This window comes from Polypterus senegalus, chromosome 1 (assembly GCF_016835505.1).
Source record: "Polypterus senegalus isolate Bchr_013 chromosome 1, ASM1683550v1, whole genome shotgun sequence".
NCBI classification, from domain to species: Eukaryota; Metazoa; Chordata; class Cladistia; order Polypteriformes; family Polypteridae; genus Polypterus; species Polypterus senegalus.
The window spans coordinates 297,251,446-297,395,624 of record NC_053154.1 but is presented as its reverse complement, the minus strand read 5'-3'; the positions used below and the strand labels follow the sequence as shown (position 1 = coordinate 297,395,624).

Here is a 144,179-nt window from a genome sequence, read left to right as displayed (position 1 = left end):
AAATGTTATATCACACTCACCATATCAGTTACTGTGTGTGTCTGTTTTAAAGTTATTTTGAGGAACTTGCTTTCTTTATTAATGCATTTGAGCCAATTAAGTGTGTCATGACAAAAGTAGCATGGGTATGCACTGAAATAAACTAAACTAAAGTAGATAAATAAGAAGAAGGGACTTGCTTTGACAATGAAATAAGGGCAATTGCCATTAGAACATTGGAAATCTGTCCTTTGGTCTGATGCATCCAAATTTGATGTCTGTCGTTCCAAGTCTTCATGAGATGCAGCGGTTGTGAGTGAATGATGTCTCCATGTGTGAGTATCACCGAGAAGCACTGGTGGGGAGGTATGATGGTGACATAAAGGGAGACAGTCACTCAAAACCCAACTCAAGGATCAAGGAGAGCTATTTTGCAAAGAAAGAGAGTAACAAGAGTGTTGTGATAGATGAGCTAAACCCAGTGAAGATGGTTTAGGATGAGTTGCATTGTATTTTATAATCATTTATTTGCGTCAGTTCTATTTTAAAATACCAGATCCAGCCCTTTCCAATAAAGGCTAAATTAACGAATGCTCGCTATTGATGTTGGGCCCATTGGTAAAGGAGTAACTGAGAATATTCATGTCCCCATTTCAGTACAGGCAGGAATTTTTCATTAGTAACTATTTACATTTTTCTTACTGCTAAGTAGCACTTCACTGTCAGTTTCAAGTTATCCTTTGGTAATTGTACATAATGCCATGATCAACTGGGAAAATAAAGAAATACCATTTGGAGTAGGTGTTGTTTTTGATGGATGAATTTCCATACCTTTAACAGTATGTCAAAATCCTTTACCCTCTAGTTATCCTGTCTTTCTTGACATCTTTATCAAACAACTCACTCACCACATTAGCTTTATGACTGTGGCATTGAACTTCTTCTGGATGTCTCTCTTCCAAAAGTTTATGCCATAACTTGAACTGAAACTAGCTAGAGAAAAAGGATGGATCATCTATTGATTATCGTGAATTAACAATTTCACAGTAAACGATAGTCGTTTGCTGTTTTTGATCACATAACTGTATTAGTCAAGTTACTGGATGGACAATCTTTGCCAAATTAGACTTAAAAAGTTATTATAATTTTATATGAATTAGAGATGAGAATGAATGGAAAATGCATTCAATACTGCTTTGGTACTTGACCGGGTTAGTGCCCACAAATATTGAATAATACCATACAGTCTTGCCAAAGAACCTCCAGTATTTCAGTCTTTTGTCAATGACAGTCTTTTACATAATTACATTGTTTTATGCCATTTTTTTCATAAACCTTAAAATCCATATTATACATGAGGGATGTATTAAACACATTTAAGAATGTTTAAATTATTTATGAAACTTGAGAAGTGTTACATTTTACCAGTCCTTTGTATTGTTTCTAAGTTACCACATTTCATGAAAGTATGGACAAAATAAAAGACAAGGTAATTTGTGAACGGCAAGCATCAAAACCTTTAAAACAGTCCAGTTATTTATGGGGATCCCAATTGTTACCATTGATTTATTAAGAATTTCAGTTCTTTAATGGCACCAATGCCTAAATAAAATATGGAATGAAACATAACTATTAAGCTGACCAGTATTATAATTTTGCTGTAATTATAATGGAGGGAGAAAGGGATTCTGAGTTTAACATAGTTCTACATGTTATTTATTCATTGTCCTCCAGCTCCTCCATGTAGAACTCAACTGGTGTCCCATGCTACCGAGTGTAAAGTTGTTTGAGGTTTTCCACATCTAATCTGTTGTCTGCTGGCTATAATTTTGCTTTTGATTTTGTTATTATTGTGGCACCGACGCCCAGGAGGACCAGAGGAGGGCTTGTACCTCCTCCAGACCGCGAGGGGGCGTCCGTCCTGGTTATGTTGGTGGCCTCGGGTAAGAGGGCATGGAAGCCCAGCCCTATAGGGGCCCGTGGTCACTGCCAGGCGGCGCCCCACTTCCAGACCATCATCTGCCACATCTGGCCGAGGCAGGAGCCCGACCTGGACACCCAGGAGGACCAGAGGAGGGCCTGTACCTCCACCAGACCACGAGGGGGTGTCCGCCCTGGTTATGTTGGTGGCCTCGGGTAAGGGGCATGGAAGCCCAGCCCTGTAGGGGCCCGTGGCCACCGCCAGGCGGCGCCCCGCTGCCTGAACAGCCCTGGAGCCCAGCACTTCCGCCACACCAGGAAGTGCTGGGGGGAAGACGACAGGGGACACCCGGACGGCCTACGGGTGCGCAGCCGGCACTTCCGCCACACAAGGGCGTGTCTGCAGAGGAGTGCCGGGAAGCAGCTGGAGCCCATCTGGGATCCCATAAAAGGGGCCGCCTCCCAGCAGTCATGGCGAGAGTCGGGAGGAAGCAAGACGGAGTTGGAGTGAGGACTGGAGGCAGCCAGGAGAGAAAGACAAAAGGAATGTGTGGCCTGGACTTTGGGGGATCGGTGCTGGAGGCACTGGGGTTGGTAGTGCACGAAAACTGTAAATATTGTATATAATAAAGGGTGTGTGGTGAAACTATGTTGTCCGGGCCAGCATTCACATTATGTGTAACACGTTTGAGCAATCAGAAGTGACTTTGTCTGGGTTTTTGAGCGTAAACTGTGGTCCATTCCGCCTTCTCTGTAATTATGTCACTTTGAGTACAGGTTCTTGTGAAAGAAAGGCTGTGTTTGTAAGTGTCACATTCATTTAAATACTGCTATGCAGATATGAGCACATCATGCTTTACAGATGCACAATGAGTAAAAAGTAAAAATATTAATAATAAAAAATACTTTATAAGCACATAGAGAGTAAACATCTATGCAGCACCCAGATTACTGCTCAAATATATCTAAATATGTACTTATTTTTAATATGAGTCGTCAAAGCTTTTTTAGGTTGTTTTGATAACCCCATTTGTATTTGTTCAATATTAAAAGTTGAAATTCAAACAAAAAATTTAAAACTTACTACTATATTACATTTAGAACACCTCTCAAGCATCCGAGTGACACCCCAAGGTTGTTACAACATCGAGTTTGTGAAGCTCTACATTAACTAGTATAAGGACTAAAGATTATTTAAATCCTAATCATTTTATATACCACCATTCATATTATACATTGTGTGTCTCTGATATTATTACTTTGACAGATACAGCATTTAGGGCCTTAAAAATTATTAGTCCACTACATAAACTGTAAGATTAGAATCTTTATGTACTGGGCTCTGACCTTCTGAACGGCCTTCCTGTCTATATAAGAAATGTTTATTCCTTTCTCTGTTTAAACTATTAAATGTATGAAAATGTCCAGACTTTATTTTCTTTCCTTGTCTGTTGTGAGATTATTTAGAACACACTATGAACTAATTCACCTTTCAGGTACATATACAATTGGAAGTATAAAGGTGTATAATTTGTGTTACGAAAGATTAAAGTGGTATGTTTTTGAGGGTTACATAGATTGTCAGTGTTAGTATGTTTCTCTGTTCTGGCTGTCACAGTTAGCGTAGCAGGCCTGTCAATTAGTTATTTCTCCCTTGCAGCCATTGTTCCTGCAAACTAAGAATCAAGACTCAGGAAAATATTTTTAAAACCATTTCAAATTGAGAGCGTGAGTGTGTGTGTGTATGCACTGTATACTTTGCCCAATATTGTTCCCTCTGGGATGCCTCTGTGTATTCGTTTAAAGTATTACAGAAAGTCCTTCTCTCTTTGGTGTACCTGGGAAGGAGAATAAACAGAACTGGTGTGACCAGAAGGGAGAGCCTTCTTGCTGCCTCCTTGACCTCCTGGATAGTGTCAAGATCCTTCATTTCTTGGTTGGTCTTTCTGTGTGTATCTTAGTGTTTACATTCTGGTCCCCATTTAGAATAAGAAGAAGACATGTCCTGTGGCATCCAGAGTTCTCACTACATTATTACTGAGATTCCTTGTGGGTAATTGGTATGAGGAAGAAGAGTAGTGAAATGTTCCACTTTATATATTGTTTTATTCCCCTGTTTCAGCAGTCCAAATGTTTCTTCTCATCTCATTTTCAGACTCACTTAAACCATTCCAGGGGTTTGAGCAGGTTCTTGTGCCTGTTCTAACAGCCCTAGACGCAAGAAGAAACAAGCACCAGTCTATAGAAAGGCTCACTTGTGTACACAGTCACTCTGAAACTCATAGGTTGCAGAATCAAGCGCTGGCATTAGTGATGAGTCTTGGATTTGTGTGAAATTGACTTTCCAAAGAAACTTAAGAGTTTAGAGTTTTAGAATTAAGAGATTTGCTTTGCAAAAAGAATAGCAAAACTATGCTGTTTCTTGACATTTTTTGCCATTGACCCAGAAAGAAAGGTGTTGAATATTTATTAAAAAAAAAAAAACCTTTTCCCTCCTTTAATCTCATCAGAAGTGAAAGGAAACTTAACCGCTTTGCTTATCACAGACTGTTATATTTTGTGATGTTATATTTTTCATAACCCATGGTGCAAAATGTGGACCACTTGACAGTGGTGGTGTGTTTCATGTTGGTCAAGCGTGCAAACAGGGATTTCACTGTACAGTGTACATTTCAATTAATGTGTAATGAAGTGATTACCCTACTTTTTTTTATCAAAGCAAAACTTGTATGTTTTGGCCGTGTACCAAATTAACATCTTTCTGGACAAAAAGTTTTAAATGCCCGTCAGACAGCCTCGGTGTCACAATCCCTCCTAATCCACTAACAGTTGTGTTTGGTGAACTCCCAGATGGGCTTAAAGTGGAGAAGGACAAACAAACTAATTGCTTCACTTCACTATTAGCACATAGACTTGTCTTACTCAACTGGAAGAATCCTAATGCACCTCTTTTAAGTCAGTGGGGAACTGATGTTATATACTATTTGAAATTGGAAAAAATATGATTCTCACTTAGAGGATCTGTGCAAAACATTTTTAAAACCTGGCAGGGCCTAATCAATGACATGTTAAAATAATCATTTATACTGGGGGAAAAAAGTCCTTTCTCTCTTTACTACTCACAAGTGTTTTACTCTGGCTGTTGGCCTTCCTCTCTTTCTCATGATTTGAATTTAGTTCTGTTAAGTTTGGACTTGATTTTATGGAATGCTATATGTTTTTAACTAATTCAATAAAAAAGCAAAGTTTGTAGTTTTGAAAACATCAACACTTTTGTTCACCTGCATATTCTAACTGAGTTTGCAATACCAATCCACACTCAGAGTTGCACACTTTTTGTGGCATGGCTTGCACACACTATAAGAATACTGTGGAATGAAGAAAAAAAAATTCTGTTAGCGCTAAGATACAGTGAAACAGAATGAAGCATATTACTTCTGAATCACTCTTGTTCAGGAGATGGTAGAAACAGAACAACTAAATATGGTGTTTTTGAATGACTAAAGGTAATTTTCCTTGTTGGTAGGCATTCATTCAAGTCCATTTTATGATGAGGCAGTACTAATTTTAGACTTTGATACCAATACAGGGTTGTGATTGATAGCAATTTACATTTTTTGTATCTTTAGTGCTGAAGGGTTGTGCAGTGTCAGTTGAAAGAGTTTCTGATTTATAACACATTCACCTGTGCCAGAGAGGGCCTGGGTAAGAGGAGAGATGCTCTGAGATTATTACTAATTAGCTGCTCCACCGGCGCTCTATAAAATTTCTCGGGTAATTTTTATATTTTCTATATCAAACAAAGAGCTCAGTTATCACCATTTTAATAAATAAAGGAAATATTTTATGTTGGTATGTTGTTTAAGATGACAGATCCTTTACTTCACTAATTCTACATTTGGCTAGCAGATGTCCTCATTTTGTTTCTCCATGAGTCAATGAAGCTATTAGCAAAACATGGAGGAATTAGTGACGAAGAAAGGTACATCCTTGCCAGTGGTTTTAGTCCCAGCGAAAAGGGCAACATGAAGAATATAAATGAAGTAATCTGTAAACTATGTGTGAAGGCAGTTAGTGCAGACAACAGTCCCAGACAACAAACCTTTATGGTCACATGCTGACTCTGTACTCTGATTCCCAAAGGTCATGCAAAAAGAAATTTTCCCCTTGGGGAATTACAAAACATTTCTTAAAAATCATCTGGTTGAATATGCAGAATTATCCAAAAATCCTGCTACAGGCAATGAAGGCCAACAGTCAAAGGCGGTAGCGTGCTATTTAACCAAAGAAATGGTCCCTTTGTAGAGAAGAGCACTTTTAAAGAGATGAAAAATGTAACAGTATGGTTGGTAGACAGAATAGTTTAAGTGTAATATGAAACTGTGAATTGCTGCACTGTGTATTGCTCTTATTTGTTAAAACATGAAAAAAACGTTCTACATTGTCTGTGGACCTCATCAGTTATTTGTAATAGCCTTATAAGCTACGTGTTACAATAGCCGGTGCTCTAGAACTAAACCAAGTGCACTTTAAAGTATTTTTTTTCCTTTGTTGATCATTTTGTTCTGATTAAAATACTTACAAAGCTCTAATTTGTTTTTCCAAATTATATTTTCTTTCTTACTCTGAAGGACAAAGCCAAGCTACTATAAACTAGCATGGCACAGGAATCTCACACGATGCCTGCTACAAATAAGACTTGCTTGACGTCTTTCTTGTGAGGTTTATAAATCTTGTGACTGCTGCAGTTTAGTGCTTTGCGGAAATTTCTGCAAATGTTTGGAGGCCATTGTCGACGCACCATGATATTCTAACCATGAAAATCATGAACAGGCGAGGAGGTAAGGTACAGTCATGGTGCAGCACAGCACTAACCATGATTGGTCAAGAATTTATATCTCGTATGCAAACACCACTCTGACTTTTCAAATACTCTATATGGGCCTATTAGCACACAGTAGCAGTCTTGGAATCTCATATTCGACTAGATCAGGGTCTCCAGTGGCTGCAGGTTTTCAGTCTAACCCATTTCTTAATTACTGACCTTTTATCTGCTAATTAGCTTCTTTTTGAATTAATTTTAATTGACTTGTTTGTTTTTTTTTAAGATTTGTCCCCCCCAATTTCTTCATCGTTCCTCTGAATTGTTTCATTTCTTTCCTTAAATGGCACCCAAACAGAAATGAAATGTGAAGTGAGTGAGCCAAGAGAAGACCAACTAAGTCAGGGCCTCAAACCCCAGCTAATTTCACTCCAGCCAGTTGCTTATTTAGGCTCTGATTCTTGTTGTTAATTAAACCCGTTCTTTAATTCCATGGCTGTTTGCTGCTCTTGTTTGTGCAATAGCAGACATTTCTGAAATTGTTGATTTTCACTACTTTTCTAAGAGCTCTGTTCAAATGTTGTGTGGACCTGAGTAGATCGACATTCCTGAGACCGTCTTTATTTTCAGATATTTTATGATGGACACCAGTTGTTTTGGCTCATTTTGTATCTCATTATTGTTTGGCTGCTAATTAAGGAAAACGAAACAATTAAGGGCTCTGATTGTCTTCAAGAGCAAGTCAAATAAAATAATTTCAAAAGAAGTTAATTAGGAGTAAAAATAGTTCACTAATGAAAACCTGCAGCCACTGGGGCCCTCCAGGACCAGAGCTGGGGACCCTGCACAAGATACTATGGTGCACACAGTCATTGGCACTTCCAGAAAGGGCCAATGATTTTCCATGATTACCAGTATTACATACATGGAGTTAAAGTTGAGTAGAAAAGAAATGTATGGACAGGTCTGTTTATCTCCCCTTTTCGTTTTTTATGCTACTATGGCATGTGGTGCATAATTGTAATTTTATGAATGTGTTTTGTATTTCATTTTTTAATTGGTCCCACGTCTGTGTAGATGAGCTCTGTCATGGACTGGCGCCCCATTCTGGCTGACACAGTTGGGATAGACTCACACAAAACTAAGTGGGTTTGATGGTGTGAGGTTATCCTTTGTTTGGTAGCTTGTGATCTGAGCAGTGTAATAAAATCTATATTTTAACGTTGAAAGACAAACAAACCCATTAAGAAAACCTGATTACTTGCTCTACTGACTAAAATAAAACTTTGCTTAAGACGAGGTACATTTTTACTTTTTGTTGAAGCTCACAAAGTTACATTTTCAGGGCAAAGGTTTTCCTTGTAGTTTTGTTTTTCCTTTGCGTTGATTTTTTTTTTCCTTTCTATTTTAAACACAAAGCAATGACGCAAATGAGATGAGGAAAGGGGGAGAGATGGGTGACCATTATCCTACAGTATATGAAAAAAAAACTGATGTTTCCTAGAAATAAAATTGCTTTCAGTTTGTTATTAATAAAGTTCTTAGATTTTACAAATTATTGCTGTATACCTGAAAACCTTTCTTCAATAGAATATTTGATGTGCAATAAGCAGAAATGGTCCAAATGTTTGTTAGATTTTAAATATGATAGTATTTTAGTGAAATTAAAAAGACAATACTGTAATGTAGTACTTCAAAAGAAATTTAACGTAAAATGTGTTTTTTTTTTTTTTTTGCAGGAACCTGAAACTATGCAGGGCGGCATCTTTCAAGTCTGTTTTTTTGTCACAGCAGCGATTCTCAATCGTCCTTTCTTGTTCCCAAAGGAAAATGCCACCATTCCTGAACGGGATGAAGAAATCATCACCCGGATGAAAGAGCATGAGAAGGCATATGAAATGGAGAGAGCTCGGCTTGAGCAAGAAGCAGCCAAAATGAATCAAGCCGAGGAAAAGCCAGTGGTGGAGGATTTTAACCAAAGCTGGGATTTCTGGAGTGCTGTGTCCTTAGTTACATTTTTAATGATTGAGATATGGAGACAAGACTTCCAGGATGGCAACAACCAAGATTCAAGTTCTGAAGAAGAGGACTATCTTTCTTTTGGAAATGTTGCCAAAAAAATGATCCTTCCAGACAAAGGTGTACTGGCCAGCTTTCATGACAGCTGCATTGGTGTCTCTGGAACAGAATTCTGGAGAATGCGGGAGTTTGTTGAAAGCTTTGCTGATGATCTTTTAGAAGCTTTGAGGAGTACCTGTAACAGGGATGCAGACATGGAGGTTGAGGACTGCATTGGTATTGGAAGCATGTATGAAAACTGGAAAGTGGGCAAGCCAATGCTTTGTGACTTGATTGTACCTTTTACTCCACCAGAGCCATATCGCTTTACTTTTGAGCACTGGTGCAGCCCTGGAAATGACGTTCCACCCACCTGGCAAGGATGCGGTAGAATCAAAATCGTAAACGCAAATGAGGATAAGCTCGATTGCCTCTGTGGTAGGACCAACCTTGGAGAGGACATGCTGTGTTTACTGCATAGTAAAGCTGAGAAGGTCAAAACCAAAAATACCACGGATGACCTACTCTGCTCAAAGGATACCACTTACTTGGCCAAAGATCAAGTCATGAAATGGTTTCAAATTTCTATAACTAAAGCTTGGAACCAAATCTCCCACAAACATAAATTTGACTTGACATTCCACAGTTTGGATTCACCTGGAGCTATAAAAGTCAAATTTCAGTCAGGTAAGGTCATTGTGTTTAATATCACACCAGTAGTCCAGTATGAAGACACCGATGCCTATTTGTTGTCTCATTTTGAGAGTTCTAATAACAACCTTTCAGATATTTATTGGCCAATGACTTTTGCTGTCTACGAAAAGAACTTGTTTAAATTCTTTGCTAAGAATCTTCCCAGCAATTCATGTCACCTCAGCTGCCTTCAGATTGTTGCTTTCCTGCACAAGAAACAGTGCAGCCTTACAGGAAAGAGTGGCCTCACAAGCTACCACCTGAAGACCACATTGCTGCATCTGCTTCTGAGCAAACTGCCCGCAGAGTGGCATTCTGATCAACTTCAGAAGAGACTGCGAGACATTCTCATGTTTCTCGAGAAGAGTCTTCAGGAGAAAAAGCTGTATCACGTTTTAATTGGAAACCACAAAGTTCCAAAGTGGTTGAACATCCCAACAGTATTTCGAGAGGCAGAGCCACTTAATCTGTTGAGGCCCCTTCTGCTGAAGGGAGATCTGTACGTCAAGACGGTGGACACTTTCCAGGAGATGCTGAAGAATGCTCCTGTCTTGATACAAGAGTACATGCCACATTTTCCAAATGGGATTACCCATCTTCAGTGAATGCTGCCCTTTTAATGCCTCCGTTTGTAAAAGAACAGTCTCTAGGTATCAATGTCTTGGTTTACAGTACAAGATGATACGGCAGACTTGCACTTTTTTGATTGCTTTATGAAACTTTTTTTTTTATATAAGTAGTTGTTTCGCACATATTTCTTAGCCAAAGTGTTCTTATGAGTACATTTGCTTATTTGCTCACGATGAGCAGTTTTGAAATTGGTCAGAATGCATTGCCTCAGAACATGCATTTCCTTTTATAGCTCCCATTGGTGACGAAAGCTGACCATCCAGCAAGCTTGTAGAGTATTCAATTTTTTTTTAATCAGTAATGCTTTTAAATATCACTGCCTTATTCTATAAAAACGTACGAATGTTGCTCTGAAAGGAAATCCACTTTTAACCCCTTAGCAGAGCCCATTCAATCAGAATGTGTTGTACTTTATGCAAACCTTTCTACCACATTATTGTCTGCAGTCATAACCAAAATGCTATCAGAATTACAAGAAGTATTGTTGGGTACTTAGTTCATTATAAGAAATTCATTTGTAGTATAGCAGGTAACCTGATGACTTATCTGTCTGGGATGTTATACTATCTTTATTCTGTTATATGCTTTTTGCGTATTTTCAAACTCAGGGGTACTTAGTTGTTTTGAAATGAGTCATTGGATGAGAAAAATGAGAAATTAGTGGTCATGTTGTTCCAGAACCATTACCAGAACTCAAGATACTTACATGGCTCTCAATCTGCCAGACTATCAGAGTATCAGTCAGTTTTTTTTTTATAAATTGTTGTTATAAAAGTTAGGGTTTCGTAATCCTGGGCTCATGTGCTCTCATGTCCTGCCACACATCTCTGTGAGGTCAATTGAACCGCAGCCTCTAAATTGACTGTGCCTTTGTAGTTACTTAGATCACAGTTCATCATTGTGAAGAGTCTTTTGAACCAATCACTTACTATCGATAGGAGACAGACAGGACTGACAACACCTGAACCTGGACTTAACGAGGAAACCGGAGGGGAAATCTGAAATTGTATTTGATCATTTGATGAAGGCGATTCATTTGTTTAGTTTTGTATCTGACAGATGCAGAGATGAGGTGAGGTGAGGTTAGGAGCAGACGCTGATACAGCGCATTGCCGTACCCACCACATGACAAACCAACTCAGGATCCCAGATTAGGACCTGAGTGCAGCCATGCGACGGGTGACACCTCCGCAATACACAAGTTCAGATGGAATGGAACCAATGTGAGGTTTTTTATGGTGGCTGGTGTGCCAATTCTGCCACCAACCCCCACGTTTTTCTCCTGCAGGTTGGAGGGCCTACATGCAGGGCTGGATGCAGATTAACGTCATAGCCAGGACGGAGCAATTGCAGGTTAAGGGTAAGGGCCTTACTCAAGGGCCCAACAAAGTAGAGTCACTTTTTGCATTTATGGGATTTGAACCAGCAACCTTCTGAGTGCCAATGCAAATCCCTAGCCTCAGAACCAGAGGCAAAAAAAACAAACTTTAATAGGCCCGTTAGCCAACCTGTTGTGCAATTCAGTATTTAGGTGATTGTCACCGGAGTCCACTCATGTCTGCTGTGGGTGGCTCCTTTGAAACATTCTGATGGATGTTTCTTCACTTCCATCTAGTAAGGATTCATTGATCCACACAGTAATGCAGAGAGCTTAGGGTGAGCACAAGCAGTACGATCTTTCCCTTTTTGTCTGAATTGACGAGTCCTCCATAATTCTTAACTTATTGACTCTCATCTCGTTGTTCTTACAGAACAATAAGGGAAGGTATTATGTGTGGGGCACCTGCCTCTTTACTTCCATTTGTATCACATGGCCTGAGGCAACACTTCAAACACACTGGTCACCTTCAGCAAGAGGCTTGAGGAGATTTTGGATCCATTTTCCATTGTAATAGCATACTTTTGATGGGTTAGGTGACCTCCTTTTCTTTGTAATTACTATCCAGTAGTAAACCCAGCTCCTCGGCCATCTCACGTAGAATTTTTATTTAATGCCAAGCCACTCCATTAATCCTAGGTAACTCACTTAAGTACTAAGGGAAATCGAGGAAACTCTGTTCAAATGGGAATACAGCTCTAGCCATTGATGACAACAACAACAGGGAAAAGGTTAGAAAGAACGTCTGAGAGAAGTAAACGGTTACAACATCACTGTGTCCTGCTCCAGCTGACAGAAGGCTAGGGGCTTGCAACTGTACCTGTATTTGGTGTCGGCCCAGCCACCATCAAGGACTCTTTTAATCCTGTTGTTTAGATTTCTTTCCAACTGTAAATTTTAGTGTTTTGGTTTAGGACAGGGGTTGCCAACTCCGGTCCTGGAGGACCACCGTGGCTGCGGGTTTTCATTCTAACCCTTTTCTAAATTAGTGACCTGTTTTTGCTACTAATAAACTTCTTTTGAATTAATTTTAATTCACATTTTCTTGAAGACTTGGACTCCTTCATTGTTTTGTTTTCCTAAACTGGCTGCCATGCAATAATGAGCCAAAACATGACCAGTAAACTGTGTCCATCATACAATATCTGAAAATAAAGAAAGATGAAGGTCTCAGGAATGTCGATCTGCTCAGGTCATCAAAACATTTGAACAGAGCTCTTAGAAAAGTAGAGAAAAATTCAACAATTTCGGAAATGTCTGCTATTGCAGAAACAGAGCAGCAATAAGCCATGGAATTAGAGAACGGGTTTAATTAACAAGAATCAGCACCTCATTAAGTAGCCGGTTGGAGTGAAATTAGTTGGAGTTTGAGGGCCCGGACTTAGTTAATCTTCTGTTGGCTCACTCACTTCACCGTTCATTTCTATTTGGGTGCCATTTAAGGAAAGAAATGAAGCAAATGAGAGGAACAATGAAGAAATTCAGAACAAATCTTAAAAAAGCAACTCAATTAAAATGAATTCACAAGAAGTTAATTAGCAGCACAAACAGGGCACTCATTTAAAAAAGGGTAAGAATGAAAACCTGCAGCCATTGTGGTCCTCCAGGACCGAACTTGGCGACCCCACGGTTTAGGAAGATTTCATTATACATTCCGTAGAATTGCAACACTGCAAAACAAGTGCAAAATATGAACGATTCACTTAAAGAATCAAATTGTGCGATGGAATGTTAATGTGTGGTCAGTTTTTCAGTAAAATTTCATTCATATTGTCTGGGCGGCGGATGTGAATTTGCATGATCTGTACGGAGGGATTTCATTGTTTTCATCCTGTCACTGGTACAGGCATGGCCTTTGGCAAAAGGATTTAGTTTTAGTAATGTTGATGTTTCTGTATGTTTTAAAATAAGCAAAGCATTGTGTAAATATGGAGACATTCTGTGTGGAAATTGTAGTGTGCCACTGGGTATTTTCTTCTTTTTAACATGAGATTTTGCTGCTGATTGTTTCACATATTTTCTAAACATTGAACATTACAGTTTCAGAAACTTCCAGATAAGACTAGTTATTATCTCATCCTAAATATTATCCAGTTTCTGTTATCTTACACTGGTTTATTGCATTAATGGTCAAAATTATGTCGCTAGAGCCTTAATAATTACGTTTTTCTTCAGCCAATCTAATTATAGGCAATTGCTTTTGAGCCTAAAATGAAGCCAACTGCTGATTCTTTTTGAGTAAAGAATAATCAAGCCAGACATGAATGAGAACTGTGATCTCAACAAGATATACCCGATGTGAAATAGATACGGATGAGATAAAGTGAAAGGTCACTAAACAAGTCAAGTATTCATTTAGGCTGGAATGAAAAGCTGGGCCTTGCAGGGACAGGCTTGCTCAACGCAGGCATAAATGAGACTCGGCCCGCCTGTCTCTTCATTTAATGTACCAGGCATGTGACCATCCTAGACAGAAGAGCGCGTGTGATATTACTAGCTAAAAGCACTTAACTCTGCTGAAGTCATCAGAAATGTTCATTTAAAGCCTTTATATGGCTGTAGATAGGGAAAGAAAATGGAATTTAAAAGTACTGTATATATTTTATTTGTATATAATTGCACAAGCATAGTTTTTAAATATTATATATTTAATCTTATGGTTTCTTACGGAATCTGAAGGAAATATAGTACAAATAAGAATATTTATGTTTATTTTGTAAAGACTGCTTCCTCTTTGGAAGATACAAATACAATATTAAAGTTATCATAGTTGCCAACTAGCCTGCTTAGGACTCAGTGGATTACTGAAATACTCCATTAGGCCCGCGTTTAAAGTAAACAGTTAAAACTATCTAAATTCTGAAGAAAGTGGTTAATGGACAGGGAGATTTTTTCCATAATAATTTTTTTCATAACTTTTACAGGCGCAGAGGTATTACATATTATTTTTGTTCATTTAACAGACAAAGTCTGCTATCACATTTAAGACTTTCCTGGTAAACCCACCTCCATTGCCTGCACAATTCGGAAGCTCACTGGCCGGACCACGAGTGACCCATATCCCACTCCCGCTGGTTTCTCCAGGATCGTTTGTGTCTTTTAGCCTGCTTTCTCTCAGTCTCTGGTTAAATTGGTCTCACTAGGAGAGGCTTGTTTTCTTTTTTCTTATTGGACTTTTCCGCCTGGATGGACACATGGTGCTGTTGAGTCACCTTGACCAGGCCGTCCATATTGTTCCAGGACTGTCAATGGATGGGTCGAGTGAGGCTTTCTGGAAGAGCGTGAATGAGATTGTCACAGATCATCTCATCTTATTTTGTTGATGGTGTGTTCTCTGGGCCTGAGCCACCTGGCTATTCGATTTCGAGTGGGCCGGTCAGCATCAAAACATCATTCGCAGCACTTCTTTGCTTGGCTGCCTTGGGATAGGCCAGACCAGGAGAGTATCTTGTTCTTCAGTATGTTGTAGTCTCCTGCAGCTCTTTGCTCAAAGTCATAATATTCAGTTGGCCACTTATTTCTGGTGGTGGACCTTTCCAATATTAAAACGAATACATCAGTGTCATTGTAGGGGCAAAATAGGACGAGTGCTCGTGACAGGCTAAGGGTACACTTGTGTCTTCCGTGCCTCCCTCGCCTTGCACCACATCTCCACAAAGCCCACCTGTGGCATCACAACCTGTACTTTTAAGCTGCGGGATCTGTTTTTTCCATATACAGTATGATGTCTGGTTGGGGTTGTTGGAGTTCCATTCCTTATGTAAATCCTGCCAACTATGCCACTGTACAGGGTGCGCACAAAGTCCGTATACCCCTATTTTTAGGAGCATTTACAGGAATAACCATGGCAATTTGGTTCCTGTGGACATCAGCCCAAGTCTTCCTGGTATTTCGAGGTGTGTTTCCAACAACCTGTCTGGTGCTGCCACCTGCTGCCGCTCAAGAAATCGCAACAACGTGGTGGTCGTTCCAAGATGAAGCGATGGGTGACACAAGTGTTTTCACGATTGAGGAGCGTTTGGTGGCCACTGTGTGGGTTCATGAGTGGCCTGCTACTGGGAAATTGATCAAAAATGTCATGGATGACTTTGTTGTGCGTTTTGGGATGGCATCGCCGACAAAGAGGACGCTGTTGCAGTGGGAGATGAAGTCTTTTGCAACGGGCAGCGTCCGAGATGCGCTGTGAAGTGGAACACCATTCACAAGGCATGAAACGTGTGCAGATGTGGCAGAGTCTGTCCAACAATCCCCAATGAAATCCACTCGTAAACGCGCTGCTGAGTTGGGAATAGCGGAATCGACAATGCAAAAACACATCAAACAGGACTTGCAAATGAAATGTTGGCATCCTTTGCACGTTAACGAGTTATCAGATGCCGACTTGGACAGACGTCAGGAAGCTTGTGATCTGATGCTGCACCATTCTCTGACATGTGCGCATTTTATCGCAGCTCCCGCATTCGAAATGTGTTTTTCTGGGGAAAAGAAAATCCTCATTTCTTTGAAGAGATTGAACATAACCCACCACATGTGATAATCTGGGCTGGAATGACAGCACAGCATTTGTTTGGCCCTTATTTTTTTGATGGTTCTGTTAAACCAAATCAGTTATCTGGAAATGCTGAATGGCTGGCTCATCCCACAATTGAGAAACCAGGGCGTCCTTGGCAGTGTTTGGTTTCAACAAGATGGGGCACCTGCCCATTTCGAATTCACCATTCGTGATCGCCGCAACAAAGTTTTTGGGAATCGTTGGATCGGATGAGGATCAAACAACAATCCCGCTCTTCTTTTGTGGCCTCCGAGAAGCCATGATCTCACAACTCCAGATAATGCACTCTGGGGGTTTATCAAAGAAGACGTGCGGAAGTGCCGTTATTCATCAAACGATGAACTGAAACATGCAGTTCATGCAGCGTTCCAGAAAGTCACCTCGCAAATGTTGCAGAACATGAGCAGGAGAACCTGGCGGCGCATTCGGCTATGCAGAGATCATGGAGGGACCCATACAGATGTTTTAGATTCCTAACAGGTAACCTTTAGCTTTCAAAATCCTCCAAAAGATAGGGGTATACGGACTTTGTGCGCACCCTGTAGAATTGCTTAGACTACAAAAGTTTGGGTTACCAGTCAGTAGCCCCCTGGATGAGAAAAAAACGGAAAAATAAATTGCACTTGTGAATGCAAAACAAGTTGGCACTGATTGATGCAAAATCAAAGTAGATGCTTGGGTGGGTCGCTTAGTTCTCCATGTCATGTTCTTCAGTAAGTGCCCATTTCTGGTGGGCTTCTTTGTTTTATATCCGTGTCCTGAAAGGGGCATGGCTTGGTGGTGGAAGTGCAAATTGGGGCTTTTAACATTCGGCCAGTGAGCTTCTGAACTGCAGACTGGATAAGACGTGGAGTTAATGACAGCACCCTCTGCTCAGGGTGGTAATGGAGCCTTGAAAATTTCGGCACTCGTGCTCGACAATCATTAATGCCAACTTAATATTAAATTAGAGATTAAAAGATCTGTTATATCATAACTTTGCACTTTAATTAACAGCCAGCAGCGGTGCTGTACTGCAGGCATTAACAGGATGCAGTTGACCCCATAAGTAAGTAAGCATTGTTACGCTGCAGTGTATTTAGCCGTGCTTTGGAGTTTAATGTGTCGCGTGTTTACTGATGTCACCCACAAGTGGTGTCAAAAGTAGAGATGGATTTGAACCCTTCATTGAGTTAACTTCCTGTTTAATTGGATGGGATTTGGAGAAACAGACAAGTGCTTCAATTGACATGGGCGTTGTGAAATACTATTCGTGCACATTTCTGAACGAAGTTGCTGCTATCATTACTTTAATACCTGATAGAAGCACATGAGCTAAACGCAGAGGTAGACATGCAAGCCAAGATGCCGGAGGTCTGCAGCGGGGTCCTCCTGTTTTTCACACTTCCTTCCTTTGTCGTAGTAATGGGTTCTCACCTTGAACTGTTCAGTAAGGCCGATGTGGCCTGCAATAAATGGACAAGCTTGTGATCAGGGTAGAGAAGGCCAGAACTGGATGAATGACTAAGGTCATCAGCTTTTGGTGGACATCAAGGCACCTCTCAGATTCGGGTGAACTTCATTACGTGTGTTATTACAATTGTTTTCTCCACGTTCAAGCTGCTTGTTCAGGGCCACACAAGGAGCCCTGTGTTCTGCCCCGGGTTTTCTTCACGAGGTTGTTGCACTGCTGTGATGCGATAGTAAAGATACATTTAAATGAAAGCCCCAAAAGAAAATTGCTTTTACAATTTCTGTATTTATGAAGGACGGTGTGTATTTTGTTTTTCTGATGCCAGTCCATTTTCTCTGTGTTGCCATATGTTGTACTTTTAAAGTTGAAATATTTTGCTTTATAAAGCGCCTTGTGATGCTGACTGCTGTGAAGGGTGTTGTGTAAAAACATCACGAGTCTTTGTGTCATAACAGACATTTTTGCTCAGTGGCAGAAATAGCAGCTATTCTTAAGTGGAATCTTTCAACAAAATAAAAATTCATGACATGTTCCTTAAACAGATTCCATCATCTGAGTGGCTTTTTAGAGAACGCGTTGATCTTCTGTTGGGGTTTTTGTTACATCAGGTGACCACTGATTTTTTTGAATGGGACTTCCAGGGTCTTAATGAGATCAACTGTACAGCCACTGATCCCCAAATAGGCTAACATAAGAAAAGAGAAACTATTTAAATAAATTACATGTTGCTGAAAACTCAGTTATGACTTTTATGTATTCTGTTCTTACCTGCTTATAAAATACAATATTACATATACAGTAATGTCAGATTTACTGTTTTGGCTTCAGACTTGTCAGAACTGAATAATGGATGGGGTGCTGAAAAGTGCCATATGCATATTGTGTCTAATAAAAGGGCTTACCATAAAATTTGTATTCATTTGCATAAATTTGTGAATTGCAGTGTGCCCGATTTCTTAATTGTCATTGCCTTTTCAAGTTTTTACAAGTTTAATACATAGACTGGAAAACTGAAGCAATAATAAGTAGATCTGAGTGTAGTACAAGGCCATTTGGTACGCTTCAGAAAACAGCTTCCCAATTAAAATGAATGCGGTTAGAAACTGCCAAATCAATCTTTCACACTAATAGTTGAGAAAAGCAAGTAGATTTTCAAAAAGCGTTTGTCCGAGACCCACACCAACAAAGCGAGCAGCTGAAGGCATCCAAAGTAACCTGCAAAACTGGATCTCAAGTGGCTCAACTGGCAGGACAACAAGAGGACAGATAAGAGGAGAAATGGGTTGTCACTGGAATCACTCGGGGGGCCTGTCCTTGGCCCACTATTCTTTCTGATTTAGATCAATTTGATGTACTTTATAATAAACCTGTGACATCTGCAGATGACACTAAAATTGGAGTAATGCAGTTTCATATCAAAAACTGCAAATACAAGATGGGAGACACGGTCCTTCCTACAGGAAGCAACCTCTCAAATGGATTTAGGGGTTGATGTAGACATTTTCCTCGTCTAAGCAATGCACAGAAGAAATTAAAAGGGCAAATAAGATGCTCAGTTATATTGTGAAAATTATTGAATATAAATTGAAGTTCAGCATTGCTCAGACTACAGGTGCTGGTCATAAAATTAGAATATCATGACAAAGTTGATTTTTTTCAGTAATTCCATTCAAAAAGTGAAACTTGTATATTAGATTCATTCATTACACACAGACTGATGTATTTCAAATGTTTATTTCTTTGAATTTTGATGATTATAACTGACAACTAATGAAAGTCCCAAATTCAGTATCTCGGAAAATTAGAATATTGTGAAAAGGTTCAATATTGAAGACATCTGGTGGCACACTCTAATCAGCTAATTAACTCAAAACACCTGCAAAAGCCTTTAAATGGTCTCTCAGTCGAGTTCTGTAGGCTACACAATCATGGGGAAGACTGCTGACTTGACAGTTGTCCAAAAGACGACCATTGACACCTTGCACAAGGAGGGCAAGACACAAAAGGTCATTGCTAAAGAGGCTGGCTGTTCACAGAGCTCTGTGTCCAAGCACATTAATAGAAAGGCGAAGGGAAATACAAGATGTGGTAGAAAAAAGTGTACAAGCAATAGGGATAACCACACCCTGGAGAGGATTGTGAAACAAAACCCATTCAAAACTGTGGGGGAGATTCACAAAGAGTGGACTGCAGCTGGAGTCAGTGCTTCAAGAACCACCACGCATAGACGTATGCAAGACATGGGTTTCAGTTGTCACATTCCTTGTGTCAAGCCACTCTTGAACAAGAGACAGCGTCAGAAGCGTCTCATCTGGGCTAAAGACAAAACTGCTGCTGAGTGGTCCAAAGTTATGTTCTCCGATGAAAGTAAATTTTGCATTTCCTTTGGAAATCAAGGTCCCAGAGTCTGGAGGAGGAGAGGCACAGAATCCACGTTCCTTGAGGTCCAGGGTAAAGTTTCCACAGTCAGTGATGGTTTGGGGTGCCATGTCATCTGCTGCTTGCGTTTTCTGAGGTCCAAGGTCAACGCAGCCGTCTACCAGGAAGTTTTAGAGCACTTCATGCTTCCTGCTGCTGACGAACTTTATGGAGATGCAGATTTAATTTTCCAACAGGACCTGGCACCTGCACACAAGTGCCAAAGCTATCAGTACCTGGTTTAAGGACCATGGTATCCCTGTTCTTGATTGGCCAGCAAACTCGCCTGACCTTAAATCTATGGGGTATTGTGAAGAGGAAGATGCAATACGCCAGACCCAACAATTCAGAAGAGCTGAAGGCCACTATCAAAGCAACATGGACTCTCATAACACCTGAGCAGTGCCACAGACTGATCGACTGCATGCCACATCGCATTGCTGCAGTAATCCAGGCCAAAGGAGCCCCAACTAAATATTGAGTGCTTGTACATGCTCATACTTTTCATGTTCATACCTTTCAGTTGGCCAACATTTCTAAAAATCCTTTTTTTGCATTGGTCTTAATTGATATTCTAATTTTCAGAGATACTGAATTTGGGACTTTCATTAGTTGTCAGTTATAATCATCAAAATTAAAAGAAATAAACATTTGAAATACATCAGTCTGTGTGTAAGGAATGAATCTAATATACAAGTTTCACTTTTTGAATGGAATTACTGAAATAAATCAACTTTGTCATGATATTCTAATTTTATGACCAGCATATCATGCACTAGTGAGAGCACAGCTGGAGTACTGGACGCACCTCTGGTCACCATGCTAAAAGAAAGACATAAGAAGTCATGTAGAGGAAGGCAAACGGGTGCATCCCAGGACTTGAGGGTATGTCATGTCACACAATGACTAGACTCGAGAGAATCAAACCCGTTACTCTCGAGCAGAGGAGGCAGCATGGGGACCTAATCCAGGCCTTCAATGTCCTCAAAAGCAGGGGTCGTCAACTCCAGTCCTGCAGGACCACCGTGGCTGCAGGTTTTCACTCTTATCCTTTAACGAGTGCCCTGTTTGGGCTGCTAATTAACTTTCAATTGACTTGTTTTTTTAAGATTTGTTCCCCTAATTTCTTCTTTGTTTCTCTAAATTGCTTCATTTCTTGCCTTAAATGGCCTGAAGGGCAGCAGTAGCTCAGTCGGTAGAGCGGGTGGTTCTGCAATCGGAGGGTCGCAGGTTCGATCCTGGCTCCCGGCATGAGAATGCAGCTGTTGTGTCCTTGGGCAAGACACTTAACCTACCTTGCCTGCTGGTGGTGGTGGTTGGAAGGATTGGTGGCGCCAGTGTTCGGCAGCCTCACTTCTGTCAGTGTGCCCCAGGGCAGCCATGGCTACATAGTAGCTTATCATCACCAGCGTATGAATGGGTGAATGACTGTTGTGTTGTGTTTAAATGGCATCCAACAGAAGACCAACTAAGTCAGGGTGTGAAACCCCAGTTGATTAATTCGGCACAGAGTCTTGTTGTTAATTAATCCCATTCTTTAATTCCATGGCTTGTTGCTGCTCTCGTGGTGCAATAGCAGACATTTATGAAGTTGTTGATTTTCTCTGTTCAAATGTTTTGGGGACCTGAGTGGATCGACATTCGAGACCTTCACCTTTCTTTAGTTTCAGATATTGTATGAGGGACACCAGTTTTGGATCTCATTATTCTTTGGCTGGTAATTAAGGAAAAAAAAAATTTTAAGGGATCTGAGTCTTTAAGAGCAAGTCAAATAAGTTTATTACAAAAGAAGTTAAATTAGCAAAAAGCAGGTCACTCATTAAGAAAAGGGTTAGAATGAAAACTTGCAGCCACTTTGATCCTCCAGGACTGGAGTTGGCGACTCCTGCTCAAAAGCAATTAAATGGTGAATCACATACTCGAGGACACCAGTGGAAGTTAAGGTGAAGTGCACTTAGGACATAAACCAATAAAAACGTCTTTACACAAAGCGTGTGGGGAAACTGGGATAAAGTCCCGATTCATGGAGTGGACAACTTCTTGGAAATACAGTATCTGGATGAGCCATTGGGAACAGCTTAGCTATCGGTTAAACAAACGGGCTTGATGGACTGAATGGTCTCCTCTCCTCTGCCAAAGTTTATGTTAGAAATTTAAGCAGGTGGACACTTGCAGAGAGACAATTTACTGTTCATTTTATTCAAAGAAAAGATTCAATGACAGTATTAGCAGTTTAAGTCAGGAAGGGAATAAAGCAGCAGCCACACAGTTTAGGGGTCGGGGTCCCCCTACCAAAACACTTCATTAAACTAATCATCCATGGCAGAACTAAATGCTAGTAAGAGGTTTCCAATAATAAGAAGGGAATGCTGATATTAGTCTTAAGGACAAGCAGCATATTTTAAATGACATTTTCATGTTCAATCTCACTAGTCTAATTCACAGACCATCGGTTTCTCACATCAGGCCTGATAGTAGTGAGCTGCCACACAAAGGACTGGACTTTTCCAGTGCAGTTAAATTATTTACTCAAATTCAATTTTTTTTTATTACTGCATATTTTGCATAAAAAGTTTGGCCCAATTGTTCTGCGAGTTTTCAGTGTTTAAAATGAAAAGCCAATAAGAGTATGTGAATTACTACTCAAACCACGCATAGTTATACAGTGTGAAAGGGATACGGTGTCTCTCCTTAAAATTGGGAGAATTAAAGTAGTGACTGTAACAGGGCCCTGTAAGCCTGGACTAGGTATGAAAAATAAGTCAACGTTTAAATCAGTCCCACTCGAAGCTTCTCCTGCTCACTGCAAGTCTAGTTTTGACCCAGGGGGATGTGTGAATGCAGTACTGGAAAGACCTTCCCCTGGCCTACCTGTGGCAAAGGAGCCAAGACCACGTAGCAGATCTTCAAAAAAAGCGGTAAACGGGTAAAGCAGTACTTAAAAACACACGATGGTCAAATACGTAAATGGCTGAAGGGTTAAAGATTGAATTAAGGCTCATTGTATTGAAGTTTCATGGAACGTTTTGAGCATTACAATACCTCAATTTAAAAAAAAAAATAATAATCCCAAAATAACCTCTTTACTGTTTATATTACATTTATGAAACTGAACGATCGTAAAGAACTTTCATGTTACAAGTGAATTGTTGGGTTAAAAAAAATTCCAATTTTTTTTTTTTCTTTTCAGAAGAATGTAAACCATTTGTCTTAGAGCCCATAATCACAGGCCTCCAGGCTTCCTTGTGTGTAGAGATTATAAAAGGTCTTGAAGGTGTCAGGACAGGTCATAGTTGCCTTTACAGCAGCGTCTTCCTTCATGCGGCTCACCCAGCTGCTGAGGTTTGACGTGTGTTGTAAACAGCTACAGAGATGGAGCAGAGAGAGAGCGCACTGGCATTAGCTGTACAGTCGCCATTTTATATTGCAAAAATGTAAACCGAACTGCACTGCTATTGAAATTCCTGACCCCAACAACAGACTCCATTCAAATTACAGCCTCCTTTTCCCCATTAAGGATAATATCCATCCATCCATTATCCTACCTGCTACATCCTAACTACAGGGTCAAGGGGGGGGGGGTGTCTGATGGTGCCAATCCAAGCCAACACAGGGCACAAGGCAGGAAACAAACCCCAGGCAGGGCAGAAGCCCACTGCAGGGCACACACACACACACACACACACAATTTAGAATCGCCAATACACCCAACCTGCATGTCTTTGGACTGTAGGAGGAAACCCACTCAGAAAACATGCAAACTCCACGCAGGGAGGACCCAGGAAGTGAACCCAGGTCTCCTTACGGCGAGGCAGCAGCGCTACCCACTGCGCCACCGTGCCGCCCCAAGGATAATATGGAATACAATATTTTGGTGTTCGCTGCATATATAGCTGCCGTAAATATTTACCCTACCAGAAGCTTTTACATTTTATTATTCTACAACATTGAACAACACAGGATTTCAATTGGCTTTTTTGAAACTGATCAATGGAAAAAAACACTCTGCAGGCGGTCAAAATTAATCAGAAATCTAAAAACACACAAAATAACTGATCACGGAACCCTTGGCAGCCATGACAGCCTCGAGTCTCTGTGCGCAGGTCTCAGCTTTGCACATCTGCACCCTGCCATCTTTTCCTCCGCTGTTCATTGCTAAACTGCTCCAGCTCGGTCAGGTGTGTCTGCGACGGAGAGCGCAGCCTCTGCAAAGTCGGTCCTAAAATTCTCAGCTGGTTTCAGATCCGGACTCTGACTCGGCTACTCCAGGATATTCGTGTTTTTTGTTTTTTATTTATTTTTTAAAAGTCATTCCTGTGTAGCTTTGGCTTTAGGTTTAGGGTCGTTGTGTTAGAGAAAAACAGGATGCATTCTGCAAGAACCCTGGGCCATGGAGGAGTTGTTTTTCCACCAAGGTTACCCTCTTAAGCCTTCCAGGGTCTGCTGCAGCAAAGCACGGTTCGTTTTTGATAACGTGCAGTGCTCAAACATGGCGTTTAGTCTGATGGCCAAAAAGCTCCATTTTGATTTCATCACTCCACAGAATCTTCTTCCAGCTGGCTTCAGAGTCTCCCATGTGCCTTCTGACAAACCTTTGCCAAGATGTCATTGTGCATTTCTTCACTTTTCCACTCTTCCCCCATAAAGCTGTGACTGGTGAATACCTGAGCAACTGCATTGGACTGCTTAGTCTCTCCAGTCTCGGCCACTGTACCTTGTCACTTCATAAACTTCTCAGAGGTCTCTTGGTGGCGCCCCTCACTTGACATCTGCTTGCGTGATCATTCAGTTTATGTGGATGGCCTGATCTGGACCGATTTATAACTGTGCCACACTCTTTCCACTTCTTCATGACTGATTTAGCTGGACTCCAAGGGATACTCAATGACGTGGATATTTTGTGGCCTCCACCCCCAGACATGTGCTTTTCACTGACTTGCCTGGAGTGTTCCTTTGTCTTGATTGTGTAGGTTAGGCCACCATACTGACTCACAACACTTTGTTGCATTTATAGGACAGTCGATTGAAACCCCCAGGCTGGCGATCTACACTGAATTCATTAGGGGGCGACTGAAACCAATCAGCTGGACCAGCGAGGATTTATGTGCATGGTATGCCAGGGGCAAATACTTCACAACTGAACTCTGTTATTATGCATTTCATATTTGTAATTTAGATCACTTTGCAGAGATCGGTTTTCACTTTGACGTTAAGGAGTCTTCTGTTGATCAGCATCAAAAAGCCAAATTAAAATTCACTGTGACTAAATGTTGTCCAACAATAAGATGTTAAAAACCTCCAAGGCTGTGAACACTTTTCCTAAACCCTGTATATCTAACGTGCGCACATGTCCGATCCAACTAGGATCAGGGTAAACTCAAACAACGTAACAGCTTCTCAGATTAGAAATTTCAATATACATTACGTACTGCTGAAGCTGGAATCCTTGAATTCGTTCAAACCACGGCCAGATCATGTAATCAATCATTGAGACAGAATCTCCTCCAAAGAACTGGGTCTTCTGCTTTTCAAGAATCTGAAATACAATTTCACATTAATAGAAGGTGTTCTTGTTTGAGGCAAACGTTTGATTTTGTATATAAAACACAAACTGGCCATTTTGTTTATGCAGTAATGCTACCGAGTGTAAATATACTCGATCAGCGCTGGCTGAAAACTTTACGAGAATGTCTGGTACAGTATAAACCAATTTACAGATGTAATGTGCTATACACGCTTTGAAATAAAACACATTCACCAGACCTTCAAAACACTTCTCTTAAAGAAGCCGTTCAGCAGTTAACAATAACATGACAGATACTGATGAGCTCCCAGCCCAAGAGAGATGGCAGCACCCTGCTAATCGTTTCAGAAAGACCCCCTCATGGCAGACGTTTTCTCTTGTGCTAAAAACACTAACTTACACCAACTACATTTAAAGGTTTAAAGGTGTTCTCCCACCAACCTGCCCATTACTGAACAGTGAGAGTATGTCACTTGATCAGCGATTCAAAGCTCTGCTCTTTACTGAATCAGTTCAGTGAACTGTCAACTTCCTACAGTTTGCCAGATAAGACGGTAAAAAATCAAAAAGTAAAGGCCATTTGAAAATTATATGGAAACCTTAATGGATACGAGCAGATGTAATATATTCATGATGGCTTATGGGTTGTTTGAACATGCACAGTGCAGCATTGTTGAAGCTATTGTCAAATGAGCATGGACACTCCGCGGTGGGATCGCACCATTGTTGAGCAGCAAGCCATTGTGAGATTTCTTTTGGTGAAGTATGTGAAACCTGCTGAAATTCACCCAAGGATGTTGGCTCATGCAGATCAGTAAGCTGTTAAGAGTACCCATCTTGTGCAAAACGTTCTGGTACCCCCAAGTCACCATGCATAATGGCATGTGCAGATCCACAGCCGACAGCCAAATGTGAAGCAACAACAGAACTCATCGGTTTACTCTGATGAAGGCATTCACCATGTTGATGTGGGCTTGTGTGTGATGTTGGACAACTGCATTGAGCTTTGTGGATTACACCCGTTCTTCCTGCTTTAAACCTTTCTACCCATTCATTAAATGTTTGGCTTAGTACGGAAGTGAACCATCAAATGTCCTTTAACGTAATGTGAATTTCAGAAGGTTTCACTGCCACTGCCCAAAGAAATCTCACTACGGCATGTGATCCTGCATCTTAGCTTCAACTAGACTAACAGCAGAGCGGTGTGTGTGTGTGTTTGAACTACCCATAAGCCATTGCAAATGTGTGGCTTTATTATATCAGCTTCTACTTGTTGCTGTTACTGTGTAATTTTCCAATTGCCTTTACTTTGATTTACCCTCATATGCCATTTCAACATACAATTCAGTTTGCATCAAGTATCACTTTGAATGCGATCTGTGATACATATCATACATACATAGTAATAAAGGCGCTATATAGCACCTGACCCGGCAGGCACATATAAAATGAAAAGTCTTTATTTTTCTTCAGCTGGAGGGCTCGTCTTCCCCGTAATCCCTCCAGCCACAACACAGTCCCAAATAAAGTACAGTACACTAAGCACTCTCTCTCTCCCCCGTCTTCCTCCACCACCACTCCTCCTCAAGCTTTGTCCATCTCCACCCGACTCTGGCCACTGGGTGGTGGTTGCTGGTTCACTTTTATCAGGCACCCGGAAGTACTCCAGGTGGTTGATTATAGACATCTGGCTGCACTTCCGGGTGAGGTGAAGCCAGTGCCCAAAAAGGGCCAGCCGCTCCTGTTGCAGCACTCCCTGGCAGCGCCTGCGGAATCCCACAGAGCTACACAGAACTCCAACCCCCATGAAGCCCTGGGGGAGTCCGAGGCACCGCTGCAACCCAGGGATGCTGCCATCTAGCATCCAGGGGGAAGATACTGGGTTTCCCAACCTTGTCCCCCTGACAGATGTGGTGAAGGGGCACCCCGGCCAGGCATGGACCCCGGCCATCTGTCACAACACATACACATACACATACACATAATTTGGACCCAATGAGACTTTTTAGTAGACTAAACTTTTTGGAAAAGTTTCTCCCAAAACTATCCCCCAAAAGTTCCCAAGAAACAAGAAGATCAACACGATATTTTTACAAGTCATGCCCTCCTAGCCACCATTTTCAAACAAGACCACGGTCCTCTTACCTCTCATTCGTGTGAATGTTTTTGTCACACAGTTCCTGCACTCTCAGCTCATTTTAACATTTTCCTCACATTAAGTTCCCAATTAAAGGCTTATTATGTCCAAATCTTACTGAAATATTTCATCACGAAGGGTTATTATTAACAGAAAAAAAAATTAGTACATTAGTACTTGCACCGAGAAACAAATGCAAATGAATTAACGCCAAAAATGTTGATTGGTTACATGGCAAATTTGTTAAATGTGTATCAATAGACTTTGCTGAAACAGTCGGTGGTGATTATGCGGAACATGAAAATATGAACTTACAATATCATGAAGAATATCTACAACCGTTAACACCATCCAGTCTTCCACCACACAAAATTACTGTAGAAAGAAGGATGTATCCAAGAAAGGTAATGTATTAAATCTTCCACAGATAACATTAGACAACAAAGGAGATCTTGATATGCCATTTGTATTAACATGTTAACAGTTTCCCGTTAGAATAGCTTTTTCAAAGACAATTAAATCTCCAAGCCAAACATTCGAAAAAGTCGTTTTATTTAATAGAGAGAAAGAAATGAAATTCAAATTACGGGCAGTTATACGTTGTATGGATGCAAATGTTACACTTCACATGAAAATTTAAAATTGTACATCCGCATCCCCACACGCGAGCAGCAGAACCTCAAAGAGGCTATATATTATATTCTATACAAAAAAGTGTCCTTAATTAAAATGTGCCAATGCATTAGCATTTATGGTTCTAAGTATCAGAACATTCCCAACCTGCTCTTGTGAAAATGGCAAAATATAATTTTGCACTTTACTTTTAAAAGCATTTAGATTTTCAAGCCCAGCATCCCTAATTCTTCCTATGAGTCACTGTAGCAGGGCGTTTCTCCTACTAATGCTTTTTTATATTCCCCTGATGTTTTGCTTTCTATTGTATCATTTTCTAGATCAGAAATGGGAGGCCATAGGCTCTGCCTTAATTTTACATCGATTACATCGACTAAGGCTTTGCATTACATATTGCCTGTAACATGCAAAGGAAAATAACTTCCAACCAAACATTGTTTTGGGGTTTAATCGAGACCGTCTGTTCAATCTTTCAAGTTCACAAGCTGGCAATTTGTTTTTGTCACAAATAAATGAAGAGAAAAGACTTTCCGCGTCGAAATGTGCCTGGAATATAGATCGTTTTCAAAAATGACCATGTAGAAATCAAAGTCCTCCCTGTCCACTCAGACTGATAAACAGCCAGGCAGACTGGTATCCTGCCTTAGGCTCAAGCAGGAAATGGCATCACGGGCCAGCGTTTACTCCTGCATTTAATAGAAAGCAGCTGTCGGGCCTCTGCTCCGTTTACAGCTGCCTAGTATCCAGGGAGCAAATGCCAAGAGTGTTATGTAAAGCTTTAGCTATGGGCTGCACAAGTTGTACGAGGTCACAGAGACTGCAGTGGTCACTCTAAACAATGACTCCTGTGTCTCTCAAAAAATACTGTTCACTGTATCTGTAGGATGTCTGAAAGAGACTCCGAATTACTTCAGAAGCTTTCACATAGTTAGGTAAGAACAGGTACACGTTCACGAAAAGAAGAGTAAAAACATTAACTGAAGGAATTATGGACTCTCTACTTACAACAGATATTTAAAAATACTGTGGATAATAAAATCATACCCCATCCAAATAGGTAAGCTTCTTCTTGAACTCCTCTTCCTGCTTAGATGCATCCTCTTTATTGCGTAAAGCTGCTGCAATCGAATAGAAATATGGGACGGTCTAATAAAAAAAAAACACATAAATTTATAATTATTACAGGATGCAAGCCCACTGGCAGGATTTTAACAGCACATATTTCATATATCCTCTTACTAAAACCACATTTTTGCCAATTGGGGTAAAGGACACCTAAAGCCTGCTCCTCGGGCACTGGATAAGGCAGAAGAGGAAAAGATGGAGGCTTCACAGGATGCTCTCAAAGCCCTCTGCCCAACACCGCCAGGGCAAACTGATTTGACAATTAACCAAGCCTGCCCACGTGTGAGGATGCGATAGGTAGCTGGACACCTGTAAAAAACATCTGCTTTCTTAGTAATTGAAGAGAACCATTAGGAAGACCAAAAAGAAGCAGGACGTAGATGAAACCTTTACTAATAGTTTACAGCTAGTGAGGAGCCAACACAGCAGAATTTGTTTCGCAAATGTATGGAAATGTTGGTGAACTTTGGCCTAACTCCACAAAGATGCACGGAATTAAATGGGGGAAGGCACAAATGAACTAGGTTCTCAGTGAATTAAAATGACACATGGCCTTTAAAAAGGGACCCCAAATACAACAAGTGGGCAAAAAATAAATCATTCCAGTGTTTGAAGGCCCAGTACTGGGTGTCACTTGGATGTCTTTTTTGTTTCCAATCTCATTGCAGATGCTTTGCGCTTTTCTATTTTATGTAGAAGATTGAAAACACCTTTTATACAGTAATACTTTTTCCATTTTTTTTATTTTAAGTGTTGCAGTTGCCTTCTTTCTCTCTCCTTTTAAGGCTTGTTTTGAGATGGTAGTTGGCCACATGGCAAATTATGCAAGCAAATTCGCCAGAGCAAAAGGGATCACTGTTACAGGTCCAGTGGAATAATATTCTCATCATGGTCAGTTAATGTACTTCTCAAATTTAAATACTGCACTTTTTAAAAAAATAAATCACACACCATACAGAGTGGACTGATGGAGTATTGATTGGGTGGTGACATCACGCATGCTTGAAGCAGCTCTGTAATGGTCTTACAGTACACCTGCATGAACCTTAGCTGCTACAGTTCTGGGATGTCATGCTGGTCTCAAAGTATCATGGGGCACTGGGGCAAAAAAAAAATGTAAAAACGGTTCTCCTAAGGCGGCAACGGGAGAATTACCAAGAAACTATTCGGTGAACAAGGCCACCAACTAATACAGCCTATAGGTGGTGAAAATTGCTTTGGAGAATTTCACTGACCAACACTATTTACAACCATTTATTTCACCCTTTATTTTTCTTTATTAGTAGTTAATTATACTAGCTTTATAACTTGACTATTTTTTATTGATCCGAATTAAATTGGTACTGTAAAATGTCCTTCCATTAAAATTTCCTGACTCTTTGTAATTGCATGGCATCTTCACTAACAGCAATCAAGATTTGAGGCACCACTTAATCCATTACACAAATCTTTGGGATGTGGGAGAAAAACCATCAAAATAAATAAAATCAAACCACAAGGAGAGCGGCAGAATTCACACCTAGCCTCCTACAGCAACATCAACCACTGCACTATATTGCAACTCTTAAATGAGATTTCTAAATATGAACCCAATTTAACAAAGTCGTCATTTTCACTACACATGCGCATAGGGGCACCTCCAAGAAAGCAGGACCACTCTGCAAAGAGAGGCGAGAGTGTTGTAGCTCACAACCTGGTCTTTAAAATATGCTGCCAGATGCCCAACCATGCCGCTGCAGTCCTCCCAAAATACACCCCAGATAGATACCCACTCCAACAGACGCCAGCTTCACACTTATTTGACCCTCGGGTGAAAGCGATTCAGATGGAATCCTCTCCAGTCATTCCGAGTATTAGTGCTTATTGTTACCAGCAGATGTTGGCCTTTTGCTTTTGTACCTACTTTTACTATTAATAAAATATAAATGGGGTTACCGAGGCAGTGCACCTAATCTCAAACCTGTGTCTGACCAGTCTCTTCACAATGGTTTTGTGCCCAAACCATTTTAGAGGTAGTAGTAATTAACCCTGTCCTTGGGAGAACCATAGCAGTTATACATTTCCCAGCATGCTATTCATAAATGCATCAATACAAAACCCAGGAAGTCATCCTTGAAGCTAATGTATAACAAATTGGACGGTTGCCGGTTCGAATCCTGTAAAATGCCAATAGGGACTCTGTTCTGTTGGGCCCCTGCGTAAGACCCTTAACCTGCAATTGATGAGCGCTTTGAGTAGCGAGAAAACCGCTATATAAATGCAAAGAATTATTATTAAGTAGGCATAACCTATTAAAACAAATTACTCTTAGTATTGAATGCTAAACACAGGATTTAAAAATCTCTTGAGTTATTATAGAACAGTGTGGGGGATTTTCACTGTCGTCTTAACTATTTGCACAACACATCCAAGAACTGAATAGTTGAGTTTTAGAGACTTGATACCATTCATCTTCAGGTACACATTAATAAGTTTGTTTATTGTCAATCGGCAAGCTTCTCTTTTTCATATGCAGGTGGCCAGAGTTCTGCTGCAGCTTGGCAGTACTGATAGAAAAAGCAGGGTGCACAAATTTGACAGGAAGCGTGCTGCTTAAGGGCAGATTTCTCTCTATTAAATTAAAAAAAAAAAAATATATATCTTGGAAGGAGACGTGATTTTCTCAGAGAGATACTTTCATGTCCCGCAAGATGAGACTTTGTGCCAAGAGATTTAACCACGCCCGGGGCTGGAAATAAGACAAAGAGTAGATGACAAAGTAGAACGTTGTCAAGAATTCAAAAATGTTGGCTCGGTACACATGCAGAGCAGATTAGAGATAATGGAAGTACGATTCAAAAGTCTCAAAAAAATATTAGTAAAGATTGCATTAGCGTAAACAAAACGGAACAGCAAAAAAAAAGATTGAATATATCGTTCAGATTTAAACTAAGTCGGAGACTTTTAGATCGTCTAATTCGTGTTGCCATCAGGGACAAGTAGCGTTTCTTCCCAATTAAGAGGCGTATCCGCGAAAATTAAAAATTTTGTAGTTTGGTGAAAGTGAAATCCACATATGCGTGTGGCGGAGACGCAAAGTTGCTGGCGTGTAGCTCAGGCGGGGAGGTTGGCAAATGAAGCGAGCAGAGAGTGAACTCCCTAGTATAATTAAAGTGACCTTTATTAATCTGAATGAAACCAAAACACCACCTCTGCAGCCTAAAGTGTACATAATATTGCAGTTCTGTAAAATACACAGACAGTATTAAGTGGAGCACCTCAATGACAGGACCACAGGTCATTTTGATTAAGTACATGTAATTGTTTCATTTGTGAAATTCACAAAGACCTAAGAGGTTAGCAGATCTGTTTACTACAGATGTTCTGCAGAAAATAAAGTAAATAAAAAGCCTTGCAAGATAAACAAAACAATTTTCACGGGTGCCACAACTTCTGTTGATTACTTAAAAATCCTCTCTGTCTTAAAGCGGAGCTGGAACAGACCGTTACTACACAGTGATAATGGCGATTAAATTAATGAGACAGAGCATTATTACTCTTAGAACTGTAGGCCGTTCATTTAGAGAAACTGAAAAAGAAAAAAGAAAAAAAAAATTAAATAATCAAAAAGTGTCAGCGAGTACAGTGGTGTCCTACACAATCCAAAAGGCAATTGGAAACTGGAAGAAACTCTTGATAGAAAGATCTGGAAGACCCAGAACCGAGGTGTTCTAAAACTTTTGACCGGTAGTACAAAATGGAGTTTTACTTACCGCTAACATGACTTGAAGCAGGTAATATTTTCCTAGAAATCTTGTTTTAATAAGTATATAGTATTTTAAACAACAATTACTAAATGTTTGTCGTCAAGAACATTAAGGTTAGCTGAGCAGAAGGCTTTAAATTTTATTTTCATCAACGAACCTCACTCCATACTAGATTTTTTCCAAACGGCAAAGGAAAATATTCTGAACAATCACAACTTTTAATTACATTTAGACAAACAGAATCATACATTGGTGGTTACTGGTTGTAAGAGTGTAATTTCACAAATGCTTAACTTTAAATCTTCAGAGGCTTTTTTCACTCACTTTCTACTGCAATAAGGAAAGAATATCAAATATTCTTTCAAAGAACTGAAATGCAGTGCTTTCGACTGATTTTATAGATAGTTATGAAGAAAAAGAAGCTGAAATGAACTTCAGGTGCAGAGCTGCCGAGTGAAGAGATCAGGACCTTCGTCAAATTACTGCCTCTTTAGAAGCTAGTTCATGTGGTTTGAGCTTTGTTTGGCCACTGTATGGGACAGAGACAACTAGGAGAAGACCTAGAAGCAGGCCTACATCAGACTCAAGGGATTAGATCATTCCTCTGGCCTGGGAGTGACTGGAAGAAGCTGGTGCGCTATGCTGCCCATCTTGGTTGGTATGTCGCCACAAAAACCCTCACCACAATAAGCCAAGCAAAAGTTATTATTGGGGGGAACCAAAAAAAACACAACACACACTTAAATACTACTACTAAGCCTATTTATTAATCTATCTAGAAACAAGACTGCCATCTATCAGACAACTACACTTATTTGACTGCCAAAAAAACACCCGTTTTTCTCAATAGGTTCTTTACAGGTTATCATTTAGTATTTTATTTTCACATCACATGCATTTCTCTTACCTTAGAGTAGTGTTCAAGAAGCATCTTTTGCTTGGCTTTCTCATATGGATCAGATGGCATCAACGTTTTTTCTGGAAATGCTTCATCCAGATACTCGCAGATGATTGCAGACTCGTAGATCACCTTTCCATTGGGACATTCTATTACTGGGACTGAACCAAATGGACTTTTTTCAAAGAACCAGTCAGGCTTATTCTTCAGATTAATATTGATGGTCTCATGCCTAAGAATGAAAATCAGGTGATGCATCAAAACATGACAATAGAATTTCCGTTTCTTATTTCATTATTAAGGAAAAAACACACACGGATTGGGCTGTTATGTACATCAACAAATCTCCATTTAGTCTGTGCAGAGAGACTTACTTGATGCCTTTTGCTACAAGGATCAGCCTGGCTCTCTGGGCATACGGACAGAACCTCATGCTATACAGTCTAACCAGTCCTTCAGCAACCCTACCTGGGGGTGCAGATTCTGTAAAAGAAAGACAGCAAGTACATTTACATTTTTGAATACTGATGCCCCCTTCTTCACAACATAGCAATTTCAGCTTTTTGCTGATGACACACACTTGTGTGAATGGACAGTAAAACTATTGAAAAGCAACAGATAAACTCGGAGGTATTTATGAAATTCAAGGCACTGTAGTACAATTTCTGCATTCTTTGGTAGTTTACTTAATTGGGCCATTAGCAGCCCTTAAACCGGATCAAATCTCTCAAATCCCAAACAGGATCAATAATTTGGTTACAAAATATAATTGAATGTATTTACTTTACTAGTCTAGTCTGGTCAGATGTGATTCTCAAATGAGAATACATGTCTGGGAACAACTTGTAAAAAAGTTTGCAGTGAAGAACGGCAAATTCCACCGCTGCAAAGGCTATGCCCACAGGCATATAGTCTCTAGTCCATGAACTTTGAATGGCTGGGGTTTCAGGTAGAAAGCAAAAAAAAAAAAAAAAATTCCATGCCGAGGATAAATAAAAAACGCAGGAACGCAGTAGTCCTATGTAATGGAAGCTTAACGATTCATTTGTACTTTGTGTCTTCTTCAATACAGATATACGTCGACAGCAGCAGCTACTTGGCTCCATACGTTTGAGGAGTTCTTCTGTCTGCTGTGATATGGTTGTCATTTTGACTATCGCATCACTTTATGGCAGAACAGCAAACAGAGTTTACATAAACATTTATGGCCCATGCATATCATGTTTAACATTGTGGCTATATTTTGGAAAGGCATGTTTGCATTTCCAATAAGACAGTAATTTTAACTTACTTTAGTTATTCATTTAGACACACAGTCAGATGCCGTGCTTGTGATGTTACGCACATTTACTGGTTTGGATGTTTTGCAATTCATTATTTTCATGAATATAGCTGCCAGTACTTTCAACCTCTCAATAACTCCAACACTACTGCTGAAAATGAACAACAAAGCACTCATACAATTGTTTCCCCCCCAAAGGTCAATGTCTAATCTGATTTTACAAAAAGGTTCTTCCTTGCAGCAGGTTTGGTTTATTTTTAAACACACGTAATGCGAGTTCTGCACATGCGACACTCCTTTATATGTTTAACAGGGGTCTTAAGATATTTTTCAGCTGCAGACAGTTTTCTGAAATCAGAAGCTTACTGTCTTTTAGACCACATTAACAGACCTTCCATGGTCCTTTGCTGAATTAGGAGGGTCTGAGAATGTGATGTTTTGTAAAGACAACTATTTCCAAGCTCAATAGAAACAGTGACATCCAACAAGGTGAGACTTCATCCATGAAGTAAGCCAAAAAAAAAAAAAAGCACCCAAGCTTTCTGGGTACTGTGAATTGATAATGCTATTCAGGAATTTTAAGAAATGACCAACCGCTAGAATGTATTACAGGTCCATGCAACACATTTAGCAAATAATCAAGCAGCCTTTATATGGTCAATATATACTGCTCAAAAGAATTAAAGGAACACTTTTTAATCAGAGTATAGCATAAAGTCAATGAAACATATGGGATATTAATCTGGTCAGTAAAGTAGCAGAGGGGGTTGTTAATCAGTTTCAGCTGCTGTGGTGTTAATGAAATTAACAACAGGTGTAATAGAGGGGCAACAATGAGATGACCCCCAAAACAGGAATGGTTTAACAGGTGGAGGCCACTGACATTTTTCCCTCCTCATCTTTTCTGACTGTTTCTTCACTAGTTTTGCATTTGGCTACAGTCAGTGTCACTACTGGTAGCATGAGGCGATACCTGGACCCTACAGAGGTTGCACAGGTAGTCCAACTTCTCCAGGATGGCACATCAATACGTGTCATTGCCAGAAGGTTTGCTGTGTCTCCCTGCACAGTCTCAAGGGCATGGAGGAGATTCCAGGAGACAGTTACTCTAGGAGAGCTGGAGAGGACCATAGAAGGTCCTTAACCCATCAGCAGGACTGGGATCTGCTCCTTTGGACAAGGACAAACAGGATGAGCATTTCCAGAGCTCTACAAAATGACCTCCAGCAGGCCACTGGTGTGAATGTCTCTGACCAAACAATCAGAAACAGACTTCTTGAGGGTGGTCTGAGGGCCCAACGTCCTCTAGTGGGCCCTGTGCTCACAACCCAGCGCAGTGGAGCTCGATCGGCATTTACCATAGAATACCAGAATTGTCAGGTCCACCAATGGCACCCTGTGTTTTCACAGATGAGAGCAGGTTCACCCTGAGCACATGTGACAGACGTTGAAGGGTCTGCAGAAGCCATGGAGAATGTTATGCTGTCTGTAACATCATTCGGCATGACCAGTTTGGTGGTGGGTCAGTGATGGTCTGGGGAGGCATATCCATGGAGGGACGCACAGACTTCTACAAGCTAGACAAAGACACCTTGACTGCCATTAGGTATCAGGATGAAATCCTTGGACCCATTGTCAGACCCTACGCTGGTGCAGTAGGTCCTGGTTTCCTCCTAATGCACGACAATGCCCGGCCTCATGTGGCAAGAGTATGCAGGCAGTACCTGGAGGATGAAGGAATTGAAACAATTGAATGGCCTTCACGATCCCCTGACTTAAACCCAATAGAACATCTGTGGGACATTATGTTTCGGTCCATTAGGCGCCACCAGGTTGCTCCTCAGACTGTACAACAGCTCAGGGATGCCCTCATACAGATCTGGGAGGAAATGCCACAAGACACCATCCGTCGTCTCATTAGGAGCATGCCCCGACGTTGTCAAGCATGCATACAAGCTCGTGGGGGCCACACAAGATACTGAAAAGCATTTTGAGTAGCAGAAATTAAGTTTTTGAAAAAATGGACTAGCCTGCCACATCTTCATTTCACTCTGATTTTAGGGTGTCTACACAATTGAGCCCTCTGTAGGCAGAAAACTTATTTCCATTAAAAGACTTGGCATCCTTTTGTTCCTAAGGCATTGCCCTGTCGTTATTTGTATAGATATCCAACTTCATATTGAGATCTGATGTATCTAATGTGTTTCTTTAAAGTGTTCCTTTAATTTTTATGAGCAGTGTATTTTAACAGGGAAATTACTTGGAAAAACTGAACACCAAGGCACAGTCCCAGAAATATTACGTTTTCGAAAATACAACATCAGAATCCAAAGCTTGTCTGAGGGGAAAAAAAAAAAAATAAAATATGGACAACAGCAAAGCATTGAAAAACTAAAGTCTAGTTAATTTAGGCTGTATTTGTGATTTATCAAGTAACATCCATCTGACTAGTCTACATGAAAGACAGTGTTATTATGGGATCAGATTATGGATGCGCTGTGTGCAATATTATGCAATTTAAAAAGGCCTGAAGAAGGGATCCGAGTGACCTCAAAATCTTGCATATTGGAATCTTTAGTTAGCCAATAAGGGGGTCATTTTGCTTGACTTTCCTCTACACTATTAGAATAGCCTTCTAGAGACTGCCTGAACCAGGGTGGGCAAAGTCATTTCTGGAGGGCTGCGGGTTTTTGTTCCAACCCAGTTGCTTAATTAGAAAACAATCCTTGCCAATAATTACTTTTCATGGCTTGTCAGTGCTTTAACTCTGCTATGTCAATTCATTCATTTATCTTTTACCCAGCTGAGGCTTCTTGCATTGGAGACAATCTCTGCTAATATGGTCCTTGCTTCTTGCTGGAAATCTCCCAGTTCTTTTTTTCTGGATGGTAGTCTTCCTTTATTAATCGGATCCTTCTGGAGTTATCAGCAGCAATCAATTGGGTTTCTCACTGGGATATTGATAAATGGATGGATATGGTACAGTTGATCCAAGCGAGGATATTGTACACCCTGATCCTGGCTGCAACCAATCTTTAGCACTTCTTCCCTTTAATGGGATTAATGCTGTTCTGTTTCCTCACTTGCTTCCCCCCCCGACTCCGACTCCTTTAATCCTATGTAGTTTGTAGTGATGGCAGAAATGAATTACCAGCCATCTATGACAACCAACACTGAAAACAGCAAACCATATCAGAAACGTACAAGAATCTATTTTAACTAAAATATTAAATAAACCACCTGTAGAAAATGCTTGTGAATAAAAATGGAATGTGCTAAGCCACGAATGAGCTTCTGAATTGTAGACGCACCTGTGCACACACCATTATATACCTATAGAGCTATCCATGAACTGGAAACAGGCTTTCAAAACTCGACATGTGTTGATTTATCCTGGTATAGAGTTTTTGATTGGTCATTTATTCATTCTTATCCATTTTCATTTTTTATCTTGCAGCTTTTTATTTGACATATTGTAAAGCACTTTGTAAAGTATTTTTTTTAATCAAAAGATGCTATTGAAAAAAATATGACATGACACAAAGACAGCTTCACATACAAATCAGTATGAGATTGGATTGAGCACATGATGTAAAACTGGGAAAAATGCTCAAGAAGACAAAGTGGAGGGTTGTTTAAACTTCTTTAATACTAAAAATAAAATTAGGAACAGAAGATTACTTATTTTCTCACAGCATCTAGTGACCTTTAATACAAAAATACTACTTTCTAACACAGACAATAAGGATTGGTCCTCTCTACTTAGTAATATTATAGATCTCACTGGGTGGGTGTAAAGGGGTGAGGGGGTTACAACGGGTGGGAATTTTTTTTCTTGTTAGCACAGTGCTTTTTCAAATTTGCATTGTTATACAGATGCCACAATTTGTAAAATATGTTTTTATATATAAATGTGATCACAAAACACTTAATGCAGATTCTAGCAGTGGATGTATGGGCATTTATGCAAGCCATGATCGTTATCTCAGGCTCCACCCACAGTGGCGTGCCCGCCAATCAGGTCGAAGCAGCTACTGAGTTTCATAACCATTTCGTGACATTTCTTTGTTTGCACAGCTTTTGCGGGACAATACAATAGCGTGGAAACGGAGGAAAAGGTGGAGATCGGGGAAGGGAGATGGCTCGGTTCAGTCAGCTAACGGCAGAGGAGAGTGACCCGCAAGCACTCCTATCAATGACAGAAATGTAAACAAGCGGACTCCGTTTGCTGGCTCGACGCTAAGGCGAGGACAGCAATTCAATACCGGATAACACGCCATATTAAGTCTTCCACAAGTTAAAACTGGTGTGCTCTTTGCACAATACACATAAACGGCCAAACCGGAGCACCTGCAACTCGGTGGTCCTCTCCCGTTAAGTTTAACTCCTTATCATTCCGACTTTCAACGTGTTAATTTGTCCAATTAGCTAACGAAACACAGCCGTACCCCAGTTTACTCATAATGATTCGCCGCCTCAGCTACACAGACTATTCACTTTCTATCACATCTTGTCCCGGCGCTTGCAATTTTCCACGGCCACGCGGACCACCCACCGCACCAGCGCGCTGCTCGTTAGCGGACCGACCGGGGACTCCGTGCTGTCAGAGGTGAGCGCGCGGACGGAGCTCCGGACACGGGACTTGCTCTCTTCCGCCGTCGCGCTACACCTGCAGACAGCGCCCCCATTCTGGCTACAGAAAAGAGGTACCATCGGAGTCACAGAAAAAAAAAAAAACTGAGTAAAACCGACACATTTTGTATTTACACACGGTAACTTAGCCCATTAATTAACACCACAGTTCACTGTCTACAACTAAAAACTTAAAATGAAAAGAATTACCTTTGGGGATACACTTTTCGCATGGAGCCATTTCCTTAAAAAATGAGCAAAGGTAAAAGAGCCTTCACACCTACAAAAGATGACAACGAAAAATCTTAAAACAAGTCAAAACTTCTCATACTCGGAGCGAAAACCAAACAGCATTAACGCGACTATACATACCGTAAAAAAAAAAGTCGTCAAGAGCCTCTGAAGGACAACGGCAACCTCAAGTGCTCTTTTATGCAGGCATCCCGCCCCTTGTGTTAAAGGCGACGCCTTCTGCACTTTTTAACGCATACGCCGACACAAATGCCTTCCACTGACTCGTCTTTATCAATCAATCTGGAGTGGGCGTTGTTTGTGTAAAGAATGACAAAGCATATGTGAGCTGCTCAATGACATTGCATAAATGCTTAAAACTGTTCCAAATTATTATTATAAAACTGCATTACTGTATTATTATAATAATCTTTGTCCATCCGTGAACAGTAGTGTGGCACTGATTGAGTCGCATGGATTTGAATTCTTTACCCAAATTATTTTTCTTTTCTTCACATCCCCAAAAATATGCACGTTAGGTTGATTAGAAATTAATATTGGAAACTGAATGAGAGTGCATGAATGAATTTACAATGGACTGGCACCCTGTCTATGGTTGGCTCCTGCTTTGTGTCCAGTGCTGCCAGGATAGACTCTGACTTCTCACAACCCTTAACTGGATTAAGTGAGTTTATGAATGTTATATTTAGTTCCATCCATTTTTTTTTAACCGTGATGTTCATTTCAGGTTACCATTGTAGGTAAAGACAATCCTAGTGGCAACATCTGAAAGGCAGGAACCAACACTTGGCAGGACAGCAATCAGCTAATCACAGAGATTACAGTTAACTTAAATTATGTATCTTTGGTATATGAAAGGAAGCTGGAGTATCCAGAGAAAACTGACACAACCACAGAGTATTCTACATGAACTGTGTGGGATGGGAAATAACCCAAGCACTTGGGGCTGTGAGACAACAGTGCTAATCACTGTACCATCCTTATTATTATTTGATTATGTCGGTGTCATAACATTCTCAAACCTACTTAATCCAATTCATGGTCATGGGATACTGGAACCTGTCCTAGCAGCACTTGATTTATGGCAGGAGCCAGCCTTGGATAAGAAGGCAGTCCATCACAGGGCCCACTATCAAACACACTCACAATAACATGTGCAATGCTGCTGGGAAAGACTTTGGCCCTTGACGATCCTGCATTGGATTAAATAGGTTTGGAGAGTTATGTGACAAGTGTCTGGTCACACTTACAGGTAATCTAACCTAGAGACCGTTAAAATATCCGACTACGCCACCCAGTTTTATTAAGAGACTGGGAACTCCTGAAATTTACCAATAATAGCACACAGGTTTCTTTAAATTGGGCGGTGAGTAAGCACACAATGAAAGTAATTTCAGGAAAAGCAACAGTAACTTCTATTACACCAGACAATCATAAGTACATTAAAAAAATAAATGAACATAAACCAAATCTAACAGTATCAGGAAGAAAATTCCTTTTTTAGAAAGGAAAGCACACAGTCCACACTCTAAAAGTCCATTAAAAACAAGAATTGGAGGATAAAACCTTTAGTGGTGCAGAGTCCAGTTTGTTCTCTGTGTTACCCCAACACTTAATTGTTCAACTGTCCATGGATGCACTCTGTTCACCGGACACTCGTTTTCCAACAGAAGTTTTGTCAAAATTGTGGAATCCCTGTCAGCGTCTCTTCGTCGTTCCTTTTTTCCACTCTGGGCTCCTTGTGTTGCTGTCACCTAGGCACACCTTATTTCTCGTCTTCCAGCTTTGCTCGGTCCTTTCATGCGGCTTCCCTCTCTCGCTGGACCCACAACTGGTGTCTCCTTGTGCAGCTGTCTCTTCCTCCCTGGAAGTAAGTGTTGCCGTCCTTGTGCCTCATGTCGTGCCAGCCAGGTACCCTCGTCTGCCTACGAGCCCCTGTGCTCTGTCCGAGTGTCTTGGCAGCTTTCTGAGTGGACCGTCCCCTTCCTTTGCCTTCGCCTGGCCAGAGCTTAAATCTCCTTCAGTCCCTGCAATTATCAGTTCTGGACAATCAGATTAAACAATGGCACATCTAAAGTTCCTGGGTTTAACAAATAATAAAAAAACAAGTTAACAAAATGTATTGTTACCAACTATTAATGACTGCAGATCTGCTGTTTAGAAACCAGTATTGTCAAACATGTTAATTTCCAAGTCAGGTAAATACAGAAATCCTCAGTAAATACCGATATCCTGTAGACAGCCATCACAATAAGCAGTTACAGGATAACCCAGGAAATTGAAAAAAAAGTCCCCTTCTGACAGTTATGTTACATATTAAAAAAAAATCAGTGATAATTTTCTAATAATAAGTAATTCATAATGGTATGAATGCAAAAATATATATAATATAAAGCATTCTTAAAACCACTTAATCCAATTCAGGTTGACAGGCCAGAACCAACCCTGCAATGTTGGGTTCAAGACAGAAACCAGTCCTGAGTGGAGAGAATACCAGGAGGAGGTTTGAAAATATATTGGGCAAATTTTACATAGTAAATATATAGTAAAAAACTCTGTAAAGAACTGTGTATTCCAAGGTAACAAAGAAAGCAGGGTAAAAGGCAGAGATTCGTTAGTATAGCTGCAGAGAGTGACAGTACAATCTCAGTGAATAGCTGCTAATGTAACTCATGAATGAAGGGAGAACAAATGAAAAGCAACAGAGAACGGGCAGATACTCCGTCTGGGTTTGAGTTTCAGAGCCAATGGAGTCCCACAGGCAGCTTTAGGAAGAAAGGTCTAGAAAGCTGACATCTCGGCGCTGAAAAAATATTTGCAAAGAGTTGCGTAACAAGGATTTCAAAAGAATGCGGATGTGAAAATGTTTCTACTGTGTAACAGATTTACATGGTATTGTAAACCAAATTTAAAAGTTAAAGCTGATTTTTTCCTTGAAGATTATATTTATGAACTGTAACAAAAGCAAATATGCAGTTCAAAACACTGTTGTTTTTTATAAAATCATGTGACATTAATATTTTAAAAAAATACAAGGGCATTATAATGTAAACTAAGGCCATATATCATTAATCCCAATTTTTTAAATCTGCAAAATATCATCAGGGAAGGTTTTAAAGGTTCACAAAATACTTCTGCTAACTACACTGACTAGTAAAATGTATTCCATGTATCAACGGCTCACTGTGTAAAGTAAAAACTCTAAGTTTTGGGTAAAATGAATCTGGGCGGCACGGTGGCACAGTGGTAGCGCTGCTGCCTCGCAGTTAGGAGACCCGGGTTCGTTTCACCGGGTCCTCCCCGCGTGGAGTTTGCATGTTCTCCCCGTGTCTGCATGGATTTCCTCCCACAGTCCAAAGACATGCAGGTTAGGTGGATTGGCGATTCTAAAATTGGCCCTAGTGTGTGCTTGGTGTGTGTCCTGCGGTGGGTTGGCACCCTGCCCAGGATTGGTTCCTGCCTTGTGCCCTGTGTTGGCTGGGATTGGCTCCAGCAGACCCCCGTTACCCTGTATTCGGATTCAGCGGGTTAGAAAATGGATGGATAAAATGAATCTTTAAACATTTTCCATTTGTACCTCCATTTTCTTGTTGAACACATTTAAAAACAGCAGCTGGCATCCACCATACTGTTGCTCTTCATAATAAGAACAAACACTTCTGGCAAGAATACTAAAAATGTCAAAATACCAAAAAAAGCCATAAGATGAATTTCTCAAAGACAACACAGATCTGAAGCATGCAGGTAGAATATACAGTATAAAGCTCTTCAGGTTATACCTGCTATCTCGAATTACAAACTAATAAGAAAAGAGGTCAGGACACCACTACAAATATTAAATAAACATAAATACAGAACAGACATGAGGGCAGGGGAAAATTATAAAATGTACAAAAAACAAACACACAATCTTAGTATCGGGACTCTCAAGTCTTTCACATAAGGTGTATTGTCCAGCTCTAAACTAGCTACTGTATTGTGTCATTTTCATAAGTCCATTTATAGTTAGGTTTTCCTAATTCCGAGGTGTCTGGTAGTTCTGTTAACGTAACACTTTTTGTTTATGTAACCAACAACTTAGTTACGTTTTCAACCAAATCATTTTTATAACTTAAACTAAAAACATCCTCTGCATTGTCCTCTACAGTATACACTCTGTATTTATAATCTCAACTGTTTCTGCAAAAAGTTATTCCTGTCATAACAACTCATAGATTTGTAGTCTTTAAGTCAATACACCAAATGGTAACCTGAAAAACTGAAAATCAAAATTGTGGGGCGTCGATGAAAAAAAAACATGTCAAAACATATCAACTCAACGCCCGTCATTGAGCAAATATTGTAGCAGAGTGCAGAGAGCGTTTTGAGGCAGGACAGGGCAAGATGTGTGAGGAGTGGCAGCAGGTTAGATGGGACTAGATGCTTGAATGGGAGAGGTCTGCAGCCTGCCTGATGGGGATTTTCTAGGAAAATAAAAAAAAACTGGAAACCCATACACGTGTAACTACAATTGCTGATGCTGTGATGGTGACAATGTCCAGGTTGGAACGGCATTGGCCAATCACATTTTGTTCCCAGTTTGTATCAGTTTTGAAAATAGGAAAGTGAAATAGATATCCATCCATTTTCCAACCCACTGAATCCGAACACAGGGTCACGGAGGTCTGCTGGAGCCAATCCCAGCCAACACAGGGCACAAGGCAGGAACCAATCCTGGGCAGGGTGCCAACCCACCACAGGACACACACAAACACCAAGCACACACTAGGGCCAATTTAGAATCACCAATCCACCTAACCGGCATGTCTTTGGACTGTGGGAGGAAACCCACGCAGACACGGGGAGAACATGCAAACTCCATGCAGGAAGGACCCGGGAAGCAAACCCGGGTCTCCTAACTGCGAGGCAGCAGCGCTACCACTGCGCCACCGTGCCGCCCCTAGGCTAGATATATAGTACTTTATTTATTTAGTACTGTATTCATTCCATGGGCAGGAAGCTCAAGAAATATAGAAATAGTATAACAAACAACAACCCAACTCGCCTGAAACACACACAAGAGATACAAAAAGAAGAAAATACTTCTCTGGTTTGGCTAAAGGTGGAGACAGCATTAGAACATTAGAACAATCTGGATGACAAGAGGCCATTTAGCCCTACAAATCTAGCCAGTCCTATCTGCCTAATTCTTCCAAAACAACATCAAGTCTAGCTTTGAAGGTCCCCGAAGTCCTACTGTCTACCACACTACTTGCCAACTTATACCATGTGACTAAGGTTCTTTGTGTAAATAAAAATGTTTGTGAGTAGTTTACCCGTGTTCTTGATGAACTCATTTTAAAGTAACTGTCTCGATCCACTGTCCTAATTCCCTTTATAATTTTAAACATTTCAGTCATGTCACCTCTTAATCTTCATTTGCTTAAACTTAACAGGCTCCGCTCCTTTCCTCGTAACTCATTCCCTGCACTCCTGTAATCAATCTAGTTGCTCATCGCTGGACTTTTCCAAGTACATCGATGTTTTTTTTTTGTAGTCTGCAGACCAAAAATGCAAACAACTCTCCAGATGAGGCCTCACCAGTGCCTAAGCATAACCTCCTTGGACTTGTACTCTACACATCGTGACATATAACTGAACATTCTGTTAGCCTTCTTGGTAGCTTCAGAACACCGTCTTGAAGTCGATAGTGATGAGTCCACTATGACTCCTAGATCCCTTTTATAAGGTGTACTTTCAATTTTCAGAACTTCAATTGTGTATTCAAACCTCATATTTTTACTTCCTATGTGTAATACTTTACATTTACTGACATTAAACTTCATCTGCCACAAATCTGCCCAAGCTTGTATGCTGTTCAAGTCCTTGTTTGGTATCATCTGCATGCTTAACCAGCATGTTACTTATATTCCTATCCAAATCATTCTATATATACTGTATTAAAAAATAGCAGCAGCCGGAGCACTGACCCCTGAGTGGCACTACTCTTAACATCAGCCAAGTCTGATAGGGCTCCTCGCACTGTAACCCTCTGCTTTTTGTATCTGCACACCACACTCTGATCTCCCACTTCTTTTAGTTTGATGTCCAGCCTCTCAGGTGGCACCTTATCAAATGCTTTCTGAAATAATATTTGCCATTACCCAGTCCTTCAGAATTTTCCTAAAAGCAGGCATTATGCAGGAATATTGCTGTATTATGATGGAGCCCAAGTAGCATTTCTTGACACACTTCTGCTGAATGATTTGCTATTCAAAAGTAGTTAGTGGGTTGAGAGTGCATCCTATAACTGAGTCTGCCTTCTTAAATAGCTTGGTGATTCACTGATGCTACTGGAACAGCAAACCAAACTGTAGAAATTGCTCAGTTATAAAAAATATAAAAGACAATAATGGGCGCTAGAACAGTAGTGTATAAGCATCAGTAGGAACAGTCTATATTAAATGGCAAGGGACCTTGTATGTGGCTGTAATATGCGTCACTGTATTGTGTACCTTTAATTTTCTCTCTCAGTAATACTGGTTTGTATTTCCGTAAAATGCCTGTAATTTTGTCTGACAGTAGTGGAACCTCGGTGGAACCGAAGTAATTTCCCCCATAGGATTGTATGTAAATACAATTAATCTGTTCCAGACCGTATGAACTGTATGTAAATATGTATTTTTTTTAAGATTTTAAGCACAAATATAGTTAATTATACCATAGAAAGCACAGGTAATAGTAAACTAAATGTAAAAACATTGAATAACACTAAGAAAACCTTGAACAACAGAGAAAACTAACACTGCAAGAATTTGCGCTATAGCCTTACGACCCGCTCGCTAAAAACACCTTTTTTAATGAGTTTTAAGCACAGGGGAAAAAAATGAACATTTGAAAAATCCGTAATTTAATAAACAACCAAGAAAAGTAACATTGCAACAATGCACACATGCGCCTGTGTGTGTACATGCCTGCATGCGTGTCTGTCCCCCACGCGGGCCTGCCTGTGTGTGTGAGTGTGTCTCTCGCGCGGGCGTGTGTGTGTGTGTCTCTCATGCGCCTGTGTGTGTGTCTGTCTCTCTCTCTGCACAGAGAATGCACAGGAAGAGACTAAACACGTGCCGTGTGGCCCCGCGCATGCGCACTTCACCAGAAGACACACACACGGACACCTGGACGCACACAGGGGTTTTATTAAAGAGGATATGACTATCCACGTTAAAATATTGTAGTCTCCTAAGAAAAAAACAATTCGGTCATGAGTGTCAGTAGGAACCAAATTACCCAAACTATTCTATAACATGGGTGGCACGGTGGCGCAGTGGTAGCGCTGCTGCCTCGCAGTTAGGAGACCCGGGTTTGTATTAGTGATGGGTCGTTCTTGAACGATTCGTTCATTTTGAACGAATCTTTAATGTGACTCGGGAAGAACAAGTCGTCTCGTGGGAGTGATTCTTTCAGTCGCACATGCGCATTTGCGCAACTTCCTATAGTTTCAGTATTGGAATAAGCTTAACCAACTCAGTCTGAGCCGGAAACAGAATTGATTAGTTCATCTCTCGAGTCTTCGGGTTCGAGTCGTTTGTTCATCACGTGACAGCCCCTTAAGCTTAACCTATGCAGTCTGAGCCAGAAAGAGAATTGATTAGTTCGTTCCTCGAGTCTTTCGAGTCGTTCGTTCTTTTGTCACGTGACCACTTACCGGCTCAGTACCTCAGTCAAATACTAACGTAAAATTCCATTTGTTGTATGTTGGATCATATTTAGAAATGATCATAAAATTATCAAAAATATCTAAAACGCATTTTCTTATAAATAAAAAAGGTCTGTCAATTTCTGTCACTATGATTTTGTTACTGTTTCTTGAGGATCTGTGGTGTGTTATTTTATAGATAAATAATCCTGTTACAAATAAATTAATTGATTAATTATTGTGATCAACATTTGTGTAAGCAGTAGATGTGTTAGGGAGGTAACAGGTAACATTTTAATTATATTTTGCTAAAATGAACGAAATGACTTGAAAAAAGATTCATTCATTTTGCTGAACGAGACTCAAAGGTCTGAGTCGGTAAAATGATCCGAACTTCCCATCACTAGTTTGTATGTTCTCCCCATCTCTGCGTGGGTTTCCTCCCACAGTCCAAAGACATGCAGGTTAGGTGGATTGGTGATTCTAAATTGGCCCGTGGGTGTGTTTGTGTGTGTCCTGCGGTGGGTTGACACCCTGCCCAGGATTGGTTCCTGCCCTGTGTTGGCTGGGATTGGCTCCAGCAGACCCCCGTGACCCTGTATTTGGATTCAGCGGGTTAGACAATGGATGGATGGATGATTCTATAACATTTCAGTAATTACCACTCTGATGCTGATCTTTCCGATCACAAAATAGGTCATTACAATTGCAATTGACGAAAAGAATTTATAATCAATTGCAGAATTTCGGTATTTGAGGGTTCCTCTACAGTGCCTCTTTCTCTTTCTCGATTTGACTCAAAAACTAATCAGCATATTGTCATTTCATAACAGGCTTAAGTTTCGAGTTTGGTATTTTTCCGTCCAGCCATTTTAGTTCTAGACCATCCCGAGAAACTGTGAGACACACACACCCATCATTGAGATGTCGATGTTTTCGGTATCAGGGGATCCTGAAACGCCAAGGTCCATCAAAAAACCAGAGATCGAAATTTTTGACGAATCTAAAGGTTTCGCTCCGCCCCCATAGATGACAGGTTATGCTGGAGGTCTGATCTGCCATTTCTTTTATATCATCTCTATGTTACTAGACTTGTTTAGCCAAATATCTGTAGGGGTGCACCAGCTCCACATCTTAACCAATTCCTCTGGTGAGCTGCAGACTTCTCTTTGCACCAAGAAACAAAGACCTCCACCTGACTCCTATTCCATCTCACCCACCTTGCCAATACACCCCAATACGCCCCATTTGTGTAGTACAGTGTTGCTGTATATTGTTGTTTAATAAACAAGTCTGTTATTGGGATGAACCTGTGATAGTGATACTGCGAGAATGTCAATTCATAGCAGTCATCAGGATATTCTTATGTTCTAACGTCATATCACGGCACGAAAGAATCATTTTAAACATAACCTTTACAATTCTGCCCCCTTGCGATAACATACTAACCATGTCGAAATTGTACAGAAGGAACGTCTTTTTTCTTGCTTTACTTGCAAAATCAAGAATAAATAATTTACTGATTTGTGCATTTACAGAAACATTGTAATCTTCAAACAAGCCAGCTCGAGCACTGTGTTTCCTTTACTTGCATTATCATGACAGTGCAGGCATGAATATAAAAGTATACGTTTGCAATGCATTGTACATTGTATAGATTTTTCTATATCGCTTCTAATGTGAAGTTGAGTGGAACAACTCGGCTCTTGAAACTGGTAAATCGGCGGAGAAAATGATAGAATATCTAAACAATAGTTTTAAAGTTGCGCACTATACTCACAGTGAACATCTCTTTATAAAAAATAAACTGCATGGTTGTCTCAAAATCAGACAATATAACCGAAGACGAATTGATTGACACAAAAAATGACGATTACCAGCAGGTGAAGGCCGCCGATGGTTATGTTCAATCGATGAAAAAAAGGGGTTGCCTCTAACTAGTACTCGAAACATCACACTGTAAACTTATTTTTCCAATGAGAAAAATCGAGAGACTCGGTTTTTCGTTTTTCAGTATCAAAAGATTATTTTGTGCTACATTTTTCCAAGATCGTGTTCTCAGTTTTTTTCTTGAGTTCGTCATCATGTGGGCTTCTGGGTTAAGAAGTTTAAAGTACCAAATGTCAAAATAACATTGAAGTTTTACCTTGGCGACCGTTTGGGTTCTACCATTGTAAAAGCACTTGTGATTTTAATTAACATTTGGTATAAAACGAAATACTACACAGTATATAGATGTACACATGTACAACACAGGACATAAGAAAGTTACTATTAATTATCTTATATTCCAAACTAAAGGTATCTCACCATTTATTACAGCCTTCCATTAATTAATCTTTATGGGCACCATGGACACCACTACCAAATTTATGAAGTGTTGAATCCCTGCTCTTTTATGGTATCTGCTAGCCGACGCTGTTCACGTTCGGATACTTATGAATAATCACTCAAGGTCCTCCGAGTGTTACGAGGTGAGTCTCTCAACCAATCGCTTCAATGGGGCGTGGCTTCGCAAGCGTTTAGAGTCGTTTCCCTAGCAACAGGCATAAACTATTCGCGGTACAGCAACAGGATTCAGTAAAATAACTCAACTTTATCTTTCTGCCGATTGTGACTTAATTTTTCACCTATGCGCTTATGGCAATGGACGACTCCGGCACCCTGGAAGTAAGGTAAGTTAAAGGATCCTCATCCAGTGTTTGCCTTTCTCACAAGTAACAACGTGCGATAATCAGTCTGTGTTATTTATTTATTTATTTACAATCGTTAAATGTTTTATACTCTGCATACAGCTCATATTTTTTATCATCATTATTATTATTGTTATTATTAAGCGCTAGACACGATGATAATTTTTCTTTCTCTTTTCTTTAAGATGGGTACAGGGCTTTACCAATCAGCACGTGTCATTTGCAAACAGCAGAACAATTTGCTACCCTTGTGGGAACTTCGTCATTTTCAAGAACACAGAAACGAAGGAAAAACATATTCTGCAGTGTCCAAGTGGGAGCATCGGAGCCTTTGCCGTGCATGGAAAAAGTGAGGTTGTGGCCTTCTCAGAGCAAAGGCTTAATCCCAGCATTTATGTCTACACCTTTCCTGGCTTCGAGAAACGGGCTGAACTGAAAGGTATAAAAGCATTTAATCCTCTAAACCAACATAGTTAAACAATTTGGAGCCAGAGTTTTCCTGTGAGTGTTAGTTTTTAGGCACCAGTAAAATCCAGACAAGCATGGCAGCTTGGTAATTGTCTATGATGTCTATACATTCCTACCTTGTTTTCCCTTGAATTCATTCGGGTTTTCCAAAGATGCGTGTATTGGATTAATTTATGAGACTAATTTTACGAGGTATGAATGAGTGTGGGTGTGATCAACTGTTAACACATTTAAGTTTGGTTCCTTCTTTGTGTCTATTGCTGCCAGGTTGCCCATGACCTTGAACTTTAATTTTTTGGGGTATGGAAAGTGGGTGACAGGACGGATAATATTTGGTAAGCATGAGGCAGTTAGGGGCTGGATAGTGGCCCAATAGTTGGAATCCCATAGCTGGTTGTTGTCTACAGAGTCTGCACATACTCCTTGTGGTGTTCCTTCTCATCAGTAGTACATATCAGATGAACTGCAGTGGGTGCAAGGCAGGAACCAAACCTGGGGAGCTCATAGAAACCTTCATTCACATCAGTCACTAATAACATCTAAGTGTTTGAGATATGGAGGGTATCCAGAATACGTGAACATAGCCCATGCAGACATGAAGACATGAAAAGAATGTGCTGATTCCATGTAGTGTCTAATTGGGCTAGGATCTGAACCTAGGATTTTGGAGCTATGTGGCAACAATACTATTCAATGTTCCACTGTGGTACCATCCAGCAAATGTGATGATTAGAAACCTCCTTAAAAACCTCTTGTTTTACAGTATATGAACTCCATTTCTGTTGAGTTCTTTTGTCAAATACTCTCAAATATTTGCATTGATATCTGCTGTATTTATAGCTTCTTCAGTTTAAGATAAGCAATTCCAAATACTGCTGTATAAAAAAGATTATTTTTAGGGCAGTTCCTGGGGACCTGTTTTTAGGTGACAAACACCCTTTGAAGTCCTGAGAACTTCTTCAGGTGTCCCAGTCGGTGTCCCAATCTGAGCCCCACTAGTTGTTTGAAGGGTCAGTCAATCTTAGTGTTTCTGACCGTGCTTGTCCTAGGTAACAGGGTGCAGTGTTACACCTATCCAACTAAATGCATACCATTTCCTAAAACCTTCTATTTAGTTTTTCACCAAAGAAATGGTTACTTCCTGGGTATTCCATACATTTCTGCCTACACATTGTGGGTTCCATGAACCACATTCATAAAAGTGGAACAGCCCTCTAGCAGCTAAAGAACGTCAAAGGGCCATGGATGATACCAGATGAATGGGCCCTCACTCTTACAAACGCCCTAAAGGAAGCAAGCAATTTGAGAGTAATTGGCAAACCCAGGATGACAGCAATTAAGCAGATGTTTGTTATTTTTTGTTACAAAAGTAAAATTAGAATGTATCAGTCCTTAGTCTGTCTTCTCTAATGGGTGAAGTTTGGATGTCTCGCTGCCCCTGCAATAGTGCAGGAACCATACATTTTATACTGGATGTCTAGTTCTTTAAAATGGAACAGTTGGCAATTCAGAGGTGTACTGAAAGCACCAGGGTGACATCTGGTGACATCAGGTATTTTAGAACCACCACTGAGCAGAAGTAAGCCAAAAATACGCAACGTGTTCATCTTGAGGAAAGAAGATACTGTACATCTTGGATACATTTACATCATGTAATGCACATTTATTATCTTTTTATCCAATCTCTTTCACTTATTGCAAAGAGTCCATCCAGTCACTCTGTAAAATGCAAATCCTTACTTTTACTCTTTTACATTTTATGATACTGTAAATGTTTGATTTCTAAGTCTTACAAAAAACATAATTTTTCAAATATGAATGAGATCTCTTTGCTTTCAATTTTTTAGGAGGAGCCAAGATGAACTATTCAAAACTTGCTTTCAGCCATTCTGGGCCATACCTGGCAAGCTGCTCCTTGCTCCCGGATTACAACCTGACTCTCTGGTACAAGAAAACTTGCTTTTATTTGGTTAAGATATGGTGGATGTTACAATCATTTCCCACAAGAGGGTGCTATGGTATAAGAAAAAAGAGCTCCTCTGTTGATTTCAGTGTGGCATTGATTAATAATTTAATGTATTTTGTGGCACCTTGACATTAACATTAGTCCATGTTAAATGTTCATCTCATTCATTGTATATGTAAATAATGTACACATCTGTTCTATTGTGTTGCATAAGAGCAGAGGTTACATTTGTAGCCCAGTCATTGACAGTATGTACAGTTATATTAGTACAGTACATTCTTCTTGTGTCTATGTGAATGTTCAATGTATTGTTACTAATTATAAGCCCAAATACAGTATATATTCTGTACTTTGGTAAGTAATTACACTTTTGTAAGTATTGTTTAATGTATTTCATTAATTGCTTTTGTAGGAACTGGAATGAACAGGTTCCCCTTTGTAGCTATTCCCAGATGGGAGTGGAGGTCACCATTCTTCACTTCAACCCAACAAACTGGCACCAGCTCTGTACGGCCAATAGGAAGATGCTGACTTTGTGGAATATAGAGAGATCTAACAATGAATACATAATGAAGCCTTCGTAAGTGATGATTGAGTTGTTAAGAAAAATCTTTATTATTATTTAAAAACCTGCTTTTCCTGTTGAAGATCAGAGGATACATTTAGCACATTAGAACAGTTTTGACAAGAACAGGCCATTCAGCCCAACAAAGCTTGCCAATCCTCTTCACCTTATTTCTCCAAAATAACATCAAGTCGAGTTTTGAAGGTCCCTAAAGTCCTACTGTCCACCACACTACTTGGTAATTTATTCCATGTGTCTGTGGTTCTCTGCGTGAAGAAGAACTTCCTAACATTTGCTCAGTGTTTACCCATAGCAAGTTTCCAGCTGTGTCCTCGTGTTCTTGTTGAAGAAATTATTTTAAAGTAATAGCCTGGATCCTTTGTACTAATTCCTTTCATAATTTAAAAACTTAATCATGTCACCTCTTAATCTTCATTTGCTAAAACTGAAAAGGCTCATGACACATACCTTGCAGTCGATTATCAGCCAAGTCAGCTCTTTTGTGGACTTTGTCTAGCACTGTGATATCTTTTTTGTAGCTGGAGACCAAAACAGCACGCAGTACCCCAGGTGAGGCTTCACCAGTATATAAATAACCTCAAATGTAACCCACAAATCATAATATATAGCTTTCTTTTAGCCTTCGTAATGGCTTCTGTACACTGCCTAGATGTAGATAGTGATGATTCTTCTGTTACTACTAGGTCCTTCTCATAAGGGATACTTAAAGGTTTCAGACCTCCTGTTGTATATATTACATTTTTCCTTCCTACATGTAATATCTTAAGTTTAGTTATATTAAATTTCAACTACCACAGATCTGCTCAAGCCTGTATCGTGTCCAATCTCTCTGTAATAATTTGACTGATTCTAGATTATCTTCCATTCCACCTATCTATCTATCTATCTATCTATCTATCTATCTATCTATCTATCTATCTATCTATCTATCTATCTATCTATCTATCTATCTATCTATTTTAAATATGAAATAACAATGAACTAAGTTTCTTCATTCATTACAGCTTCATTAATATTCCTTCTGTGGAGGGTTCCTTTACTGAAGCTGAACATGTTAGCTCTTATCATCTAGACTCCAGACTCACTTATTACGGACCAAAGATGCCAGTATCTGCCATAGCAGGATTACTGGGTGAAGAAGCTGAAACATTTCAGGTATAATTATATTAATTAATCTTGATTAATTAATTTTATAGTGGGGTGTAGCAGTTAGTGCTGCTACCTCATACATTCTGGGTTTGACTCACATGGCCAATCGATATCAGTGTATACTTTGTACTTCTTCCCTTGTCTGTGTGAGTTTCTCTCTGTGCTTTCTCCTACATCCCCAAAGCCATGTGTCTTGAGTTAAATGGCGAGTCCAGTCTGGTTCAGCGTGGATGTGCTCTGTGATGGACTAACGCTATGTCTGCTGTTGTTTCCTGCCTTGCACATGTTGTTGTGGAGATAGGCTGTAAACTCTACAACCCAGATTTAGATTTATAGGTTCTTAGAATTTTATTGACGTAATTTATTTTATATCAACTTTCTGTCTATTTTCGAACCCACTTTCTGCAGTACAGAATGACATGTAGCTTGAGCCAGTTCCAGTACTTCTGTGCAGATAGCCAGACTCAGCACTTCATAGAGCACCGATTCATTTTATGACACAATAATATGCCAAATACCAACACTGGCTCATATCTGACTTGATCCGAGTGAAAAGTTAGCTTGCAAAACACAGATTTATATGTGATATGTCCTATAAATAACCAACATCATGAACAACCTCTGCTTGCCTAGAACACACAGTATGTTGGTGCTCAGATCTGACCCCACAGGCTCTTCACTACTTGGTCAGACAGCTTAGCATGTCTTATTTATACAAATTACTAACTCTGCGAATCCTCAAGACGTTTGTTTGAACAGGTAACCAGTGTCATCAGTTATTCTTAAAATATTACAATGTTAATCTGTCAACAATGTTATGATTATTGCAATATAATACTGCAAACACTGAAATATGTTAACATTCTGTTTTACTGTTTGCAAGCCAAAAGAAGTCATGAAAAAGAAAGTTCATCCCTCATCCTGTTGTTGGTCTGCAACATCTGATGTTATTGTGGGCTGTGAAGAAGGCCATCTTCTTCTTGTGACTTCTGAGACCCAGAATGTAATTTTCCTCTTCAATCCCGTTGATGAGGTTACAAGTCAAGGCAAGAAACAAAACATAATGAAAATACTTCAAAGTTTAACATGGGTAGCATATGTGGCTTCACTATTAGGTGTTTAATGCAGCTTATAACTGGGCCACTACACAAAGTGATGTACAGTACTGTATATTGGAATTTAATTTTTCTCTTCTTTTGTATATTTTCTTATTTAGAAAGCCTACAAAGAAACCTCATTCAGGATGGAAGTCTGCAGAGCCTGGCACTTCATAGCAATGGAATATACGCAGCAGGAAATGTATGCACTTTTATTTTGTAATAATTGATGTTTAAGTTTTTATACATTTAGTATTTGACATCCAAAGAGACCTATTTAACACTTTTTGCCAGTAAATGTGCTGGATATACACTACCAGTCAAAAGCTTTAGAACACCTCAGTTTTTCCTGTTTTTCTTCAAATTTATCAGTTGAAATGCAATGAATGACCTAAAAGGGTGAAAAGGTAAGCAGTAAACTGCCCGAGGTTTAAGGTTAGCAAAAACTGAAAAAAGCCAATTTCAGAACATTACAAATGGGCCGTTTCCAAGGAACAACTAATAGGTTACAACCTACAGATGTTCTGCAGTAATTAAAAAGTAAATGATGCCTTGCAAGTTGAAGGTAACAATTTGCACAGGTGTCCCCACTTAGGTTGAATACTTAAAACCCCTCTGTCTGACTTAAAGCAGGGTTGGAACCGATTGTGTTACTACAACCTCTGAAGTACTGCTTGGACAACATTCCAGTGATAATGGCAAGGAAGTAACAATTAGCAAATGAAATGAGACAGAGCATTATTACCCTTAGAGGTGTAGCTCTTTCTTTCAGAGAAATTTTTAAAAAAATCAAAGTGTCAGTGAGTTCAGTGGTGTCCTACACAATCAAAAGGAAATTGGAAACTGGAAGAAATTCTAATAGGAAGAGATCTGGCAGACCCAAAGTCACAAGCCAGTCATTTGACTGGTAATGTAACTATTCTTTCAATAACTTGGATAATCCCCTAATGGAATTTGGGGAGCAAACAAACAAATTTATTTGCTCTAGGAAGCCACGCTGAGAGGTGAATGAAGGAATTAGAAGATGACATCACAGAAGCTGTCAAAAGCTGAGTGGACCCAAGAAGGTTATGTGGTTTCTTGATCCATTCATTCTTCTCAAAAGGACAATTTGTTTTGACTTTTAAAAAATGAAAAATAAACTTTTCATTTTTGGTTGAACTTAATGTTTTAAAAGCACAGAATGATCTACTGACATCCTAGGAATGATCTATTGACATGCCTCTGACTAGATTCCTATTGGGACAGGATTTCTCTACCTTTGTGAATGTAGCGAAACTAGTTAGAGGAAGGAAGGAAGGCTGTATTGTAGGCACGGACCTGGACAGTTTGACGTCCGTGGCAGAGCGACGGGCGCTGAGCAGGCTTCTGTCAATCGTGGAGAATCCACTGCATCCACTGAACAGGATCATCTCCAGACAGAGGAGCAGCTTCAGCGACAGACTGAGGAGATCGTTCCTCCTCCACACTATGCGACTCTTCAATTCCATCCGGGGGAGTAAATGCTAACATTATTGAAAGTTATTGTCTGCTTTTTACATGCATTTTTATTACTATTTAATTTAATATTGTTTTTTTGTATCAGTATACTGCTGCTGGATTATGTGAATTTCCCCTTGGGATTAATAAAGTATCTATCTATCTATCTCTCTAACAAAACACATGAATTATGTAACATGAGTAACATGAGATTTTTCTCCTTTTTCCATGGAAATTTTTCACAGAATTTGTCATTTACAACATTAGTCACTTTTGCCTTCTACTAAGTCATAAACTTTTTCTCTCAATTCTACATGAAAAAGTGAGATTACAAATTTTTCTCAGCCACAACTTCAAAGTGAGTGGTGGTTGCTGGCTCCCTTTTATAGGTCACCTGGAAGTGCTCCAGGTGTTTGATCACCAAGATCCGGTGGCACTTCCAGGTGAGATGAATCTGTTGCCCACACAGGCTCAGGAGTCCCAAACACAACACCCCCTGGCGGTACCTGCGGAACCCAACAGGGCTTCCCCCAACTCCAATTCCCAGGGAGCCCTGTGGGAAACCGAGGCACTACACCAACCCAGGGGGGCGCCATCTAGCGTCCAGGGAGAGGTATTGCACTGTCCAGGGCTGCTCCCCCTGAATACAGTGTGTAGGGGTCCCGGCTGGGCATGGACGCCAGGCGCATGTCACACTGTCTATCTATCTATCTATCTATCTATCTATCTAGAGACACACGTTGGAAGGAAACTTTCCAGTCACTGTTCAGAGACCTTCAGAAGATGACTGTTTCTTGTTAAAAGTAGACAATGAGAGTAAACTAAGAGAATTATACAGTAGTATGAGATTCTGAGTTTTGAAATGTCAGTGTTTGAGTTGTTCATTTTCATTGTGTGGTTAGCTGCTGGCCCTCATTTGGCCTTCTGTAACGGGCCTACATACATCCTTCCTGATCCTATATTGTAAAATCTGGAATCCAAAAAAAAAAATATATAAACTGAAGTTGAATTGAATGTCACTGTATCTCAAGGTGTATTTGAACAGTGAAGTCTTTTTGGTAACAAGACTAATTATGGAGTATCAGCAGACACTCCTAAATTTTGGATTTTCTTCTGCTTATAATGTTAACCAAGAAAGAAGCCTTTATGTGTGACTGTTGTTTACTTATGTTGTTACTGAGTTTTGTTAAAAAAGCTAATCTGTCAATTAAATAATAACATAGTTTTCTTTTTTATATGACGTTTCGCAGGATGGCATTCTGCGCTGTTTTCATATCAAAGGGAGTCAAATCGAAATAGAAGAATGCTGGGTCACAGAAGAATCAATCAACTACATTGAATTTTCACCTGACTACAAAACATTGGCTTTGTCAACCAGCACAGTGTGTATTTTTTCATTTGCAAATAACTATTGAAATGGATTATTTTCCCTTTATATACTGTATACATCAGAATATATAGTAGTGTAGTGGGTAATGTTCCTGCCATTTACACTTCAGATCTAGGTTTGAGTCCTTTGCCCTATTGTCCTCTTTGTGGAATTTTCACATTTTCCCAGTGTCTGTGTGAGTTTTTCTGCAAGGGTTCCAGTTTTCCTCCCTCTTCCCCACAAATGTGCATTTTAGGTTAATTGGTGATTCCGATTTTTCCTAAGTGTAGTTGGGCTCAGTGATCAACTAGGACCCTGTTCAGGATTGTTTCCAATTCTTTTGGGATAGGTTATAGCAGGGGTCCAAAACTCCAGTCCTGGAATGCTACTGTGGCTGCAGGTTTTCATTTTAGCTCTTTTCCTGGTCAGGTCCACAAAATATTTTAACGGTGCTCTTAGAAAAAAGAAAATGAACAGTTTTGAAAATGTCTGCCGTAACAGAATGAGAACACCAACAGGCCATGATATTTTATATTGGGTTTATTTAACAACAAGAACTGGCATCTAATAAATTAGTGAAATTAGAGTGAAATTGGCAGGCGTTTGAGGCCCCTGAATTAGCCAATTCAGAGGACTGAATCTTAAAAAAATAAGCCAATTAAAATGAAGGGAAAAAAGTTAATTAGAGGCACAAACTGGTCACTAATTAAATAAAGGGTTAAAATGAAAAACTGCAGCCATGGTAGAGCTCCAGAACTGGAGTTGGAGACCCCTGGCTTACAGGTGTAAGAATATTATGGTGTGTTATGTTATAGAACAAAGAACATGAAATCTTTATCACTTAGATTAGACAGTGTCTCATTACTGACATCCTGTGGATATTATGTTAAGATATTTTATGTGTCTTTTAGAAATTCTAAATTAAGCAACTTATTTGAACATTCTGGTTTTAAAATTAAAGCACAGTCAACCTGCTTATTTCTACAAAGCATAATTTAAGTTATTTTACAATATTTTTCTTGTGTTCCATCATTTTAGTATTTGTAAATTGAAAATGTATGAATGGAAAAGAAAATAAAGAAATGTTATTATTCTAGGGGACTGTTTATTCATACATGCTTGACCAGACTGAGCACATTGACAAGATTCTGGATGATCAGTGTGGAAATTTCATTTCTGCTATGCCTTTATTTCCTGGAAACAGCTACTGTGTGGTAACACATTTTTAAAGCCACTTTTTAAAAACCATTTACTGTATATATATATATATATATATATATGCTTTATATATTATATTTTGTAAAGTCAATACTGTATATATTAACTGTCTCTTCTTTGTTTTTGCTTACTTGATCAGTCTATAAGAGAAATGGGTGAAGTTCAAGTATGGTCTGTGCAAGATGGCAGCAGGATTAGCACTTTACCTCTTACAGAGAAGGTATTATTTATAAGAGAATTAAAAAACCTTGTGTGCTAACTTTAGTGACCTAATAATACACCCAGTATGAGAAGGTAATCTGTATCTAAATTTGTTTTCCAGTTTATGCAAAATAACATTCAATTTAATTATATTAAATTTTATTTTAAATAATTATTTTAACAGAAGAACCCAAATGAGACTACAGTTTTGAATAAAGCAGAACCCTGCATACATCAGCACAAAAATAACACAAATGATAATTTATTAAAAACATTTATTGGTATAAAAATGTGACCTGACTTCAAATGCAGTAAAGTGATCAATTATGGAAGTTGTTTAATTTTGGAAACTGAATCTATATTCTAGGTGCACTGAACTAAAATAACTTAAATGTGACCTTGTAGAGAACCTTGTTAGAAGGAATAGAGTCCTTATGGACATGAAGAAAGTAGTGTATACTGGTAGGGTGTCAGCAAAGAGTTTTAAATTCAGTTTACTTTTTTCTTATGTAATGCGATTCTACTTAAAAGCCCAGCAGAGAATACACTAATTACAAACACAGTATAGTTACATTAATCACAAAAAATGGATGGATAGATAGATAGATAAATACTTTATTAATCCCAAGGGGAAATTCACATAATCCAGCAGCAGTATACTGATACAAAGAAACAATATTAAATTAAAGAGTAATAAAAATGAAAAAAATTAAAATAAAATTAATGTTAGCATTTACTCCCCCGGGTGGAATTGAAGAGTCGCATAGTGTGGGGGAGGAACGATCTCCTCAGTAATGTAATGTAACGAAAACACAGAACCAAATCCTGAAGTACCAGCTCTAAATGTCAAGCAGTATATTCAATGAAATAAATACAGACACAAAGGCAATTTACAGTATTGTCCATGGTTCAAAGTTCAAAAGTGAAATCAAATTAAATATGTAATATTATTTGGTACTGCTAATAATTATGTTACATAACATATATGAAGTTGGTTTTAAATATTCAGTACCTAACTGGTATTATTAGTAATGATATCATGAAATATGCAGAGTACATAATTAGCTTTCAGAGTAATTATATCAAGTTGAATATCAAAAATTTGCACTAGAATGTCCACCCGTTATCTCACCCATTTAATCTAGCTTGGTGTTTCAGGAAGCGAAAACCAGTCCTGTCAACATCAGCTGCAAGGCCGAAGCCAGCTATGAACAGTCCATCACAGGGTACACACACACACACATACACACACACACAGATACAGACACAGATACACACACACACACAGACACACACACACACACACACACACACACACACACACACAGATACACAGATACACACACACACACAGATACACAGATACACACACAGATAGATACACACACACACACACACACACACACAGATAACACAGACACACACACACACACACACACACACACACACACACACACACAGATAAACACACACACACACACACAGACACACAAACACACACACACAGAACACAGATACACAGATACACACACACACACACACACACAGATACACACACACAGATACACACACACAGATAAACAGATAAACAGATACACACACACACACACACACACACACACAGATAAACAGATACACACACACACACAGATACACACACACACACACACAGATACACACACACACACACACACACAAGCTCACACTTACACAGTCAGTTTAGAGAGACTGCTAGAATACAGAGTACTTAATCAGTTTCAGCATTAGTGACATAACATTAATATGTATGTAGAATGAAATATGTAATTTGTTTAACTAATATTGACATTACATAGAATCTTGAATACTTTTAGCAGTACAGTAATGGGCTCCACCTGCCCTGTGTAAGCTGATAAGGAAGTTGGATGGATAAAATATAAACTGCTTGTCTTTAAGAATAACAACTACAGTAATCTAATAATTACTTAAAATCAGGAATTATTAATTGCTATTATTAATAATAAAATAACTTCAAATATAGAATACTTAGTCAGTATTAGTGGTATAAATATTACCTAGAAAAAATAATAACTAGTTTTAATAATCGTGTCATTATGTAGAAGATTAAAATGCTAGATTGTATCAGAGATGATATAAACTGCTTAATTGCTTTTATTTATAGTAACATTACATACAAGTCACATTAAAGTGCAATTTTTGACTATTATATTTATTATTAAAATTATTATAGATAATGGAAATATCACAGCAAGTCACTCATCTGGTTTTGTACTAATTTAGGCGACTAGGTAACAATGTAGAAGTTGTGAGAATCTCTTGGACATCTTCATTTTAACAACATTTGTTAGAACATGTTTTATATGCTTCAGAAATGTGCTACTTTTCCAGTATTTCCACTAAAATGAGCAATCCTTTGTTTACACTGCCATCCATATTCGTAGTAAGACATGTCTCAGGTGAATTATGCCTTTACATGTTCCAGGTTATATAGAGATACATTAGAGCTGTTTCTTGTTGTAAAACATTTTGTTTTAGCAACATTTTTAAAACTGTTCTTGAGAGGCCAGTTTTGAACAAAACAGAACCGAATGCTCAGTGTATTACATATTTTGGTAACACTATAGTTTAGGTACTGCAAAAATACATCTTTATCTCATTTACTCTTGTGTACCAAGTTCTTAACATATACTTCTTTGGGTCTTCATAACACTTCCAAAGCATCAGTAAAGTGCTTATTCACCTCTGCAATGTGACCTGCTAATAAAACTTCACTTTGGAGTGGTCTGAGGTGACTTCACTGAGACACATTTCTCTTGAGATTACATATTTAGTATTAGACCTGTGAATTCTTCATATTAACATGTCATTTTCCCATCATGTCAAGATGCCACACTGAACAGAGATAAATGAACCATCTAGTGATGTTTTAAACGTGTTATGAAGACCCAAATAAGTGTTATGGTCTGGTCTTGTTTTATATAAGAGTAAAAGAGTAATAGATGCTTTTTTGCCCTACCTACTTTTCATTTATAGTACATGGATGTAGCAACCTAAAATACAATCTACTATAAAACTATATTTGAGCATTGTGACAGTTTTAGGGTTTACTTGCACCCTTGTACCCTCAGACCACACGTCAGACACCAGATAAAAAGTCCAATTATTATTTATTATAATAATAATGTGCACAAAGCACGCTCCTCTCCACAATTCTCAATAAACAATACAATAATTCAATAACCAATCCTCCACTCCCAGACGCTTAGCCACCCTGCCTCCCAACTCAGCTCGCTGTCTGGGAGCTCCCACAGTCCTTTTATATTCCCTGACCCGGAAGTGTTCCCTATCCTCAGTCCATGTGATTCTCAATCACTTCCGGGTCAGGTAAAAGTTCTTTTCTTCGTCATAGGGCACAAAGAAGTCCTCGGTCCTCCCTGCAGCTCCCTCTTGTGGCCCCCATGGCATCCAGCAGGGCTGGTCATAAAAACCACATTGTCCATGATGCCCTGCTGGTCTTCTGGGGACCTCCATGCTGCAAGGAGGGCTCCACCTGGCGGCTTGGGGGTATTGGCCGGGATAAACGGCCGGCCATCCTCCACAGCATATATCACCACAGTAGATAATTCTGATAATCTGTTAGTGGTTACGTTTCATTTTTCATGCTGGTTTCATAGTAAGTAACTCTTTTTATGTGTAACCCAAATGTTGCACTGGTGATATGATGTACTCCATGTGCAATAATCGTTATATATCAGAAATTTTGCATTTTTCAGTAGAGCATGCCAGTGGCTGTTTGCCATAACCCTAACAAATGATATATTTACACGTTATTTAGCAGCCGCAAGTCAATTTGACCGATTCATGAAAAGCTAACAAGAAAATAAATATGAAACCTATTTTAAAAATGTGTGCTCAGTTACAGATATTTGCATTGGTATTATCCATAATTAGACTAATTAATTGACTTGTAAATGATAAGGAAGTCACAGTTTTAGAGCTACAGTCTGATGCTTTTACATGTGAATCACACAGTATCCTAATAATAAAGCCTATTGATTATTCTGCAGAACTCTCTTTTCAACACAATTTCTGTATCCCAAATTTTAACTAAATTCTCTGTACGTTTACTAAAGGTGACCTGCCTAGCTTCTTGCCCCATTTCCAAATGTGCTGTGGTTGGAACTGCTTCTGGATACTTGTGCTTCATTGACTTAACAACCATTGAACAGCCGCGTGTGGTCCACAGACTTCGCCTGTACGAGTCTCCTGTGCTCCTACTGCAGTAAGTTCAATGAGGGGGTGATCTTTGATTGATAATACAAGAGAGTGTATTAATGTTAACTACAGCTAAGAACCATATCTGCAATTACAAAAAGTCAAAATCAAATATAAAGACTTGGAAACTGGATAATTTGTTTCCTTTCACATAATGGAATAATCCAAGTTTAATGCTTATAAATGTATACAGATTGCTTTGCAAAATGTCACTTTCTTATTTGTAACTTGGGGGCTTTGCCCCCAGCTTGCTTCACTCGCCAACCACACCCCCCAGCCTGCACTACACACCAGCTACTTCGCGTCTCTGCCACTCGCGTATGTGGATTTCACTTTCACAAAACAACAAATCTTTTAATTCTCACAGATACGCCTCTTCATTGGGAAGAAACACTACTTTTCCCTGATGGCAACATGAATAAGACGATCTACAAGTCTCCAACTTAAAGTTTAAATTCGAACAATATATTCAATCTCTTTTCGCTGTTTCATTATTTCACCGAGTAATAATTTCCATTTGTTTGCGCTAATGCGACCTTTACTATCATTTTTTTGAGGATTTCAAATTTTAGTACTTTCATTATCTCTAACCTCCTCTGCATGTGTATCGCACCAATGTTTTTGAATTCTTTATAACGTTCTATTTTGTCATTTGCTCTTTGTATTTTATTTCCAGTCGCGGGCGTGGTTAAATCTCTTGGCACAAAGTCTCGCGGGATGTGAAAGTATCTCTCTGAAAAGTCATGTCTTGTCCCAGGATTTTTTTATTATAATAGAGAGACGAGGTCCTTTTATATAAAGTATTTTTTTAAAACTGTTTCTGGAACATATTTTTATGAAAGGTGAATGTCTGTTGTTTTTTGTTTTTTATTTGCAGCAAGTCCAGTAAATACAAAATTGTTGTGTTTCCTTACAGGTATGAAAACGGAGGCCATTTTTTGCTTACTGGAGCATCTGATAAGCGTATTTTTATACTGGATGCCAGACCATCCAAAATGTTTGCAGTCATAGGATACATAGGTAAATTGCCATCATTACTTTTTTAATATGCAAAACATGTAGAAAATAGGGCAAAAGAAATGCATTTTTTAGTAACTGAGCAGTTGTGAAATACATATAAGTGACTTAATATGAGATAAATATGCTAATGAATCCATTAAAATTTAAAGCATCACACTCATCTAGGAAATAAAGAAGATTTGTCTGAGTTTGATAAAGTCAAAGTCACCAAAAATAAATTGGGTGTAAAAGCAAAGAACTAATGATAATTTGTGATTAAACTGACATCCTTCTATATAAAAGCGGTCGGGATTGTCCTTCCGTCCCGTGAGTGCTACGCAGGCGCGGAGTTTCACACATGCCCCGTCCATTTTGCAATGCACGATGGGATTTGTAGTTTCGTTTTTCCAGGTAAAAGATGATTTTCTACTCCAGACTGTGCGATATCTTCTTCTTTCTTACTATATAAAAGCAGTCGGGATTGTCCTTCCGTCGCGTGAGTGGAAAGCGTAGCGGTATTCCGCTTATCACAGACTTACTACTTGCAGCTTGCGGTACGAAGCGACATGATGTGAGCAGAGTTCTGGTGCTCCCATCGTATCTTTGCTTTTGTGCGCGATGTGCTGGAAAAATAGACAAAATTATGTCTCTGGAAATAATTAATGTTGATGGAGTACAAATGCCTCACCGCGTAGTAAATATCAGGGGGGTTCAAAAGGGCGACCTCAATATAGAAAAAAAGTTTCGATTTCATCACAAAAATAACAGAAACTATGAGTATTAAAGTAATACCGCTCAAATGCAATATAACCAAATTAACGAGTTTGTATAAAATATCAAATTGATTTACATATTGAATTGCCTTAAGGAGTGGTCAACTTAAAAGTCGGTCGCCTTTAGAGATTTGGTGATCAATGACTGCATACAAGAAATATTTCAGCAAATGAGGATTACAATTTATTTTGATAAAGAAAACTTCTGCACCGGTGTTTTAAGATAACTGAGCCATTTACTGTACATCCATTCATGTAGACAATTATAGACATGTTGTTGGCTGAGTGCAGGATCGGAGAACAGTGACAAGGTAACATACAAATGCAAACTTTACAAACTAATTAGACAGAAAGATACAGTTTTGTTTAAATTACAAAACAAAGCAGTTTGAAACTGATTAACATAACTATCCATTAATTACCTGCTGAACAACGGTCAGTTGACAACGAAGGAAGTGAAAGCATCGACTCCAATCAGCATCAACATTTAAAGGGTCCACACTCAGTTGTAACAAAAAAAGTCAAAGACAGTGTCAGATGCACTGATATCCCTGAAGACCTACAGTAAGTCATCATAAAGGATGCCTTGACTAGAATCTTCATTCAACATCATCGTTCCATGTTGCAAGGCATTGTAGGGCAGCCCATCTCTTTGGATGGTGAAAGGAGTTGATGTAGATGCTACGATTGCTTGTGACCTGATCCAGTCTTCTTCACGTGTTGTTCCTTTGAGGCCTTCAAATATTTCCCAATAGATGTAAAAGCCTTCCTGAAACCACTTTCATTAGCAGTCTGATAGCTTTATGGTCAACATGTGCAGCAGTACCTTGAATTGTACACTTAGCCTCATAAGGTCCAGCAGTTTGGCCCCCTTCCTATACACTAATATGTTGGTACCCAACTTGAACCCTGCATCATCACGGCATTCTTGATGCATGGTCATTGTGGTGCTAGCTTTGAAAGGCTGCCATTGGCATACTCTTTAATTGTGAGCCAGATGAATGTGCAAACTTAATCATTTGTTAATCTGGGTGCATGCTTACACTTTTTACTGGTAAATTGGACAAATTATGATAATCAACAGCTTTTTCTATAACATATTCATATTTATATTATCGTTGCAGAGATAACTGGCATTGTTCTAGACTTCTCAGTCTCCTATAACAGAGAAGATAATCAGGTGAAGGTCATTGCTTTGTCTGCTTTGGAGAATCAAGTTTCAAAAGAAGGAACCCACCTGGAGATATTCATACTGCCCGCTGAGCTTATACAAGGCATGTAGCATAATTTGTGGCTATTTGAAAGTCTAATATGAAGGAGTGTGCTCACTCAAAATTGTTTTTTCTTTTCTAAGATGCTTCTCGTTTTGTGGATGAACGTGGAGCCATCGGAAACAATTCTATACAAAAGCATTCGGTTGAAACAAAGGAGCCAGTGTCTTCTGTAGTACTGGGGACAGACAACAGGGTTTTTGGCTACTGCAACGCGACTAAATCAATCCAAAAGTTTGTTTTGCCAGAGGTATCAATTAGTAACTGTGTATTATATGTGTTCTTACATGTGTACACATTCCAATGCAATGTTAGATAACAAGTCTGGAAATAATTATTTTTCATTTCTAATCAGTAATTCACTGTTATCTTGTTTACTGTCTTTTGCTGAATAACCTGATGAATGCTGATTGTTTCCTCATTCTGAAACTGTGCTATTAATTTTGTATAGTTATCTTTGACTTTTTGTGAAGTACTTCTCCAGTAAAGTTTAATTTATTTATGTATCTGTGCAGAACTTACAAAGTGTGATCCTAACTCCAGAACAAGAAGTTAAAGGATGTCAGCTAGGCCCGGCCTTTCTTTATTTATCTCCACACTGCCAATTGTTGGCCTCAGTTGCTAAAGATGGATTTTTTCGGATTCAAAATTCAAACAGTCTTGTAAGTAGTCAGTCATTCATAAGCAGTGTTGTGAGAAATGTAAAGAGCAGTTGATTGCGATCCTCCTGACAGACATGGTAAACATACCTGCTAATGCACTGGTGTTATGTTTTGAAAAGTTTGGCCTCAAATCTCAAACCTGTCACCATGCAAGATGCTAAGCCAGAAACCCAACTAGTACATCTTCTACATGAAAGAAGGCATGGTGGCTCTCTGCTGCCTCACATTATCATGAACTTGAACTCAGTTCCCTTCATTCATTCTCTGTCTATTTGTAGTGTCCATGTTTTCCTCATATCCAAGTTTTGTTGTGGTGCATGATGGGAGGTTTGGCAAATGTAAATTGACCTCTGGTAGGGGGGAGGAGAGAGTATTTTGTGATGAACTGGCACACTGTTCAGGGTGGTTAATTGACGTATGTCTGATGCTCCAGTTATCCAAATCCCATTCTTGGCTCAGCCTTTTGGGCCGACTGTCTCCATTACAACCTCTCTCCTCATTATGCCATATGATGTACACTTTAAGTTAGACCAGTAGCAACAGACATGCAAAACTGCATGAAAGTTGGTTCGGCTATTTTTGGGTGATTGGTGAACAAACAAACAACCAGACACACAGACAAACACACAGCTTGCAATTTTATTATTTAAATTAGCAGAGAAAAATACCTTAGTATACTACATATTCCGGTTACTGGAGAGTACTGCTTGCAGCATATATTTTAACAGAAAGTTGAATTTTGTTCCCATGCATAAGATTCTTTCAAGTGGAAGAGCAGCACAATGTTTAGCACTGCTAAGTCATGGATTCCGCATTCTGAATGTGAACCCAGTGGCTAGTCATTGTTCATGTGTATCTTGTACTTTCTACGCAGGGTTTTTCCTCCAAGTATGCTGATGTTTCTCCGACATCTCCAGAGACATGAGGGTTGGGTTAATTGGTGATTTTAAATTGCCCTTATATAGGTGTGTGTATTCATGGGCCTTGTGATGGACTGGCACATTATCCACATCTAATTCCTGCCTTGTACTTGATGTTGCCAGGATAGACTTCAGCTCCTTGTAAACCTGAATTGCATTAAGTGGGTTTGAGAGTTTTATGTTATTTTTTTGTTGCTGAAGATCTAGTAATGACTATATAGACCTTTCAGACATGAATTTTCTGAAATTAGACTAAATCCTGAAACATTTCAGGACAAACATCTCCAGTTCAGAGGAATGAGCGCTGAAGACTGTTCTAGCAGCAGTTTGCACAAAGATGGTCTCATTACCCCAGTGTAGCATAATATCTTTGCCTTGTACTTGACCTTGACGGGATGTGCTGTATACAATACAATACAATACAATACAATTTATTTTTTGTATAGGCCAAAATCACACAAGGTGTGCCTCAATGGGCTTTAATAGGCCCTGCCTCTTGACAGCCCCCCAGCCTCGACTCTCTAAGACGACAAGAGAAAAACTCCCAAAAAAACCCTAGTAGGGAAAAAAATGGAAGAAACCTCGGAAAAGGCAGTTCAAAGAGAGGTTACCCTAACTGCCAGCAGAAAATAGCATTCTCATGAAGGTGGCTCCTCCTAAAAACAGACATAGTTAAGAACATTCTCAAATTCTAGACGTTTTCCACCCTAAAATAAATTGTTTTTTGTATATATTTTAAGTGAAATTTATAATCCTATATATATATATATAAAAAACAATAGGAGGTCTTGAGAGGAACAACTAGACAAACTTGAGTTTTCATGGAAGTAAATACTGTATCTTTAGCAAGACAGATAAAAATGGAAATGAATTATAATAAAATAAAGATCTATTTGTTGACAGGAGACGTTTTCTCAGTTGCTGTGCCACTCATACCATACCAATGGAATCAGCGCCATGTCTTTCTCATTGGACTGTCAAGTTATGTTTACTGTTGGCTCAAATGATGGAGCCCTTGTTTGCCTTCAGTGGAGGTAGGTCAAACTTTTCTTTTAAAAGTGTATACAGAAACTACTGTGTAAGAATAATTATGCACACTTTGTAAACCAAAAACAAGGCTAAACTGAAGCAAATTTCAGAGGAGATCAACAGATTATCTTCTCTTTAAGTGATTAATTAATATTTTATGGAGGAGATCATATGACCCTGGGTGTCAGATGAATGCCATCTAAGGGAACTCTATTATGTTCAAAATGAAAAAGCCAATGAACTTCTGCTTATCTTTTATGATGTGTTTTTTTCAGGACTGACACTGCTGCAAGTGACATCATTCAAGAAGCCATTACATATAGCCAGTTTCTTATGTCTGAGTTGCAGATCACCATGTTATCAGAGAATATGGAACTTGCCGCTCTGCCAGACTGGCATGTTACTTCAGCCTCACCATCTAACCTGCCAGAGGAAAATGAGGCAAAGGTAAGTTTGAAGTTGTCTTGCAGGGGAGCATTAAAAACAGGCTAAATCAAAGAAGAGTTGTACACATACTTTAGCAGAAGGAAACATTTACTTATCTTATTTACTTATCTGTTCATTTGGAATTGTGGCCATTTTTAACAGCTCTTTAGTAACTGCCTTACCTGTGTGCAGAAACTGTATGCTCAGTATGGGGCAGCATCATATGTGTAGACAGTGCCATCTAAAGGATGTGGATGAGGACAAATGGAAAATGAATAACCACAATTCAGAGAGAGAAATGGTCTAGAATAGTAAATTGTCGCCTTGAATGCAGAATGATGGAGGGCAACATTAGTGTATCAGAAGTGGCAACACTACTGGAGTCTTTACGTACAGCTTTGTCACTTCCAGGTGTACAGTACAGAGAAATGTCTACAGCCCAAACACATCCAGGCATAGTTAATCCTTTGATCTCCAACAGACCACTGATAGAAAGTGCCAATTTCGGCTCAAAGCAAGTCAGTCAAGTAACACCTTAGTATAACAAAGATGCTGAAAGTGGCATATCAGAGCCTCATCACAGAAGGTTCGGTAGCTATCAGCCCAACCATGTGAAAAACAAGAAGGTGAGCCATAAAGTACACAAACACTAAATACACTAAACACTAAATACTTGAAGTCTGTGAAGCATTGTGTGATCTGTTGAATTCAAGTTTGTGCAGCTTTGTGCCAAGTGAAGGACTGATAAATTCCATAATCCCCGGAGTCCATGGATTCTTCATGCCCTGGATGTTGGCAGTATAATGTTGTGTGATGTGTTTTCATAGCACACCTGAGGTTCATTCACATGAGTACAGCAACATTTGGAAAACTGGCTGTCTGAACACTGTCCCCTATACCTTTACCTTACCTTACCTTACATTATCTTATATATAAACGTCTACGTGTGGAAGTGTGTGTGTCTGTCTATCCGGCCCAGAAATGTGGGGCAGCCCAGAAACGCAAGGCTACAGCATGAAGCTCAAAGAAAAAGACTATGTTGCCAAAGTGAAACCACAGCTGCTAATACACAAGTGAGACGAGCACATCAGCAAAACGAAACCTTCGAGGAGAGAAAAAACTCGGTTAGCCACTGACATACAAGGAAGAGAGCACATTGGCAAAACGAAACCTCTGAGGAGAGAAAAAACTCGCTTAGCCACTGATATACAAGAAAGAGAGCACGTTGGCAAAACGAACCCGATGAGGAGTCGCTAATACACAACTGATGTGAATGACTGATTGAAGTGCCAGAGTCCATGGTTTCTAGGAGCACAGGTTTACACAGCTAGCTATATTATAATTTTCAATGCCATAAGACATGAAATATAAATATGTTAATATACGGTAAGTTCAGAGCAATACAGTGATTCAACTTCATACCCAAATGAAGTTTCTTTGGAGTAGAGATCCTTCAGCAGTTAATTTGCAACAACTATGGAAGCCCCTAGAACTGGTCCTGAGTGAATATCCTTAGTTCACCACCTTTAGTAACGTTTGAGTCCATAGAATAATGAATTCAGCCTGAGAGTAGTGTATAATGGGGTAAACAACTGGCATTTGTAGGGCACGTTCATGTTTTGACGGTTAAAAAAATGCTACACCATGTGTTAAAGCAGAATGGGCATGACCACAGCAGGATAAGCTATAGAACAAGATGGCATACATAATGTAAACACCAAAAAGGTGATTTAGCAAGATTTTGAAAAGGGAAAAGTAGAGTAATGTATGAACCGCTCACTGTGCTTATTCACTTGTAACAGAAAAAAGATGTCTAATTGGCAGGCTGTGTTGTTAGCTGTAAGAAGTGTGTTAGATTGGGCAAGCTGGTATCCCTCGGCATTGACTATATTGGCTATTGTACAAATAAAGACTGCTTGCCTGATATTAACTTCAGCAGCAGTTCTTCTCCATGTCTTTGTATTTTTGTTGAGGTCCCGAAAGTCTTTATGCTGTATGTTAAATAACAGTTGGTGTTTCAACTAAAACAGCTAACTGTTTGAGTTGTATCATGTTAAAAAGAAAAAATCCAGTTTGTCTGTCTTCTGCAGAATGGCAGAAAAGGTTGAAAAACCTGACCTTTTGCTGGAAATTTCCCTTACCAGATGCGGTTTGCTTAATTTATTGGCAGTGAGGGGAGAACTTCTCGTTGCTTTGTCATTAATAAGCTTTGCATTTCCAGTTTACCACCAATCGCATACCGCTAAAGCTGGTGGGACACTACACGATGTCATTCAGAGGGGATGTCTAACTTGATGAGAATAGTTGGCGATCTCTTTGCCTGAGAATGTCAGATCACTTGACTAGAAATCGAATGGCATGACAAATTACACAACTCCCTGTCGACTTTTCAGCACAGTTTAACATTCTCAAAATAACGCAGCTCATCCTTTTTGCTAACAGCTAATAATGTGCTGCCTGACCATGTCGGTGCTGTACAAAGGTACAATGATGATTTCACCTGCAATCTGTAGGCACTGAATTCTGTTGGATTGAGATGCGCTTTGTGACATGGCACATATTACTTTGACAAAAGGCCACATATGGCCATACTGTATGTGCTTGGGTACTCTGTGGCATACCAATGGCGTGTACAATGGTATATAGAGGCCTTAACATGTTACACTACTACCACCAGGCTATACTGTTAACACAAGACAGGACAGATCTATTGCTTTATGCTTTTTATACCAAATTCTGACGCAGCAGAAATTAAGATTCAGATCAGGTGAAAATTTTCCATGCTTTACTCATTCAGTTTTAGTGATTGCACAACCAATATGGTTTAATGTAATCTGATGGAGAGTTACTTGGCAGTTGGCACCCAGTCTGTGATTTACTATTTGTGGTGCGACTAATACAACATTATAAAAAAATCTCGTGGAATCCATTAGCAGCAGCTCACATATCTTCTGTTTGGAAAAAAGCCACAAGTTCATTCTGTTCTGAAAAATATCCCACATTTACGCTCAGAGGCTAAATGATATTATGATGTTCTGTTGCAACATTTTTGTATAGAGTAGTTATCACATCTCCATCTTCCAAATAATTCATATTACCTAACAATCACTGACCACAGCCCCATGAAAAAGAAAATAATTTAACACAGGGCCTTCTTCATTAATTTCTTTGTGTTGTCTTCCTGCGTCTTTCTTTTTAAGGGGTTTCACATTATTCCATACCTTTGCTGTCATTTTTTTAGCAGAAACTTTCAATTATAGTAAAAAGCTGACATTATTCAGTGATTTTTTTATGTTATGTATAGAGTTTTGAAAAAGGTGCCTCTTCATTTTATGACTCTTGCTTTACAATTATTGTGTTTTTATTACATTTTGGCCTATGTTATTTTTTTACAAAAGTGAATGGCATAAAAGTAAAACATAGTTTAATAAAGTAGGAATGATTTCCCAGTAGACTACTGGGCCCAGGTCTAAACAAGTTGCCAACATGGCACTAGATAACGTTAAGGCCAGACACAGGTTCAGGAGAGAGAATACAGTGCATCCGGAAATTATTCACAGCGCATCACTTTCTCCACATTTTGTTATGTTACAGCCTTATTCCAAAATGGATTAAATTCATTTTTTTACTCAGAATTCTACACACAACACCCCATAATGACAACGTGAAAAAAGTTTACTTGAGGTTTTTGCAAATTTATTAAAGATAAAAAAAACTGAGAAATCACATGTACATACGTAAGTATTCACAGCCTTTGTCGATGCACCTTTGGCAGCAATTACAGCCTCAAGTCTTTTTAAATATGATGCCACAAGTTTGGCACACTTATCCTTGGCCAGTTTCGCCCATTCCTCTTTGCAGCACCTCTCAAGCTCCATCAGGCTGGATGGGAAGCGTCGGTGCACAGCCATTTTAAGATCTCCTCAGTGATGTTCAATCGGATTCAAGTCTGGTCCACTCAAGGACATTCAACAGAGTTGTCCTGAAGCCACTCCTTTGATATCTTGGCTGTGAGCTTAGGGTTGTTGTCCTGCTGAAAGATGAACCGTCGCCCCAGTCTGAGGTCAAGAGCGCTCTGGAGCAGGTTTTCATCCAGGATGTCTCTGTACATTGCTGCAGTCATCTTTCTCTTTATCCTGACTAGTCTCCCAGTTCCTGCCGCTGAAAAACATCAACACAGCATGATGCTGCCACCACCATGCTTCACTGAAGGGATGGTATTGGCCTGGTGATGAGCGGTGCCTGGTTTCCTTCAAATGTGACGCCTGGCATTCACACCAAAGAGTTCAATCTTTGTCTCATCAGACCAGAGAATTTTGTTTCTCATGGTCTGAGAGTCCTTCAGGTGCCTTTTGGCAAACTCCAGGCGGGCTGCCATGTGCCTTTTACTAAGGAGTGGCTTCCGTCTGGCCACTCTACCATATAGGCCTGATTGGTGGATTGCTGCAGAGATGGTTGTCCTTCTGGAAGGTTCTCCTCTCTCCACAGAGGACCTCTGGAGCTCTGACAGAGTGACCATCGGGTTCTTGGTCACCTCCCTGACTAAGGCCCTTCTCCACCGATCGCTCAGTTTAGATGGCCGGCCAGCTCTAGGAAGAGTCCTGGTGGTTTCGAACTTCTTCCACTTACGGATGATGAAGGCCACTGTGCTCATTGGGACCTTCAAAGCAGCAGAAATTTTTCTGTAACCTTTTTCATTTTTCATTTCGAAATTCTACGCGTGAGGGTCATAATGGTCGACAACGTCTGCCATGTTGAACTGTCTTATTTATGGCCCCATCTTCACGAAATTTGGTAGGCGGCTTCCCTGCGCTAACCGAAACCAATGTACGTACTTATTTCGGTGTTACGATGACACTGTCGGCCGCCATATTGAACTTTTCAACGGTCTTTGTTACTTATGGGCCCATCAACTGAATCCTACTTACGTACATATATACGTCCATAGCCTGCAGCTCGGTCACGGTGTGAGGCGGCGTTGGGTCCCCCATCCCAATGCCTCCCACATTGTTGGCTGCCTGCCTATATAAGGCCATCTGTGTCGCTCCGGTCTCTACATTCCCTTCCTTGCTTCGCCACGGGATTCACGTCTCCCTGCTGATAACTACAGCCTTTTTATTTAATCCACGGCTTCTCCACTGTTTTATTGTTCATTTAATACAATTATAGTTATTATGTAGGTATTTTAGATTTACTTTACATTGTTCAGGTACCCATTTCCTTTATCATTCCAACCGTACCCCCATTAACATGTCTATCGAGGTGATCACCATCGATTCAAGAACTGTCACTTACCGAGTGGTTTCCATGCCCAGAGATGGCACCTACGTTTTACATTCTCTTTGTTACATATTGCACGGCCATATCAGGCTCACTCTTGATATCCGGAGGAACATTGTGTCTTATGTATTAAATGACTGGGACAGGTTCAAGGTTTGAACTGATGACGGTACAGGAGATAATTATACTACACAGGAGCACTAGAAGAGTAAAATGCTTAAGCCCTTCACCTATGGTTCTGCATGTGAGTTGATGGCTGCCACTGAATTGTTCGGTTGTCGCTTTCAAGTGTACCGAAATGGCCAAATATTTTACACCTTCCGACAACCGCCAATGCCTCTTAAACATCTTAGATTGACAGGTGACAATTTCAGTAGTGGACACTTTGATGTTTATGAATGTTTAAACTCTCAAAAGCTGGATGTAAAGTTATCGATGAAAACGGTTGTATACTTACAATGCTTGACAGATGCCGAATGTCACTTCAACACAAGTCCTACAAATACTGTCGTAATTGAAACAAACCATAAAACTCAAACCGATTATGACAGCAGCAATCCATGCTGTGAGATTTGAGACAAGATTACTGTTCACATGGCCAACTGTACGTTGCATGCTCAAGAGTAAGCTCAGCGCACAGCTTGGTCATATTACAACCGGAGGGCCGAACTCACAATGTGGTATACAAAGAGATCCTTAACAAATAATTATTGGTTTATTTTCCCTCAGTTTAAAAAGGTTTAATTTAATAAATATTTTAAGGCAGTACTTTTGCTAGTGAAATAATAAAACCAATAAATAAAATCAACCCACTTATTTTCCTGTACAAGCCTGTTCTGCCGACCTCAGAAAAAGATTTTCTTCATTTGAACAGTATCCATAGAAAAAGGTCATATAACAAACATCATACTGCATTTGCATTTTGTAGTCAATTATATAATTTAAATAAGTATAAATGCAGAGTTTGTGTATGGAAAATGGAATCACAACACTACGGTTATCACTACCTCAAATACCTACAGGTACAAAAGATGAAAACATCACTAGAGAGGAAACTATCTTATTTAAACCTCAGACATTTAGTTTGGTTTGCTCTTTGTTGTTGAAGTGTGTGTTATCAATATGCCAAGATTAAAAGAGTTTCCTGAGGCCTTCAGAAAGTAGGTTGTAGACATTTATGAGTCTGTGAAGGGATTTAGAAAGATATTCAAACAACTGGTTTGTGTGTGGTAAGTTCAGATCAGAATCACATTTTTTTCGACCAGGTATGCAATCATGCAATATGTATTGATGACTCCTAAAGTATAGTTACCTGACAAACACACACAATTGATAAATACACACTTGAGGTGCAAAAAAGGCTTACAATGTAAAAATATGCATAGAAAGCACAAGACAGATAGATAGATAGATAGATAGATAGATAGATAGATAGATAGATAGATAGATAGAATTCATTTGAATGAATGTTCATATTTAATGAAAGAATGTTCATATTTAGAAACGATAGACAGATATTTTTATTTTTGAAAACAACCTTTATTGATGTAAATGTAAAAAAAGTGTTTAATATCACCCAACAGGGAAAAAATCTATACTACAGAAAAAATAAAAATAATCTTTTTCATTGTACCAAATGAAGAAACATTTCCAAGAAAATCATGTCCTAAAAACACTCTAATTAAGTACAAGTCAGAAAATATATATATAAAACATCAGGTGTAACTCATCGCCTTCACATTCACATAATACACTATTTGCACACCAAACATACCTAAACTTTGCTACATTCTTTGTACATTTGTAAAAATTCTAATCCACTAAGATTCTGCTTTTGCAGAACCTAACTGTATCCTGAAGCCCAGACCCACTAAACTTATTTTTGTGGGTTTTCCATATTGTCAGGTTAGCTTGACCTATAATGAAGTTCACAAGGTTCACATTGTTGTTCCCTGTTGTTTTTGTTACCTTCCACTCAAACAAGAAGCCCACCTCGTTATATTCAATGCCTAATCTTATAATTAGATTTTTGATCAGAGCAAAAAGAGAATGAAGCCTCATACAAACTATAAAGCAATGAAACACAGTCTCCCTTGCACCACAAATGGGACAATTATCAGCAACCCCAGGACTAATTATTGCTAAAAAGGAATTCACCGCTAAAATACCATGCAACAACCTCCACTGCAGATCCCCCACCCAGTGAGCCAATGGTGGCCTGTACAGTGACATCTGGGCCAGCTTTGCTTCCTCCAGAACAGTAAGTTTGTCTCTCCATGGTATGTCTGGAACTGTCTTCAGTTAAGTCTGATGGTTGACTGTACAGCTGGTTTCCCATCAAAAACTGCAGATGCAAGTGCAATAGGTTACTTATGGACAGTAAGCCATTTTTTTATTATCTGTCCACTCACCTATTGGGGACACCACAAGTGTAGGAAAAACATAAGTCACTGGAAGGGCAAATCTTTAGATGGATGGATGGATAGAGGATACTATAGGAGAAATGTTATTAGGTCTGAAGGAAAGCTAAATATAATCAGAGTACAAGTGAAAATTAAAATGATGTTTTATAATAATTGTCTCAGTCAAAGCAAATAAAGTGGAAACAGTAAAGGTTTCAGCACTGAGCACTGCATGGAGCCATATTAATCTTTTCAATGCAATACTGGAGTGTTGTCAGCACATTTCTGTAGATCCCGGTTTGATAATTCAACTTCATTTTCACACTTGTTTAACAGAATTGAGTGGTCAATGGTGTTGAGGTCTACTCTTAAATGAAAATTTAGAACTATTGTAGACTTTCCATATGACGATATTAAATAAATAAAGAAGATTAAATGTGAAATATCCCCTCTTAAGCTTATTTGGGTCTAGTTATGATTTTTCAGCCACTAACTGACAATTTTAGGGTATTTGGAGCTGTGCCAGTCCGTAACAGTCTGTTAAGAATGGGTGCTACCAGAACAGTGGCTTGACTTTTTCAGTAGCTGGCACTGAGTGTAAGAGACAGGTAGTAGGTTTCATTTTGAAAATGAACGTTATGACTTTCAATTCTGTTATCAAGCTAAAATTCCAAAGGCAGTGTGCACAAACAAAGATGCAGATTTTCATACTGTGATATTTAGTTTGTGAGATAATTGTGAAATCTAGCATCCAGTTATCATTAAATATGTAATAAAATCTGTACTGGTAATGTTGGTAAGGATTTTGCACATTTGTTCAGAATTGCCATTTTTCAAGCAGTACTTATGGAAGTATTTCTGTTTTTATTCATTAATCTGGAATAGTAAAGGGTACATAAAAAAGATTTTAGAATAATGTAGATACTTTTCACTTCTTTAAGGAGCAAAATATTTTTATAATCTACCAACACACTTTTTGTTGCCTTAGTGAATTAAAAAGTTAGTTTTCAAAAGATATACTGTATGCTTAATGCAATTTAGTGGATTTTCTGTTTTACATACAGCAAGAAGAAGATAAAGTGAGTGTGGAACTGTTTGAAAAAGATGATAGTTACACTAGCCCAACTCTGGGCAGAACAGAAGATGCCACATGGCTTAGTCAGAAAGAAGACGAGGTAGGTGTCATATTTTCTTATATGAGGTTATTTTTCAAATGTGGATTTGTCCCTGTCTGCAGTCAGGACCCATGCTTTCTTTCTCATTTCCATGAATATGGATAAGTGTGTTATGGTTATGTTTTCATCCTGCATATTTCAGGTCATGAAGAAGGAAAGCTTACAATTTAAGGATGCAAAGAAAAATCTTAGAAAAGGTATTAAGCAGCTTCGTAAAACAGTAAGTATCATGAATTATTTTAGAGGAATCTCCTCTATCACATCATCCAGCCTCACGTACTGATTGAGAAATTGAACAGTGTGAGTGTTAACTAGATTTATTACGTTATAGATGAGGGACTTTCTTTTAAATCATTCACAGATAATCAAAGCACACGACATTTTGAAAAGTCATTCTGTCAAATACAGGGTCTCGTCAAGTGTGTGGCCTGTATTCACTACCATTTACACTGTACACAAGTGACCTGAGACAGAACAATGACCACTGTTCGTTATCAAGTATGCTGATGACACCATGGAGTGGGTGAAAACCATTGTTTAAATCAAGTGGACAGTTTAATAAATGTGTGATATAACAACCATCTTACTTAGAATGTCAAAAAGACTAAACTGAACTTCTCTAAAAGAGCTGCTTGTGTGATGCCATTGCAGATCCAGCAGATGATGCATGAGAATGAGAATCTGCCTGAATTAGAGAGACTGGATCAACAAGAATTTAACCTGGATGTGGAAGAGCAAGAAAGGCTTCAAGCAGAAGGGGAAAGCGAAGTGTCGAGGGTAAAGGGCAAAATTTGCCATCACAATTTTCTCTTTTATTATTTTTATGTTAATTATTTCATATTGCTGAACTAATGCCTTTAAATTTCAATAAACATTGAGTTAGATTTCACATTTGAATCATCTACTTGATTCCTCTTATTATTAATGATAATTAATTGCTATGATTGTATACTGTATTATCATTGTGACACAAGTGCCTGTTGTCCATGTACTGTCATCCAATTTAATATTGTTCTTTAAAAGTAGAATCCATTTTGAGGTATTTAGGATAAACTATGCAACATAACACTCTTGACACATTTTAAATCAAAATGCTGGTAGACTATGAAACCCTCAAAGAATTCATTGCTGTGGTTTGACTGTCAGGATATGTAGGGAGACACAGAATGTACTGCATGAAGTGGATAGTGGGGGAGATATTATGAACAATGTGAAAATAGCATATGGGCCAAGTTGGAGTGGTATGTGGTGTTCTCTGTTTAAAGATTTAGATTACTTGCAAAGAATAAAAGTTAATTATTACTTCAACCTGAATATTATAATGAGCACTATATAAATACAATGTGTTATTATTATTATTATTATAATATTATCAAAACTTTCTATTTGTACTGAAGATACGCAATGAAATTGAGATGGATAATCTAGCTATGAACTACCTGCGTGATGCCATCAAACAGGAATACTGGGACTCTATGAAAGTCAAAGGACGAGGCATTAAGGTAAAACCAATAGAAATTAATAGTTTGAAAACATCTCTCACCAGTTTAAACTGGAACAGTAGTAGTGGTAAGCACCGATGCCTCACAATTCCTGCCTTGATCACTGTCTGTGCAGAGTCTGCAGGTTCTCCATTTTGTCCAGATGGTTTTCATTTGGATGCTTCAGTTTCCTTCCACAAGTAAAACATGAGATGATTTCATTAAATGCCAAATGTAATTTAGTCAATGTGCATTACAGTTTGTGTTTTTTCCAGAGTTGTTTGGAATTTGGTATTCTCCTGTAGCTAAAACAGCAGTCTATTAATGTTCTGCCCTTTCTTATAATATATTATGAAATGTAACATTCAAAAGAACAGAAAAGGCCAGTGTTATTAAACCATAGGATTTGACAGAGAGCTACTCCTGGAAAGAACTGGAGAAAATGACTGTGTTGAGCTTACAGTTGGACAAAACACTTATGATGATGATGATGATTTTGGTTTGTGAAATTCTTTTTAGGCGTTCCACGTTGATAATGTTGTGAAAAACTTTCCAATGAAACAGCGTTCAGCGGCATCACTTAAGGAGCTTGAAAAAGCACGTGACCAGAGAGCGAATGAAATTGCCGACTTACAAGTAATTTTTTATTATCTTGTTATATGACTGTAATTATTAGTCTTATTTTTTGTTTATTTAACAGACATTTTCATCCAAGGAGTCTTAAAAATGTAATTATGGTATTTAGAATTGGGGTGATTAGAAAGTATAAACTTGACAAGAAAATGAGAACCAACTTTACAGCAGAGCAGAAGAAGTGTAGTAGTACAGTTATACTATAGTTTGATGAAAAGCTAGAACAACACAACCAAAGATTCAGATATCAGGGAGAACAGCAGAGGATAAGGTAGATCCTAAGGTATCCCAAGGTTTGATGAAAGTTTGGGTGGTAATGACAAGATCATTCAATAGCTTGGGAGAAAAACATGAGGGATGCCATCCAGACATCTGGTGAGAGGTGGGCAGTCAGCAGACTGGGTAAAGCAAAACATAGACCTCTTGTAGAGACACATGGAAAGACGAGAAGTTTGAGGTATTGAGGAGCAGAGCCATGCAGAGTCATTAACGAACAATATTTGTTTCCTTAAGTATGAGCACTGGATTGTTCTGATGTAGTGGAGCATTGGTGATGTGTAACAGACCTGGCATCCTGAATTCAAATTCTGTGCCTGGTCTTTGGAAGTTTTCAATTTACAGGTTTTCTCTATTTCTGTGTTACTTCTCCTATGGATATTTCATTTTTCTTCTCACGCCTCCAAAGAGGTGCAGATTATGTTAACTTGCAACTCTAAAATGGCTCCATGTGGGTGTGTGTATGAGTGGACCATGTAATTTACTGGTGACCAGCTCAGAATTGGTTTCTACCTTACATCCAGTGCTGCCAGGATAGCTTAGGCCTTACAGCAGGGATGCCCAATACGTCAATCACGATCGACTGGTAGATCAGAAAGGTAGTGCAAGTAGATTGCGTTGCATTCAAAAAATTTCATATATCCTCCCTATGGCATTTGCCACTTGATTGACATACAGGGCGGCCAGTCTCTGATCTCTTTTCTTCTAACACACTGGTCATCCCGCAGGCACGATCAAACACGCGAGCTACTGCAAAAATCCGGCTATCTAAGTAATCTAGTTAGCCTTCCAATTTATATCGACTAAAGAAGGGATTAAAAAAAAATAGTTGTTTATGGGCTGGATGTGGAATTGGAAGAGGATTTTTTTCTCTCACAATGTCACAATCGACATGCGTTTGTCTGATCTGTCAATCTATCATTGCAATTCCAAAGAAGGAAAATGTGGAAAGGCACTTTCGAACTGTTCATAAAAGCGATCTGAGAAAGAGAAAGGAGAGGGAACTAAAATCACAGTTAATCCGACAGCCGTCATTTTTCACTTGGCTGAATTCAAAAGCAAAGGCAGACACACCGAAGTTCCAGGTGAGTCACTCGATCATTAAGCATAAGAAGTCCTTCCAAGACGAAGAGATGATGATGCCTTTGTTGAGGCAGATGGCTAGGGAGAAATTCCTGCTGAGATTTTAAGAACCCTGGCCGGAGAAAAAGGAGTTTCTCCTTGTCATTAAACATGCAGAATACAAGCAACTTAATAAAGATCAATGGCCGCTAGACTTGGCATTTTTTTCTGATCTGACCAACATGTTGAATGAGCTTAATTTACAGCTGCAAGGAAAAGAGAAAACCATGGTCAATATGATTAGCTCAGTTAATGCTTTCAAACGAAACATGCAACATCTCTCCTCAAAGCATCAGCGCCTTGATTTGGGGAACATCCAAAACCTCGCATCAGAGCTGGAGACGCAAGTGAAGGCGTGTGCGCAACTTGACAGCATACGCTATACAGAGCAGATTGAAAATTGTCTGTCAGACTTTATCTAATGGAAAAAAAGTAACGATTCGAGTGTTGCCCAATGTAGCAGAGTAAGGGTAGCGTTTCTTCTTCACAAATGTACTCAAGTAAAAGTAAAATGTATGGTGCAGTAAAACTACTCTTAGAAGTACAATTTTTTTAAAAAGTTACCAAGTAAATGTAACGGAGTAAATGTAAGTCGTTACTACCTACCTCTGATACTCAGTATATATATATATACATATTTATATATATATATATATATATATATATATATATATGGTTAATAATGGTTTATGTACTGCGGAAGTACTTTAAGATGCAATAATATAGATATGACATGAAGTAGATAATGTCAAATACAGTGGAACCTTGGGTCAAGAACGTCTCGAACCACGTATAAATCGGGTTACAACCAAAAAGTTCTCCAAACTTTTGTATCTGTTCACGACCACACACTCGGGTGACGAACAAGCCAGTTTCCCTTCTGGTTCGTACGCGCCGATGATTTCATGTGTTCAGTCTCTCCCTGTGCATTCCCTGTGCAGCAAGAGAGAGAGAGAGAGCGAGTGCGAGAAGGCAGTTAAAGAATGCACCGGGCTTGTTTTCAAAGAGACTGCAAGGTTAGTTTTCTCTGTTCAAGGTTTTCTCAGTGTTATTCAATGTTTTTACATTTAGTTCTATATTTTGTGCATAAAAATCTTTAAAAAAAATATATATTTACATACAGCTCGTACGGTCCAGAACGGATTAATTGTATTTCCATACAATCCTATGGGGGAAATTATTTCGTATCACGACCAAATCGGGTTGCGACCAGAGTTTTGGAACGAATTATGGTCGTGACCTGAGGTTCCACTGTATACAGAATCACAATAGTGCATAAAAAAATGACACAGTTCCACAATGCATCCACATTACATTATGTGCAACTTGAATATAGTAAAGATATAACACAAAAACACATATTCTGACATAACATGCTAAAGAAAATTGATATAAAATGGGAAACAGAATTGAGCATTATTATTTTCTTTTAGACATTTGGTGCTCTTGAAACTCTTTTAGGTCCGCAAGGCCAACACTGAGAGAAAACCAAAGATAACATTAGATAAAGATGATGACGAGAATGAAGATGAGGGAAAGGAGACTGAGAGTTCATCTCTAACAGGCAGCCTGAGCAACGAATATGGCATCTCAGACCCGGATTTGTACAGCCAGTTTGTCCTCAACACAAAAGAGCAGAAAATCAATCAGGTTATTCTGTTGAAGGTAAGGAGTTGGATATAATGTCTGCATTCTGCAGAGTATGAGAGATGTAAATGCTCATGCTTAAAGTGGTTTAACACACTTGTTAGTATTGGCTGTTTCTTGGCTAAGATGATGATGAGTATTATTTTTATACTTATTTAATAAGTATATTTTTGGCTTCTTTCTCTCTAAATCCAATCCCTGTGTTCATTTCTTCAGAACCTGTAATTTTTCCATTTCTCTTCTATTTGTTTAACAATATTTTTCCTCCATTGATATTTCATATAACTTTTTATTTTTGAGATGCCATTTGTCTTATATGCTAAAAGACATTTTGTTCAGCTTAAGAGATTGGGATATAAAATGAAACATTCCTTTACAATGTTTTATGCTGGTTTAATATCTAGGAATTGTTTAAATAAACTTTATGTTCCTTAGGATGTCATTTATCGTATCAAAGAATCATTCAACAAGGAATTTGATGCGGTTTATAAACAAAAGGAACAGGAAATAAACCGAGTATTGGACAAAAACCAGCGAATACTGGAGATTATGGCCGATCTAGATATACAGGACACTTTATGGGAACCGCAACTTAGTGAATATGAAAAACCAGAAAGGGTATTCATCGTAGAAGATTCAGAGGTAACAGTCAGTAATTTTTTGGGCTCTTATCAATGTATTTTTCTTTTAGTAAAGATTAGTAAAGCACTTGGTCGCTACTGCTTCCTCACAAATTCAGAGTCCAGGGACATTACCTATGTGGGATTTTGATCTTTCACCCCATGCCTGTCTGGGTTTTTGATACCACAGCCCTAGAGAGGTGCAGTTTAGATTAACTGGCAATTCCCAATTGGTCTTTTGTGACTGTGTGTGTTAATCAGCCTGTTGAACTGACAGTTTATGTGTAGTTTATTTGTTCCTGTCACGTGCAGGTCCCATGAGATCTGACACTGGAATGAATGTACTGTGGAGTATTTTAAAAATTAATCAAAATATGCATAATACACTGTATTTGTGTGTTGTATCCATTCATACATGTCCTTCAGTTTTTATGTTTATGTATGAGTCTATGTATACCCAGAATATCACTAGTAACAACAGCCCTCCATAATCTAAAGTAATGAAATTAGCAATAAAAATACCAACAAGGATGAAGAAAGGGAGTGAAACATGCCCAAAAGTGACCCTTTGACCCTACAATCCTGTAGATTTCGTCTTCCATTCAACAAATAGGATTCTCTATAAACTTTTCAGGCATCTGCATTTTGTTACATGTCAAGATAATTTTAGCAAATTTTTAAAAGCAACATTTTCTCATTATCCATTTACAGCAAGTTGGATTTCATTAATGTTTTATTTATTTATTTTGCTTAATTCATTACCATTTCGGTTCTGCAACATATTGCCATTTTAGGATTTTGTTGCTAGCACAGAATGTGCTCTGTTACTGGGGACACGTTTCTCAGAAGTCCCACATCTGATGTCACTAATGCAATGCTTTGAGTAGCTTGGCTCACATGTCCCAAGTATCCAAAACTGCAGAACACTCTCAAAAGACTCTTTGCTAAAACAAGTCAAGTCAAGTCAAGTCGGGGAGCATGCACTGGTACAGTGCGTTGCCGCACCCACTACACGATGAAACAACTCGGGATCCCAGTTGGCAACCCCCCAGGCAGACATGCAGTCCAGTCCCACCCTCCAGAAATGACCCTCTATCTGCCACAGCCAGGTGTTACATGCGTGACCCCTTGCTCTTGTCCAGCCACTTGGGTGCCCAACAATGAGGATCTTACGAGCCAGATCACACTTGGGTAATCACACCGCATGGCTGTAGTGCTGTAACTGATGCTCCCTCACAATGCAGGTAATGTGCCTCATTCGGGACTCCATGAGCAACTGCTCATTCGATACAAAGTCAAACCAGTGGTACCCAAGGATACTCCAAAGAGACACAGTACCAAAGGAGTCCAGTCTTCATCTCAGGTCACTGGATAGCACCCATGTCTCGCAACCATATAGCAAGACAGGAAGCACCAGGACTCTAAAGACTTGGACCTTCGTCCTTTTGCATAGATATCGGGAGCACCACACAACTCTTTCCAGTGACCTCATGACACCCCCATGCTCTCCCAATCCGTCTACTGGCTTCATAAGAAGAGTCACCAGAGACATGAAAGTCACTGCCAAGGTAAGTAAACCTCTCAATGAGGTTCACACTCTCCGCAGACAGACACACTGCTGATGGCCGTGCCCAAGAGGTCATTAAATGCTTGGATCTTGGTTTTTATCAGGACACTCGGAAAGCCCAGACACTCAGACTCCCTGCTGAGTCTCTCGAGCGCTAAAACAAAATAAATGAATTATCTTTGTCTGAGTCTCATAGCTTTTTGACTTTCACTCTTGACTTTTTTTTTTGGTAATGATACAGTATGTCGTTTAGTGATTTGGTCTTGGCATCTAAAGTGTCATTTTTCCCAGCAATGAATGTGGTGTGATATAAGGCACAACACACTCCATGGTATTTAAAGCATTAAGATCCTTCATATTAAGTGTTAGACTTTAGTAAGTCAGCCTCAAGTATTCCAGCTGGCTCTTTCCATGTCCTTCATAGTTCTTTCTGAGCTTGGTGTGCAGTCAAGTGCCATCTTGTCCTAAATCTACCTATATTGATCTGCAGAGATCTCATTCTATTTTCCAGTTTGTGTTTCTCTTAGATTTGGGTCCTTTTGAGCCTCTCCTTTTGTTATGTGCTACATTTGTGAATCCTTATGCCACAAGAATCACATCTAAGGGACCCACCACTATATATAAGATACGCTTATATTATTGCTTTGACTGTTTATTACACTAAGATGACAAATCTCAGGATTTACCTGTTATACTAGAAACACTTGTTTTGGACTGTGTCATGCTCTAAAATCCCTTGAACAATTAATGGTTCACAGAATCCAAGGAATTAATTTAAAATGTATTTTTTGCTTCCGGTCAAATTAGAAGAAAAACAAAATTGTCTTTGTCATAAATGAGGAAGACAAATGCCTTAAACTCTTTTACTTGGTCAATGAAAAGTAAAGTACTCCTAAATCCAAATTAGTTTAAATATTTTGAGAAAAAAAATAAGTTGGAGTCAGTGTGTTGCTCTTCACTGTGGCGCCCAAGGGAATGCAAAACACCAGAACAATCTTATCAGAAAGGCCAGCTCCATCACAGGACAGGCCTTGCAAACTTGTGGAAAAGAGGATGGTGGCAAAATTAGATACTTTAATGAATAATTCTGCCTATTACCTCTAGGGGGCGCTTTAATGGGGTACTTTTAACCACAGGCTCATTCCCCACGCATGATAAGAAGCACCTCAGGGGATCTTTTCTGCCTGCTGCCATTTTGCAATTCAATGCTTCCTCCCAACACCCCGATCTTCATTCCATACAGAAGCTATAGTAAGATTGTACAGACTCAATCCACTACAGTTATTTTAGTATGATATTTATTATATTATACTACATGTTTTCATTCTATTGTCTTGTATTGAAATTTGAGTTAGTATCTGTGTATCGTGCTTTTCCTGCAGTATGGTTTCTTTACATTTAATTTTTTTTTTTTCCTTAAATAAAGGTTAAGGTTGAAAAATTCCTCACTCCAGAACAGAAGCTGAAAGAGGAAGAGAAAGCTAAGCTAGAAGAGCAAAGAAGACTCTTAGATAAGGTAAACAAAATGGAAAGCAACTCCATTGCACAATTGAAATAATTTACTATCAACAATTTAATTTATTCACAAAAATGGAAAGGTGGTGCAGTATTAGTGCTGCTGCCTCACAACTTCAAAGATCACCACTTGATTCCTGGCTGGGTCACTGTTTATAACTACTTGGGCTTTATGGGGATTTCCTTTCTCACTGTTTATGTATTTATTGATTGATTGATTGATTGGCTGTATTATCCATCCTGTGGCTCCATATTCTTGTTTTTTTTTATGTTCCTGCTACTGTATACATTTGAATTTCCCCATTGAATTAATTAAGTTTATCTAACTCAATCTAATCTAAATTGATCTTGAATATAGTCAGGTCCATTAAGTATTTGAACAGCGATACAATTTTCATAATTTTGGCTCTGTGTCCCACCACAATGGATTTGAAATGAAGCAATCAGGAATATTATTGAAGTATAGACTTTCAGCTTTAATTTAAAGGGTTTTCCAAAAATATGAGCTGTTTAAAAAAAATTTGTATACATGTGCCTTCCATTTTCAGGGGCTCAAAAATATTTGGACAAACTGACATAATCATGAATGTAACAATCATTTTCAATAGTTTGTTTACAGTAAATGACTGTCTGAATTCTGGAACCAATGGCCCACTCCAAGTACTGAGTTTCCATTCTAGGCCTTTACTGCAGCTGTCTTCAGGTGCTGCTTGTTCATTGGACTTCCTGCCATCAGTTTTGTCTTCAGTAAGTGAAATGTGTGGCCAACTGGGTTGAGGGCAGTTGATTGAATTGGTCATTGAAGAACATTGAAACACATTTGGCTTGCTTCTGCAGTAGGTTTTGGCTCACTGTCCATGTGAACTGTGAAGTGTCATCTTTTCAGTTTCGTGGGATTTAGCAGAATCTGAGCAGTTAGTATAGACACCCTGTACACTTCAGAATTCCTCGTGCTACTTGTGCCAGCAGTCATATCTATACTAATAAAAGACAGAGCCCTCACTGACTGACTGACTCACTCACTCATCACTAATTCTCCAACTTCCCGTGTAGGTAGAATGCTGAAATTTGGCAGGCTCATTCCTTACAGCTTACTTACAGAAGTTAAGCAGGTTTCATTTCGAAATTATACGCGTAACAGTCATAACTGGAACCTACTTACGTACATATATACGGCCATAGCCTGCAGCTCGGTCGCCGTGTGAGGCGGAATTGCGTCCCACATCATCACGCCTCCCACGTAATTGAGTGCCTGCCCATATAAGGCCGTCTGTCAGCAGCAATCCAATAGACACGCTGCCACTAAATATTCGCGGTTGAAGGACTGTGCTTATGCAAACGAAGATGAGATGGTCAGGAATAGAATAGTGTTTGGCACAAACTCAGCAAAAGTGCGAGAGAAACTTTTAAGTGCCGGGTCTGAGCTAATATTAAATGAAGCCGTGGACATCACAAGATCGCACAAGATAGCACAAGCAAAGCTGAGATTCTTCGATGCATGTATTCCGAGCGGCTCACGTGAACTGACTGTGAACGCAGTACGCAGACAACAAGCAAGAGCTCCAAAGCATTACACAATTGAGACGGCAGCAATAGAATATGAAGCGACTGACGCATACACGCATATTCATAAGTTCACCTACTGTGGAAACAAACCACACGGTGGAAAAAGTCAATGTCCAGCTAAAGGAAGACAGTGTAAAAAATGTGGTAAATTGCACCACTTCGCTAAAGTTTGCAGGACTGGGAAAGGTAAACCCGTGCATGCAGTGTGTGATGTCTCAGATAAAGAGGAAGACGAGCTGTTTATTGATGCAGTGTAAGAAAGGAACAACCCTCTGAATCTGAACAAGACTTTGAGGACATATCAATAGGAAAGCAAGATGTGTAAAGCTTAAGTTTAAATTACGTTCATAGACACGCTGCCGCTAAATTTTCGCAGGCAAATCCACAACTTAATACCGGGAGTGCCTGATAAACATCTTAGATTCACGAGTACCGATTTGGGTAGTGAAAACTTCGATGAATGAAACCTGTTATCTTTACAACGGTTGACAACGAAGATGAGATGGTCAGGGATATTATGTTGTTTTTAAAATGTTTCTTTTTCTTTTTCATAATTAACACACTACTTCTCCGCTGCGAAGCGCGGGTATTCTGCTAGTCATCAATAAACACCAGTGACCAACTCCCATTAGCAATCATACATGCCCATGCCCCAATGTTTCACAGATGATGCGATATGCTACAGATCATGAGCCATTTCTTATCTTCTCCATCTTTTTGGTATATATTGATCTTAATTTCATTTGTCCAAAGAAAACTGTTTCAAAACTGGACTGTTTTTTTATAAACATTTTCTGGCAGTCTAATCTGTCCTTCCTATACTTGACAGCATCCAAATGCAAATTCCACCTTTGGAATCAGACCTTCTACCTGCTTAATAGTTAATGAAATAATAAGGGAACTGCTCCTACCTGGCATTGGAACAGCTTGTCAGTCAATTGTCCAAATACTTTTGAGCCCCTTAAAATAAGGGGTCTGTGTATAAAAATGTCTGTCATTCCTAAATGGCTCATACTATATTTCTGTTAAACTCTTTGAATTGATGCTGAAAGCCTTCATTGTGGTGGTGTATATAAAAATTGTCTCACTGTCCAAATGCTTAAAGGACCTAACTGTAAGTGAGTGCACTCTTATCCATGGCCGAGTCCATTGTTGCCCGAGACTCTTTGCCACAGAGGAATGAAACATGAATGAATGGTGTAATGAGTGAACGAATATATAGGATACTTAAATTATGAACAATGCATAATACAAGTGACTGACTAAATAACAGTATTATGTTTTTGCAAATAGCTTTTTAATAATATATCCAGCCTTAGTCAACATTCACCTCTGTGTCAATTAAAAAAAAAAACAAGCTGGGATATTTTAGGGTTCCATGTTTTTTTTCTTGCTTACGTTTGCTTAAGAATGCTATTAGCTATGAGCTGGTTTTAGATTCATTCATAGCGTTATATTTAACCTTCATACACTCACCAGTTTGCTCTCATTTGCTACAGGGTGACCAGGCCAGAGAAAGAGCTCTAGATGACATGATGGATGGCATGCTGGAAGTGAAGACTGAAGACGTATTAAAAATTGTAAGATGCTTGAGTACCAGAGTACTCCTTCAAACACGACTCCTAAGTAACATCTGTTTTCTTTGCCTGGCTGTTTTGATTTTGTTTATTTTTGCTGTTTTTGTAAATTGCATCAGTGACATCACCACCTATGACAGTTTGTGTTTTTGCTCTGATGGCACCATATGTCTTCCGGGGTTGTGGCATACTTGCATGCATGTTTTTTTTTTTTGTTCTTCATTTTGCCTTATATAATTTCTTACATTAGGAATTTGTTAGTTTTCACATACCCCTTGGGGTCAGAGCACAGGGTCAGCCATTGTACAGCCCCCCTGGAGCAATTACAGGTTAAGGGCCTTGCTCAGTAGGATCTCTTTTGGCAGTGACGGGGATTCAAACCGGCAACCTTCAGGATACCCATGTGATGTCATGTTTGGGCATAGTCATGTGGTCATGACGGCCATATTTAAAAGAGTGAGCTGTGTGCTCAGACAACATCCACTCTTTTGTTTTGTAAAGTAAAATACTCAGCATAAAGAATGGCAGCTTCTTGAGCAACTGCTTTTCTGGTTTTTCTTTTAGCTTTGATCATTTCTTTAGGACTCTTATCTCTTTTGTTTCTGGCTGCTTTTTAGAATTTAGTGTTAACTGGCTCAGCTTGTCTGACAACTCTTTTGGATGACCCCTGAAAACAAATCTTCTTGCATCTCAAAATAAATAAATCTGTTCACTGCCTGTTTGCACAAGCATAGTGCTGCCTTTTTATTGTATGTAAAGGTATAACTACATAGGTATGAACCTAACAATAGATTTATTTTCTTACCATACTTGAAAATTAAGTATTCTGAAAAACGGTCATCTTAATAGAAGGGTCCTAACAAGCCATATTCTCACACACCTTCCTGTGTACTAAAGATTTCTGTGCACTTTAGGCCCTAGGAGCCCCGTCATCTCCAACAGTACAAGGAGGCAGACGATAAGTCAAAAACAACTCACATTTTGCTAATTATGGGTAGACATGCAGGCATTAATATTAATATTAACACACCGACTGCTATTTCCTCTTTAGCAGCCTGTTGAAAATCAAGCTCCCTCGTGTTTAAACCAGTGGTTCCTGAACTTGAACTTGGGGTCGCCCTGTACCCATTGCTTTCTGTTTCAACCATTTTAAGGGGGGGGACAAACTGCAGCCTTTAACTCAAATTATGTGGCTCAGTGTATAATTGTCCTCACTTTAATACACATGAACTCTCTTTATGCAGTTTATTCATTTTAAGAATTTATCGTCTTGTTCTTCTCAATAGCTTCCATTAAAAATAACAATTAAATCAGTTATCATTGATGCAGATATGTTTCCTAAGCATTAGTGTTTATTTCTCTTCCTGTTCTCAGAATGCTTGTAATCATTACTAACAGACAATGTGAAGAAACCAAAAAGGAAAAATCCTAACATGAACTGCAGACAAGTTTATCAATTTATGAAAATAAAACACAAAAATATTGGGTACATTTAGCTATGTTGGTGGGGAATTCTAGATTTGAACACAATAACATTGTGAATTACTTGTGTAGTCTAATTACAGACAGAAAGTAGTCCTTGATGAAAAAATGTATTGGAGTGAGTGTGGAAAATACCTGAATAAACTAAATAAAACCTTGATAACCCATACAGTACCTCAGTTTCTGAGTTTGCAAATCCAGAGCCACCTCTTGTATAATCACTCTCACATTTACACTCTCTTCCTGTTTTCTCTTTTTATCTGCATCTGCAACAGCTAAACATTGAGACCCTAACTTAAATATTAATAAACCATGTGGACATCAACTGAAGCCAATAATACATACATTTTCTTTGGTATTTATTGTCAGCTGTTTCTATTTGTATCATTTTCTTTAGGACCTGTGCATTTAAGCTGCTAGTCCCAGTTACGTTCATTGTGCTCAGTCTAATTTGTCTTATTCATCCATAGTATTCATCATTAAATCATTAGTTCAACGAAAAAGACAATGAGGCCTGAAAATTGTCAAAAAATAAAACCTATTTTAAACTATTGACAGTACTAGCAATTTGTCATTTAATATTTGACATAATTTGTCATATTTCTTGTTCAAGACTTTACAGATAAAATCAGCATAGGCATTTTCACTCATTTTTTTAAATAAATCGGTAGGTTCTGCAGGTGCTTCCTATTTCAGTCATATACTAAATGAAAATTGGGAAAATTATACATAATAAAAGTAAACAGCTACCGAAAGACTGTGTTTAAGACATGAAACTAGGATACAGGCAATACAGAGGTCTGTAAAGGTCAGGATACCAAGTGACTTCCATGAATTAAATATGTTACTGTCTAAGAATGGCTGGAATAACTGATTACCATTTGTGATTAGTGAAAAAGACAAGTTTCATTTTGCTTATAGTTTCTTGAAATTGTCACTTCAAAAGATGTCAGTCAGTTAGTCGGTCATTGTCCAACCCGCTATATCCTAACTACAAGGTCACGGGGGTCTGCTGGAGCCAATCCCAGCCAGCACAGGGCGCAAAGCAGGAACAAATCCCTGGGCAGGGCACCAGCCCACCGCAGGCAACACACACACACACACACCAGGGACAATTTAGGATTGTCAATGCACCTAACCTGCATATCTTTGGACTGTGGGAGAAAATCCACACAGACACAGGGAGAACATGCAAACTCCACACAGGGAGGACCCGGGAAGCGAACCCAGGTCTCCTTACTATGAGGCAGCAGCGCTGCCCACTGCGCCACCATGCCGCCCATTCAAAAGATGTTTGGGTGGAAAATAAGGAATGTTGCTCCCTAAGGGTTATTTTGTGGACAAAATTGTTGTCTCCTACCTCGGCCATCCAGCTACAATACTATAATACGTTATCCACAGTGCAGAGTGGAATTTAGCAGTCCTGCGCTGTGGTTAACATATGTCATGTTATTTTTTTAACAAGATTTACACTTAAATGTGGCTGTGGTTAGGGGCCTTAACGCCTTTAATATTTTTTTTCTTTATTTAAGTTTCTATGTGTACATATGGCCTGACATTTATAAAAAATCTGGACCTTACCAGGACTTTGTTTCAATAGAAAGGGAGATGGAACAGATCAAAACTACAAAAGTAAATGTATCTGCAGCAAGGTGGTATTTAATGTAGTGCTGGGAACAAAGACATTCATTTTTCAGTTGAGCCTTTTTCTATCTTTCTCTTTTCTTTACGTCTTTTCCTTGTTATGCACCACCAGTACATACATAGCAGATATGAAAATTGGCTGCTTAGTGGCCAAACTTAGTAACATTCTTACTTTTTGAGAGTTAATTAAATACAAGAAAGACCATTCATTTCACAGTATGAGAAGTGAAACAAGTGTATGCAACTCTGTACACATTCTTTTGCAGAATATACGTTAGTTTATTGTTCGGACCTCTCTTGCACTATGCTTCAGCCATCAGACTATTACTTTCTAAAATTATATTTGTGGTGTTCTTAATAAAATATCTTTTTATAAAAGTACTGATTATTTTTCGTTCTCTATTATTAACCTCTTTGGTATATAATCACCATAGGCGGCAGGTAGTGTGCTACAGTGGTTAAGGACTTTAAACCACAGAGTATCCAATCCAGTCTCCACATCGGTGTGATCCTGACCAAGTTACTTTACCTGCTAGTATATGTTTTAAAATATATACAACATGTAAACAATTGTACAACAGCTCAGGCTATGAAGAGTACCATATGCAAAATAAAAAGGTATTCTTAAAGGTACATTATTAAAAAATAACTGAAATGTGTACATAATGTTAGCAAGCGGTTTGTCTCCAATAGGAAGGATACTTGATGTTCAGGTCCTCAGATTCTGGTAACCTTGTTGTGCCCCAGACTAAACTGCACTCTTCAGCTTTATAGCATCCAAAATTTATCAGATCAGCTGACTCAACTCATTTTTTCTGGGAGACATTTAACTTATACCGGCATTCTGTCCATCTTTCTGCTTACCTTCTTTGTCCAAATGCTCAGAATGATTTTTGTTTGTATCAAAAATTAATTTATTTGTTCAAGGTTTTTTGTAGTATTCACATTTTTGTATTTCAGTGTGTTTTATGTTACTCTTTTTCAATGATTTGTATGCCTAGTATTTATCTTTATATGGGGTTTTATGCAAATATTATTTGTATGCAATGTTGTATATACCGTTATTTTTTCTGTATTTCTTGTAAAGCCCTTCAAGTAAAGGAAAAGTGTTATATAAACAAAAAGTATTATTATTATTATTATTAGGAAATTCCAAGGCCCGAATTTGCATCACAGCCAGAAGATCACTGGACAGAGGACGAGAGAAAACAATTTAAAGAATATGAGAAGAAAGTAAAAGAGCTTGCAGAGGAACGTGAAAAATACAGAAAGGTAATGAACTCTTAAGTAACTCACAAACTTTCCATGACATGGAGATACTGCATAGCAAACGATGTCTGTTTTAAGATCTAATATTAGTGTTCATTTATTTTGTATCTTGTGCATAAAGTACAGCAATCCTTGTAGCAGTCTTTTAATAGTTACAGCATTCCATGTATGATGTATAAATGAAAAATCCCTTAAAATTCAGAAATAATTTGCCAAACAGCTGTCGCATTATAGCATCAATACCAAAGAGTACTTGCTCCTGATTTATTATTAGTGGTAATCAAGTTTTCAGTGTCCCACTTGACAAGTAATGCCAGAAGAAAAATATACATTAAGTTAAATGACTGTACTCTAAGGCGAACTTTGTGACTTCCTAGTGCAGTGGTTTTCAATTCAGTTCTAGAGGCCCTCAGTGACAGCAGGCTTTTGTCCTAATCAATTTCTGCTTTTAATTAGATGCCAAGTTTATTTTAAAAATAACAACAACATTTATTTCTATAGCACATTTTCATGCAAATGATGTAGCTCAAAGTGCTTTACAGGATGAAGAAAGAGGAAAAAAACTAACTATATAAAAAATGAAATTAGGCAATACTAATTAATATAGAATAAATGTAAGGACCAATTGCCAAGGAGGACAGAAAAAAACAAAAAACTCCAGATGGCTGGAGAAAAAAAAACAAAATCTGCAAGGTGTCCAAGGCCACGAGACCACCCAGCCCCCCTCTAGGCATTCTACCTAACATCAATGACCTCAATCAGTCCTCATTGTATTCAGGGTTCATATGGAAGAACTTGATGATAATGGTCACTTCTGGCCTTCAATCCATCAATGTAGGGACATCACAGTGCTTTGATTAGGTGGTGGTAGCGGCGCAGATCACCACACAGAAAACCGGAAAAAGAACAGCAGAGAAAGTAGGGTTTAGTATGGATTTCGGAGCCACCAGGAATGATAATGATAATTAAATGCATTTGTATTACATAGTTTTAAGTAAGAGTACATGAACATGTGAATGAAAATAAGTAAAGGATGGAGTTCTGTCAAAGGTAAGTATATATTTTCCTGCTTTTTGCACCCATGGCATTGTCATTATTAGGATACAATTAAGGAAGCAAACTCTGTAGAAAGAAAGCAGAATCTGTACAAAAATGTTAAAGATTTAAGCATTTCAGCAAAGATACAAATATAACTACACTAGCAAAATACCCGCGATTCGCAGCGGCGAAGTACTGCCTTAAAATTTTTATTAAGAAAATTAAACCTTTTTAAACTGAGGGAAAATATATCAATAATTATTTGTTAAGGATCTCTTTGTATACCATGTTGTCAGTTCGGCCCTCCGGGTGTAATATGACCAAGCTGTGCGCTGAGCTTACTCTTGAGCATGCAACGTAAAGTTGGCCATGTGAACAGCAATCTTGTCTGAAATCTCACAGCTTGGATTGCTGCTGTCATAATCAGTTTGAGTTTCATGGTTTGTTTCAATTACGACAGTATTTGCAGGACTTGTGTTGAAGAGATATTCGGCATCTGTCAAGCGTTGTAAGCATACAACCGGTTTCATCAATAACTTCACATCCAGCTTTTGAGTTTAAACATTCATAAACAAAGTATCCACTACTGAAATCGTCACCTGTGAATCTAATGGCGCCTTTCCACTGCATAGTACGGCACAGCACGGTTCAGTACAGCTCACCTTGGTTCGGCTCAGTTCGGCTCGGTTTGCGTTTCAACTGCAGTTTATTACCGCTTTAGAGTGGGCGGGATTATTCACGTGTCGTTATAGTTGCGCCGCCTCTACTGCTCGCTCTTCATTTTTTTTAACTTGTCCCTACACTGTTTGTAAGTCTGATGGTAGCCATGTGCGCCCAAGAGCTTAGCGACCTCCTGAAAAACTTTTTCATTCCGCGTCGCCCCATCCAGCTCTCGCTGGATCCGCTCCTCGGCTACCAACGAGGAACGCCTGTACTTCCTCAATAGACCACGAAACAGCCATTTTTGGTTAAAACAAAATGGTGCGTCCGAACCTTCGCTGGCTGTGCTAAAAATCTAGCGGGTCTGTTGTGTCTCGTGTCGCAAGTTCAGTGACGCAGTAATGACGTTTTTCAACAGCCAATCAGTGACCAGCAGAGTTTACACGTCACGTTTTGGTAACAGTTCGGCGCGCTTGGAACCTCGGCTGAGGTGGTACTAAAAAAAGGACCAGGTACCAGGTACTGTTCCCAGTGTAAAACCCCCCAAAAGTGAGCTGAACTGAACCGTGTCGTGCCGTACTATGCAGTGGAAAAGCGCCTTAAGATGTTTAAGAGGCATTGGTGGTTGTCGAAAGGTGTAAAATATTTGGCCATTTCGGTACAGTTGAAAGCGACAACCGAACAATTCAGCAGCAGGCATCAACTCACATGCAGAACCATTGGTGAAGGGCTTAAGCATTTCACTCTTCTAGTGCTCCTGTGTAGTATAATTATCTCCTGTACCGTCATCAGTCCACACCTTGAACCTGTCCCAGTCATTCAATACATAAGACACAATGTTCCTCCGGATATCAAGAGTTAGCCTGCAATATGTATCAAAGAGAATGGAAAAGGTAGGTGCCATCTCCGGGCATTGGAAACCACTCGGTAAGTGACAGTTCTTTGATTGATGGTGGTCACCTCAATAGACATGTTAATGGGGGTACGGTTGGAATGATAAAGGAAATGGGTACCTGAACAATGTAAAGTAAGTCTAAAATACCTACACAATAACTATAATCGTAATAAACGTACAATAAAACAGCGGAGAAGCCGTGGATTAAATAAAAAGGCTGTAGTTATCAGCAGGGAGACGTGAATCCCGTGGCAAAGCAAGGAAGGGAATGTAGAGACTGGAGTGACGGACGGCCTTATATAGGCAGGCAGCCAACAACGTGGGAGGCGTTGGGATGGGGGACCCAACGCCGCCACACATGATGACCGAACTGCAGGCTATGGACGTATATATGTACGTAAGTAGGATTCAGTTAGTGTTGGGAACCCACGTACCAAATTTCTTAAAGATGGGCCCATAAGTAACAAAGACCATTGAAAAGTTCAATGCCAACAGTGGCATCTTACCACCGAAATAAGTACGTACATTGGTTTCGGTTAGCGCAGGGAAGCTGCTTACCAAATTTTGTGAAGATGGGGCCATAAATAAGAAAGATCAACATGGCGGACGTTGTCGACCGTTATGACCGCTACAAGTAGAATTTCGAAATGAAACCTGCTTAACTTTTGTAAGTAAGCTGTAAGGAATAAGCCTGCCAAATTTCAACCTTCTACCTACACGGGAAGTTGGAGAATTAGTGATGAGTGAGTGAGTGAGTCAGTGAGGGCTTTGCCTTTTATTAGTATAGATTTCTTATAAGTGTACATTTCACACTATTCTGCTTTTCTGAATACAAAACAAGAGGAAAATGACCAGCTTATTAAATTAAGAGATCAAATAAAGACAAAATAGCTCACTGATTGTAAAACTGGTTAGGACAAAAACCTGCAGCCACAGTGGGCAACCGGAACTGCACTTGAGACCCACTGCCCTAGTGGATTGGGGTTGGCTCCAGTTTACCTGGGTGTAACTCACCTTTGGGTGCCTTCACCAGTCACCACTTTCTCTCTCTGTGTATGGCCCTGAACGGCTCCCTACAGTTATCACGTTGCTTAAATAGAAAAAGAAGTGATCTCTACTGGTGAAGCTCAGTGGGACAGTTTTCACTATTTAAAGGAGCCATGTTTACTCAGCAGTGGCACGGTGGCACAGTGGTAGCACTGCTCCCTTGCAGTAAGTAGACCTGGGTTCACTTCCCGGGTCCTCCCTGCGTGGAGTTTGCATGTTCTCCCCATGTCTGCGTGGGTTTCCTCCGGGCGCTCCAGTTTCCTCCCACAGTAAAAAGACATGCAGGTTAGGTGGATTGGCGATTCTAAATTGGCCCTAGTGTGTGCTTGGTGTGTTTGTGTGTGTCTTCCGGTGGGTTGGCACCATGCCCGGGATTGGTTCCTGCCTTGTGCCCTGTGTTGGCGGGGATTGGCTCCAGCAGACCCCCGTGACCCTGTGTTCGGATTCAGTGGGTTGGAAAATGGATGGATGTTTACTCAGTTTGGCATGCACTGTGGTACAGTAGCCAACCGCAGAACTTTAAAACAGATTATTATTATTATTATTAATTATTATACTTGAAATGTGCACTGGGATGGTGTTTACTTAAAATAATTCTGTTCATATATTCTCATTGAACCATCTAATCATACAGTAAATTTCTAGACAAATGATACAATAGCACAAGATGATGAACTACCTTTATAAAATGAAAACTTTAAAAGCTGCATATAAGGCGATTCTTCCCAATCCACCATGTTTCACAACAACAGCCCTGTTAAAAAAGTCCTCTGGTTAAAGATTTTTCTATAAATGCTATGAAGTATGTAATATGTGTGTTGGGGATTTTTGACATTCCTATTAGGTCTGAACTTGTCCAAGATGAATACAACAGACACAGGTGTACAAGGAGATTTTTTTGCTATTTCAGTGTATAGATTTATGCTACCTGTGACATCTAATAAAAAAGGAGGTTGATACAATGGGTAGAAGAACGGACAGAGAGACAATTTATGGGTGGTCTGCTTAGCTCAGGCCATGAAGGGCAGCATTGGCCACTCGTTTATTTTTCAGATAATTTATGTTTTGTGGACTGGGTGCCTTGAGGACACATAACCACTGTGGCCTTGACCTCCCCACAGATTTATTTGCTCCTATTATGTCTGACAGCCGCATTCAGGTACCATTTCAGTATGCTGCCTCAAGACTGCTCCGTATGTTTTACTTTTTCATGTCTTCTGTGTTTTAGTCAGATTGTGTATTTGATATTGTATTATAAACTCAGATTTATGAAGCACCTTAGGATCATGAATTTTCATAATGGCACTAGATAGAATAAATAGTAATTTAGGTATTTCTCAAGTAGATGTTATTTTTTTTAACAATCATTACACTGATTTGTCACGTTAAACTGTGTTCTTAAGTGAAGCTTTTTTTGTAATTAGTTAAAATTACAGTGCCTATTCTTGCTGCCTAAAATTGGGTGTTTGGGTCACTGGTCCAAAGGTGAAAACAAAAACCCTAAAATTCACCAAATATGTCCACTTTGAAGTGACAAAGGTTCATTTCAGTAAACATGCCCTCCACCTAACACAAAAGACAACTAGAAATAACACATTTTATCACAGATTCATGGCTGTGTTATTACTGAGAGAAGAAAACATTCAAAGCAACAGTTGTGGCATGAGTTTTCAACTAAATAGGAAAGAAAAACAGCGTGAAAACACGCCTGCCTCTACAGCACGATACAGCCTTTCTACTTCTTCATAGCTGGACAACTTGCTAGTATAAAATGGCAGCCTATTTCTGTAAATCTTTAGGAAAATCTCACTGTAAACAACAATAAATGCAACATTCACAAAACAAGCTACGAGAAATTATGCCACGGGGTTTAAAGGCTGCCACGGAGGCAGACTGACAATAAGATGAAGAACAGTGTCAAACGTTTTTAACCCTTTGGGCCGAAAGGTTCCCCAACTATGCCGTAGTACGTAATCCTTCTACCACATGGCAGCCCAGTATACAGGAGAGGTATATACTAGTGCTGCTTGGTGGTCTCTTGTTATTATTCATTATTCATTTGTATTCAATGATGCTCAACAAATGAGAATTGCGTTTGCCGGTCACGTGGTGTTGCATCCTTCATTCAGTCACAAGTGTTGTCGACTGGCGGTCTGACTACACTGAACATGGCAACACAATGACATAATTTTTCTTTACTATCACAGTGTCCCAAGTCTATGATGTTTTTCGTGATAGAGACATTGAAATAGAACGCAAAATTTTAAAAATTTGGCTAAAAGGAGTACACGTATGACTGTAGTGGAGATATTAGAACAGAATTTTCAACACTCCGACAGCAATGATTCTGATATTGATGTTGAAGATGTAAAAAAAAAGCTTGACAATTTGTCATGTTTTACTGGGCATACCCACTATCCGGTTAAACGTCCATACGATGGAACTGACTCGGACAAGACATCGTAAGTGAAGAAGTGCAGAGTGTGTTACGCTTGTGGACTTTGTACTGCTAAAGGCAAGCCCATTACAGCTACTTGGATTTACAAAGGCTGTCCATCACAGCCTGGGCTATGCATTGAAGACAGCTGTTTTGAGGATTATCACACCATACATTACTGTAAACTTACTGAACTGTTTAGAAATGTTTAGGTCTGAACGTACTGTTTTTTATGCTGGATAGTGTCAGCAATAATGATTGTTTGCCAGTGTTCTAGTGTGAATACATGTGGTGCGTACCTGTGTAATTTGTTAAAGACACTGTACATGTTTTTCAGCATTGTCGACCATCACATCAATTACTTTCTTAATTTTTTTTTAAACTTGGGTATAAAACTTTCTAATACTGACTACATACTATTTATTTAAGCAAATTAAAAATTCAGGTTACTGATAACAATGTACAGTACATTCTTCAGAAACCACAAGAAAAATATACTTAGCAGCAATGGCATATTGGAGATTTTCGTGTTGCCACCTCCACTCAGTACAGGTTTTGCGGTTTTGTGCTGCAGTAACGAATGGGTTAAAATACCAGAATCTCGCAACAATATTTTTTTCCTAAAAATGACATGGAAAAGCAGTCCATAAACTGCAACTCGGCGACAGAAGTCTTTATTATCAATATCAATAGTCAATATTGTATCTTTTGGCCAACAGAGGGTGCTCATGAGCTGACCGTGAGCCCTGAATAATGCCAGTGAATCTTAAAGAGTATAAACAAAACAGATTTATGAAGGAAACAACATAACAAAATCATAAACAAAAATGGAAAAACTCACTCGGCACAACTAAACAATGATTATTTACCCAACTTCCCAAACACTTTCACGTTTCCACACTTATAGACCCTGGGTATTTGTTTAGCTAATTGCTAAGATGCCCCAATATCTCATCCAGATACTTTTTATAGTATATCAAGGTTTCTGCTTCAACTACATGGCCAGGTAGTTTATTCCAGATTCCCCCAACTGTTTGATTAAAGAAGTATTTCTTGGCTTCAGTCTTTAGTGCAGTTCCCCTACCATTTGAATGACTGTCCACTATCTACTTGACTTCCATCTCACTAGTTCTATGACCAAAACTGGCTTTTAGATCTGCTCCTTGGACTGCCCTTGAAATAATAGGGTCAAGACTTGGTTTGAAAGACCTGAACCAAGCTCTTCCTCCATGGGCCAGTCAACCTTCAAGGCATCTGTCCATCATACTGAGTGACTAAATGCAGTATCTAACACACCATGGTTTACTGATGCCATCTCTTGCAAATGAAGACTGCTATTATAATCTCCCATGGTCTTCCCATTATTACAACACCCCTGTATGGTGATTGTTTGATCTACATTTGCATTACTATACTACTGTAGTAGCCTGTGCCAGTGCAGCTTTTAAGTGGGCGCTTTGCAGTTAGACCTCTGTCTGGAGCCCTGTGAAAACTCCAGCCCTTATTGGGACTTTTTCCAAACTCTGTCTTTATATAAAATTCTTCATTTGTCAGATAAACTACTAACAGTTTAATGTCTAGTCACTTTACTAACCTGACAAAGCTCCAGTTAGAGAAGTACAAAAACATTTGTACCAGCTAGGTTCTTTGAGCTGCTGCAGAGAATGTAAAGGTGCTACAAAATTAATGAAGGTGCTGATGAGAACAGAGGGTTGTCCCAATTCTTAACACAAGACGTGTTTGCAAGCACTTAATGTGAGCAAATCCATAACATTAAACAATGATCTCTCCGACACAAAATTAGTAATATGTATTCTGGGAACTGAATGAGGGACATGCAACAAGTAGCAGCTGCTATAGTGGTGAAAGCAAAGAGCCATGTTTTGGTGGAGTTTGGCGAGTCCATGGAGAATGACATTCAGGCAACCGTTCAGGCAAACCATTAAAAAGTACAAAAATAGTAGATTTAGTAGTATCTAGTAGTATTATTTACTATTATTAGTAGTATTTAGTAGTATAGTAGAATAGTAGTATCATTCAGGCAGCAAAGGGGATGAAATACTCCCTTGGACTGGCAACTGTGCCAAGAGGTGGAAGAAACTCCTTACCATTTTCATCTGGTACTGGGGCTGCACAGCCACTATATTCATTTCATTATCCGACATGAGCCTGAGAAATCAGTTTAGAGTCTGGCAGACATTTAAGCAGAGTCCATAGTAATGTTATAGAAGGTGTTTGAACTAGCAGACATTATACACAAAAGAAAAGCAAAGTTTTAGGTGTGATTTGAAAATTATGTTAAATGAAGGTTTACAAAGTAGTAAGGGGTGATAGAGTTAGCATCAGGAAACAAGTTGAGTATCATCTGCATCATAAATTATTCCCAAATGCATAATTTCAAAAAAAATTTTTGAAAGGTCTTGTTGATATTTTCTGAAGAACAATTAAAGGTGAGTTTTTGTTAATGTTTGAAATATTTGGGGTATGATACATTGTGACATTCAGATTAAGGGAAATTGAAGCAGCGTTTAGTTGCTGAGTGTTGTATATTGCATTTACACACAGAGTACATGCATGGAGTTTATTTTTAAAGCAATTGGATTAAAGTACAAAATAACATTTTTTGTACTTCCAAGAAACAATCATTTGCTGTAGAAAGTAAAATGATTGCATGGTCTAAACTAATTTTAGGAGGAGTAAGACAAAGCTTTTCACATCAATTGATTAGAAACAATTATTTGACCTGCTATGAATTAGTGTGTGTGAGTGAGTGTGAATCACACTGGAATGGCAGCCCATCCAGGTTGGGTTCCTGTCTTTCACCTGATATTGCGTCAGATAGGCTTGAACTCCGTAAAGAAACACTGTATCAGAATACCAGGTTCAGAAAATGAAGGAATGACTGAAATCTGCTTTCAGAAGATTCGGGGTTTCACTCTAGGTTGTTTGAACTCTCCTCTTTACAACCTCTCTTGTATTGGTACAGCAATGTGTGAAGTATCTAAAAGTGGTCATCTGTGTTTATTAGATACTGGAAGCAGAAATGAAAAAACTACAAGGCTCTATCAAGGACACGACTCAGGCGTTTGACGACACCCTTGCCAAGTTATTTGAGAAGAAAGTGAAATGCGAAATGATGGTTTACCAGGTAAAATACTGCATCAGGAAATTAGTCCACAAAACTACTGTAAGGCTTGCCTCAGTCCTTTTTAAAATGTCATTTTAATTGTGAATTCAATCAACCACAGGTATATAAAATGATTTCCAGGGGTGATAATTAAAAAGAACTGCGCTTCTGAGATTAGAAAATCACTTCAAAATATCCAACAGCATAATGCTTGATCCAATCTGATAACTCTAGCAATTTAAATTAACTGTTATTTCTTTGAATTATTTTGTCTTACCAGAAGTGAAAACAATTATTTTTTGGGTGGAGAATGTTTTTTTTTTCCTTTTTTAATAAAGCAGAAAAAACATGCCTATGATGTATGTCCATGTAATATGTTTGATAGCAAAAATTGTGGTGATAGCCCAGTATTATAGTTTCAGTGCTAATGAATTCTATTTATTTTGTTCATTGTGATTGCATGAACTTAATTTGTATTTTACAGGAGGAACTTAAAATATCACATCTAGTTTTTTCAGTTCTAATTGAAGAAGAGCTGCACAACCATGAAACAGAGCTCAACTACCTTCTGGAAAAAACAAAGGAAATGAAGGTGCTGCCATTTTTTTATGCCACTCACGTCACTTCTCTCACTTTTTTATTACTATCATTCAAAATTTTGTTGCGTTTGTCATTAGTTCTGCATACTATATATCTCTGCCCCCTGCTCATTTCACTCACCAACCCCCGGGCAGACGCTATGCGCTAGCCACTTCACGGCTCTGCCCCTCGCTTATGGGGAAGCAGATATAGAATTTAAACAGATTTGTTATCTTCATGGGAATTGTTACATATGGATAATAGAACTAACTATTTTACATTACAGTTACAGCAAGTAATTAACCATAATAAAACATACATTGTAATAAAGTTATGTTTCATGTTGCATCAGAGGTATTCGTTGTGTTATACGTTTTCGTTCTGTTTGGCTTTGAAATTAACATGCAAATACTTTTTAAACTTACACTTTTACTGTAAAACTTCAGTAAAAGTGATATTTGGAATTAACTTTCCGTCAATATCGCATTGAATTTTGATTCTGTGTTTGAACTTACATTGTGACAACACTAAGTATACCTGCCCATGAGTGCATATCGTTTCTTTCTCACTAATAAATAAACAGACTTTTTCGAATGTTTGTCCCTGTGATTTGTTAATTGTCATAGCAAATGCTATTCTAACGGGAAACTGTAAACGTTTTAATACGAATGGCATATCAAGATCTCCTTTGGTGTCTAATGTTATCCTCTGAAGATGTACTACATTACATTTCATGTCACATGTTAAAATTTTACATGTTAGAATTGTTTGACCAATTTTTAATACAACTAACTTGTCCTGTTTCATAGCCCATCACTCATACATACACAATACGCAATAACATTACAATACATCCTTCTTTCAACAGTAATTCGGCCGGTGGAAAACCGGACGGTTTTAACGGTTGTAGATATTCTACGGGATATTGTAAGTTGATGTTTTCATCTTCCGCATGATCACCACCAACTGTTTCAGCGTAGTCTATTGATAGGCATTTAACCAATTTGCAGTATAACCAATCAACGATTTCTCATTAATTCGTTTGACTTCATCGTTTCTCAGTACTAGGATTGCCCGTGTACTCATTTCTTCTGTTGATAACCCTTTGGGATGACATTCTTCAATAAGATTTGGACATAATAAGTCTTCTTTTATTGGGAACTTAAAGTGAGGAAAACGTAAAAATTTATAAGAGCTGAGAGCGTAGGAACTGTGTCTGACAAAAGCATTCACACAAATGAGAGGTGAAAGGACCATGGGTGTGAGCTGTTAACCGCAAACTACCAATCTGAAAAAATCTCTTGGCAATAGTCTCATGTCATCACAAGATTTTCTTTTATAATAGATATATATATATATATTTATAAATACTGTATATTATACATATTGTATAGTTTTTAATCACAAGAATTTGATAACAACTAGCAGAATTTGAAAAGATGCTGTTTTAAGCATACTGTATTTATTTATCTTTAGACACGGCACGGTCAAAATTGTTTCAGTTTTTCGACAATACCATAAATATCAGGTAAAGATACTCGCTCAGGGTGAAACAGTAAGTCACTGGAGGAGAAGACTAAACTTCCTGCTTTGTGGTTTACAGGTCATGTTTTCAGTCTTTAAGGCGTCCACCCTGTTTAATACATTACCTGTCCAGTATAAGCGCAATTACACACTGCACGTTTATAGATAAAGCACACTTGGTTCCATTTGCAAGAAAATGTATGCAAACCCTTTGGAAATAACCACATTTATGTATAAATTTGTTTTAAAATATGGTCTGATCTTCAACTAAGTTACAATACTGAGCAAACACAGTCTGATGTATTGCACATTATTATTAAACACATTATTGTATTGTTCTTGTACATGTTGAATATATCATTCAAACATTCACAGTGTAGGCTGGAAAAGGCTGATGACAAAATGCACAATGAGGTAAAGCAGAACCCTTAAGTGCAGCTAAAGACTTGAATGAATCATTGGAACAGGTTAACATCTACAGTACATTCATGAGTCTGCCATACACATAACATCGACCAGGCAAGCAGGAAGATGCTGCTCATCCAAAAAACATTGCTGCACACCTCACGTTTGGCAAAACTACTTGACACTACACAGCGCTATGTGGAAAACGTTTTGTGATCTGATGAAACTATGGTTCAAGAAGAATATACGCAGCTGTACATATGACATAAAAAGGGCACATCATCCCACTGATTAAGTGTAGTGGAGGGTAGCATCATGTTTTGGGGCTGCTTTGATGACTTGGGGCCTGGACATCTTGTCATCATTGAGGGGAAAATGAGTACACAAGTTTATCAAGGAGTCCTACAAAATAATGTCAAGGTGACTATATGTAGAAGTTGGGTGGTGCAGCACAACAATGACTCTAAACATAAAACGTAATCTACTACAGATGGTAGTTAGAGTGCCCCAGTCACAGCCTAGAGACCATAACCCATTAGGGGTGCAGTGATTCGAATGACCACATGAGAACTGCTCACACCACACATCCTAGGATTATGGCTGAGCTGAAACAGTTCTATAAGGAGGATTAGTCCACAAAGGTACACTTACTTTTTCCACAGCATACTGTGAATGTTTGATGGGTGTGTTCAATAAGGACATGAAACATTATAATTCTTCATGTGTTACTGGTGTGAGCATATTGTGTTGGTCTGTACTGGTGACTTAGATAAAGATCAGGGCATATTTATCAAGCATTTCAGAAGAACTCCTATGAATTGCAATAAAACGTCTGACTAGGATTAGAATTTGTCCAGCCCAAGAGTAAGGTATGTGTAGTACTGATGAAGCGTCCTGTACCCACTTTTAGCAAGGAGTAGGAGGCCATGTCTGAGAATCAATGACATCATGATTTTAAGGCACTCCTAGCAGCAAGCTGACACTCATTATGACGTTTTTTTACTTTTCTTATACTAACGCTGTGGCTTCACCACAAAGATAATAGCAATAATAATAATAATAATAATCAAATAAGTAGGAGAGCATTCTAATGTAGGATATTGTGTTAAACTGCACGTAATTGTTACAACTTCACAACAATGTCATGAATAATATTGTTATGAACAGCATCATGAAAACGCCAAGTCGCACACACCTTTGTGAATGCTCAGCGTTGATCTCTCTTAAGTGCAAAGGCATAATCTGCATTTCAATTTCTTATTTATTACGCCTCACTGCCTACCCAATTACTGTATTTCATAAAGTGAACATCATCCAGCTGTACATTACTGGTGTACTACAATTGTTTCGGTATTTCTACCATGGCAGCTTAGATTGCTTTCTTAGAGTTTATCACTCCTGTAGATTGCTGTGGCTTCTTTATGATTTACAGTCCAGCACCTTAGCTATCTGCGGGCCACACTTTATGATTTGCTTTGCTTTACTTTTGTATTGTATTGTTTATAAACGCTTTATAAAGAGTCTTGTGATTTCAAATGCTGTGAATTGTGCTATTTACAGTGGCATGGAAATGCTTGGGCACCCCTTGCTTAAAATATCTGTTACTGTGAACAGTTAAGTGAGCAGAAGATGAACTGATCACCACAAGGCATAAAGTTAAAGATGACATGTTTCGTTTTGGCATTTTATGCAGTATTAGTGTATTGTTTTTGTTTTGTACAATTGTACAGTGAAAAAAAGAAAGGAGCACCATGCAAAGTTTGGGCACCCCAAGATACTGTATTTAAGGTCTCGGATAACTTTTCCCAAGGTGGTCTCAGACCTTAATTAGCTTGTTAGGGCTATGGCTTGTTCACAGTCCTCGTTAGGAAAACTCTCTGACTCTTCAAACCTCGTCTCGACAATCAGCAGCCATGGGCTCCTCTAAGCAGCTGCATGGAACTCTGAAAAATAAAATAATTGATACTGACAATGCACGAGAAGTTACAAGAAGATAGCAGAACGTTTTCAGGTAGCTGTTTTCTCAGTTTGTAATGTTATTAAGAAATGTCAGTTACCAGGAATGGTGGAGGTCAGGTTGAGGTCTAAAAGGCCAAGAAAACTGTCAGAAAGAACAGCACATTGGACTGCTAGAATGGCAAAGACTTTGTAAAAGACTTTCAGGAAAATTTATCAGACTCTGCAATGGTGGTGCACTGTTCTACTGTGCAGCGACACCTAAACAAATATGACCCTCATGGTAGAGTCAGCAGAAGAAAACCTTTCCTGCATCCTAGACACACAATTCAGCACCTGAAATTAATATCTAAACAAGCCTGATGCATTTTGGAAACAAGTCCTGTGCACTGATGAAGTCAAAGTGAAAGAACATTTTGGCTGTAATGTGGAAAGGTATGTTTGGAAAAAAAATGGTGCCAAATTCCAGTGGTGGTGGATCAATCAGGCTTTGGGCTTGTGTTGCAACCAGTGGCACAGGGAACATGTTGTTGGTAGAGAGAATAATGGATTCAAAGAAATACTAGTGAATCCTGGAAACAAACATCACATCATCTGTAAAAAGTTGATATTAACAAGAGAATGGATACTACAACAACATAATGATCTGAAATACACCTCTAAATCTACAATGGAATATCTCAAGAGTTGCAAGCTAGCGGTTTTGCCGTGGCCCTCACAGTCTCCCGACCTAAACATCATTGAAAATCTGTGGCTAAATCTCAAAAAAGCAGTGCATGCAAGATGGCCAAGAATCTTGCAGACTTAAAAGTCTTTTGCAAGGATGAATGGGCGAAGATACCCCAGAAGTAAAAAAGTGTTTATAAGCTGTGATACTTGTCAAAGGGGGTGTTGCTAAGTACTGACCATGCCATGTACCCAAACCTTTGCTTCAGGTCCTTTTAATTTTTTTTGTTATTTTATATAGCTGTGAATGATGAAAATAAAAATGTAATCTTGCTTAAAATATTAAAGTAACATGTCATGTTTAACTTTGTGCCTTGTGGTTATCAGTTCATCTTCTGCTCATTTAACTATTCACAGTGACAGACATTTTAAGCAAGAGGGCTCAAACTTTTGCACGCCACTGTAGACTATTCACCTTTCAGTTAATGGTTTTACCAAGACTAACTGCGAGTAAATTTACACAATTTTTTACCTTGCGATTTAGGAGACTATCAAACAACCCTGTGCTTCATAATGGCGTAGCCAGTAGACCAGCCAGCCCATTTCAAGTGTAGCCTTGTTTGTTTACTCAAGTACCATATGATTATGCTTATGACAATTATTATGTATATACAGTAAGTGAATATTAATTCATTGGCACATTGAACCTGAAACACCTGCACTAAAGCCTACTCATTTTTGCTGATTTTTGTGTTGTTTTGTTGTCAATAACTTAATCATGCCTACTTAAATTTCATACATTCTATGCCATTTTATTACTATGTTTTCTAGATAAAAGGTGAAACACTTTCCTCCAATGATTTAAATAATGACTGAGCATTCTCTTTATAAAACACACGGGATTCTTAAAATGTACCATAACTGTAAGAATGGCATATTATGTATAATTTCATACTTGAAAGACATGCTGTTAGCCCTATGATTACATGGTACGCCAGTCCTTGTAAAGCCGATGTCACATTATACGAGTGAATGTCAGACTTGATGACTGCAGTTGTCATCTTGTCACTGGACCACATCAATTTACACAGTCCCTAGGTATGTCAAATTGCACAACTCCATGATGACTTCCCAGGACAGTTTCACATGTCTACATTATCGCAACCTCAGCTCCTTAGGCCCTGTCAAATGAAAACATTTTTTCAGCAATTTCCAGTTGTACACCTTTACATAATCATGAGTCTGGCGCTTCCGTGACCGCCATTTATGTAATCTGACATATCTAGTGACTCAGTTAAACCAGTCTGCAACTCGCCACCATTTTGTGGGCTCTGTGGTGCGTGAGAGCTGACAACCAGTGAGCAGTCAGCTAGAAGCACAATACATATAACGAAGTGACAAGGAATAATGAAAACGGGGGCTTTGGATCTCACATATGGAAGAAAAACTTGTGTGTCTTGATTTTTTTGTGTTTTTTATACCATGACATAATGGAAAAATAAAGATAAAAAAACTGAGGTTGTGTCTGAACTTACATATTATATATAAGCTGTCATAAAAAGCAGGTAAACCTGCGATAGAAATGTCTAACTGTGCTGGACAGTCGTCACAGAGCCATGCAATTTGACATCCCCAGTGATTTCTAGATGTGTGAATTGTTAACCAGCAACCGCAATCGACAAGGTTGACATAGAAGTCATGTAATGTGACTCAAGGCACAGGCCTACAAACGAACAAAAGTCACTCATACCGAGCCAAGTTTAAGACAACAATTAGTCCGACTTCTTTTACATGAGAACATAAACCAGAGGGACCTGACCACACAAGAATGTGAAAACTGCACGCCACAAGTTGGACAGATCCACAGATCAGTGAGGCAGAAGCGCTAACCGCCATGCTGTCCTGCAGTTTTAAACAGTACACAATATGGTAATTTGCTTTGTATCGTATTTATTAACAACTGTCACCATGTTCAAGTATAATATTACCAACCTGTAATGAAACAGACACAATTGACGTATGGACAGGGACTAGATATCAATTTCAGTTTTTAAATAACCCCACTGCCTCCCTGTTTCACCCTAAATTATTCCTCAACCTGCCTACAATTCTTATTGTAATGCTATGTGTTTTATTTTTCAGATATGGATAAAACCCAGTTTATGATGGTGTCATTTTAAACAGTGTTACACTATATAAAATCAGATGGTCTGAAGTTGTGTAAACCGATGTACAGCAATGGCAAATTTACACGATGCTGCAAAGATTATACCCAAAAAACATTAAATAAATACTATTTGGATATTGTTTTATGGTTTTCACAATGTGTAACCACTTTGACTTTGTCTACAGAACAGAAGTGCAGAAGAAGTAAAACAATGCAAAGAGCAAGTTGATGCCTTCAGAGAGACTTACGATAACTGTGTCGCAGAAGACAAAGTAAGTGAGTCAGCAGCATGAATCCTCTACAATTTATTCTTCTTCATTACCGTAGATGAGCCATCTGAGCACGGTGACTTGTATTTGAATGATTCCTGGTAAACCTACTGAGTGGCTGCTTTATCCTGAACGGCTACCTAATAGTGCGCCTGGGCCCTGAAAGCAGCCTGAAACCATCAGCATAATGGACTCCACATGGTATCAGCACTGGTTACCTGGCCCATGTTTTTCCCAGAGCTCAACAAAGTAGCTGATGTTGGATGTCTGCAGCATTTAGCTCCATGCTGTCTTTCATCCTATACATCTGGGGTGTGCAACCTCAGTCCTGGGGGGCTGTAGTGGCTGTTGGTTTTTGTTTTCTTAATGAGAAGTTAGTTATTGGTGTTGAAGCACTAATTGCTCAAACAACACTTTTCTGCTTCATTTTAGTTGTCTCCCATGTTCGGAGTCACCAACCCTAATTCCTTATTTTAGTTTTACAATGCTGCACTTACTGTTTTTTAATTACTCCTTAATGACAATAAGATGAAAATGACAAGGAAACCAACAGCTGTCCACCAAACTTGTTTCCATTCCCACCTGTGTGTATTCACACAATATTAATACAAAATTTTTAGAAGGAAACGGTAGAGGAAAAAAGTGAAGGACTGAGAATTACTCATCCACTTGAGGCTACAAATGATTTGGATGAGATCCTTGGCAAGGAAAAAAAATCTAAGAATGACCTGACATGGCAGTATTCTGTTCTTGTTTCTAATTGACAATCACGTTGGAACAATTAGAATAATCGCCAGAATCGACTTTGCAGATTCCTGCCATAGATGGCGAGGTGGCCTGATATCAGGTCATTGCAGATATCACTGACTTCTTCATGAACCAATCCCGATCTTTAATGCCAAGTGACAATTAAAATGAATCTCATGAAATAGCCCGACCATATTTGAGTATAATGCTGCCGTGAAAGGATGTAACTGAACAGCAGTGATGATTAGACATCTTCCGGTCATCAAATGTTGATTTGCTATTATCCTGGGCCTCAAATCTTGCCATGAAAACACACCTACACCATTACACCACCCGCAGCTCCTTGCATTGTTGACACCCAGCTGGATGAATCCATGGCCTCATGAGGCTTTCTTTTTATCCTTACTAACATCTTTGTGAATGAATTAGCAGTTACTAGGATTTATTCAAACAGGATATTTTTCCACCCCTTAAGTGGCTGGGATTTCTATTTGTTAGCTCACTGCAACTACAGTGGTGTGAAAAACTATTTGCCCCCTTCCTGATTTCTTATTTTTTTGCATGTTTGTCACACAAAATGTTTCTGATCATCAAACACGTTTAACTGTTAGTCAAATATAACACAAGTAAACACAAAATGCAGTTTTTAAATGATGGTTTTTATTATTTAGGGAGAAAAAAATCCAAACCTACATGGCCCTGTGTGAAAAAGTAATTGCCCCCTTGTTAAAAAATAACCTAACTGTGGTGTATCACACCTGAGTTCAATTTCCGTAGCCACCCCCAGGCCTGATTACTGCCACACCTGTTTCAATCAAGAAATCACTTAAATAGGAGCTGCCTGACACAGAGAAGTAGACCAAAAGCACCTCAAAAGCTAGACATCATGCCAAGATCCAAAGAAATTCAGGAACAAATGAGAACAGAAGTAATTGAGATCTATCAGTCTGGTAAAGGTTATAAAGCCATTTCTAAAGCTTTGGGACTCCAGCGAACCACAGTGAGAGCCATTATCCACAAATGGCAAAAACATGGAACAGTGGTGAACCTTCCCAGGAGTGGCCGGCCGACCAAAATTACCCCAAGAGTGCAGAGACGACTCATCCGAGAGGTCACAAAAGACCCCAGGACAACGTCTAAAGAACTGCAGGCCTCACTTGCCTCAATTAAGGTCAGTGTTCACGACTCCACCATAAGAAAGAGACTGGGCAAAAACGGCCTGCATGGCAGATTTCCAAGACGCAAACCACTGTTAAGCAAAAAGAACATTAGGGCTTGTCTCAATTTTGCTAAGAAACATCTCAATGATTGCCAAGACTTTTGGGAAAATACCTTGTGGACTGATGAGACAAAAGTTGAACTTTTGGAAGGCAAATGTCCGTTACATCTGGCGTAAAAGGAACACAGCATTTCAGAAAAAGAACATCATACCAACAGTAAAATATGGTGGTGGTAGTATGATGGTCTGGGGTTGTTTTGCTGCTTCAGGATCTGGAAGGCTTGCTGTCATAGATGGAACCATGAATTCTACTGTCTACCAAAAAATCCTGAAGGAGAATGTCCGCCATCTGTTCGTCAACTCAAGCTGAAGCGATCTTGGGTGCTGCAACAGGACAATGACCCAAAACACCAGCAAATCCACCTCTGAATGGCTGAAGAAAAACAAAATGAAGACTTTGGAGTGGCCTAGTCAAAGTCCTGACCTGAATCCAATTGAGATGCTATGGCATGACCTTAAAAAGGTGGTTCATGCTAGAAAACCCTCAAATAAAGCTGAATTACAACAATTCTTCAAAGATGAGTGGGCCAAAATTCCTCCAGAGCGCTGTAAAGACTCATTGCAAGTTATCGCAAACGCTTGATTGCAGTTATTGCTGCTAAGGGTGGCTCAACCAGTTATTAGGTTCAGGGGGCAATTACTTTTTCACACAGGGCCATGTAGGTTTGGATTTTTTCTCCCTAAATAATAAAAACCATCATTTAAAAACTGCATTTTGTGTTTACTTGTGTTATATTTGACTAATGGTTAAATGTGTTTGATGATCAGAAACATTTTGTGTGACAAACATGCAAAAGAATAAGAAATCAGGAAGGGGGCAAATAGTTTTTCACACCACTGTATACACTCCTGTTGTACTATGACAAGAGTGAAGCTTTACTTGGTCTTCACCCATCCACGACAAAAGAAACATTTTATATTCTCATACGCCTCTTTTGGTAACTCGGTTGTATTCAGTGGGGTTAACTGGTATCTGCCTTCCTAGGCCCCTTTTGTTAATCAGATTCTGACAACAGAACTACTGCTGGCTGGAGATGTACGGTTAATTCAGAAAGTACTCAAACCCCTTCACTTTGTGCACACATTTTGTGCTGTAGATTTAATTTTAAATGCATGAATTTGCTATTTTTTCCCATCAATCTACACTCAGTAACACATAATGACAAACTGAAAACATGTTTTTAGAAAGGTTTGCAAAAGTATTAAAAATCACAAACTGAAATCTCTTACTCATGTGAGTATTGAGACCTTTTGCTATAGCACTCCAAATTGTGGTCAGAAGCCTCCTACTTAATTTAATTCTTCTTGAGACATGTCGAGAACTTAATTTGAGTCCACCTGTGGCAAAATGAGTTGACTGGACATCATTTAGAAAGGCAGACCCCTTTGGATGTCCGGTCCACGATTCACACTGCATGTAAAAACAAAAACCAATCCATGAAGTCCAAGAGCTCTCTGTAGACCTCCGTGGTGAGGGATAGATCAGAGCAAAGGGAACAAAACAATTTCTAAAGTTTTCCGTGTTCTTAGGGACACAATGGTGTCAATAATCGTGGAATGGAAGAAGTTTGGATCCACCAGGACTCTTCCTAGAGTTGGCTGTCAAGCCAAACAGAAACTGGGTAAGAAGGGCCTTGGTGAGGGAGATGACCTAGAATCCAATGGTCACGCTAACAGTTTCAGAAGTGTTCTGCTGAGATGGAAGAACCTGTTGGAAGGACGAGCATCACAGCAGCATTCCATCAGTCATTTGCTTGCAGTTTGCCAAATTATAGGACTCCCGACAGCATGAGAAAAATAAGTATCTGGTCTGATGAGGAAAAAATTGAACTCTTTGGGCAAATCCTCAAACACGGTATCTGATGAAGACAAAGCACACTGTTTATCACCTGACTAATGCCATCCCTACTTTGAAGCACAGTGGTGGCAACATCATGCTATGGTGGTGCCCCTCAGGGGCAGGGTCAAGAAGACTGGTCAGAAACGACACAAGTTTGAATGTAGCCAAATAATAAGAGAGTTCCTTGAATGAAACCTGCTCCAGAGTGCATACGACCTCAGACTCGGGCAAAAGTTCAGCTTTCAGCATGACAGACGTATACAGCCACAGCCAAAGCTCATAGAACATCAGTGGAGAGAGTTGAAAATGGCAGTTTACCCATCCAATCTAACAGAGCTTCAGAGGATCTGCCAGGAAGAATGGGGTAAACTGCCCAAATCTAAGTGTGCAAAGCTTTACAGACTCAACCCAGGAGAAAGTAGCTAAGGTCCCTTCACCAGGCAAGGTGTAACCAAGGTGTAAGACTTAACACAAGAAAACTTACAGCTGTAGCTGCTGCGAAAGGGGTTTCTAGAAAATGCCGATTCTTGGTTTGAATACCTAATTGAATGAGAAATTTCAGTGTTTTGATTTGTAATAAATTTGAAAACATTTCTGAAAACATGTTTTCACTTTATTATTATGGGCTATTGAATGTAGATTGATTGGCAAAATGGCAAAGTTATTAAACCTAAAACACAATAACGTGTGCAGAATCTGAAGGGGTCTGAATACTCTCTGAATGTGCTATAAATGGATGGCTGTATCTGATCCTCAATACAGATGATAATGTTACTCTTTCCGAAAAATCCATATTAGCACATCTAGCTTTCATTGCCATGTGTCCGTTTTAAATCTCAAGTTTTTTCCAGAGGTAGGCAATATTTTACTGGTTTACGGAGTCATTTTTTGTCAAGTGTACAATTAAATTCTTACTTGTAGAACAACATACAACATGTCACCACTCTCTGGCTCTATGATTAATTTGAGTCCGCTATTGCACAGTGCACCAGTCACACTGAATTGCTGTCACATCTGATTTTTCTAACAATTTCGTTTGTTTCTAAAAATATCCCCGCAGGATAAATGCCTGTCACAGAAAATTTAGCATTCAAAAGGTCACATTGTTGTCTAAAGTTTGCTCTGAACAATTACACTCGCATTAGGAAAATTTGTCACTTACATAAGAAAACGTTAAGTAACCTTTTCACTCACAGGTTAAAATGTACAACTCATATCAAAATGTATGATAATTAAATGTTACACTGGCACAGTGGTCTAGTGGCAGACACTGTCTCATCACAGCGCCTCAGTTCGAGCTCAGTTCCCAGCTGCAGTATGCTGTGTGTGGAGTTTGAACATTGCTCTTGTTTGGGAACCATGAAAGATAGGCCATTAGGGTTTCAAAGACACAATATTTCAGGATTAATTCTTCACCTTCATTTACTTATGGTAGAAAAGCTGCGCTGCCCCCAAAACTCCATACTGGAAGTAACAAGTCTGGAAAACAAATGCACAAGGGAGTAAATCATTGTAAATTTCTGTTTATACTGCAGCCTATTCCAGCAGGTACAGGGCAGACTCACAGACTCGCACACCACCAACTAGCTCCCACAGGGCCAATTCACAGTTCCTGGTTAGCCTAACATGCACATCTTTTGGATAAAGGAATAAATTAATTGCCAATATAAACAAAATCAGTTACAGACATGGGGGTTGGGTTGAGTTGGGGGTGTTCCCACACAGATAATTTTAATGTATTATAAGAAGTTTTGCAAGATTTCAATATTACATAACTGATAGTACTGTACAGTATATACAATGTAATGCAACCCTATTGATGTGACATGTTTCCTGGTGTTAACTCATGAGGTTGTTTCAGTCCTCCATCCAATCACTGGATGGAGTAACATAGCAAGGATGCTGTGGTGCTACAGGTTTTCCAAATATCTTTGTCTCAGATTGATATGGTCGATGATTAAAAATAAATTCTAAGAATTAACAGTGGGGTTTGAAAAGAGCACAGCAGCTCTGATGAAGGATCTCCTAATTAGCAGGAGCCAGCAGCAGTCTGTGCCACACGGCCATCATGACCAACTGGCAATGGGGCAGGGGGAAGTTCAAAGGTCTCCCATTGCATTTTGCCATCATGGTGAGTTTGACTTGCCATCCATCACACTATAAGGTCTTTGCTCTTGGATGAGACCAAAACTGCTCAAATGTGTAAAACTATTTTTTTTACGTGACAGCTACTTGATCGAGGATTCAGAAAAGAATTCACTGATGTCCATGCTCATATGGTTGACCAGTTGTACAAACTCTACAAGCGGAGACCTCGGTAAGGCTGATAAGTGAACTTTTCTTCAGAAGTACATCCTGTCCCTAATTCCTTTTAATCTATTATGCCTATATCTATATATAATACATACTATATATACTGTATTCTATATATTCTGTAAATCTGAGCTCCTTGGATGACTAAAGTTATTAAATATATACACATACATTGATTTTTATTTATTTTTTTTTTGATATACTATTATATACTGTACCTATAAATTAACACTGCTCTTTTTAGTGCCATACATTGTGTTACAGCTTTGGTTTTTATACAGATAAATATGACCTCTAACATGTTTGTGATGAGGCCTGCTAAACAACAGGTACAACTGACAAAGGAGACATTAGCTCATCTAACCACACTGTTCATCATTTCTCTGCTAATATGCTTAATTCCACACCAACATGACACAACAGAAAATAATGGAGGTGAAAATTCTCTCTCTGCCACCTCTGTTTAAGAAATACGAAATAAGTCATTCCTGTGGCCAATGAGAGTGTCTTTCTGAAATGGAAACAGCATACTTTGGGTTTTATTCATTTTTTGAATGGCTAAAATGAAAAACACAAACTAGAAATCAAAAAATCCAGGCAAGCAGTACTGTTTGTAATCATAGCTGAGACATTGTTTTAAATGGGATCCTAAAGTTATTTCGTTATTTTTATTAGGAAAAGTTCAGACAGGGGTCATCCAAGACCCTGCACTGTTAAGTGACGTAACACCCACAATGTCACAAATCGACATAACACAGCAACCAGCGCTATGCATCCCTGGATCACATCCTGCTGGACGAAACAGAAATGAATGAATAAAAATGTATTATAAAAGATATGGATACAATTCTAACATTTACTTGAAAACAAACAAATACTTATAGATAGTTTCCCCCAAACAAAATGTACACCATTTCCCCTCAGGGGGCTCCATACACACATTATCATTACATAAAAAAGTTGTGGTGTTTAACAAAGCTGTTCTTAATCTTAAATTAATATAAAACTATTCTAATTAGTACTCTGACTAAATGAAGGACTTCAGAGTCTATTTCTATAGGGCTTTCTCTTCAGGGCAAAGCTAAACACAAGGTTTTCTGGATCCTTTAATTTAACTCCTTCTCTCAGCTAGTGACACACTGCTGGATCACAACCAGAGGGACAAGTTCATGTCCTGTTTCAGTCACTGGCTACAGTATCCATCCATCCATTATCCATCCCGCTATATCCTAACTACAGGGTCACGGGGGTCTGCTGGAGCCAATCCCAGCCAACGCAGGGCGCAAGGCAGGAAGCAAACCCTGGGCAGGGCGCCAGCCCACCGCAGGGCACACACACACACATACACACACACCAGGGACAATTTAGAATTGCCAGTCCACCTAACCTGCATGTCTTTGGACTGTGGGAGGAAACTGGAGCACCCAGAGGAAACCCACATAGACACAGGAAGAACATGCAAACTCCACGCAGGGAGGACCCGGGAAGCAAACCCCGGTCTCCTTACTGCAAGGCAGCAGCGCTACCCACTGCGCCACCATGCCGCCCTGGCTACAGTATGTGGAGTTTAAAAGTTCTACTTATGTCCACATAGGTTTTCTCCGACATCTCAAAAGCTGTATGATAGGGTGAAGGAGACTGCAAGTATTCTGCATATGGACATGCGAGTTCCCTACAAGGGTTAGCATCTATCTACCGTGCACCCGTGACACTGTAACGAAAAAAGCAGGTTCAGTAAATGGATGGATTTACGAATGTTTTGATGTCTCCTCTAAAACAGACATGTGGTTTTCACTCCCAGGCCAGTGGTTTCTTGAATGGAGTTGACATGATCCTCTTGTGTCTGCATAGGATTTTCTTTGGGTACTGTAATTTTCTCCAGCAACCCAACCCTATGCCTACTGGAATTACTGAAAATCAGCCAAATAAAGCGTGCATAAGTGTGGGTTGTCTGTGAGGATTTTGTACATTCTCCCCGTGCTTGTGTAGGTTTTTGCACCCACTAAAGATGCCCTAAAGATGTCCAGGCTGAGTTAATTGGCAACTCTTAAATCAGCCCCAGTGTGTGTGCGCGCATTTGCATGGAGTGAGCTCTGTCCAATGCAATCCCACATCACAGTACAAGTTGAACAATCAAAAGTATAACATATAGAACTAACACCTGTTGGTATGAGATGTCTGTACATCAGCTGGTGAAGAAACCACTAATCAAAGGTAAAATGACTCCTCGACAGAGTACAGAAAGTATTCAATCAATTAAAGAAAATTAATAATCAGCACTTCTTAATAAATAAGGGATTAATAGGAGATTAATGGGAGTCAGAATAGACATCCATCTATTATTCACATTCTTATAAACCAACAGATGCACAAATCATCATATGACCAATCCCAGTGTACAATTAAATAATGTTAGTGACAAAGATCTAGCCCTACCCAATACAGTTATTATAACTCATAAGACAGGGTTGTTGCAAATAACATACCCATTGCCCCTGAGTGAAGTGACCCAATATACCCATTATCACCAATAAAATATAAAGATTACTAAGGGCATCGGCAACAAGCCCATCCAATAGACCCCCGGCTCCCTGGCTGCTATAAACTGTTGTACTGGAAGACAATTCTATAAGAAATGACTACACCTGGGTGCTGGATCCCACAAAGTCTCCTGTATAAGGTGGGCAGTTCCAAGTCTCGAGTTTCAGGGATCAGGACACAAGTCTAATTCCAAAAAACCCTGTCCAGTGCTGCCAGGATTGACAACAGCCCCAGCGACACTAAGTTAAATTTAACAGCTTTTGTAATGTGTATATAATAAGCAAAAGACCTTATTTCACAATTTGAGGGAAGCAAAACATCTAATTCAGAAAGTATTATTTCATTTATAAGGAGGAATAGCCTTCCCAGCCAACAAGAATGCAATCCAAAAACCACTGTGGCTCCAAACGAACTGAACTAAAGTGATAACAAACGTTTTACTGCCTCTGCCTTGGTCCAAGTCAGAGGAAGCCATCATCTTGGAAGATACTTTCACTTATCATGACCTTCCTCAGCACATCAATTATCCCCCAGATTTTTTCACATTCTTCATTGGGATAATGTGTAATTCATGTAGATGCAGTTTTGAAAAGGCAGTTACTGATAAAGAGAACAATGTGATCATCTATACTGTGTCATTTTTAGGGTCCAAACGATAAGAACACAGGCAGAAACAAACCCTTTTGGTGATCGACCAGGATCTGCACAGGCTGTCAGTGAGGCCCTCTCTCATCTGATGTCTGCAATGGATGAGTTGGATGCACCAGAAAACATACCAGAGGATCTTGGTCTGCCAGTCTGGGAGAGGTTCTGTCTGTCAAGAAGGACCAAAGTGAAAAGTGAACAAGAGGTAAAGTATTTCACAAGAGTGCCCTTTTACTTTTAATGGCTATCAAGATGAAGCTTTGTTTCGACGTGACCCTAAAGTAGATTTAATAGATTTGAGGTTATGTGTCAGCTGTTATGGAAAATGAAACATTACTAAATATGAATTACATACTGTAATTTCAGGGAATATATGTGCCCATGTGAAAGTATTTTCATAAAAATTGTTAGTTTTTAAAAGTTCAGTTGTTGCAATATAGTGAAAATTAGGTCTTAAGCTAATTTTATTTGCCTCATTCATCCAGTACATTGGAACTTAAATTCTGTATGTGTTTTCTCCAGAATACGAATTTAGAAGATTATTACAAGGAAACAAATACAGTAACTGTGTGAACTGGGTTAAGCGGGCTAGAGAATATTATGTTTATGTTTTAAGGACAGACAGAATTAGAAGTGGTCCTAACTTCATGTCTAAGACTTGGCAATGTTGATGAGGAGTCTGCCCACTCTCCTAGTGTCTGTGTGGGCACTTGGCATTCACTCACATGTCAGATATGGTACATTTTTTTGACTTGACACTTTTGAACTGGCCTCGTCTAAGTGTGCGGGTTGGTTTCCAATGGATGGCACTCGAATAGGCTGTGGCCACTTTCAGCACCCTACAGTAATGGAACGAAGGGATACACAAAGTGAAAGAATGAAATATAGAGGGTTACCGCATTTGTACAGTGCATCGCCAAGATAGAAAAGCAATATGCAATACACAAAAAGTGTGCGATTTGCTAATGAGTAATCATCTTTCCCCTCCAGGCAGTCACTGTACATGTTGTTTAAAGGTAAAAGCTGATTTTGAAACTACTGGTCGGGTTGCTGTTAAAACTTCTTTTTAATTTTGCATTTCAAGGTAAAGCGGAAAGCCCTCACTCTAGCTGAGATGCAAGCATTTCTACATAAGAGAATGGAGGAGGATGAACAGAATAGGCAGGCAATTGAAAACATTGTAGAAAATCTCAATGTGTAAGTATGAGGAGCATTCTGCATGTAAAGCAGTCACAAAATGCACATATCTTAACAATACTAAGAGGTAATAACCTTTCTTTACAGTATAGACAGTAGTTGGAGTGGTGGTCTTACAGCTTCAGGATCAGGTTCAACTTATCTTTCCGGTGTACCTGGTACATTAAAATGTATACCTGCTTGGCTCTCACAGTGTTATACCAATGGCGCTTGGCTAAAAATAGACTTGGGTTCATTTCCCTTTGTGGCGTCTCTCTGTGTGGAGATTACATGACTTCTCTGCAGGTACTCAGTTTTCCTCCTACAGCCCAAAGAAATACTGTACTTGTTAGGTTTATTAGTCATTTCAAACTGGCCTGGCATGACTGAGAGGGAGTGTATAAGATGCGAGACTGGCAGGGGCTTCATCTAGTGTTTTTTCATGTCTTGTTCCCAATTGCTTCTGAGATAATGTATTTTCTATATCCCCAAATCTTTGTGAAAAAAGCAGGTCTCCAAAATTCAGAATCAATTATTGGTATTCTGCATTCATGTAATTCTAATTTGATGATTTAAATTCCTTCTGTATGTTTTTTAATCTTCAAAGAGTGTTGTGTTTTGCCCAGAAAAAACTGGGAGTACTTTCTATGCTTCAGAATTAATGGGAAATGCCTGCATCTCATTATGTCAGTCAGTCAGTCATTATCCAACCTGCTATATCCTAACACAGGGTCACGGGGATCTGCTGGAGCCAATCCCAGCCAACACAGGGCGCAAGGCAGGAACAAATCCCCGGGCAGGGTGCCAGCCCACCGCAGGGCGCACACACACACACCCCCAAGCACGCACTAGGGACAATTTAGGATCGCCAATGCACCTAACCTGTCTGGTTAATCTGAAATATCCTGCTTCACCAAGCAGCACCGTTAAACAATCAGCTTCCTAGCACATCTGCAGTTCCTACTCATAATACCATAAAGTGATGATGTGCATTTTAAACAATGTGCAGTTTTTGAGTTTCTTATGACTGAGAAGGAATCAACAAAGAACATTCAAAGGCAATTAAGAAAATGTGTAAGGAGACGAGGCTTCCTAGAAGAGCACTGTTAGTCCAAACGTTTTGGGAATGATGGTAAGGTTACTGAAGAAACGGCTCTGAGGGAGGGATTCAGAACTGGTACAAGAAGAGGGTACATGCTGTTGTTTCTCTGTTGAAGTTAATGGAAATAATACAGAAAAATTACATTATCAAATACAATGAGTTACTAGCAATAATAAAATTGTCAAAAAAAGTATCCTGAACAGCCCTGTGAGTTCAACATTCCTTACATGCTGGTTGGCTAGTGTTTCTCCAAAGTTTCTTGTTTTGAAAGGCACTACGTAAAATAGAGATTAATGATATGATCATGTTTTTACAGCTTACGGGACGTTAAGGTTCAGTTCCAACTGAATTTAATGGTGCAGATCTTGCTAAAACAAGGACAAGTGGAAGTGGACAGTGACAGTTTTATAACAGACTATTCAGACTCGGTTCTTCTCCACAGAAGTGTTGTTGAAGATCTAAATGGAACAATTAAGGTAGAATGTGGCAGATTTTGAAATTTGTTTCAGTGGCAAATAACATGTGATCTGTTTTTGTAATTCATTTTTTGCTATTGTATTTTATCTTTACTGATTACAACTTTGGACTAAATTTTAAAAGGAGCCCAATAATGTTGTACTAGAAATCACTGTCATTACCGAATCACCCAAATTCAAGTTGATTTTTGTAAATGGTAAGGTATTTGTTGCTTCTGCATATGAAGCATTGTCATTTGCACCCACTGCCTACATTAACAAAATAAAGAAGCCAACATTTTCATGAGTAATCATTACAGATAATGGTTATCTAAAGGAAACTAAACACTGAGGTGATGGCATTTCTAAAACCACAGACTGAACCAGTGGAAGTTCAACCAGTAAACTGCACACTGAAAAAGAAAACAGTACCAATCCGTAGACACTCAGGCCATCCACTAATAGTACCAATTGTCATTGTCAGTTGTCTTGTTAAATTTTTGTCAGCTTACTCCTGTCACACTTCTTAATTTATTTTCTAATTGAAGACTATTGGGGATCAGAAGATTGCCACCATGATGAAAATTAAAGATTTCCGAAAGGGGATCATCATTCAAGAGTGGGAGCACTTGAAAATGAAAATGCAGATGGAGGATTTAAACAATAAACATAGAGATATTCAAATGCTGAAGTTCTCCAAGGAATTACAAGAGGTAAGATTCTTATTTCATGATGTTTTAATTCCTAGTTCCCCTTGAAATTCAAATGTGGAGAGTAAGCTGGACTATAAATATGCAGCCAAAACACACTATTTACATTTATTTACTCAGCTGATATTTTATCCAAAGTGACTTGCAAATCATAAGTGCATGATATTTTTATGTGACATGCTCAGGGTCACACAAGGAGTCAGGGGTGCAATTTGAACCATCCTTCTTGTACTTTATTGTAAAACAATTTAGCAAATATTATACAGTTATGAGAAAATAAATAATTCTACAGTTTACAGTAACTGGCCTTGTCCTCTCATCTTTAGGTGATAATATCCAGCTAACCGCACAGACAAATAATTACAAATCTGAGCAGTTAGTTCGTTAAGCTGAGAGACTGGCAATGTCATATAACATCAACCCCACAGAAATTCTATACTCTAAATAAAATATTCTGTATGAATAAAACATAAACAAAATCAATATTAATTTTATGTTCTGTTTTTCTTTTAGTACCTGAATGAACGTGATCATGAAAGCCACTTAATGCATCAGATTTCAGTTCTGGAGAAAACCATTGCTGCACAAGTAAAGGTACAAGCCTTAAACTGTACAGAGCTCTTTGCTAGTACTGTACTATATGCACTGAATTAGAAATGCCAACCCAATGGATCACAAACTGTATTTGTGGCAGCATAAATATTAAGGCAGACTTGAGAGGAACAGAATAATATGATTGCTGATCACTTTTTCATTACAGAGTCCACTCACAAAAAGCCACTTTAGTATCACTAATTAACCTTAAGTGACACATTTGACAAGTAGGAGGAAAACTGGAATACCTGGGGGACAACACAAAATGTCACATGAGGTGAAGGTACAGACCCCACACTGACAGTGGCTTAGCAGGAATTTTTTCCCAAGACTCTCGACCAGCAGTTCTAACCATCCTGCTACAGAAGACATTACGTTGCATTACATTAGTATCACCAACTGGGTCTTGCCTCTGGCCATCCTACTTTTTTTTCTCTCTCTTGTGAATGCCCCATCATCCTGACCCCAAAGGCGCCTCTATTAAAATATCAATTTCTCTGTCTCTCTCTTTAGCCTAGGACGTTATTAAGAGGGCGTTTCTGAGAAGAGCCCCAATTACTTTTTCCACTACCAGAAGCTTTATAGAAGCCTAGGTTTAGAAATGAGCTCTGTTCACAAATTTTGTTCATAAAAATATATTATCAGGAAAGTTCTCATTAGGTCACCTAAACAAACAGAATTAGGCTCCTGCAGTCTTTCTCAGACATTCACACCCAAGCTTGTGTAAGTGTGTTACTGTTTACAAGCCTTTTGAGAATAAAACAACAAATATACTCTTAACAAGACAGTTAAGGAATGGATGCACTCTTGCTGTTCAATGTTACAACATCAATATGCAGTATTTCTACATAACACATTAACTTTCTTCAAAACACTGTACTCATCTTGAAGCTACTGTACCTTCCAGGGACTAAGATGAATAGCTATGACACTGCACATACCATAATGCACTGTACAAACACGTATCTTTGCATTTCAGAACCATCAGAAAAATGTAAAAAATGTAAAGAGGATTATTAAAGATATAGAGAGACAAATCAAAGTAAAGGCAGATGACAACACCATCCTGGATGAGGAGCTAAAGGAAATGATAATGGTTGTTGCAGAAAGACAACAAATCTATGATGCTGTTGGTAAGTATGTTTATATTTTTGCCTTTTATTACTGGGGTAAAGGTATATTTACCAAAAATCTATTTTCTAATTATTTACAAACAGCTGTGGAAGATAACATAGCACTGAATAATAAAAAACGATACCAGGACATTGTTCAGAGGAAGAAACTGGTGGATCTGGCAAAGACTCAAGCTCAAGAAGCAGCCATACTAAAAGATAAACTTGAGAAACTGAGGATGAGAACTTTTCCTGCTTTGGTGCAACTAGAACACTGAAAATTCCAACATTCTTCATTCTAATAATGAATAAAAATCAGAAGGTTTGATGTGTTCCTGTTTAATCCAAATCAAAGCAGAATAGTTAGGTGTGTATAGCTGGCATTATGGTAATTACAAATATTTGGGGAAAAATGATGCAGCCTTGAGGTTTATATTTCAGTTCTTAAATAAGGCAAACAAAAATCATATTATCAAAAAGAGTGCACCAAATATTATTAAAATAAAATAGTCAGTTAGTGAATTTAGGACTTGTTATATCATAAAGGTGTAAATAAAGTTATTATATCATAAAGGTGTAAATAAACTAAAGTTACCTAAAAGCCTAATTTGTCTACTACTTTTGGTTACATCCAGCAGTAATTCCCATGGGCAGAAAACAAAATCAAAAACATACTTATCAAAGCAAGATAAATTCACCATGCTAGGTATGCTAACAAAATCAATATTAGAATTTCTTATGTGAAATAACAGGGAATAGATAGGTCTAAGCATCAAGTGAACTAGACTGCAATTTGATTTTACAAGTTTGGCAATATGGCATTTATTTATCTTAAGTGTGGAAAAGTTAAATACATACTATAAATATGGAACCTAAATACTAAACTTATAGAATTTTAGCAAGAAACTGAGCTGTTCAAAAAACAACCACATTTCATTGTATTCTAAATAATCATAGGCAGGTTACATATCCAGAAACTCTTCCTTTACTCTGTCATAGTGCAGTATCTTATCATCGAGTCCAAAGCCATCAATAAGCTGAGTGAGACTCAACTTACTGCTGTCTGAAGGAAGAACCGACTGCAGCTCATACAGCACTGACTGGCTGCATAATCTCCATTTACTTATCAGACACTGCAACACGTCCAAGTCATTCTAGGAAGGGGAAAAATGAATATTTTTTTAGAATTCAATTTTTAAATTATTTTTTATATACTAATATAATAAGCATAATATGCATTTTAATACATAAACTCACTTTTAAGTTAAAATTACTGCACATACTTTGTAAATTATACATCTTTCAGTTTTGTTTTTTTTTTAAAAAGTGTTTTGGGGAACTTTTAAAGCACTTAATAAATTGTTAAAATGAAAATGTTCGTAGTTGTTTATCTTTAGCTATTAAACACATTAATTCATTTTCCAAGCCTGGTTGTTACAGTTCACCCCAGTAACATCAGGCACAGCAAAGAAACCAACTCAGAACAGTACTGTTTGCTTATCATAGACCACATCAGCTAGGCTACGACAGAACTGATAGTCAACCTAACCAGCTTATCTTTAGGATGTGGGTTGTTTGTTCTTGGGGGTTGGACTGAAGTACATAAAAGAAAAAAAATCGGGAGTGGTCTCCCCTATAGACTTTCTCATATACTCAGATATGGGGGATGGATATTTGAGGAATAAACTGCAAGACAATTATTATATTTTTATATTCTCTATATTAAAGAACCATCAAGTACAAATCAAATCAAACTAATAATATATTGCACAATTATTTAAAAAGTAAGTTTGAATAAGGGTGGCGCAGTGGGTAGCACTGCTGCCTCGCAATAAGGAGACCTGGGTTCGCTTCCCGGGTCCTCCCTGCGTGGAGTCTGCATGTTCTCCCCGTGTCTGCGTGGGTTTCCTCCCACAGTCTAAAGACATGCAGGTTAGGTGCATTGGTGATCCTAAATTGTCCCTAGTGTGTGGGTGTGGGTGTGTGTGTGTGTGTGTGTGTCCTGCGGTTGGCTGGCGCCCTGCCCGGGGTTTGTTTCCTGCCTTGCGCCCTGTGTTAAGATATAGCGGGTTGGAGGATGGATGGAAGTTTGAATAAATCAGACTCTGCAGCTGCATGAATAAAAGGTAAAGTATAGCCGAAAGGTTGACAGACATCTATGTTTTGTACCTAATACTTGTTTGCAAAATTTGGTTGACCTAAGTGAAAGCGTACTCAAGTTATCGTGTTTACACACACACACAGACAGACAGACACAGATATAATTCCAAAATGCTATTTTTTTGACTCAGGGAGGTCTAAAACGTCAAGATTCATCAAAATCTTGACATTGAATCTTTGGACGAATACAATACTTTCTCCCTACACTTTGTATGCGAGAAAGTAAACAACACAGACATAGGAAAACTAAATCCCTTTGTCCTTATGGATTATTGAGTGTACATTGATGAGCAAAAATGGAAAATGTATATCTACAACACAACGATGTGTGAGAAAGTGAAGGGGTATGAATACTTTCTGAATTTACTGCATTTAACATATCGCCTTCATTAAAACCTTATCGCAATCTCACAAATAATCAGCAGTTCATTTTGAATAGACTTCTTACTTACGTACCTTTGCTCTATACATTTTCGCCATGCTCAGTCTACGAAGCGTCTCTTCTTGCTCTTGTACTTCTTTCTTCAGTGCATCATGTAAAATTTTAAGCTCCGTTTCTGGCAGATCAACTAGTGCTTGCAAGCAAACAGACTGGGACCGCAAGGAAATCACTTCACCAGTGTCTGTGTCAACAGAAAGTGGCTCAGTGGAGGCTATATGTTTCTTCACAGTGTGATATAATGCCTTCTCTCCAGTAATATCATTACTCATCTTGTCTGAACTTCCATTGGGAACTGGAGACACGGCTTCCACTTTAGCATCATCATCAATTTTAAGCCGTTTCGCCACAGAGAATGGCGATGTAAAGGAACGTCTGGTTTTCCTTAATCTCTCTCTAAGGGTGTCACTCAATGTCTAAAAGAAAAAAAAACTGGAATCAAATTCAGTAGTAAATCATCGTCTGGTCATGGTTTATCAATAAAGATCAGAAACAGCCATGTTGCAATTAGACATGTAAACCTGGAGCAAATCCAGGATGACCTGCCAGGTTATTCACATGGCAACATCCTTCATAACAGGTCAGTTTCAATCTCTTATTAAGCATGCTTAATCCATTTCAGGGTCACAGAAGCCATAACCTACAGTACCTCAGTAGCATGAGACCCACTCATACAGATACACATCTACATACTCATATGGGGCAAGTTTAGAGATTCCAATTAAATCTAACACATCTTTGGTAAGTGGGAAGCACAGCAAAGTACACAGAGACAAAGCCACAGATACATTGAAAGAACTTGAACCTATGTGTTTGGTACTAAAAGAAGCTGATTTAGAGTTACCAATCACCAGAACATGCACAGCTTTATAACGTACTAGGACAAAATCCACACAGACACAGGGAGAACGTAAACCTTACACAAGCAGTGCCATGGCAGGCTTTAGACCTCAGCACTCCAGAGCTGTGACCGGCACCCACCACTGCACTGTTGTAAACATCTTAATAAAAAGATGCACGTATTTATCATAAAGTGCAAATTGCAAGTCATACATTAAGAGTTTTCAGGCATTATTCATAAAACACTATGTTAAAATCTGCAAAACTTAGTGGTTATATTAAATAATTAAACAGTAAATTACACTGTGTTAATAATTTAACAAACTAAGCAATAATAATCAGTATGGAGGTGTACTGTACAATTTGGCTTTAACTTGAATTATTTTTGTTTTTTTGAGCACATCTCACCAAAACTGTTAACTTACATTAAAAAAGTAATATTTATATGAAATAAAACATTTCATCTTTACCTGCTTGTTTGTTGAGGTTTGTGGTTCACTAGAAGTAAGCTTGTCTTCTGGTGTTGTATAGATTGGTCTGGACTTTAATGAATTGGGGGTCTCCATTGTTAACCCTTTAAAAACAGTAATTCAAACACAGAATCTGTTGTTCAGTATACAGTGACTGAGGTGATCAAACACTCTGTTTTACATAATTTATAAACAAAAAGACACGTTGGGATATAGGGAAATAGTCACAAGTTTATCAGATTTACTAGCCCCCTTCCTATAGTGGATTCAGAAAGTATTCAGACCCCTTTGTATTTAGCATGCGTTACTGTGTTGTGGATTTCATTTTAAATGGATAAATGTTTGCTCATCTATCTACACTCAATAACTCATAATGACAAAGTGAAAACATGTTTTCAGATAGGTTTGCAAATTTATTATAAATCCAAAACTGAAATTTCTCAAGCATTCAGACCCTTAATTCAGTGCTTTGCGGAAGGCCCTTTGGCAGTAATTACATCTTCAGGTCTTCTTGGGTAAGTCTCTGTGAGTTTTGCACACCTGTATTTGGGCAGTTTATCCCATTCATCCTGGCAGATCCTCTCCTCTTCTATATTAAATGTAAAGTGGCTCTAAACTGCCATCTTCATTTTTCTCCACAGACGTTCTATGGTGTTTAAGCTTGAGCTTTGGCTAGGCTTGACTATTCGAGGATAGTCAGAAACGTATCTGAGAGACACTCCAGCATTGTTTTGTGTGTATTTCTCTGGTCATTGTTGCCCCTGTCTGAGGTGGTGCGCACTCTGGAGCAGGTTTTCTTCAAGAAATTCTCTGCATTTGGCTGCATTCATCAGTCTCGTTTCTGGTCAGTCTCCCTGTCCCTTTCGCTGCGAAGCACCCCCATAGCGTGCTGCTGCCAACGCTGTGCTTCACCATAGGGATGGTATTAGGAAAGTGATGAGCAGTGATTTGTCTGATTACACCAAAGTCCTTTACATGCCTGTTGTGATGTAAGATTTTGCATATAACTTGATAAATGTTTTGTACGTCTTTATTTGTAATTTAGGCAATGTAATTTAGTGTTACTTTGGTGAGAGGCATTCGTGTTTGCAAACACCCCAAGCCCCCCCCACCGTTTACGACTTTTCTTTGTAATCTTACGACAGGATTTGGGAGATGTGTCTTAAACTAGTTTGGCGAGTGTTTCTTTGCTAAAGGTTTTCTTTCATCCCCCACACAAAGCCAGGTTAGCTTAACATATGGTCTTGGGGAGTTGCAGGTGTTAAGATGTACTATTTCCCCCCATTGGTCTGAGATATGGCTGTTTGGAATTGGCTTGTCTCAGAGGCCTTTAAGTACCATGATATCCTATTGGCTGTAGGGGGCTGGACAGAAAACCTATAAATTTGCTTGCTCAACCACATTCTCTCTTCTAACCAACATATGATGAAGAAGCATCTCTCTTGCTAACCTGTGATGATGTAGAAGTATCTTTCTCTTGCTAACAACTGAAGAAGACCATCACACCATGAACTGAAGACAACACAATGAAGAGCACAGCTTCAGCCATTTTGAACAGACATGTGGCTAAAAGCTGAGCACCAATGATGCCTTTACTAGAGACATTAAGTAACTACAAGTCTGTGTGCCACCTGAATTACACATCACCATTTTATCAGGTTGTATGGTTGCCAATATTCAAATGTACTTTGCATTTTGTTGTTATTTATGAATATTATCAGTAATACATTATTTTATGTGTAACTTAACTCCTTCTTGTCTTTTTACTACATCTAATTGCCTGAGGTTATAGATATAGAAGGGAAGGTGGGGATAAGTTATATACAGTGGTAAGTCTATGAGATTGGGCATTCTATGGCTAAATATTAATAATACAATAGGGGAAAGTAGAGCAATATATATATATATATATATATATATATATATATATATATATATATATATATATATATATTACTCTACCAAGATAAAACAGTGCAGTTTGGCAAACTCCCAGCAGGCTATCATATGGTTTTTACTTGAGTGGCTTTCATCTAGCCACTCGACCATAAACACCTGATTGATGGTGTGCTGCTGAAATGGTCATTCTTCTGACAGAATCTCCCCTCTCAGCAGAGAAATTCTGAAGCTCTGTTAGAGTGACCATTGGATTCTTGGTTACCTTCCTGATGAAGGCCCTTCTTGCCCAGTTACACAGTCTGGCTGGATGTTCAACTCCAGGAAGAGTCCTGATGGTTCCAAATTCCTTTCATTTCACAATTATTTAGGGACATGTTGCTCCTAGGAATACTAAACTCTTTAGAAATGGTTTTATTCCTTTGCCCTAATCTGCGCCTCAACACAATTTGATTATGTAGGTCTACAGAAAAGTTCCTTGGACTTCATGGATTGGTTTTTGCCCCAAAATCCAGTGTGAATTGTGAACCTTATATACACAGCTGTGTGATTTTCTAAACAATACCCAATCAATTCATTTTGCCACAGGTGGACTCCAGTCAAGTTCTAGACTCATCTCCAGGATCATTAAAGCAAACAGGATGCAACAGACCACAATCTGGGGGGCCACAGCAAAGAGTCTGAATAGTTATAAAAAAGAGAGGTTTCAGATTTTGGTTTTTAATAAATTTGTAAACCTTTATGAAAACATGCTTTCACTTTGTCATATGGCAAGTTAATCCATCCATTATCCGACCCGCTATATCCTATTAAATCCTGTCCTGGGATTGTTCCCACCTGCCACAAGATGCCTACTGGCACATGTGTGACCCTGAATGGAATAATTTAATGCACCAGTACTCTCTCTGTCAAACGTACCAACCCCCAATTCCTGTGCTTCCATTTTCTTTCTCCATGTAATCAATCGCCACACAATGATCTCTGTAATAAATGTCAAACCAGCTGTAAGCTTAGAACGCTGATTCTACAAAAATGTAATGGAACATTGAAATATCTTTGTTATACATGTTTAAGTATTCCATCCATCCATCCAGGGTTGCACCAGTCCCAGCAAGCATCAAATGTGAGGCAGGAGCAATCCCTGGATGTGGCGCCAGCTCATCCCTGCCGCTGTGCCACCGCTCCCTCACATATTTAAATAAAGTTAACAATTTATCTGTAAAATGCAATATGCATACTTTAAAGGACTTCATCATAAAAATATCAGGTACACGTCCTGGTATTCTAATAGCACACAGCTCCAAGAAGATAACTCTTGGAAATCTAAATTAACTTAGAAGCCAGCCACCATTATTTGTAAACACACGCTTATTTCTATTGAATTGAACTGAATTACTTTATTGTCATTGTATGGTACAATGAGATTCAATATGCAAATCCTCCATAAATGCATTTTCCTATAAACTGATAAAGTAACAATAATAATAATAATATGATAAAAAAATGAAAAATATCCAATATGAATGTGTAAGTACAATAAACATGTGCATACAGTGCAGATAGTGCAAATGGTTCATACAGTGGATCAGGTTGTGCAATGTTACAGATGTAGTGTAAGTTTACAGTGAGGTAATTGTACTTATAAGTACAAGGAGTTCTGCCGCAAGCACTTGATGGACACAGCTCATGGGATGAAACTGTTTCTGAACTGCGAGGTCTGTACAGGAAAGGCTCTGAAGTGTTTGCTGGATGGGAGTAATTCAAATAGACTGTGGCATGGGTGAGTGGGATCCAAGCAGATGCTGGTGGCTTTCCTTAGGCAGCAGGTGCTATAAATTTCCTCCACGGCTGGAAGCTGTATCCCGATAATCCTCTGTACTCTCGACACAACCCACCATAGAGCTTTCCGATCAGCTGCTGTGGAGCTAAGATACCACACACACATACAGTGGTGCACGGAGATTAACAATGCAAAAGCAGGTCTGGTATTTGGAATAATTTGTTCATTGCGTGCACCATTATGAATGTTTACAGTCAAGTGAATTAAATATGTAAACAATACGCAATTAATTTTGGTGTAATTGATAAATCCCGTCACTGATGCAAATCTGAAAAAAGGAAGACCACACACAAAGAGTAGCACTGCTTTGATGCTGCATGCCACCAATTTGCAAAACAAAGCAGAAAAGTGCGTACACAATGGTGAAGGCTGCCACGAGAATGTGTGTGGCTTTACACCAAGTTTAGTTTTTATACATTACGATGTGAATGTGGAAACGGGCATACACAACATTTTTGTGTGTACGCACCATTTATATATCAGGGCCCTGGTCTTTGCCTACATATTCAATGACAAACTGTAGCCTTGCTCCAATGTTCTTTTGGACTATAAAAGCTTTTTCCTAGCACACCTTAAATTCACATGTAATTTATGCAATCTTTTTCTGATTGCTGATGCACTACCTTTGACTTCCAACTATCAGTACATGCTGCAATTAATTTTTGGAGTTAATGGATTGGGGACTTCTATTAGTATAAAACAGTCAGCACTTGGATTGCATTTGCTGGGCCAGCCAGTCCTGGACAAATTAGCAGTCATTTGAATTCTACACCACTTGTTGATGATATTTCCTTTTGAAATTATTTGCCAGATTCATGTATCCACAGCCTTTTTCCTGAGTGCCAGCGCTCTTTTGTTCTTGGCATGATGATTCCACACACATCAACATCAAACAGAAAACCAGACTCTTATCTTAAATAAGACTGGACCCAACTGCACACTCTCTAAGGAGACTGTGATCATTGGCACCTACTCTGGAACATCTGATTCTAATTTTACGGATTTGAAGTGGAGATAAATGGATAGCTATATTTAATTTTTCCACATTACAAATCTGCATTTCTATTCATTTGGTTTATGAGAAAGAAAACACCATGTCAGTTTGATGTGTCATTTGTTCAGGTATATCATCTTTATCTGTTGGCACTGTTTGCATAAACATGTAACGTTTGTGCCAGTTCAAATGTGTTGAAAAAGTCAGCAGTTTTCATGGGGTGTACTTAGTTTATCACATGACTGTACGTGTGAGCCACATATGGCATAGTTCATGAAGGACATAGTGAGTGTCTGTCCATCTGTCTGTCATTTTCACTTTGAATTTAACCATGTTTGACACTGACATTTATTTCAGTATAGCAATAGACGTTGAAATGATGAAAACTTTAAAAAACACATTCAAATTAGCTATTTTTAATTGTAATTTAATTTTAATACCCCCGTGACCCTGTGTTCGGATTCAATGGGTTGGAAAGTGGATGGATGGATGGATGGATGGATGAACTTGTCACATAGGATTGGTCAAGTTAATAGAAAGTAAAACAGGCACGTTAAGGTACTGCAATAGAATAACAAAAACAGCACTACCTGAATCCGAACGGCATCGTCTCGTACTAAGTTGTATCTTTATCATACAATATACAAGTTATTTGTTTCGTGAATTACCTTTATTTCCTTAAATAATTTAAATCCATTAATTGGTAGAGGTTTAACAAATACGTTTTACTAAATGGTTTTCACACAATTAAAACCTTTTATCTTCTCTTCACTAACCTTTAAAAAGGAGTGGTTTTAGCTGACATTATCCGTCATTCAAGCCAGAAAGCCGTGTATATAAGTGCTCCGAAAATTAACGCGGCAGACATAAACCGGGCAGGCAAAACACATCCAACGAACAAGTAAAGTCAAGCGCACTTTTGTTTTCTTTTTTCGCGCTGCCCGCCCGCTTCCTTCAAATCCTACGCCATTTCCTGTGAATGTGGTGTTCTGCGCATGTGTGAGAAAGTGGTGCATTCTGGGGAGTGTAGTATTCCCTGCCAGCTCACAGGACCTTGTCCTGATTAGGCAAAGAAAGATACCCTCGGCTGACTGTGCAGCTGGAGAAAATGGAACCTCAACAAGACTACTTTTAATGGTAACCGAAACCTTTCGTCTGATGCACCGTAAACTATTAGACTGTTACCTCGTCGTCAAGTTCGGGAGTGTAACAGTCTTCAAATAAACGCACAGTACACAAAAAGAACAGCGGTAAGGTTTGGAGACAAGCCGCACAGTTTGCTCTTAACAGTACGAAGTGCGTCAAATATTTACTACATTGTGGCGCAATGTTTTTTTCGTATTTACATGAAATATTTCAATGTTGTCAGACCATTAGGAAGAAAAACTTCCGCCTCAGTTAGGGAGAGAGAGAAAAAAAAGAAATATAACGTAAATCCAAGCAGTCCCAGACGTTTACTTGTAAAGAATGAGGTCTGAGGATAGCAGAGTACCGGGTGTTCCTCAGGATTGCAGGCATAATAGAGCACTACACTTGTAATTAAATCGCTGTTAACATTCTTTGGAAATTACTGTAAAGAGAATATGACTTGCATTTTTAGTATCCAGTTTCTGAAACCTTGTTTGCAAAATAAAAAGTATTTTAAAGTTAAACCCATGCTTAGTCCGCAGTGGGCATATTGGAAGACCTTTCTTCAAGATACACATGCACTCACACTGGGTCAACTTATTGTTGTCACCCAATCTAATTTTATGGTTTTGAACTGTGGAAGGCAACCAGTGGAGTGGAGAAAATCCACTTGAGTTGGGAGAAAACGATTTCTGAATACAGGGGTGCTCCTGCTGCGACGTAAAATGCCCTATTTGAGTGCAGATTCGGAGTGCTGTAACAGTCATAGGTTAAATACAATTACCACTTTACAAATTATTAATTACATAAATATACAGATTTATTACAAAACAAAGCAATTTCTGACTGATGTAAAAAGTTCCTAACAATATAATAATACATTTTATTTATATAGCGCCTTTCCCATGCTCAAGGCGCTTATATATGTACTGTATATTATATATGTATACATAATATATGTATTATACATAACTCAAATATATATATATATATATATATATATATATATATATATATATATATATATATATGTGTATATAATATATGTCCATAAGTATTATTGCTAATATATGGTCAGTTAAAAATGGAGGATAGGAGAACTAAAGGGCCAGTCAGCAGCATCCCTAGAGAAAATAAACCTCTGGTGCTCCACAATCAGTAAAAATATATATATATATCTTTAATTAAACTTTCATTTGTTTCAAGTGTATATGTAAAAGAAGAAGTTATATAATAACTGCTCTCAGGACATTGTTGCAAAACAGTTAAAAATCAAGTGTTTTCTCAATGATAGAGTGGGCCTGGTCAAAATGAATGTATTTCAAATACTTCCAACCAAAGGTGTCCCCAATACATCCATCTTTTTAACAGGGCTTTCAGTTTTGTGCTATACAGAAAAACACATGCACAGAGAAAGTAGAAGAATGTGTAGTGAAGAGCAGCATGGCGATGTAGTGATTAGTTGTACTGCCCCCCCCACAACCCCTGACCCCCAATTCTCTTACATTAACATTGTGCTTATGTGGAGATCATCTGAATTGCCCAGTATGATTGTGGTTTTGTCAATAAGAAACCAGATATTGATAACAGTAAGTGACTTTTTTATTTTGTTTTGTGGTAAATGTGACATAGTAAGACAGGTCCTTTGTGAATAAAGAGCACAAGGTGACTCATTGTTGACACTGGGATAGCAACTACTAGTCCTTGAGTTATTAACAACATGGAAACAATGATAATTTGCACTTACAATATAAATGTTTCCTTGGTTAAGAAGTGTAACTAAAGTACTGTAACAAAAAACATAATTTTGTCATAGTCACTTAATTGTTGTCATTTTTGAGTGCAGGAAATCTGTCTTTTGCAGGGCAAAGGTTAGCTGAATAAATTAATATTACATTTCATAGAGATTAAGTTTTTAAAGTATTTAAAATATTTGTTCATTAGATGGTAATTCAGTCTCACAGTGCGTTAACTCTAGTTCACATCTGAGTTCAGGTTTTTGATGTTCTTGTATTGTGTGCATAGTTTCTTTCCTTCTGTCTGTAGATGTGCTTTTATGTTGACTAATAAATCTAAACTCCCCCCCACATTCAGTCTGAATGAACTTGGTGGGTGCACTGGTGTGCTGTGCCATAGACTTGCATTCCATCCAAAGTCTGTTTCAAAGTTACACTTTTTAAAGGTTGAAAGACTCTCATGGTTCCTCAGGGTTGTATGCTGTAAAGAATGTGAATTTGCATAATAAAAGAACATAAATAATTCTCCAGAAAGAGAGGTATTTTGGATAAATAAGCCCCTCAGTCTTATTTTTTATCAAATACAGTACTAAAAAGTTCTTTCTATGTGTAACGTCATTTTATGGTCGGCCAGGACAGCCACGGAGATATATAGAGAAGCATTTATCAGGTTGTGAGTCAACATGCTTTAAATAAAGGTGTCAGCTTTTGGTCTCAGTCCAGTTCTGAAAAGTTTATACATACAGTCTCTTGTGATCATTTATTTTCTCTTCTTGAAGCCCTAAACTGAAATAAATGAATGTTGGCTTGCAAAAAGGAAGGTGTTTTCAGCATTCTAGGTTAAGAAGCATCTACAGCTGAAAGATTTGGTTCAAGCGTCTGCTTCAGAGTCAGACAAATGAAGGTGTATCACACATCTGTGGGCACTGTGACAAATCAAACCACTGAAACCTTGGCATGGGGCCTCAAACAGTCATCCTTATAAAACAAGAACCTTTATTTTGTTGAAAACACCCCTTTTAGATTTTATGTACAAGCTCTTTGTTATACCAGCTGTCCAATGCAGGTAAAAATTCCATTTGTATCCCTTTCCACCAGAAGGAGTTTGTGTGATGTCATGTGTACAAAGGTGTGTGGGCCAAGTAGGTTGGCAGGTCTACTAAATAGTAATAACAGTGATGCTAATACCACTCCTACTACTAATAATACAAATAATCCATTTTATATGCTGTATAATATAGTTTGTAGCAGTGCTTCTCAAACTTGGTCCTGGGGACCTGCTGTGCCAGTAGGTTTTTATTCCAAATTAGAAATGATAAAACTAAGTTTAGTAAATTTTCATTAAACTGTAATAAGCAATTATGTGGGGATAATGTTATTTTTTTAATTTTAACAATACTTTCATCCTGAATTTCATTCTGTGTTTCTAGGTGTTCTGGTTATTTAATCCATTATTTACTAATTAGTGAGTCTGATGCTGAAGTAGTTGCAACCTTTCATAATTTAATGTTGTTTACCCGCAAGTCTGCTCTGCTTGTTTTTAATTGTCATATTACAATGAAGATAACAAGCAACACAAAAAAGGGCAAAACAGCATAAGTGAGTTAAGCATTTAAAGCTGTAGCACAAATAGAAATATTTCTAAATGTCTTAAGTGTAAATATTGTACTGCTGTGATTTTCTGAATGTTGAATACGAGAAGAGAAAAGACCAGCAAATTAAAATAAGTAGATTAATGTATTATCAATTAATATCACTGATTATGAATCTATCTATCTATCTATCTATCTATCTATCTATCTATCTATCTATCTATCTATCTATCTATTATTTAGTGCTATACCTGTCTATCTATCTATCCATCTGTCTATCTATTATATAATGCCTTTATTATCTATCTATCTATTGTGGGGTACAGCCCAGACACAGACAGAAAGACATGATGTTTCACCACACACATTTATTTACACTTATTATTTACACAAGTGAGCACAAACCCAGTGCCGCAGCACCAATCACCCCTCAAGTCCAGGTCTTCTCACAATGCCTCTTCTGGTCTCTGGTCCACCTCCACTCCCCTCCTCTAAGACTCTTGTCCACTTCCACCCGACTCCAGCCATCGAATTGAGGGAGGTGGCCTCTTATATCCACACGCAGACGAGCTCCAAGTGCTTCCCAACACTCCTCCACCGACACTCCCTTGTGTGGCGGAAGTGCCGGTTGCGCACCCAGAAGCACCCCGGGTGTCCCCGTTCCTCTTCCCCCCAAGTCCAGGGCTCCAAAGGCAGCGGGGCGCCCCCTAGCAGTGACCATGGGCTCCTACTGCATTGAGCTTCCAAGCTCCCAACCTGTGGTCCCCAAAGCAACCAGGGCGGTCACCCCCACATGGTCTGGGAAAGGCGCAAGCCCTCCTCTGGTCCTCCTGGGCGTCCCGGCTGGGTCGCCTCCCCAGCTGTCTCTGACACTATCTATCTATCTATCTATCTATTATTTTGTGCTTTACCTATCTATCCATCTGTCTATCTATTATATAGTGCCTTTATTATCTATCTATCTACTAGCAAAATACCCGCACTTCGCAGCGGAGAAGTAGTGTGTTAAAGAAGTAATGAAAAAGAAAAGGAAACATTTTGAAAAAAAGTAACATGATTGTCAATGTAATTGTTTTGTCACTGTTATGATTGTTGCTGTTATATATATATATACATACACACACACACACATATAAACATATATATACATATACATATACACATATATACACATACATCCACATATATACATATATATATATATATATACACATATATATATACACACATATATATATATATATACATACATATAGATATATATATACACACGCACACATATATATATATATATATACCCTTTGGAGTGCGAGCAGCTGTTGCTGGGGGTGCCAGAATCCATCGAGGAAGAAAAATGAAAAATATTATTTGTACAAAATCTTAATTTATGGATCCATTCCTAAATAAGTAAATGGGCAGGCTATTTCGTATCAGTGCAATACGCTGCTTGTTAAAATGGATGACTCCCGCTCTTACGTGCACTTAGTGCTGCGTGGGTATTATAAACTATCGTATCCGTTCAAGTTTTATTTAAATCTATACTAATAAAAGGCAAAGCCCTCACTGACTGACTCACTGACTCCCTGACTCATCACTAATTCTCCGAGTTCCCGTGTAGGTAGAAGGCTGAAATTTGGCAGGCTCATTCCTTACAGCTTACTTACAAAAGTTGGGCAGGTTTCATTTCGAAATTCTACGCGTAATGGTCATAACTGGAAGCTATTTTTCTCCATATAATGTAATGGAGTTGAGCTGGATGGCCGTGGGGGGCGGAGTTTTGTGTGACATCATCACGCCTCCTACGTAAGTTCGTAGAGAACAAGGAAGACCTCCAAACAGCTCTGAACAAAAAACGCCATTTCACAATTGAGAAGGCAGAAAAAGATTATGAAGCAAGTGATGCATACAAGCGTATTCATAAATACAAGCATATTCATAAGTACAGCTACTGCGGAAACAAAGCACGCCGTAAACCATAAGTTTATATTAAGTTTATAGACACACTCCCGCTGCCGTTTGTCATGCCTACGGCGAATGATGGTATTCGCGAGATACAAGTTTACTGAGAAGACACGAGGTATAAACGAGACTTTAGATCACTTTGTAACAGAGTTAAAATTGCTGTAGCAAGAAACTTTTAAGTGTCGGGTCTTAGCTAACATTAAATAAACACATCCTCCAAATACGAACCAGATTGCAAGAAATAATGATGATCAAATCCTTGATGACAGCAACACTCATAAAACAATTACTGTATATTGACAATCATGTTACGTTATTTTTATGTGGATGTATGTGTATATATGTGTATATGTATATATATGTTTATATGTGTGTGTGTGTATGTATATATATATATATATAACAGCAACAATCATAACAGTGACAAACCAATTACATTGACAATCATGTTACGTTATTTTCAAAATGTTCCCTTTTCTTTTTCATAACTTCTTTAACACACTACTTCTCCGCTGCGAAACGCGAATATATATATATATATATATATATATATATATATATATACTAGCAAAATACCTGCAGTTCGCAGCAAAGAAGTAGTGTCTATATATATATATACACACACACACATATAAACATATATATATATACATACATGTACATATATATACACACACACATATATATACATATATATACATATACATATCTACATATATACTGTATATACACATATATATATATACAAATCTACATATATATACCTACATATATATATTAGGGGTGGGACTCAATTAAAAAAATTAATCTAATTAATTAGAGGCCGTGTAATAATTAATCTTGATTAATCGTATGTAATCACACATGAAAATTTGCCCTAAATGTTTTTTTTTAATTAGAAGGGTTTTAGTGGGCAACAGAATCAAATAATAGACATGGACATGAATATTGTAAACTCAAGCTCTTTTAATTTCTGAAAAAAAAAGCTTTTAAACTGCATTTCAATTCCAAACAGAAACAAAAATACAGTATCATCCCTGGCTAAAATTGGGCAGTCTTAAAAATAAAGTGGTAGTTTAATTACTTTAAGTACATTTTCAGAATGGTATTGTCTTTAAATAATAATAACCAAAATTTCAACATAAAGTGCAGTTTTTCCTCTTAAAAAAATAAGTCAGAAACATAAAAGGTAATTTGACCAGCTTCATCTTTAAACTCTAAGTAACCTTAGCCAAAATTATTTTGTACATTAGGCTAAAACAGTGTGATCATTGAACATTTTGTAATTAGATGTAATTAGAATTACTAACGGTCACGGAAGTCCAATGATCCCCAGTAAGAGCCACAAAGTCCGCTTTCTGTAATGCATCTAATTTTGCTTGCTTTTCAGTGTGCAGAAAACCATGCTTTTATCAAGGCTTCGCTTGGTTAGTCTTTTGAAATGAAATTTTCCTCCGATCAGTCGTAGGAACGCGCTTTATTCCGACTCTTAACATTTTTTTAGCTCTGATGTGTGCATCAATGTAATCGATTTACAGGGCCGCTGCTGGCCAAATGGGTGCCCTAAGCAGAAATTTACTTTTGTGCCCCCTCCCCCAAATATTACGGAAGTAAAAATAAAATAATAAAAAAACACCTACTATAGGGGCCAAAATAGAACTTTATTCAAATAAAAGTAAATACATAAATAAATTGTATCATTTATAAATTACAATTGTAGCTCTACAGCAAAAAATACAAACTAAAATTACACTTTAAATAAAACATTTATAATAAATAAAATAAACAATGATAAACTGAAATAAAATCAACACTGTCATCTGCTGGAGCTTTCCAAAGTTCAAAATTTACAAAGGCACACTTCTGCTTTTTCTTGAGGCAAAGTCGTAAATGAGCTCTTCATATGATAAAGCTTTTGCTAATTCAGAGTTGTTGCTGACAATTGCCTGACCGCTCATGCGCTCTTGTGCCATAGATGAGCGCAAGTACGTTTTGATGAGCTTCATTTTAGAAAAACTTCGCTCAGCAGAGGCAACAGTTACAGGGAGTGTCACTGCTATGCGCAGAGCAATCCAGAGATTTGGTGTACATGCACGAGCTTCACCTTGGGCTTTTTTTTTACTTTCATTTCTCAGCGCCGGACTGTTGATGTCTCTTTCCAGGAGCAGGCATATTGTTCAATTATTATCATTTT

The 144,179-nt window shown here is 38.8% G+C and overlaps 4 protein-coding genes across 4 annotated transcripts in view; 2 read left to right on the top strand and 2 right to left on the bottom strand.

The window, feature by feature from the left end:
* LOC120514241 (inositol 1,4,5-trisphosphate receptor-interacting protein-like) overlaps nucleotides 1-11,269 on the top strand; it is a 37,390-nt gene extending 26,121 nt beyond the window's left edge. The window contains exon 2 of the mRNA XM_039734515.1: nucleotides 8,461-11,269. Within this exon, the coding sequence (XP_039590449.1) occupies nucleotides 8,473-10,077 (1,605 nt within the window). The 5' untranslated portion in view covers nucleotides 8,461-8,472 and the 3' untranslated portion in view covers nucleotides 10,078-11,269. The remainder of the gene's footprint in view (nucleotides 1-8,460) is intronic.
* Nucleotides 11,270-22,077: 10,808 nt separating this feature from the next.
* gsto2 (glutathione S-transferase omega 2) lies at nucleotides 22,078-40,364 on the bottom strand. The gene is made up of 7 exons (XM_039734501.1): nucleotides 40,253-40,364; nucleotides 40,091-40,160; nucleotides 34,341-34,449; nucleotides 33,976-34,198; nucleotides 29,242-29,343; nucleotides 25,333-25,439; nucleotides 22,078-23,267 (listed from the first exon to the last, which is right to left on the bottom strand). The coding sequence occupies exons 2-7, from the start codon at nucleotides 40,119-40,121 to the stop codon at nucleotides 23,114-23,116; spliced, it is 726 nt and encodes a 241-aa protein (XP_039590435.1). The 5' UTR covers nucleotides 40,122-40,160; nucleotides 40,253-40,364; the 3' UTR covers nucleotides 22,078-23,113.
* Nucleotides 40,365-50,364: 10,000 nt separating this feature from the next.
* On the top strand, nucleotides 50,365-127,230 carry cfap43 (cilia and flagella associated protein 43). The gene is made up of 38 exons (XM_039734477.1): nucleotides 50,365-50,482; nucleotides 50,686-50,939; nucleotides 52,816-52,912; nucleotides 53,347-53,514; nucleotides 54,525-54,675; nucleotides 55,553-55,715; nucleotides 55,886-55,968; nucleotides 58,496-58,627; nucleotides 59,712-59,828; nucleotides 59,972-60,052; nucleotides 64,167-64,315; nucleotides 65,225-65,328; nucleotides 67,205-67,354; nucleotides 67,435-67,601; nucleotides 67,867-68,013; nucleotides 69,837-69,967; nucleotides 70,238-70,409; nucleotides 79,135-79,245; nucleotides 79,388-79,465; nucleotides 79,897-80,022; nucleotides 80,643-80,747; nucleotides 81,246-81,362; nucleotides 84,219-84,422; nucleotides 84,840-85,046; nucleotides 88,018-88,107; nucleotides 91,172-91,252; nucleotides 95,522-95,647; nucleotides 104,750-104,869; nucleotides 105,333-105,440; nucleotides 112,331-112,417; nucleotides 118,509-118,597; nucleotides 121,780-121,984; nucleotides 122,864-122,976; nucleotides 124,374-124,533; nucleotides 125,061-125,225; nucleotides 125,736-125,816; nucleotides 126,796-126,949; nucleotides 127,034-127,230. The coding sequence occupies exons 1-38, from the start codon at nucleotides 50,448-50,450 to the stop codon at nucleotides 127,204-127,206; spliced, it is 5,001 nt and encodes a 1,666-aa protein (XP_039590411.1). The 5' UTR covers nucleotides 50,365-50,447; the 3' UTR covers nucleotides 127,207-127,230.
* On the bottom strand, nucleotides 127,132-136,546 carry sfr1 (SWI5-dependent homologous recombination repair protein 1). The gene is made up of 4 exons (XM_039734490.1): nucleotides 136,344-136,546; nucleotides 130,838-130,941; nucleotides 129,545-129,943; nucleotides 127,132-128,082 (listed from the first exon to the last, which is right to left on the bottom strand). The coding sequence occupies exons 2-4, from the start codon at nucleotides 130,931-130,933 to the stop codon at nucleotides 127,891-127,893; spliced, it is 687 nt and encodes a 228-aa protein (XP_039590424.1). The 5' UTR covers nucleotides 130,934-130,941; nucleotides 136,344-136,546; the 3' UTR covers nucleotides 127,132-127,890.
* Between the last annotated feature and the right edge of the window lie 7,633 nt (nucleotides 136,547-144,179).

Coding starts and splice junctions, on each gene's coding strand:
- sfr1 (XM_039734490.1), bottom strand. CDS start 130,933: ATGGAGACCCCCAATTCATTAAAGTCCAGACCAATCTATACAACACCA. Junction 129,944..130,837: donor AAACCTCAACAAACAAGCAG/GTAAAGATGAAA, acceptor TTTTTCTTTTAG/ACATTGAGTGACACCCTTAG. Junction 128,083..129,544: donor CGAAAATGTATAGAGCAAAG/GTACGTAAGTAA, acceptor TCCCCTTCCTAG/AATGACTTGGACGTGTTGCA.
- gsto2 (XM_039734501.1), bottom strand. CDS start 40,121: ATGGCTCCATGCGAAAAGTGTATCCCCAAAG. Junction 34,450..40,090: donor CGAAAAGTGTATCCCCAAAG/GTAATTCTTTTC, acceptor TTTCTTTTACAG/AATCTGCACCCCCAGGTAGG. Junction 29,344..33,975: donor TTCTTGAACACTACTCTAAG/GTAAGAGAAATG, acceptor TTTTTTTATTAG/ACCGTCCCATATTTCTATTC.
- cfap43 (XM_039734477.1), top strand. CDS start 50,448: ATGGCAATGGACGACTCCGGCACCCTGGAAGTAAG. Junction 55,969..58,495: donor GAATATACGCAGCAGGAAAT/GTATGCACTTTT, acceptor GACGTTTCGCAG/GATGGCATTCTGCGCTGTTT. Junction 79,466..79,896: donor TTAAGCAGCTTCGTAAAACA/GTAAGTATCATG, acceptor ATGCCATTGCAG/ATCCAGCAGATGATGCATGA.